At 42.9% G+C, this 123,661-nt stretch overlaps 6 protein-coding genes and 1 long non-coding RNA gene across 11 annotated transcripts; 3 read left to right on the forward strand and 4 right to left on the reverse strand.

The window, feature by feature from the left end:
- Positions 1-4,654: 4,654 nt before the first annotated feature.
- RFX6 (regulatory factor X6) lies at positions 4,655-33,506 on the reverse strand. 2 transcript variants are annotated; one of them, XM_081905284.1, is made up of 19 exons: positions 32,930-33,506; positions 31,510-31,666; positions 30,444-30,567; positions 28,886-28,947; positions 26,073-26,150; positions 24,666-24,693; positions 21,701-21,808; positions 19,861-19,938; positions 19,654-19,767; positions 19,203-19,252; positions 17,711-17,870; positions 16,397-16,541; positions 14,990-15,084; positions 12,399-12,516; positions 10,119-10,241; positions 8,744-8,953; positions 8,096-8,611; positions 6,391-6,603; positions 4,655-5,078 (listed from the first exon to the last, which is right to left on the reverse strand). In XM_081905284.1, the coding sequence occupies exons 1-19, from the start codon at positions 33,336-33,338 to the stop codon at positions 4,903-4,905; spliced, it is 2,964 nt and encodes a 987-aa protein (XP_081761410.1). In that variant the 5' UTR covers positions 33,339-33,506; the 3' UTR covers positions 4,655-4,902. The 2 variants fall into 2 exon arrangements, with proteins under 2 accessions (XP_081761410.1, XP_081761409.1); XM_081905283.1 differs by having other exon boundaries at positions 14,990-15,099.
- An 18,693-nt stretch (positions 33,507-52,199) lies between these two features.
- On the forward strand, positions 52,200-70,310 carry GPRC6A (G protein-coupled receptor class C group 6 member A). The gene is made up of 6 exons (XM_081904964.1): positions 52,200-52,458; positions 56,838-57,141; positions 60,400-61,230; positions 65,711-65,923; positions 66,736-66,859; positions 67,749-70,310. The coding sequence occupies exons 1-6, from the start codon at positions 52,265-52,267 to the stop codon at positions 68,879-68,881; spliced, it is 2,799 nt and encodes a 932-aa protein (XP_081761090.1). The 5' UTR covers positions 52,200-52,264; the 3' UTR covers positions 68,882-70,310.
- Positions 70,311-72,564: 2,254 nt separating this feature from the next.
- On the forward strand, positions 72,565-80,714 carry FAM162B (family with sequence similarity 162 member B). The gene is made up of 4 exons (XM_081905018.1): positions 72,565-72,865; positions 74,536-74,647; positions 78,789-78,897; positions 80,402-80,714. The coding sequence occupies exons 1-4, from the start codon at positions 72,700-72,702 to the stop codon at positions 80,498-80,500; spliced, it is 486 nt and encodes a 161-aa protein (XP_081761144.1). The 5' UTR covers positions 72,565-72,699; the 3' UTR covers positions 80,501-80,714.
- Positions 80,715-81,533: 819 nt separating this feature from the next.
- On the reverse strand, positions 81,534-100,082 carry KPNA5 (karyopherin subunit alpha 5). The gene is made up of 14 exons (XM_081904988.1): positions 99,856-100,082; positions 97,713-97,846; positions 96,204-96,305; positions 96,024-96,123; positions 94,396-94,490; positions 92,980-93,111; positions 92,019-92,107; positions 91,666-91,765; positions 91,227-91,390; positions 89,884-89,962; positions 88,187-88,312; positions 87,174-87,301; positions 86,560-86,738; positions 81,534-85,139 (listed from the first exon to the last, which is right to left on the reverse strand). Exons 1-14 carry the CDS (start codon positions 99,857-99,859, stop codon positions 84,952-84,954), a joined length of 1,620 nt encoding a protein of 539 aa, XP_081761114.1. The 5' UTR covers positions 99,860-100,082; the 3' UTR covers positions 81,534-84,951.
- ZUP1 (zinc finger containing ubiquitin peptidase 1) lies at positions 99,307-110,325 on the forward strand. 4 transcript variants are annotated; one of them, XM_081904990.1, is made up of 9 exons: positions 99,307-99,456; positions 102,239-102,349; positions 103,847-103,959; positions 104,831-104,999; positions 106,069-106,257; positions 107,133-107,301; positions 107,985-108,136; positions 109,837-110,054; positions 110,157-110,325. In XM_081904990.1, exons 2-9 carry the CDS (start codon positions 102,268-102,270, stop codon positions 110,202-110,204), a joined length of 1,140 nt encoding a protein of 379 aa, XP_081761116.1. In that variant the 5' UTR covers positions 99,307-99,456; positions 102,239-102,267; the 3' UTR covers positions 110,205-110,325. The 4 variants fall into 4 exon arrangements, with proteins under 4 accessions (XP_081761116.1, XP_081761118.1, XP_081761115.1 ...); XM_081904992.1 differs by lacking the exon at positions 99,307-99,456 and adding an exon at positions 101,172-101,191; XM_081904989.1 differs by lacking the exon at positions 99,307-99,456 and adding an exon at positions 101,303-101,551.
- Positions 108,282-109,319, reverse strand: LOC309366447. The gene is made up of 2 exons (XR_014166710.1): positions 108,613-109,319; positions 108,282-108,534 (listed from the first exon to the last, which is right to left on the reverse strand). It is a non-coding gene; the product is annotated as an uncharacterized lncRNA (long non-coding RNA).
- Positions 110,326-113,152: 2,827 nt separating the features above from the next.
- On the reverse strand, positions 113,153-114,703 carry DHRS1 (dehydrogenase/reductase 1). Its single transcript, XM_081904998.1, has one exon. The coding sequence runs from the start codon at positions 114,506-114,508 to the stop codon at positions 113,519-113,521; it is 990 nt and encodes a 329-aa protein (XP_081761124.1). The 5' UTR covers positions 114,509-114,703; the 3' UTR covers positions 113,153-113,518.
- Between the last annotated feature and the right edge of the window lie 8,958 nt (positions 114,704-123,661).

Genomic DNA, 123,661 nt, shown 5'->3' on the forward strand with positions numbered 1-123,661 from the left:
TAAGTACCAGGGACAGCGCCTTCTTTGTGGTGGCCCCATCTATCTGGCCTGTCCTCCCAGGGGAGTTTGTAAACTCCCTGCCTCTGTTGTCGTTTGGAAAACCCTAAAATTCCAGTCTGCATTTAGGTAAATCTTTAGCTATTATATTTAAGAATTAAGGATTTTAATTTTTTTTAATTGATGTTATTGCATATTGCAAGATTTGACTCTTGGGATTTTAACTGAATTTGTTGTAACCCACATTGGGAGGGCACGCACTCTAAAAGGCAGGTAGGTTAGGCTAAGAGGCGGTGACTGGCCCAAGGTCACCTTGTGAGCTTCAGGACTGAGTGGAGATGTGAATCCTGGACTCAACATTCTTTGCACGGCACCATTCTGGTCACTACTACAACATCACTGAGATTTTCTTACAATGAAAGATACGCAAAAGCCTATTAGCATCAGGTAGGAATGATTCTATGGCATTTTATTATAAACACCATCATCATTCCCAAAGATGGCTTGCAATAATAAAAATTCAATAAAATTACACGGAGTACAATGGCAAATGTACATTATTCATTTTAGTTTCAAGCTTGAAAATTGACTCCATATTAGTTTCCTGTCAGAGCCTGATGTTTGTTTGACACTCGGCATATAAGTATATTTATATGTGTATTTGACAGGGTTTTTTTTTTCTCCTTTGCCTTATGAGCTGACAAAGATGTGAGCCTTTTGTAGAGCAAATCTCCTGAGTAAAGCTTCTCATACAATGGGAGAAATACTCCTATTAACTTGCCACCACTGTGGGGGTATACAGCGCATGAAGGAGACAAAAAGACTCTCAATATCAATCTCTTTTTAAATGCAGAATTTAACTGTGTATCTACCCTTACTATAGCAACCAGGGCATGGGGCAACCCGAACATGTGGCCTTTTATTTGATCAGGGATAATAATCAACTAAGCCAAGAGGAAGGGAAGTAGATTTTCCTATTTCAGCTGCTTACTAGAATCTTTCTGCTATTTCCAGGTGCCCATCTCAAGACCATTCCAAAAAGCATTTGGATGCTAAATAATTTGAATTCTAGAAGGAAGGTACCCAGCAGCTTGTAAAAATCTCATGTTCTCCTAAGCAGTTCCCTAGCTTCCTTGTTTTGTATTGGGAAAGTGTGACCTGCCCTGATCTCACCATTCTCCCCCAGTATCTAATGAATGGAGGTGCTAACACTTTAATCTCCTGGCCTCTGCAATACTTCTTCACATCCTAGCAAACTTATTCCACTGGTGTGAGAAATATTTAATACTGTTGGAAGATTGTTATTATTGGAACAAGCCTACTGGGATGGGGTAGGATTATAGAGGCCAGAAAAGGAAGAATAAGCCATCTGCCTCAGACTGGAAGTCGGAGGGGCATGGTGAGATGATAGCTGGGGCAGCTTGTGGCCATCATAGGACTTGTGTAACACTGGCAAACTCAGTCTCTATCTGCAGATATCCATCTCATGGTTCACCTCCCATTAATCTGAACAACACAGTCATTCCTTACATAAATACACACACATACACAGGTGTTTCCAAGCCCTCTCTCCTTGGATCTCTCCAACACACACACACACACACACACACACACACACACACACACACACACCTTATCATGATGATGACACTCCATTAGCTTGTACATAAAACCTCAAAAGATTTGGTTGACACTGATGGGCTAAGAACAGAACAGAGCATGGTGTTCCATATGTACTAGTTGCAGGACTTATTTTAAAGCCTTTTAAAGGGGATTCTAAATTTAATGTTTGCAGAGCTAGGGTGATCTATCTTTGCAGCCTTACACTATGGATAAAACAGATGTGGTGCTGTGTGTCAGAACATCTGAGGATGAGGCAGTCAACAATTCATCCTCTGATCACATGCGCTGCAGGCCATCAAGCAGGTAAGGAGCTTGCCTTTCTATTCTAATGCCAGAGATAGGCAGATGCATGTGCCAGCAGGATGCTGCTGTTTCTTTTCAGGGTAACAACAACAACAACAACAATAATAATAATTTGTACCCTGCCCATCTGGCTGGGTTTCCCCAGCCACTCTGGGTGGCTTCCAACAAAAGATTAAAAATGCATTAAAACATCAAACATTAAAAACTTCCCTAAACAGGGCAGCCTTCAGATGTCTTTTAAAAGTCAGATAGTTGTTTATTTCCTTGACATCTACTGGGAAGGCATTCCACAGGGTGAGCGCCACTACTGAGAAGGCCCTCTGCCTGGTTCCCTGTAACCTCACTTCTTGCAGCGAGGGAACTGCCAGAAGGCCCTCGGAGCTGGACCTCAGTGTCTGGGCTGAATGATGCGGGCAGAGACACTTCTTCAGGTATACAGGGCTGAGGCCATTTAGGGCTTTAAAGGTCAGCACCAACACTTTGAATTGTGCTCAGAAGTGTACTCAGTAGAGAGGTATGTATACACATCACAACCATAAACTATGGTGATACCATGTAAGGCTACGAAAATATTGGTAAGGTGACTTAGGCATGGTTCAATGCAGTCAGGATTTTAGACTCTAACAGTGTTTCTCAAACTTAGGTCCCCAGCTGTTGCTGGACTCCAACTCCCATCATTCCCACTAGCTAAGGATGATAGGGTGTCTAAGGTGACTAAGGTCAAAGGGGCCCAAAGGAAGACATGTAGAATGCCTGGTTTGGACAAACCCTAGATACCCTTCATTTCATGCAGCATGTGGTAGTGCAGCTGAAAGATTCAGAAGTGAGGAATGTTTTCAGTTATGAAGGAACTCTGAGATTTATCAGTCACTGGAACTGAGAGACAATTTAACACATGGTGAATCCAATTGTACCATGAGGGATTCAGAAGAAATGCTGAGCATGAAAAATGATGGCTAAAGATAATTTTTCCATCTGAAATATATGCTCAAACAGCCTGCCCTGCTCTGGTGCCCTCTACAAGTTCTGAAGTACAACCTATGATCCAAAACACCTAGTGGGCCTCAGGTTGGAAAAGAGTTAGGTCTGAACCAATCAGAGAACAACAAAATAACAAATGAGGCTGCCACTTGATAGCATTTGAAATAAACCCTTTAATCCACAAGATTAGAAAATGCAAGTTTGGTCCAGATAGGTTTGAAGCAATAAAATGAAACGATGAACTTGTGGCTCTGCAGATGTTATTGGACTACAACTCCCATAATCCCCAGCCACTGCTCTGTGTTGTCTGGGGCTGATGGGAAGTGGAGTCCCACAACATCTGGATGACTACAGGTTCTCCACCCCATCATAAAAAATGACCCTGTAAACATTTCCATAGGAGGTAGAACACATACATTTGACAATCTGCCAAACAGAATTGCAACTTGCAAAGAACTCTGCAACTCCAATAAATAAAGGTAAATAACATGCATTAAATAATGTTTCTTTGCTTTTACAAAATAAACAAAATGTATGTATGAAGATACAGGACAACTGCTTTTTAAATATAAATTAGAGGAATAATGAGGCAGTGGATTGTTCCCCCCCACAATTCATTGGAACTTATCGCTGGTTTTTCTTGCTTCAAAGACATGGCACAACAAAGCAGAGCAGAAAGACAAAAAAAACAAGCAAATATTTCAGTGCTTTATGGTGAAATACTGTGAAAATTTCATCAGCTCACATGGATCATGGACTGGCATTCTGATTTTATATATTGAAAGGCTGACTCATATGGTAGGTGTGTTCATGTACACACGGGATGTTACATAGGCAAGCACTACAGTTCATGGCTGCTGTCACATTACTCAGGCACCAGATATTTCACGTAAGTGCACCACTGTCACAGGCACACTGCTTCATGGACTTTGTGGTGTGGGAACATAGGAAGCTGCCTTCTGCTGCATCAGACCATTGATCCATCTAGCTCAGAATCTTCTACTCTGTGCTGACTGGCAATTGTTCTTCAAGGCAGGGGTTGTATCCAGGCCTACCTGGAGCCAGTAGTGGGCAGAGTGGTGGGGTTGTGCTGCTCACCTGACCTCCTTCCAGTTCAGTTGCTGGATGCCAACTGTGAGCAGTATGTACATACTAAAGATAACTAGGGCCGGTGCACAAAAGCTAGCAGGCCTCCAGGTGTAAAATAAAGCTACTCTTCACTATGCATGCAGCAAATATAGATTACAAAGCACTTGGTATAATACAGTAGTGAACAAAGTGCATATTGGCACATATCCAGTGCCTGTACAAAATTAATTAGAGAAAGGATGGTAACTAGGACATTTAAGTTGAACAAGAGAGTTCACTCTGATTATGCCTTCTTTATAGGTTGGAGAGCAGCAACTGCTGCCTCAGAGCAACACCAGAACTCTGTGATTTAGGGGTGTTGTTGTTAGATGATCTAGAACAGTGTTTCCCAACCTTGGGTCCCCAGCTGTTTTTGGACTACAATTCCCATCATCCCTGACCAATGGTATTGCTAGCTAGGGATGATGAGAGTTGTAGTCCAAAACCAGCTGGGGACCCAAGGTTGGGAAACACTGATCTAGAACATCATAATGGTGCAGTAAAGCTGTAAACCCATTGTCAGGTGTGAACCTGCACACTGTTGTAACCACGAGGTGGTGCATATGGTACACCATGCATCAAGGGGCAGCAAAGTGATCACCAAGAAAGAACAGCATCCTGATTACACGGAACAAAGCAAGAATATTGGTTATAATTGTGACAAGGAGAGAAAATGCAATGGACAATCTTTTCCTGTGTTTAAGACCAGAGACACTTGAGACAGGATGGACTCTGCAACCAGCTGTAGTTGCTTTTTCAGTGCATCGTAAAATCTTCTTGGTAGTCTTAAAAAATTATGTGTAATACTTTTTCATTCCTATTCGCCATCAAGTCCTGGGACTGAAGATTGGGTGTGGCCACTTCTGGAAGTCAGGTGCCTCCAGCAGCAGTTCCCATGAAAACAGTATTGATTGGTGGCAAGGTGGAGACCATCTCACTGTTACCTTGCCCAGAAGAGTCCATTGCTTCCTGAGAAGGGCATTGTCTAGAATGCCCATACATACATTGGGAGGAGGATGCAGATATAGCAGGTTGCAGATCTGAAGCTACAAAGAAAATGGCAACAGTTACTACTTCCAGTGCTTGATTTCTAGGGGGGAAAGGAGACATAGGCTATGGCTTTAGTTTGCTTGTAAATAGCACCCTCTGATCTGCATGTTCCACCCTGCTATGGGAGGACTTGTTCTACTTAGTAGAGCAAGAAGTACAATGTGCGTAAGTTCGGGAGCACTTTCATTTATTACTTTCAATGGCCCTATGAACAATTCTGGCATAAATTAAGCCTTCTTCATTCTTTCTGCCTTAAGATTAAGTAAGGAACAGGGAGTTAACACTCTTGGGTGTGTGTGATGGTCATGAGGCCCTGTTGGGTTCCTCTGAACCCCAGCTTTTATTAAAAAGACATTTCCAACCATAACAACATTTCTGAAGAATGTTCGTGAGAAAATGTCCAGCATTTCCAAAGGGGAGCCCCAGAGGACGTCTTTGAACAGAAAAGTGGGAGTGGGTGTGATGCAGAGGAACCACCCTCCCGCCATAGCTTTCCAAATCACATAATCAATGGGCCCTACTTAGAGCTTGGGGGAAGGGGAAATCAACCATTCATTAGTTGTGATTAATTTCTAAAGAGACGAATGACAGCATTTCAGCCTTCCTAGACATTACGTCCTCTGAGCTGAAAGTCTTATGTCTGAGATACATGGGGATGGGAGAGGAAATGTACAATGCCTCCATTCTAAAGCTGGGGTCTGGCACTGGCGGCAGGTTTTGCAGCTGAGATTCCCATGTAAGTTAAAACATAAACCCATTTTTCATGCTTGGATCTAAGGCTTGTATCCAATGTAGCATTAAGAAGGCATCCAGTCAGTGCAAAGGTTCTTCTACAATGGGACTCTCCCCAATCGCTTCTGGAGTTTTGGAGTTTCCCCCAGACATTTAGGTGCAGATTTGGGGCAAGTGAGAACTCTTGCACTGATAATATGCTTACTTAGAGCTGCACTGGATACAAGCCCATGCATGGAGCAAATGCATGGAGACAAAGTAAGTTTGCGCTGACTGACTCCATTCTTGACCTCTACTTGTCTGCTGGCATTACACCTCAACTTTGGCATTTGGCCAAAAGTGAGAACAGACCCAACTCATATACTGTTGTATGTGCGCAGGCTTTAACAGTGCAAGTGGGCTCCACCATTCCAAGTACTACAAGTCCTATGCGCATACAGCTGTGCATGCACAGAACCTGCTCTCACTTTTGGTCAATGTGCATAGTCAGCACTATTCTTCTCCCCGTCCAGGTGTTGGCCCAGTCCAAAACATGAGAAGATTTAGAGTTCTTGTTCTGCCATCAGACCTACTTACTTAGCGGGTTTTGACAGGCTATCGAGGCATCTGCATAATATGATGCTCCCTGTTTCCTTCCAGCATCCTCTAAGATGCTAAGTGGATCGTGAATGTCACTGTATGGAGGCAATGGTCGAATGCTGCTGATGCTGCTGATGACCGAAACATGCTGATCCACCATTGACCCGAGTCGATGGGATTCCGGGTAATTTATATTATTCCCATAGAACCCTGTTGACAGAAAATAAGTGTATATTAGGTATAATAGACAACTGTTATATGAGCATTAGATCATCTAGAATTCTCCCTTATAGCACCCAAATAAAATTAAAGTTCCATGTCTACAGTGAATATGTACAGATATGGAGATATAGTTATGGAGATGGAGATGTAGTTATGGATACAAGAAAGACAAAAATCTGGACAAGCTGCAGAAGCTAAACAGCATCACCCCTCCATCTGGTAGCTGTTTATGTGAAGTAGCATCCCTGTGATTTGCAGTAGTTTTAACTAGCGAAACTTGTGTACCAGTAACTTCTAAATACTGGGGCAGCAATGGCTAGTGAGATGATTTGCTGGAGGATACCAACATCTGAATGGGGGGTGAGAGACCTGTTACCCTTACCAGAGGGTGACCAATGGTGGCAGAGAATAAATTGGGCATAGGAGGCTAAATTAACATTGTGTAGGTATGTGGCTGTTGAGAAGCTACCATAATTGGGCATAAGATCAGAGAGAGAGCTGTACTCAATTATGCTAGCCTCCAAGCAGCTGAATGTTTGCTTTCTCCATCATCTCATGATGCTGTCCAGTATTACCACCTGGTCCCCCTACACCATGCTGGGGACTCAATGGCAGAGGCAGCATGCCTCACAGTCCCAACTGCTTGGGAACAACAATGGAAGAAGGTAATTGATTTTATGTCCTGCACGTTGGCTTCCTGGAGGAGGCTTTTGGTTGGCTGCTTTGAGAAACAGGATGTTCAACTATATATGGACTATTGCCTGATCCAGTTGGGCTCTTCTTAAGTTCTTACTCAGCAGCAGACAGTGGTATTATCTAGAAATCTATCCTATGAGCTCCTGCGGCATAGAAATCAGGGACCTTTTATTCATTTCTGTTTTGTTTTGAGCAGAGAACCATGAAAGAGAATTCTTGTCCTCAAAAACTTACTTTACAATACAAGTCTGGAAGATGCTACAAGACTCACTGCTGTTTATGCTGCCAGAGACTAACAAAGCAATCCAAACCACCCTTTATGCCAGGCTGGCTTGGACTGAGCAGAAGTGTCCCTCCACTGAGCTCTGTGGGCTAAGATGGCTTCTTGTCAGCACTGCTCTCCCTCTTCCACCCAGCAAATGGGCAAGTGGAAGGTCTATTGAAGATGCATTGCCACCAGGACCCAGAGGACAACCCAAAAATGGGTCCCAGGGGCAGGGGTTCAGCTGGCCCAGGATCCACTGGACCCTGAGCTCACTGCTGATGCACAATTGTGTTAGGTCCAATTGTCTTGCCTCCATGAGCAGCAGGGTTGCAGATGCCATGGTGGCCCCACCACTCCACAAAGTCCCACCAGCAGGGAGGTCAGGTTAAGAATGTGTCCCAACATGCCTATCACTTCCAGAAGTTGTATTAGAGAGAATATACATAAATTCTGGAGCTCTAGGGAAGAAGTACAGATCAATGGAAATCAATAATTAAAAAAATCTGAACATTTTAGTACCATTGGAAGCATTTGAGGAATATGACGATCCTTGACCAGAGCTAGCTGCTGGACTGTTCATGAAGTTGTAGCTCCCACTGTTCAGAAATTGCATGCTGTGTGCCTCCTGTACTGTCGAAGAGGACCCATAGTTAGGGGGTGACCTCGTGCTGTATGGAGATACAGCACAGCTGCTGCTGAAGTAGTCTCTGGAGAAGCGCTGCTGCTCATTGCTGGCTGCAAAATGGCTGGCCTCAGCCCTGTGCTGATAGGGTGCAGAAGATGGGTGAGTCTGGGTCCTGAACATGACCGGGTAACCAGCACTGACTCCATAAAAGTTTTGGTTGGTTTGTGGCACAGTCTGGTACAGGGGCTCCGGATAAGAAGCACAGTGGGAGTGAGATGACAGCGGTGGACCTACACTAGGAGGCCTGCCTGCCATCGGTCCCTGGTTGATGACGCTTCCTCGCCCAACCATGGCTGGAGATATGGGCGGAGTCATGAGATGACCTGTGCTTTGAGAGAGCTCCGTTTGACCTGGGAAAACAAACAGTAGAGTAGAGGAATGGTTTGCATGGTATACAGCTCCTTTCCATAGCACTGCCCACTACTACACAGGGAAAATATGAGGAAAGGATAAAGGATGGGTGGTGGGGATTTGTTTCCTACCTGTTAGCTGCATATTTTCAGGGTTCCCCATGGAGAAAGGATTCAGACCAGAGGACATGCCGCTGTGCTGATTGCTTGGCAGAGGGAAATAGGCTTGCTCCACTAGGCATTCATTTTTCACTGAAGCATCACTGGAAAGCGTACCAGCCTTGCTGCGGTTTGCTAGGAAGCAAGAGCTGGGGGATGCAGTAAAAGCAGCTTTACTGGCATCTGGAAAAATAAGACGGGATTCATAAAGTGTGAAATAAGAGCATGCACTGCTGTGTGTGTATACTGCTATATATTGATATGAATTATGAAGGTGTAAGAATGGGTCGATCATTCAGGGACGCTTCTTAAATATCTGCTGTGAAAGAGCACACACTTGAAGTGTACAGTGGGCAGTGTTAAGTGAGGTTTTCCCTTGAGGGGAGACGCATGAGCAACCCTGTGTCTTTGGGACTCAGGCATATCACCAGAGAATCATAGAATTGTAGAGCTGGAAGGGACCACTAAGATCATCTAGTCCAATCCCCTGCAATGCAGGAATCTTTTGCCCAATGTGGGACTTGAACCCACAACCCTGAGATTATGAGTCACATGCTCTACTGACTGAGCTATACAGCTAGCAGTGAACCAGAGAGGATTGTGCACAGTAATAAAATGTAATAGGAACAGAGTTGTTGGACAATATAAACTGGTTAGGTATATTTAAAAAGAACCATATTGCTTGGTACCTGAATATTTTTTAAGTACTCTTTTACATATCATATACTACTTTTTAAGGGTTTACAACGGGTACCTATTCTCCCCAGGGTATTATTTAAAGGCTCAATATATCCAAGAGATAGCCTTCTTCTCTATGACCAGCTAGGATTTTCTCGAAGGTTACCTTTTTTGATTCATCATCCCTCTGCCATTTCCAAAAGTTGTTTTCAGAATCAGCCTCTGCAACTTGGAATTCCTCCCACCCCCAGGGGCGCACCAAAGCCTTAGCTCAAGCACCAACAAGACATTTTGTAAGACCTTTTTAGGGTTGGCATTTTGTGACTGAAAGTGAATTAACAGGAACAAGCGGGGAGCAATCTGTTTTAATTTTAGTTTAGCTTTATAACAACAGTCCTATGCATGCCTGCTCAGAAACGTGTGTAGACACTGAGTTCAGTGAGACTTATGCCCCAATAAGTGTGTTTAAGACCTCAGCCTTAATCTCTCATCCATCCCAAGAGAAATTTAAATAAACAAATCACCCTGCCAATATTAGGTATGGAAGAATAATTGTTTAAATATGTCAAAACAACCAATCAGCTTGGCTACCGTTGCCTAATCACAAACAAGTCTGAACATCTTCAAAGCTTCAGAACTCTCAGGGTTATAAACGACCAATCCTAGTTACCCAGATTCTTCATATACTTGTCCAACAGATTCTGGAGTTCTTGTTCTTTGTCGTTGTTAAACTGGGTCTCCATGGCAAGCAAGATGTATTCGTCTAAAAGCATGCGGACCAAATGAAATGAACCTTTGCAGGGGGAGAAAAGAGGAGAGAGAGAGTGTATGTCATAAAGTTATCTTGGTGACCATCTCTCAACACTCTACAAGAAGCAAATGAAACAAACAAATAATTGTTGGACTTTCAATGACCTGCTAAGACCAACAAGAAGCAGTCCTTAACTTCTCACTCTAATCTTGCTCTGCACTGGCCCCCCAAGCTCAATATGTTGACTGTCCTGTAGGTTATTTGGCCACTAATGACATCAAAGTACAACACTGATGAAAGTGAGATATGCTTGATATTTGAAGAGGGCATACATTAGAGTAAGATAAAGCTGAACTCTGTAGACAGAGTCCGGGTTTGCTGTATTTCAGTTTCCCTTATACTAAACAACAAGAAAGTAGTTGGCAGAGTCTTGCTAGCAGACTTCTGTAGAATAAGAGTAAGAAAATGAGCACATTGTCATGAAATCTTGACTTAGCAACACTTTAAAGATAATTCCCAGCAGTGGCTAGGGGCTCTTTGAGATGATAGAGCTGTCATTAAAAAAACAAAAACAATCATTTATTCCTGGTAGGGATTGAAGGATCTATCAAGATTGGTTCTCTCAGTTTCTCATTTCTCCAATCTTAAATTCAGTTCTCCAATTTTGGAGCAATTTTCAGTTTAAAAGTATGAAAAATTCACCAGCAATTTCTTCTTATAAACACGTTGATTCACAGTTTTTACTAACATGCAAGCAATTTTCCCTAACATGATTTATTTTTGTATTTTGTGTATCATTTGTATTCTTTTCACTAATATATTCCTTTTTGTGCATACATTACATGCATTTATGCACCCAAATATATGCATTTTTTTTTGTAAATGCTGGTTTGTTGCAGAACTGCATCACAACATTCAGGTAAGTTTGAATTTTGAAGGGTAAATGAATCGAGTTTCTCCATCCCTAACTCCAGGGTTTGTATAAGAATTATAAAGGAAAAAGTGCCCGTGAACATGTAGAGAATAAAATGCTCTCTGAGGTGAAATCACCTCTTAGGTATATAGGGAATGATTGAGGCCCATCTTGGCTGTGAGTCCTGGAAGACCTGCTCCCTGCCTTGCAGGCCTTTTCCCACCTGGACTGGGAGGGTGGGGCTCTGACTGACTCCAGCTACGAAAGCTGAGGCTGCAGGGTGTTGCTTACGGCTGCTATTTTGTATCTTATTATTTATGTGGAAATTATTCAATTGGGTTGTGTAACATTTGATGTTCTGCTTATTATTTATGACTACTTTTGCTATGTTTGTAGTTATTTTTGGATATGTTGAGCATGGTTTTAACTTTGGAAAGGCGGCATACAAATAAAACAATTGATTGATTGATTGACAGGACATAGAAAAAACATAGTACTGTATATGGTTTGCATACAAAAGGTGACAGGTTTCTCCAGGCAGGGTTGGAAAATCCTCTTGCCTAAACCCCTGAAAAGCCACTGGCTGTCATTGTAGACAATACTCAGCTATATGAGCCAATATTCTGACTTGGTCTAAGACAAATCCTATGTACACATATGTAAATAGGGAGGGACATCCGTATGAGAGGTTGTGAGCACAAGTTCCAGACAAAGCTTAGTCCCATCACCTCTCATGTAGAAATTAAACATGGCATGAATCCTGGCATCTGTGCATTTTAATGGAATAAATACAAACCCATTGCCAAAAAGCAATAACATAAGTAGACCAACAAAGACATCAAGAAAAACTTGCTTCTAGTTATATGGAGGTAAAAGAAAACCACTCAGCATCTCAACAACAAAATCACTTTTTTCTCTAAAATTAAAAGAACCAATTATATAAACCACACAGATACACAGATAAAGACAAAAGTTTGGTTGGAGCCAGGGCCTACCAGAGCCTAACATTAGAATTTATTTTTAATGCAATGACTCAGTCCTAGAAAAGTAATGTAAGAACCACTGACCATGTGTAGAAAATACTTCTCACCACTGAGTAATCACAACTAGTCTCTATATGTCTGGATTCGAGAGGACTTCTGTTTGGCTTCTGGGAAAATAGGCTCATCTGTGTGACTCTGACACCACCTAAATGGATGTCCCACCTCATTTCATCTGGTGGGGCCCCTGGTTACACCTTGCCATAACTTAAATAGGAAAACAAGAATTTGAATAAAATCAAATACCAAAACTTGATGCGTTGTTCAAAGTGAGAGTGTGCATTACTCGGGCTCCAAAAAAGCTCCATTTGAGAAGAAAGTCTTGTGCCCTCTTCTTTAGGGATCGACCATTCTGCTTACTTGCCTAAACAAAATGGCGGGGAGGTGGGGAGAGAGAGAGAGAGAGAGAGAGAGAGAGAGAGAGAGAGAGAGAGAGAGAGAGAGAGAGAAGAAATGAAAACCAAATCCACATATAGTGGAAACTATAACATACCCATCCTGCTGTGCAGTACAGTATTTCTGGAGACCAATGCCCATGCATCTTGCTTGTAGTGAACATGCTTGAAGACTGTGTGTTGACAACTGGCTTTATCAAAAACCAGTTATCGTTAGTATAGACCAGGGGGTGACAACATGGCTGCCCTCTGGATGTTGTTGGACTCCAACTCCCATCAGTCCCAACCAGTAAGGAGCCTATGGTCAAGGATTATGGGAGATGTCATTCAAAACATCTGGAGGGTACCATGGTGGCTGTGCCTCATATAGGCCATAATTTTGTAACCTGCTGCTGCAAGGTGAACATCAGTCAAGAGTGTATTCACTTGATGTTGGGAGAAAACAATGTTTTATGAGAAGTGGAGAGCACATTCCAGGCCCCAAACTAAGGACCTTCAAGGCTGTGATCTTACACACGTTTATCCCACTGAGCACAGAGGGATTTGCTTCTGCATAAACCCCACTGCATCATTAAGGCTGCAACAGCCTAAGCACTTTTACACTCCATTCTAAATGATGGTTATAGCATCACCGATGCACCTGCAGAGACACTTAACAGATATCAGGGCCTGCTTCTGTCTCTTGTCATACACATATACATACCGGTACATACTTTTATTTGTATGCTACCTTTCCACAGTTTAAACCAAGGAGGCTTACAACATGAAAAAATATGCAACTACAACATAGCAAAAGCAGTCATAAACAATAAACAAACCATTTAAAAATACAAAACCAACCCAAATAAATCACAACAAAATCTAAAATAAAGATACAAAAAACCCACAGCAACAACCCCTGCCCAGCAAAACCCCACAATACCCCCGCAAGAAATTGTGCTATCAATCTGTCAGTCCTTTCTGTGTCCAGGCGTTGAAAGAGGCTCTGACACTGCCTCCCTTGCCAGGACCCAGCAGCAGCTTGTGGTAACATGACGAGCTGCCCCTTTTTCAATCAGCAAACAAAAGGAAGCCATTTGGTGTGACGGAGAGAGGCCCTGCACTTTTAACTGAACAGAAGGTAGAGGGCAATGGAAGGATTACGTGTTCTGTAAATCATTACCTCTTACTCAGCTAATCTTGATTCATACAGTAAATTGTTCAGCATTTTTTTTTCCAGACGTGGGAGGAAAACACTGGAAACGATACCTGTTTGCCCTAGAACAATGTTCTGCAACAGATGCTGAATGGTGGACAATTCCACCCCTCCCTTACTTCCTCTGTTTAACAGTGATTATCTAAAGATTAGCTAAACAGAGCTGAGAATGCCATTCTACTCTGCAATATTTCAATTCGTTCTTGAATCAGAGGGCTTAATGATCATTTGAATTGTATAGTGATAGTATATGGATTTCCAGGCCTTAAAGTCTTCTCACAAAGTACAGGCGTACCTCATTGACCCTTATGAGGATGCTAGTGCAACTGCAGTCAGCCCACCCCCCTGCTGCTGTTGCCCCCCTCTGACCATAGGGCTGGAGGTGGCTAGGGTTGAAGCTGGGTTTTCTCCCTCCTGCTCCTGAAGGCAGGGAGGCCTGGCTTAATAGACTACAGTATAGTGCAAACATAAAATTTATATGTACTGGGACACACACACAAAAATTGGGTGACTTGCTTTATTGAAATATTTGGCCTGGAACCAAACCTGCAATTTCTCTTACGTATGCCTGCCTTATTTCTATCAAGTTGAAGCCTAACAATACATTGGATTCAGTTCAAAGGTAATAATCCCAGTCCAACAAACTGTTACCTTGTGCACCCTCATCCAGTGTGTCTTAATGCATTGCTTTCTGGTTTGTTAAACCCAGGGCTTCCCCCCCAAAAATGTTTAGGGGTACTCTCATTTTGGCTGCTCCCCATCCCCTCTCCCCTTCCTCCCCCCAACCCCCGGATGAGGGACTCAACGTGGCAGCAGCAGTGCTGAGAGGACAGGAAGGCCCCCGGCAATGGCGGGGTCGGCTTGAGCGAGGAGGGGCAAGTGCTTGCTGGCTGGCTGTAGCCCGGCAAGAGGAGGAGGAGGAGAAGCGCCATTGCCTCCACTGCAGCCACCCCAGACTCCCCTCCCCAGGCACTGGTGGGGAGAATGACGGAGCTCCAGTCCGTGCTGCTACTGAGGAGACAGCTGGCATGTCGGTCAGTTGGTTGGTTGGTCAGAGCAACACAAAATGTTTAGGGGTATGTACCCCTGCATCCCCCCAGAAAAAAGCACTGGTTAAACCACAGTTTCCCATTGTATCCCCACCCCCAGGAAGGGAAGGTGCCAGTTGGCCACCACGAGAGGGAAGAATGCTGTTCACAAGAGGAATAGACTTTGTCAGGAACAATTTGATTTCAGTTGGGGCTTACCTTGATAACCCTTTGCTCAACCACAGTATCCAGCCATTCAATAAAGGACTCCACAGTGGCATTCTTCTTTAAAAGATCCTTCAGTTCTTGGAACACTGTAATAGAGTCATCTACCATGTAAAAAGGAAAACATATAGTTGCATTCTACTCTGAACAGGAGAGAAAGCCACTCACCAGTCATTGATAGTTTTGGAGCATGTAAAGGAAAGGAAAGGGAAGAATTAGAGATGCAGAGGTGAAATGAGAAGACAGCATCTTGAGTTCATCAAAATAAAGTCCATTGAATTCAATGGGCCTATTTTGAGTATGTCTTAGCTGGATGCAACCCAGTAGTTTTAGCTGTTGCTTGGAATACACCCTTATAGCAATTTTGAGAAACACAGGAATAAAATACCATAAACTCTTAATGGTTTAGTTGTACCCAGTCTTATACCAGCTACAGTACCCTGACTAAGTAGACTTTAATGCCTTGCCACTTTGGCATGTGGTCTCCAGAGGGTTTGTAACATGTCAATGTGACCTTCAGGCCAAAAATGGCTAGGGCACTCCTCTTGATTTAGAGCAAGCTACCTCAGCAGTCAATGGTGGGGCTACATGCACCCTGTGGAATTTTTCTGCTGTGGATTAACCAGTCTTTTCCTGTCTCACAGCAATGATAAAGCTATGCAAGCAGAACAGAAGAATGGAGTAAAAAAAGAAGAGGGAAAGAAATGGCACTGAAAATGTAAACGTGTCTTAAAAAGAGAAAAACATTACTTTAAAAAAGGAAACAAAAACCAGTTCATAAACTATGAAACTTATTATTCCTTAGTGAAATACTTTTAACGACCACACAAAGATCACAGAGTGTAGCCAGACAAAAGGAAAAACTAGCCAGGTCATCATAACAAGCAATCACCAAGGATAAAATCAGGATGCCAATGATCCTGTAATGATTTCAGCAAAAGTCTGAAATATCAAAAGTGGTGGTTCAGGAATAGAATGAAGCTGATTTTTTCCCAAATATTATTTTCAGTTGTATACAATCAGCTGCCTCTATCACATTCCCAAACCAGGTTCTTCAATATCAGTGGCCACCATGTGCATGGAATGAGAAAGAGCTTCTCCCAACATTTAAGTGAACTGAGAAGCTCTTGCTTCCATGCAGCTTCAGGCATCTGTAGTAAACATCTATATCATTTGATTTTTCTTCTGACTTCTCTCGGACATTATTAACATCATTATTAGTATTTCTTTCTTTCTTTAAAACATTTCTATACCACTTAAGATTTCAAAAATCTCTTAAGTGGTGAAACGATTGTTACAGGACAGAAAAGGTTTAAATGTGATTTTTAATGTAACATATTTTAAAAGAAATTCCCTGGGTGTGGGGAACAGCAATGATTCCTCCCTTGACCAGCAACTTACATTCAACGTAGCCCTCTCCCTCAGAAACCATGCTTCCTGAGACTGTGAGCAATGCCTGAGATCCAATGCTGTGCAGATCTACTTTCTCAATATCAGCAACCATGGCGTTCACTATATGTTGATCAAAAAGAGCTGGTCGAGCAATCTGTGAATAGGCAACAGGGAAAAAAACTATGCTGAAAATGCTAATGGAGATGGGTGGGGAGATGGCACTACTGTTTCTCTTTATGTTTATGTTCAGAAGACCATACAGAATCAGTATTATTATTTTTGGCCCCCTTAATGTTTTCTGACATAGAAAAAAAATGGAATGAACACTGAATTAGCAAGCACAGTTCTTATAACTGGTGTCTGCTCAGTTTCAGATGCAATGAAATTAGCTGGGGGTTAAGCTGCATCATCAGAAAGCACAGAGCAGGTCTGGGCTGCCTGAAAGCACTCAATCAGTGGCAGCAACTGTTCTTACCAGCTCTTGCTTGTGAATCTACAGCCCTGAGAGAGGTAGGTGGGTTGGTAAATAGCAATGTGTTAGTGAACATGGTCAGTTGGCCAGGACCAATTCAGAGGGGAATGAGCAAAGAGGGCTCCCCTGAGCGAAGAGCACCTTCGCCACAATGGTTTGTTACCCTTTCTGCCTAGAAGTGTTCCTTCCTCTCTTTGCCATTATTGCACATTCACCAAATGCATGGAGAGGAGCAGTTCTCTCTTAACCTACAGATAGCCACCTCAAGCTTTGTATAGAATCCAAGCACAAATGTATAATGGGTTGCAGGTTGGCCAACCTCTGATGTCTGCATGCTTCATAACACATTAAACAGAACACTACACATTAAAAACATCCAAATATAGGGATGCTTTCAGATTTCTATGGAAGGTTGTATAATTATTTATCTTTTTGATATCTGATGGGATGGCGTTTCACAGGGTGGGCACCATTACTGAGAAGGTTCTCTGCCTGGTTCCCTGTAACTTCACTTCTCGGAATGGTCTATCACCACTACTCAATGGATCTAAATGGTTTGAAGAGTGGTAGGGGATATATTATCCCATATGGATGGCCTTTGCTGATTCCCTGGTAGCCCACTGGAATGTGGAGTTAACCAGGAGCATTGACTGTCTGGCTCCAAAGTGCCCTCTCAGATGGAGCCTAGATGGAGCCCAGGTGGCCTCATGGTTTTCCCCAGGGCTGAGGGCAATGAAGCACTTGCTGAGACAACTAGAGCACCAGTGGAAAAAACCAATGTCTCTTGTCAAAACTTTCAGGTCACTCTCTTCATCATGCGTGCAATGCTATGGCCTTTATTTTAGATTTACCTGAGCTAAGTGCAGAAAAGAGGTTTGACGCTTCAGCGAAGATACAAATCTTCGTGCTATGGGTAATTTCTTTGTTGCAAGGTCTTCTGGTAGATTTTCTAGTGATGAAACAATCCAGTGTTCCCAGTTTTTAGCAAAATTTCTTATATCAGCCAACAAACTAATGAAAAGGAAAATAGTAGATTGGAATCAACTTCTGTATTGATTTTTGTCATAATCAGGAATGGCTGAACAAAAATGTTGGACAATCTAAACTGCATACTTGATAAACCAACACAAGCCAAACTAGTTGCTTGAAGTCTCAAAAGCCACGTGGCCAAAACTCAAGACCCATTGCATTTGCAAATAAATGCACAAGACTAGCAGCACTGTGGGAAGCAACTGCAAGTGTCACAATGTGTTATTCTGCACCAGCATAACAAGATGGGCCAAATCTACTGTTCCAGCAGCCCAACTGCTATTGCCTGACATGGCAAAGTAGCAATGTGCAATGGGTTCTGGCTTTAGCTAAATCAACATTTGCCACTGCAATCCTATCCAATCAAAATATATTAAGCCTTCAACCTTACTTGATACTGCATTAAACAACAGGGAATGAAACAATACAAAACAATTCAGCCTAAATAAATATATCCAACAGACACCATTAAAAAAACTATATTAATACTGCATATCATGGTATAGATAATGAACACTGAGACAGCTGTTTAGGAAGGGAAAGCTGAATGATTTTTTCCTTAGCTAGCAATCAGCATTGGCAAAGCTGAAAGTGCGAACTAACTCTTTGTTTTGTGGTATGTGTACAGTCCAAAACTAGCAAGGGGGAACTCGTGTACAGCCCTGTCTGCTGATGGCGGAGATTCAGCATAAGGAAACACTCACATACTGCCCTTTTGTACATAAGGAATTTGGTTGCCCTTGCTGGATGAGAAGAAAGAAATGCAACTGAAATTAGCAAGTGAAACATTGTTGTCCATCAAGCTGTTCCCTGTTCAATTACAGTGGTGCCTCGCTAGACGAAAAGAATCCGTTCCGTGATTCTCTCCGTCTAGCGGTTTTTTCGTCTTGTGAAGCAAGCCCATTGACAGCTTAGCGGATTAGTGCTAGAGCTGTCAAGCGGCTTCCAGCGATCAGCTGTTAAGCGGCTTATCAGCGGAACAGCTGATAAGCGGCTTAGCGGCTTAGGAAAAGGGCAAAAAAAGCAAAAAAAACCCGCCGGGGGACGCAAGATTTTTTTCGTCTTGTGAAGCAACCCCATACAGAAATTCATTTTGCGAAGCGCCTCCAAAACAGAAAACCCTTTCGTCTAGCGGTTTTTCGTCTTGCGAGGCGTTTGTCTTGCGGGGCACCACTGTACAATAATTCACGTCATTAGGTGTCAAAAGATAAACGTTTTTTTTAAAATGGTAAATCCTCCCCCCTTCCATTTCAGTTATCAAAATGTCCACCTTTATTATTCAATCAACATCATCTTATGCAAGTAATTGCTCACCTTTCTGGCATTTCTTGCATAGTTGCAGGGATGAGTACATCTGTAAGGACCTTGAATAAAATGGCAGGAAAATGAAAAGTTCTCAAACACCAACACATTCCAATAAACTGATGCTTACTAAAGCTTCCTTAAAATTGCTTTGTCTACACATAAGAGATTATTTCAACAACCATTCACAATCATTAAAAGTTAACAGACTGAAGAATTTGTAGAAACTTTAACACTTCACTTCCCTCCCCATCAACCATTCCACTATATGTGGTACTCCTAATAAAAAACTAGAAAGGAACCCTGACACTCCTGTTTTCTATCTGCGGTGATTTTAATGATTTTTGTATGGAGGAGTATTCAGTCACATGAGCCCTGTATGGATACTGAAGCTTCTCACTTCAGTGAGGACTTAGTTTGGGACAAGATTTCCATTCTCCACTTTAGTTAACATGGAACACACCTTGTATAGTATTGAGTCGCAAACACAGAAGATGTCAATGATCACAGGGTTTTCAAGCAGGGGGAGGAGGTGGTCGGGCATTCCTTGCCAAAAATGTAATAGGAAATGTTGGATCTATGGAAGAGCAAGCAGAGCACAGATATGAATGACATGATGGCCATGACCTTGTACAGGTAAGTGCTAGGTGCGTACTCAAGTGAGCCTTACCTCTTCAAAGTTTCCATTAATGGCATTGTCGAGGACACACTGACAGTGGGTTTTGTACATCATGATAAGGGTATCTACCTATTTCAGGAATTAAAATAAAAATAAAAATTAGAATCAAATGAAATTCAGAGACATAAGAAGCCACTTTATACTATCAGGCCATTGGTCCTTCAATCTCAGTATTGTTGACACAGAGTGCCAGAAATTCTCCTGGGTTTCAGGTAGGAATGCTTCCCATTCTTCCCTGGAGATGCCGGGACTGAACCTGGAATCTTCTGCATGTAGAGCATGTTTTCTACCACCGAGCTATGACCCTTCACACAAACTTTCACCTCTTCTATGGGAATTTAGTAAGTATCACAGTCCATTTTTGCACTAACTGTGAAAGCTGATCTAATACAAAATAATAATGTATGGAATTCAGCATTGCATTTAACATATATATGGGGTGAGGCAATCACTGAGTTGTTAATTCATTTGATTTACCATTTATGAAAGATTTTCAAAGTGCCTTGGAAGGAAGCCTCAGTTGCCCTCACAGCAAACCTATCCAACTATCATAAGCACATAGGACATTGCCTTCTACTTTATCAGACCATTGGTCCATCTATTGCTAGCATTGAGTGGCAGCATCTCTCATGGGCTTCAAACACAAATCTTTTGCATGGAGATAAATGACTTAAGAAGGCTAAAGAGTGATTTGTCATGGCTAAGCCATGATTTCAATCCAGCACTCTCTACTGCAACACTCAGGCTGGAACTAAAGCTTTGCCATGCTCTGTCATTCTGCTTCTTGATGTAATACAGAATAGAGTTAAAAGTATAGAGCAATAGTGTTTAACATGCCAAGATAAACTGTCCAATCAAAGTGACTAGCATTTGAAACTAAACATTCCAAGTTGGGTTCTTCTGTTAAAATGCTGATTTCTGACTTTGATCTCCAAAGTGGGCATTTTGGTAATTGAATGTTATACATCATCTTGCTGTAAAGGTTGATCTGGACCACCCAATCAAATAGAATCATAAAGATTTTGTGAAAGCTATAAAATTATTTTGAACACTAATTTGCCTGGCATATGCAGACTGTATCTTCTACAACAAGGACATGTTGTATGCTTTAGGTAGAGCACCTTTCCAAGCTAAACTGTCTCAACAGAAACCAGTGTCTACATTTTCATGGACTCCTGTGGGATCCAAAGCATACCTGAGGCTTTTAATGGAGATTGGGAAAGTCTGGGAGATCCCAATGATCAAATGGACAATAAGCCAAAATTGTGGAACATTTTCAGTGAGATTGTTCACAAAGGTCTACATTTTATGTGATTGTTGACAAAGGTCTACAAGAAATGAACCCAATCTGCTAGCTGAAATGCCCAGTGCTCTTTTCTGTCATGTAAACTCCACATGTACATAATTTAAAAATAATAAGTAAGTACAAGTGTGCTATCTTCTGTTCATTGACAAAACTAGGCAGGAGGAAAAATCCACTTAATAATTTGCCCCAATTGTTTGCTCCTATCTTATCAGTGCTAAATTAATCCATTGGTATTTGGAATGGATAGTACTCCTAACTATTTCTTTGTTTTGCCCTTCTTAAGACAAATACCACCTGTTTGTAAAATATTAGGCAAGTTAATATGTAAATAATTTAACCACTTTCCACCGGAGAGCCAGTTAAAAGGAGATAATAGAGGTTTGCTCCCACTATAAATCAGTCAAGTTTGTTTGATTATAGATATTTCTACTTGTTTCATGTCACTACTACTGTGAAGCCTTCAAGGGAAGAGGCAGATTAAAAGGAGCTGATTTAGTTCAATATATTATCACTTTACATTTTTACCTTGTCTTTGGAGATGCACCCATCCAATACAAGGTGTTGGGCGCTGGGGAATTCTGGAAGAAGAGTCCCAGTTTTGGAGCTCAGTGAATATTTACGAGTGAAGCCACCCTATAAGATGGAAAACAATATTACATCTTCACGCCAACAACCAGCCGCAATTTTAGCAGGATAAAAGTTGGCCATACTAATTGGCATAAATTTACTGATCAGAATTATGAAGCTGGCATTATGAAACTTTTTGCTTTTGTTTTGATCAGTATTTTGTTTTTATATTTAGATTCCATTATTTTTATTTAAAGTATGTTTCTCTCTCTTTTATTTATTTGTACTTCAGATTTGGGTTTCCCCTCAAGTTTCTACTTGACAAACCACTTCAAGATTGCTTATATTAAGTTGTGAATAAATCAATTAAATTAATAATAAATATATGCATATGAAGACTAAATCAGAAATATATATATGGTGGTGCTTTAGAACACCGGAAAACACACACACACACAAACACACACACACACACACACACAGAGAGAGAGAGAGAGAGAGAGAGAGAGAGAGAGAGAGAGATTGAATTACAATAATAAATCTGCCCAGGCATTTTCTGGATCAACCAGATAGCTCCAAGTTCCCCACCTGCCTATGTTTCTACACTAACCCTAAGCATTAAAAGAACAGAAGGAGAGGGAAAAGGGGAACAGATTTTCTAAAAAAAAACCTGGATGCTTCTTCCTGAAATGATTCCAAAAACTGTGTTTTCTTCTTGTTGCCTTCTTTTGCATACCTGCCCTTTAAAATGTTTGCATTATATTTTAATTTGTTTTTCTTTCTTTCTGTGTTTTTTTTTTAAATAAAATATTTTGAAACTGAAAAAAGTACTTTCCACAGCAAGGAAACTCATATTCTCGGGATAAATGATCAGAATCTGTATATTATGTGTAAATTATCCATTTTGTAGCTTTTGCAGACTTTTTAATTTGTAAGAGGGATTTGGGTGGGATCAGAGGTGGGAGGATTGAGAGCCATAGAGGAAGGTTCCCTTTGATTTCTGGGCGCTTAGCAGATGCTGGGATACAACATTTGTATGGAGTGTGGGTAACTATGTGTTGGTAACTACTGAAAGCTAAATTTATTTGGATCCCATATTTTCGATCCTACAGTTTACAACATGGAACCAGGAGCACAGAATGTGAATAACGGCAAAACATTGAAGAAGTGCAACATTAGTCTGGCTTGAACATTGCACCCCTTTATATTTATTCCAGTGACCCCAGCTTTTGACTTTGTTATATATCGGCACTCTCAGAATTAGCATGCTGGGTGACACAAATCAGGCCATCTAACTAAGCAGTCTATCCATGGCCAGTCTCATGATTCAAGGATAATAGTCAATGGATATTTTAAATCAGAAATTCCCAAACTGTAGTCTGAGAACCATCAGTGGTCCACAAGCTTCATTCAGGTGGTCCATGGCTTGTCTGTGGATTTGTGGTTTAAGACCACAAATGGCACATCCATCACATTAAAGATTTGTGAAATATTTGTTAAATATAATGTGATGGCACATCCATCACATTAAATATTTTTATTTTATTTTTAATGGTTTATTATTGCTTCATTTACTTCTTATATTGTGTTTTATTGTGTTGCATTGAATTCAAATTGTAATGCCATAAAATGCAATATAAAAGAAATAAACAAAGCTCTAAAAATAAAATTAAAGCATCTGGCACATTACGATTTCTATGAGAGGTGGAAAAATCAGGAAGTGGTCTACCAAGACCCTCAGCAATTTTCAAATGGTCCATAGAGGTAAAGATTGGGGAACCATTGTTTTAGATTTTCAACAATTTAAAGTAAAATAAAGTGAGCAAGGATAGAAATATAGATAGTCAGGCTGCACCTCACCTAAGAATCAGGCTACACAAACACAGATAAAGAGCTAAATGAAAGAAGTGATGTGTGTTCACATTCTGTATTGACACAAACATTAGGTGGTTTAAAAGACTGTCATGAGTCAACATGGTTGCAGTTGAACAATTACCTATCAGCATTTGGAGACTGTTTTTTGTGTGTGTTTTTAAAAAAAGAGTAATTTGGGAAACATCATGATGCAAGTACCCATCAAACATTCAAAAATGAGGGGCAAGGGGAGCTGAGGGAGGAGGTGTGGTGTGTGGGTTTGTGTCGAATGCAGAGAAAACATTGGCATGATGAATTCAATAATGAATCTGGAGACTTGGGTCTCAGCCGCACATTTGCCATGGGTGTCTTTCCCTTCGAAGGAACTCGTTGTAAGCCCACTTAACGTCAGAGTCTATGACAGCAATTATTTGTGGCTCAATTAATCACAGAGTCTTGAATGGCACAATAAATGCTTTAGATAAAGGAGTTTGCTGATACTGCTGCCTTTGTGGTGAGTGAGGGGAGCCAACCATTTGCAAATCTGTGTGCTGCAGTGAAGCAAAAAAGGTTGTAGACATGGGAGGCTTGGGAAAGTTCTGCCTATAATCAATTAGCATAATCTAATGAACATTATTGACTGTAGTTTTGTAAAATATTCATACTTTATGTTACCTAGGGGACATATTGCTAAACAATCTAAAATTTTGGTCCTCCCCAAACTTGGGGAAGCTGGCACTGGGAAGAGCTTCGTTAATGCCCCACATATATGGATTATGCTATTGTACAGTTTAGTTGTTAGGTCACCTTGAACTTGGTTGTATCTGAGTGGAGTCAAAAGTTTCCTGTAGCTGTTCTGTTCTTAAATCTCTAATTTGAGTTCACTCCCCCCTCTGGATCAAGAGCCTGCATTTTCTAGTCTTCTTACCAAGTATAAACAACAGGCCACAACTACATGAGGTTTTGAAGCAGACATCAAAAGACTGTGGAACTTCTACTATGGGATCAGCAGGGCTCTGTGTATCTGATGTTCCCACCACATTACAAAAGAATATGAAATATTACTCACCTCATTCTTCAACTTGCTTCCAGAAAACCTTTGAAAACAAAGATATTTCACATTTGCATTAGGATGTAAAATTTAGGAAATGTTGAGAAAAATACTACCACCCACTAGTTCAGTGTTTTTCAACCACTGTTCCGTGGCACACTAGTGTGCCGCGAGATGTTGCCTGGTGTGCCATGGGAAAAATTGAAAAATTCAAAAGATTTAAAAATAAAGTATTTTATAATTTTTCATATTTCTGTTAACTTACTATTTCATAATAAAGTAATTATAAAATACTTTCTTTGTGTTTATTTGATTCCTATTCAAGAGAATTACTTTATATATAGTCAATATAGGCACAGAGTTAAATTTTTTAACATTTTCTAATGGTGGTGTGCCTCGTGATTTTTTTCATGAAACAAGTGTGCCTTTGCCCAAAAAAGGTTGAAAAACACTGCACTAGTTATCATGTTTCACAAAAGGGAAGGTGGTGCTTTTTTGAGGAGAGTGAAGCAACATCTATTTTCACTTGGTAAATAATAATAATAATAATAAGAATAATAATGCAGATATATATTCAGCTATACTGAAATTCTGGTGGTGATGGAGACTGAAACATTATGTGACAACTTGTCCACTCAAACCAATGCACTAGCTTGCTTTCATACCACTGGTGACTGCAGACATATAGAGGTCTGTTTTTCCTTAAGAGGTTTTCTGCAGTCAGAGGAAATTTGGATTAAATGCAACAAAAATTATGGCCTGGCATTTTGATGTGAATGTTGCAAAAAGCTTCTGTGCATGAGTAGCAGTGGTTCCACAAGAAATTCCTGTCTGCAAGCAGCCTAACTCAGTCCCAGAATAGCTAAAAGGTTGCCACTTTTTTGATGACTGTGCCTTTTCTGTGATGGCTCCTTGCCTTCGGAATGCCCTCCCCAAGAGCACCTACTAGAGACCTCATTTCTCTCATTTAGGTGCTAGACAACACAATTCTGCTTTCCCAGGCATTTAAGAGCATGTTCCCCAAAGTGTCCCCAGTAAGGGGTGTGTTGTAGAGTTATGCAATTATCCCTGTTGGCTTCAACCCCACCCACTGTCAGGATGTTCCTCCCACACACAGACTGCCCACAAGGCAATGAGACCATAAACCAGTTGTTCTCAAAGGGTGTGACACATCACACTGGTATGGCAGGAGAGGGTAGCCATTAGTTATATGTTACTTATAACATATAACACAAATAGGGTCTGAATGCACACCCCTCCCCTGTCCACACTCTGAGCATTTGCATGTTCAAGCAAACGCCTGATCATGTAATATAATAATCAAGTGGTGAAAAATCAAGTGTACATGTGTGAACTAGTCCAAGGTGATTTTTGAACATCATTCAACACTATATCAGTTATACTTCAAATGTTATTTTACCATACCTTGTCAAACCTTTTCCAGAATACACTGAGTGATAGTATGCACTGCTTTCTTTAATGCCAATTCCATAATAGTGATATCTGTAGCAGGGAAGAAGCCAACAAACAGATATAGAGATGATATATAGATAGATATAGATAGATGATGATAGATAGATAGATAGATAGATAGATAGATGATAGATGATCGATGATAGATAGATTAGATAGATAGATGATAGATAGATAGATGATAGATAGATAGATAGATAGATAGATAGATAGATAGATAGATAGATAGATGATAGATAGATAGATGATAGATATGCTGTTAAAAGGGGCACAAAAAGTTGAGGACAAAGCAGAACTCAGACTTTCAAGTTTTATTTTTTTATGTTCATTAGGTAACCTTCATTCAGTAATCCTGTCCCCCAAGACAGGACATTATTAAAAGCTAAGATTTGAACTTAGGACCATGACTAGTCAAGGTGATGAAAGACCCCAAAGTGTTATCACAATAAGAAGTTTCACCAGTGTCCCTGAAAACAGGTGCATGCCTTTCCTTAAGACTCATAAGCAAATAAGAGAAAAACAAGACAGTAGTTTATATGATGGCATCCATTTTGTCATTAAAGCCAGGAACCCAACTTATTTGGATTTTTAGAAACTGCTTATTTCCAGCAGTCTGAGGTGTGCAGAAGCGAGCTCACTCGCCATAGTGAACTTTAGCTATTGAATAGTTTACTATCTGTAACATAAAAAGTATTTTTTTTTATATAAAATATAGGATGATAGAAGAGGGAGGATCAAGAAGAGGGAAACTGATTTATAGGATGGATAAGAGAGATGGGATAGGTTTATTTAGTGTCTAATTGTTTTTATTGTACTGAAAATAAATAAAAGCTGTGATGACAATCTTCATATATGTATTTTTCATCAAAAATTACTGTAAGAAGCACAACAATCTCTCTCCCTCTATTTCTTCACTCTCCCATTTTCATGTGCATGGACATATGTTCCTGTGCGGCAAGTAGCCCTGGCCTGAGCATATGCTGACACAAATGATGGCTGATAAGGGCAATGATAGGATTAAGCTGCTCAGGCACTTGCAATAACTCATTATCGCAAGGCCAGCTGCCATATCAGTTTTATTAACCCACTAAATCACTTTTAATAAATAAGATAATGCCTTTCAGAAATGGCGCAGGGAAGCTAAGATTTAGCATTGATCAAAGTCTACAAAGAAATTAAACTGTAACTCGAGCTCAAACAGCCCACAGCATCTGCCCTCCATGACACCTACACAGGTCATCCCTCAACAGGAACCGCAGCTGCACAGCAGACCTTGGCCTTAGTCCAGAGGAAGTTACTTGTGTGGCTTAATTTAAGCACAACTAATTTATCTGTCACGTTGATTTCAATAGGGCTTATGTCCAACCAGCTTTCTCCGCGCTGGGCCATTTGTTTAATGGTTCCTACTAAGTTAACTGCCTGCGGGATTTCATGGACAACAGTTGTGTGGAAGGGCCTCTTCCTCCCGGGCTTTCCATCACTTTTGCCATTTCGCTACGCTTACTCTAACCTCTTCCATCTTTCACTCCCTCCCCCTCTTGTTCACCCAGCCCATTCATTCTGTCTTTTGTAAACCACTTTGTGGTTTTATTACAGTCAAGAGGCATATAAATGTTGGGAGATAAATAAATAAAATTTTCAGCCTTTTCATCAAACATCAAAGTAAATAAGGCTCGGTTATAGGAAATCAGTAGGAAATGAACCTCACCTGGGCTCACACAAAGGTATTTATAAAATATCAGACCCAGAGTACATGGATCTGGCTGCCAATTAGTTTCTGGGCCTAATTCAAACTGCTGGTTTTGAGCTATAAAGCTTTAAATGGCTCAGACAGTGGCAGAGAACAGACGGGGACGTGGCTGGCATGTGTCCCGGGGGCGTGGTGCGCCGCCTGTGGGAGCATGGTGCGCATCCTGGGGGCGTGGCGCACATCCTGGGGAAATGGAGCCCCGTCTGTGGGGGTGTGGTGCCCAGTGTGGGGTGGTGGTGCTGGGGATGGTGCGCTCCCCCTGCCCCCCTCTTCCTCCGCCTGTAGGCTCAGGACTGCAATACCTCAAGGACTGATTCTCCCTATATGAACCAACCCAAACCTTGTGATTATCATTGGAGGACCTTATTCTGGTGCCCCCTCCATGAGAGGTCCAGAGAGTGGTGATATGAAAATGGGTCTTTTCTGTGGCGGCTCTCCATTTGTGGAATGCTCTCCCTAGGGAATGAGCCTGGACAGCTCAGTTGGTTAGACCATGGTGCTGATAACACCAAGGTTGCAGGTTCGATCCCCGTATGGACTAGCTTCATATTCCTGCATTGCAGGGGGTTGGACTAGATGATCCTCAGGGACCCTTCCAACTCTACAGTTCTATGATTCTATGGAAAGATCATCTGACACCATTTTTGTCTAGTTTTAGGCACTAAGCAAAAACTATCCTTTTTACCCAGACTTTTGTCATTTAATCTGAATGTTTTTAAGTACTTGTGGCCTTTTTTAGTGGGACAGGGTCTGCCAATGCTTGTGAATCATCCTAAAGACATTTTGATTTGCTAATCTGTTGCACCCCAGAATTTTCCATGTTGATATCCTGGTTGGGTTTTTTGTTTTCTTCAGACCTCATTTTGTTTCCTTCAGACCTGTTTTAGAGACTATTTATTAATTCATCTCATATGAGAATTCCCCGTTGTCTGATGAATGAGTTTACGGCTTAACACACACATTTATAGATTGAGAAATCACAGCTCTGAAGCACTAGAGGTGGAATATCTCTTACTTTGAGTGGCCTCTGGTGCCCAGCCGCCTTGTGGTGAGAAGAGGAAATTTCTGACGAATTGTCTAGAGTGAAAGATCAGAAATTAAATATCTATAATGGGAGGGAAAAGGCTGTGGCATTGTGTTCATCTCCCCTGCTGCTCTCATTTCCCACATTATGGAATCTGAATGTAAAACCTCCATAGCTTAAGATTTACATCTAGGAACACAGGAAGCTGTCTTAAGCCAAGACAAGCCAATAGTCCATCTACAACAGCAGGTAAGAGATTTCCAGAGTTCCAGGCAGATGAATCTCCCATCCCTACCTGAAGTTTCTGGGGATTGAACCTGGGACACTCTGCACACAAGGCAGATGTTCTTCCACATTCTGTGCCACAAGAACAAGAATCAAACAATTTTGGACAAGTGGCACAAGAAAAGCCCAGTGTCACTTTTAGCATCCCACATGAATTGCCCTGGAAGCATCAACAAGACAACTGGGCAATAAGAGTAGCTGGACAGTTACCAAAAAGCCAGGTGGGTTTTAAAACAAGGGGGTTTTTTTTAGCTTGGAGAACCAATTTATTCAATGTGGTTTGAGATAAGGAACTCTGAACTTGAGATGTGCCGATACTGGGTTGTTTTTTTTCAGTACAGCAGCATAGCTAATCTTGTTTTGAAATGGCCCTCCTTCGAACTGACTTCTGCAACCGCACAACTGAGGGTGAGCCAAGCTGCCAAAAGTCACAGACACCACAGCTCAGCAGCCAACAACAGAGCAAATACCCTGGAGCCGGAAAGCCCCGCATCTAATAGAAAGAGATAATCCCACTGTTGCCAAAATTCGGAAAAGGAAGTAATGTAGTTGGGGGTAGGAATTAAGGTTAATTCACTCTTGTTGGTACTGAAGTCATTTAATATCATTGGGAGACATGGACCCCCTCCCCCATTTCATTAAACTAATGTGTTTCAGCTCCACAAAGCAATTGGGAGATATCATGGGTGTTTTTTGAACTCTGAAGCTTTGTTGGTATTTAGTTTCACTAGTTCCTAGTAGTTTGGATTTAATTTGGAAAGCCCACCTCTCACTTTGATTAAATAAGTTCAACATTAAAGCATGGGTGGATTTTTGTCAATTGGGGGTAGGAGGGAAGAGGAAAGATCTGCCACCTGCAACCCTATCCTTTTCAATCTCTTTCATTAAATGTGCCCTGTTCTCACAGTAATTGTTACAAAAGTTACATGCCTTTCAACTTTGCCGACTCCAGCAATCCTTTTCCTCTACCCTGCACCTCTTCAGGTGAAGGACTGATTCTATCCTCCTGCAAATCCCCAACTTCTACTACTGCCCCTTCTCAGTCCCATGTTGCAAAACAAAGAAGGACATTGAGCATATCCTACCAGGAGTAAGATTTAAAATGACGTTTCACTGAAAGCACAGAGGGCTTTGCTCAGTCCTGTTATCATGGGAGAAATCAGAGGCTCAAATCAAACGCCTCTTGAAGAAAATGAGGGAACTGGTTTTGTTTATTTCAAAAAAGCAGTGAAATGAAAACAGGTGAATCAAATGCCTTATTTACCTTCCCAAATGTGGCAGCACAGGCAGGTTCAAGTTTCTCCTTCCTGCAGAAGTCCAGGTAATGTGCATAGAGGATGCACCTCGGCAAACAAACCCCTTCACATACAATATAATTCTCTTCCAACCTAAAGGTGGAAAACAAGCCAATAACATGAAATACTCTGTCCTATCCTTAATCCTAGTTTATCTACCTTTCTTCTTATTATTATTACTGACCAGCCCAGAAATTGGGGGGGGGGGGAAGTCCTGGGCCTTTTGTACTGTGTGAATACCTCCACCACTTTCTTCCAATCATTTTCCCTAAATGTTAATAGTCCAGTCTCTGACCTAACCCTAAGCCAAACCATAGCCTAGCTGAAGGCAGAGATGTATTGGCTTCCAGGAAACATATAACAACTGCCTGGCAGTCCTTTTAGCTCAACAGGGCACAGCAGTTTGCCCAAGCTTTGGTTTAGTGTGTGCCACCTGCATGCGGGATCATGGTTAAGATCACTCTTCCTCAACCATGATTTGTAGCCAAGGTTTGTTTAACCACAATCCTGCATGTGAACAACATGTGAAGCCAAAGCTTGGATCAGCTGTCACAATGAGCTAAAAGCCACCCAAAGAGCCACCCAGAATGACTGGGGCAACCCAGCCAGATGGGCAGGGTGCAAATATTATTATTATTATTATTATTATTATTATTATTATTATTATTATTATTATTATTATTGCAGTCCTGGTAATCCATATTTAGGCTTACAATGACATGGAAATCATGCTAGCCTAAAACAATTAAAAATGAACACATTAAATGGGAAAAAGTAACACTGTGTACACAGCATGGAGCACTCTAGGTGCTTGGACTGCAGCTCCCATAACCCCCGCCCAGCATGGCTGATGGGCAAATATTCTTGGAATTATAGTCTGTAATATCTGGAGGGCACCATGTTGTATACCCCTGGAGTAGCAGGAAAGGGGCATTGCGTGTCTACTCCAAAGCAAGTGCCATTGAGTTGAATGGGACTCATTCCTCAGTAATTGTGCAGAGTTAACCAGCACTCTGGAGTGGCCAGTGGTCTTACCATTGCAAGGTGAGCTGCGTCTGCTTCTTCTTATCCTTCATCATCTGAGTGATTGTTTTCTTTGGAGGCGAGTGTTTGTTCAGAGATTTTATCTTACTTTCGTGGCTCTTTCCATCTTCCTCTTCCAAGGAAAGGGGTTCACGGTTAAAATGAATTTCTGAGCACAAGGGAGTTTAAGAAGAAAACACAATGAATCAAAATGAACTGTGGGCTGTTGGTGCATTTTATTTTGCTATGCCTGTACCTGGGAACTCCACACAATTTTGAACTTGGATTTCTTGGATGGGAGCTTTCTCCTCTTGGTGCAAATCAGAGCCACATGGGGAGAAGCCTAATCCAGATCAGGTGTGTTGCAAAGGCAAAGAGCCGCATCGTGCATACACACAAACACATCCCATAGTCCCAATGCAACAAGAGCAACATCCCCATGGCTGCAGCGGATGACTTCTAGTTTTGTCTTCTTATCATAGAGCTATACAGAGTTTTAAAAGGTGTGAAAATAAGAATGTTTGGTAGGCATACGGGAAGAGGTGAATATTTGGTCCAATCAATGCTGCTGTTTTAGCTATTCTATTCATATCTCACATGCAGACTGTTGAATTTTGGGTACCTCGGTAACAAAACCCCATGCACCAATAGAAATTACTCCAGTAAATGTTCCCTTGCCAATTTGGAATCTGTAGATACCCAGCTGAGGGAATGTCCACCTCAGACTTGCAGACTTTAGCACCAGCAAACACTACACCACTAAAAGACACCATCTTGCACATCTGTATAGTAAACTGAAGCCAAGCTTTGTGACTGTAATTCTAAGAAGCCCAGCTAAAATCAGGGAGACTCGATTGTATTTATTTAGAAGGAAGTCCTGCTGAGTTCAAGGGGACCTCTTGCAGCCTTTCGCTTTTCTGTAAATATGTTTAGGATCTGGGTTTCAGAGAGAGAACGGCAGGGAAAGGGAGGGAATTCGGTGGGAATGAAAGCCTTTGTACTTTTCTCACCAAACTGAGGGGGTGAAGGGGGGGGGGGAATGACCTGTGCGTCCGTTTCACTGCGTACTTGGAATGCAATGGAAACGAGAAAAACTCGGCATTGGCTCCGTGGCATCTTTTTCCACTGCAATTATTTGGAAAGACGTTCCCTTCGCATCCGTGGGCGGGAGGGGAAGACAAGGAGTTTAAACCCGAGCATCCTCCATCCTGGTCTCTGCTCCCAGTGCCAAAGGCAGTACAAACGGGAGGAGGGGGTGGTGACAAATCCCCGGGGCTGGTGCAGAGTGCGCAACGGCATTGGTCCCAACCCAGCAGGAACACACGAGGAAGGACTCCCCGATCCGAGGCTGCCCCCACCGGCCCTGAGAGATTGTGACCCCCTCTCTCTGGGCTGCCCCTTCCCGCTGGCCGGCGTGCAGCTGCCCCCTCACCTGCCTTGATCCCAGCGCGGAGCCCCGGCTCGGGGCCCCCGCGGCGCCGTCCTCCGGGCAGCGAGCCGCCCTGGGGCGCCTCGTCCAGCAAGCCTTGGGCCAGCAGCTCGGCGTAGCAGTCCTCGTCCTCCTCTTCGTCCTCTTCGTCGTCGTCGTCGTCCGCCTGCTGCGGAGGCTGCGGCTGGCCCGGCGCAAAGGCGCCCCGGGACGGGAACTTCGCCAGTTTCTCCATCCTCAGGGCGCGGCGCCCGCCCCGTCCATGAGTGGTCGGGGGCGCAGAGGGGCTGGAGAGCACGCGGGGAGGCGGCCACCCAACCCCACTGCGGCCCCAAGGTGGGGAAGGACAGGTGCACGATCTGGAACGGAGCAGGTGCTGGTCAGGTTGGCACAGGCGGAGCCGAAGGGGCATGAGACGAGAAGGCTCTCTCCAGTCAAGCTCCTTTATGGGGACAGGAGGAGGAGGAGGGCCGTCGAGAACAAACCGCTCTCCCCCTTCAGCACCGCCAGGCCGGGGAGAAAGGAAAGCCCTGCCCACCCATTGTCACGCACTCTGCCCCACGTCTGATTCGCGACCTCTTTCCCTTTTCCTTTTAAGCCATGGGCAGGTGCCCCTGCAGCAACTCCTCTTTGCTCAGATACAGCTCCCGTTTGCTCTCCAAGGCTCGTCCCCAGAGGAAGGGGCGTTCTGATAACGGTTCTTTTGAGCGCGTGCAAAGTGGAGTCACCGTAGTCGCCTCCTACAGACCTGGTCACTAAGATCAGGCTTCCAAGCCAGAGGGCGCGATTTCATAGAGCCGCAGGGGACCCTGAGGGTTCTATAGTTCAATACCATGCAATGCAGGAATCTTTTGCTCAACGTGAGGGTCACGGCCCCATGATTAAGAGGCTCTTGCTCTACCGACTGAGCGATCTAAGGGCCAAGGCTCCCGGCAGTTCTAACTAAAGTATGGATGCTGACCTCTGACGAATTAGAGTGGGTCGGTTGATACTGGATCTTTGATAAATACCGGGAGCAGACAGGTGATCCCCAGGCACTTTGTAGACAGTGATGTTCACTGCCAATTCACGGTGCCCTGCAGTGATGTTCACTGCCAATTCACATTGGGTGGGGAGACTGTATCGTCCACTCCCGAATGTCCACTGCTGCGGGACATTAAAAAAAAATAATGTTCCCCAATATTAAAAGCAACAAGCAAAACCCACCACCCACAACTATTTACCTACTTTTGGAAATCCAACCAGTACTAGATTTTCATCTCTTTGGACATTATAACATTCAAATATGCGCCTCTTTACCCTCAGTCTGGGAAGCTGCACAATTAACAAAGGATTACTATCCCCCCACCATGAGGTGCTGCACAGAGAGTGCAGCTGCACCTTGCTAGATCACCTGCAGAGAACAGGTGGGCTCAGGTGTCCACACAGACTTTAGGCTTCCCACCCTCACTCTGTGATCTCTTAGATAGGTACTTAGTATGATGCACAGCTCATTTACAAAATCTCTCCCAAATCAGTGGGGAAGACAAACGCACCACAAAAAGAAAGACCGGCAGGCAAATAACTATATATGCTTGGCCAAGTCCTGTTAATAAAGCTCCATTGCTGTCCACCTGCCAGGAGGGTAGGAAGAGAGATGGATAATTCCAGTACTGTAACCTGTAATTTATGCAGGTAGTTAGGGCAAGTTCAGAAGTTAGAACTGCCTTTTTAAATTGTTCATTTAAATTGATTATAATATCATGTTCTATATATTTTATTAATTAAAAAAAAAATGGTTTCATTCAACTGCAGCTGGTACATTCTGATTGGCCCAAGGAGATTCAAAACACTGTGACCACTTAAGGAACTCAGACGCCCTGCTAATTGGTCTTCCAGGAGATGCCAGGGTGCAGGGAGAGGTCAGAACTCTCCCATCACACCTTCTAAGTAACATAAAAAATGCATTAATAATATCACTCACAAAATGCCAAATATAACAAGTTGCCAGGATCTGCCCCCACAGGGCAGCCAAATATAGCTCTCTTGTGTGAACAAAAGCAGGCACCATATGCTTTTTCTGCCTTCCTCCTATGCACTTCTTTCTGACATATGTTAATAAGCGCTGGATCTGATCATATTAGGGGCTTTGACAAAGATGATACCAGTGGCCACCCGCAAGGAAGTGGGGAGTCAAAGAGAAAGGCAAGAAACCTTTTTTTAAATATTCCTTTCCCCATTCTCCTTGTTAACTCTTAACCCAGCCCCTCCAGTTTTTTGACTCTGAGCAATGGTATTGGGGGGCTTTTTAGATGTCTTACTCCGCTAACTTCAAAATGCAGCCTTGCTGCATTTGGTGGCATTTCTGCTCAACCTGGTGAGTGTGGACCTAGATGTTCCCAAAGTCTTTCTCAACACCAGAATACAAGAAGAACCCTACTGGATCAGGCTAGTAGCCCATCTAGCCCATAATCCTGTCCTCACAGTGGCCAACTCCAAGCAACTGACATTCAAAGGCATACTGCCTCTGGCAGTGAAAGGAGAACATAGTCATTATGGCTAGTAGCCAATGAGAGCCTTAAAGGTAAAGGTAAAGGGACCCCTGACCATTAGGTCCAGTCATGGCCGACTCTGGGGTTGCGGCGCTCATCTCGCTTTATTGGCCGAGGGAGCCGGTGTGCAGCTTCCGGGTCCTGTGGCCAGCATGACTAAGCCGCTTCTGGCGAACCAGAACAGCACACAGAAATGCCGTTTACCTTCCCGCCAGAGTGGTACCTATTTATCTACTTGCACTTTAACGTGCTTTCGAACTGCTAGGTTGGCAGGAGCAGGGACCAAGCAATAGGAGCTCACCCCATCGCGGGGATTCGAACCACCGACCTTCTGATTGGCAAGTCCTAGGCTCTGTGGTTTAACCCACAGCGCCACCCACGTCCCTAATGAGAGCCTTATTCCCCCTTAATTTGCCTAGTCTTCTTTTAAAGCCATCCTGATGTGAGTACTGGTTCAGTATCCCAATGAGTAATAATTGAGAAGAAGGAACTGGGCTCAACAAGAAGATGCCAGTAACATGATCCATTGGGTGGTGATGATGTGGTTCAACTTTGGCATTTCTCTGCTCCTTCTTCATGTCCACAAGGGTAGGCAGTCTCCTTTGCTTATAGGAACTCTCTCCAGATCTGCCCCTTCCTCCCCTGCTTTTTTACTCTCTGCAAAAGTCAGCAGGCTACCATGTTACTTTGAAAATACATTCTATTAACGACAGTGGGTTATTTAGGCTGCAAGTCTAGGCACACATACCAGAGATTCTCATTGAAATTAATGGGATTTATGTCTGAGTACATCTGCATCGGGTTCATTGTGATATTGATTTTGAAGGAAAATATCACCAGTAGATGGCAATGTTCAATGCTGTTTCTGTTTACTTCTCTCTCCAAGGGAACAATTTTTATGGTTCCTGAAGGAAATCTGTTAATAAAGGCCTGATCCAGAATCTGCACTTATGTGCAGATTCCCGTTGTCCTGTGAGTCTTAAAAAACACAACAAATTTAGTTTTCAGTTTTAGGAACGGTAGTATATATAGAAGCTGATTACATATGCCTTTGTGGTATTTACTTATTTTGACAGTACGTTTATATATAGCTATATGCATATTTATATAACCACTATAAAATACAGGTTCAAAATACTTACTAGACATATAAGAACCAGTTCAGCTTTACAGCGAATATTTAGCTCAGCTTTCTTAAAGGCCAATTAGAGAACTATCACAAGCTTCATGAGATTGGGGAAAGGTTTGGAATCAGAATCAAAAGAAAGCAACCAAAAATTCTTTTCGTTATTTGTTTTTAAGTAGAAATTCCTTTGGACACTTTAGATTAAAACACAATGCATCAAACATTGGATATAGATTTCTGATTATTATGTTAAAGTCAAGGAAAATTGGTATACCTGGTCCCTATTTTCCTTGGATTAGCAATGGTTGGTATTAAAAGGTGCATTTCCTAAGTGGATCTTGCTGTTATTTGGATTCCCAAATCCAATATCTTATAAAAAGATAAGGCATTAGTTACCCTAGATGGCGCTATTTTTTCATAAAACACCCTGGAGAATATTATGGTACGTTGATACAGGTTTGCATCAATTTAACCAAAGCCTATCATCTTTGGAGTGTGTGATAAAAATTTAAGTTCATGCTAAATGTGACAAAGAAGCTGGTGCGCACATGGGGGAAGGGGGAGAGATATTTGCATACATTCCTGCCCCCCTTTTCCCCTTTCCTTTACACACTTAAATTTGTTATGCTAGTGCTTTAGCAAAAACCAGCTTCAGCTTGTCTGTTCATTTCATCTGAACTCTGCAAAACCTTCTAAAACACCACCTGCCCTGTCTTGGAAGTGTTTTGCAAACACTACAGAACCTTTTGATATGTTTTTCTGTTCAACAGACTATGTGAGGTGGTGCGTTTGCAATGGGCAACTGGTTTTCCTAACAGCTCAGTGAAATCAGAATCCTGAATAGTTATGAAGATCCTTCAGTATTTCTGTTTCCTTGGCTCCTGTTTGAAAACGTTCTCAGGAGGAAAACAGGAGCTCCAAAGGGAATTTGGTTTCATGGTTTCATGGGTCTACAGAGCAGAGAGATGCCATTTTTAAAAGCCAGTGTGACTGAGTGGGGAAAAAAACAACAGGGATTATTATTTTTTACAAGGAGGCATATTGGAATGGTGGGGGATCTTACTGGGTGTGACTTGTTAATAGTGGTGGCTGTTGCATGTTGGGATTGGTAGGGCAGAAGGCAGGAAGGCCAAAAGCAGGTGAAGCAGATCCAATGGCAGGCAGAGTCACTCCTTGACCGGTTGCATAAAAGGCACATAGGTAGGGGCTGGCTGATGGCAGATTGAGGTTGGTGGGGCAGTGCCCTATTGACCACAGTGGGCCAGGCTCTGCTGCTTGATGAGCAAGATTCAGAAAATCCCACTCATTTAAATTCACACTTCTGCGCACATTTTAAAGTCCAGTTCTTTCACATTTGGGTCAACCTAATTAAAGGTCTTCTGGTATAACAATTCTCAACAGGCACCTATTTTTTTAAGTGTGATTCAATCTCATACCTGCAAATGAAAGAAGAGCTTGAAAGAAGAATGGGAGAAGAAATGATAGATGAGTAAAAAATACTTTGCGATACATGGGGTGGGAAGGGGGGGGGATAGAAAAGAGCCTCACTTAGAGCCTCTGAATCAGCAAATTCTTCCTGAAATGGGGAAACCGAGTCACAGTGTTTCCAGTAGCTGCACTTAGCTTGAGGAAAGCTGAACTATAGAATTCATTTCCAGTAGGAAACTGCTGTGGCAAAGAATCTAGCAATTTCCCAAGATGGATTAGATACCAATAGAAAATGGTGTCCACAATTGCCAGCTGATTGTGCTAAACTGTCTGCTTCTTTATGTATATCCTGCTCACCCTTTCATTGGAATGATAAAAGAACTAAAACATCTTAACAACAATTCTGGTGACAACAATAGTGATGCCAACTAAGAAAAATCTCAGAAGGCTTCTTGAAAGAGGAAAGTCTTCAGCAGAGGCTGAAAGGACAAGCAAGATGGTACATGTGTAATAGTCAAGAGGGCTATATGACTGGTTCTGTCCCCGCACCTCCATTTTAGCAGCCCTGTTTAGGGAAGTTTTTAATGTTTGATGTTTTATTGTGTTTTTCATATTCTGTTGGGAGCCGCCCAGAGTGGCTGGGGAATAATAATAATAATAATAATAATAATAATAATAATAGCAAAAATAAAGGTGATTTGGTACTCTTGCATCACACCTCTGAATACCTGTTGCTGAGAATCGCAGATGGACAAAGTGTTCTTGAGCTCATGTCCATCTTGCAGGCTTCCCAGAGGCATCTCATTGGCCACTGTAAGACCAGGATGCTTGACTAAATGGGCCATTAGCCTGACTCAGCTCTTATTGTCTAGCCTCTCCACAAACTTTATGCCTATAAATTGGGATTAAAGCTCAAGAAGTAGGCAGTGGCGTAGCGTGGGTTGTCAGCACCCGGGGCAGGGCAAGTAATTTGCACCCCTTAGCACTCGAGTCTCTTCTGCATCCCCCCAGATGTTGCGCCCGGTGCGGCCGGCCCCCCCTGCACCCCCCACGCTATGCCACTGGAAGTAGGTCATCTGGAAGCAACCATAGCTAGCAGGGTTGCTCGTTCTTCGTGTCACAAAACTGGCTCAGCTTCCGTCGAGCCCTTTTTTCTAAGGATGGATTTATGACATGTAAAAGGAGTATAGTTTATAAGTTGCATTTCTCCTCATAGAAGTACTCCATGTGACGTACAAGAACCCAATGAACTGATGAAATCTGAGCCATTGTTTCTCCTATCAACTAGAATTTAAGAAAGATATACATAAGATCCAGTCATTAAAAAAAAAAAACATACACACCACCCATAGCACTCTAAAGAATGAGCTGTGGGAAACACTTGATTGCCTAATTGTTTGTAGGGTCTGGAGAAATGTCTCTGGAGAAATATTGCATTAGGTAAAACATGTCCTAATCCAGAGAAAGGGATTTAAAAATACAGCAAAGACATGGTCTTATGAAATGCCACGTATATGACATATAGCAGGCATATACAAACTCGGCCCTCCAGATGTTTTGTGACTGCAACTCCCATCATCCCAAGCTAACAGGACCAGTGGTCAGGGATGATGGGAATTGTAGTCCCAGAACATCTGGAGGGCCGAGTTTGCCTGTACTTGATATATAGCATAACCCAGAAAGGAGTTTGGTGACCTCCCTTTGGCAGATCAGCAAAGTTCTTTCCAGTATAAACTGATTCTGACCCAGTAGTCAATGATTAAAAACATACACCGGTACAACAACATGGGGGCTCTTATGGGGCCGTCTACCTTGCCTTGGTCTGAGAATGGCATTTGGGTGTCGAGTTGCAGCTCGGCATCCAAAGAAAAATCAGTCTCACACCATTGTAGGTTCCGAAATATGGCTGCCCCTAGGGCTCATGCAGCACAGCTTTTATTGTGTGAAATCAGAAAGATACAAAGTACAAGCCAAGCAATTTGTTCTAGCAAGCAGATAAGAACCTTCGCACTAGACGATGCGAGCATCAGGCCATGCCACGTTAGCCAATCATATAGGACAGCACGAGCTGTTCATGCTCCAAGGATGCTTCTAGCTATGAAATCACCCTGTAACAATAAGAACTTTGCTCATGCTCTCATGTACAAGCAATCATTTTCCCACATGTCCCCTTTTCTTGTTTATAATATTAGAGGAAAAGAGGGACCATTAGTCCAAATCGTACACTTCATTGCCTAAACGTCTACACCTTGCAACATAAATTCCTCTTGTAACCCCTGTGGTGGGCCGTGGTCGGTACCACCATGCAGTGCATTGGGAAATCAAAGAGGGTATGCATTGAATGCAACAACACACCATAATAAAACCAACAATACATGCAATTACAATCAATAATACTTTTCTTAACCACACTCCATTGGGTAACCAAGAAGACAACCACTCCCATGGATCAAAACCTTCAGGTGGATTTAAAGGATTATGGGCTATCATTTGTTCCATATGATTAATAGTAGCAGAGATATTGGTCGATTGATCAGTTATATACATGCAGCAATGAGAATAAATTAAGGCACAAATTCCACCTTTAGAAGCAAGGATCACATCTAAAGCATAATGATGTTGAAGAACTACATTTCTTATTTCTGATATTTCTTTGTTAATCATTTTTAAAGCCAAAATGGTGGAATTAAACAAATTTTCTGTCCAGTTTGCCAATTTATGCAAATCACGGTAATTCATGGCTGCACCTAAAGAAGGCAGAAGGGACCTAGAGATGGCCGTCCCTGTATATTGAGAAATAGGTGATAGTACTTCCCTTTTGTTACGCAAACGGACCGCTGGGAGCTTATCTATTTTATATACCAAGGGTACTACTATACCTAACGTGCAGGTACCAGAAAAGGCAGAGGGGATTTCTTTGTAGGCACGTGTGCCACAAAGTAACCATAAATCAGATTGAAGTAAACATGCAGTTCTGCTGCTCTTTCTCATCCAGTCGAACCAAACATAAAAGTCTCTACACGCAGCTTGTTGTTCATAGGTCATGTAAGTTGTGACATTATTAATTAAAACCTTTGGTCTGCCACTCATGGTTGTAACATTAAGAAAACAAGAAGATCCATTAATGTATTCATGTGTCCAATTACAATATGGATAATGACCTAAAATTTTTTTGCTATTGTGATTAAAATGAAAACAATAAGGAGCTAATTCTACAAGCGATAGAAATACAGGAGGTAAACTTATGCGATTGTCCTTCATATTATTGCTAATCTTATATGAAGCATTTATAGGAATACCATGTAATAAAATGCCAGATCTTTTTGATTGAGGAGGGATATGCATACACATCCAACAATCAGAAAGGTTAAGCATAGAAGCAAAATGATTAATGTCTCTAACGTAAGTATTGTTAGTCCAAATCTGATGATAAAGTTCAGGCCTCCTGGCCTTCTGCAAAAAAGCAGCACGACGAAAGCGGCGTTTTACAAAGTTCACGGAGAGGCTCCATCCGTGTGAAGTGGAATTGTGGGGCCACTCAGGACGATGCCATATTGGTTGCTCGGGGGGGCAATAAGGGTGAGAATGGTAAATTATTCCAATAGCTGTTTCCGAGCAACCTGCGTGATATTTCGTGGCTCGATTATTGGCATGCAAAAACCACAAACCAGGAGAAGCCACACAGCCATTTCTGCAGATACAGGAGCCCATTTGCTGTAAATAGGCCTTATGTACTGTTCCGTGCATTGCGGAGCCAAAAATCCAAACCCAACGAAACGTGGTGACACAGATGGGATGGTCGCTATTGGGGGGCAAAACCCAAGCGATGCCGGTCTGACGAGGGCATCCTTCAAAGCCAGGTTCATTTCCCAGACAAGAGGCGGCAAAACTGTAACGATAAGTGGTAGAAACGGTGGCTTCCCAGGGGGAAGGGGGGCCAACGCGATAGGGTTGAAGATGGCCTTTCAACGTGCCAGGAAACACTGGAACCGCTGTGGAAGGTGACGTAATCCAGGGCACATCAATATGGCGATGTCTCCAACTGCAATGTGGGTTGAGGTCAGGTGAGAGGTCATCACCGGCAAACAGCGTAAAATACGGTTTCAAGGTGCTGGTGTCTCCTTGGGCGAAGACGAGGCAACAGAAGAGCGCCAAGGTCGAACGCAAGAAATCAAAGAAGTTGGACCCTTCCACTGTGGATCTGGAAGCAACCTGTATGACACTAAAGGACGCTGCAATATTTCTTCCTTCCAGAAATGAAGTTCAGCAGGCGTAAAATTCCTGTTGCCAAATAACCAGGGTGACCAATATGTGATCTAAGATATGCTTCAGAAAATTGACAAGTCCTGGCCTGTATCAAAGATGGGGCACTTTGTGCTGGAGTGACATCGCTGTGCGGTAGATCTGCACTGCGCACGAAAATGGTCCACTTTGCCACATCCAAAGCAGGTTTTATCCTTTGCAGGATTCTGGGACACGGTGGAGGACAGAGTCGTGGCTAGCAGGCAAGCTTTATACGTCTCAGTCCCCACTGACTGGCAGGCTTTAAGCACATTTGCAATGGCTATATTTGGCGTTGTCATCAAAGGGCGCAGCGCTTGCTTACAGTCCTCATTTGCATTATCAAACGCAAGCTGGTGTACGATCACTTCTTGGGCTGCTACGTCTTGAACTTGCTGCTTAAGAGTGTTATTCAAGCGATTGACAAATTGTCCATAAGGCTCTGTAGGGCCCTGTCTGATGCTGCCACCGCGCTCATTCTTGTCATCAGGAACAGAGGACAAAGCTTCTTGGGCAGCAGCGGTGGTGGCTGCCCAATACACAGGATCAAGGGCCAACTGTTGGGCAATAGTAAGAAAATTGCCTCCTCCCGTCAGCCCATCAAGAACATCAGTTTGGTTCAGCATGATGGGGGCTGGGGGTGCAGGGCCATTGTCCTTGACAGAAGAATACAGTTCCTTTATGAATCTCAAATCAAACTGTTCGTGCCGGGCTGGGCCTCCCCCTGGGGGGGCAGGAGCAATCACAGGAAAAAGATTAGGAGTTGTAGAATCAAAAGCTAGCAACGGAGCAGCGGCGCGAAGGGCCTCTTGAAGTGGGGTGGAAGCGGTGCCAGATGCCTTGGGCGGAGGAGGTGGAGGAGCGGGGGGTGCTGCAGAATTTGAAGAATGCAGGGGAGTGACAGGAGGAGCCGAAGGGAAAATGTCCGGCGGTTTAGGAGGCAGGTTTGAGGCAGGCAAAGTGGGAGCTGGGAGGGCGGGCGAAGAAGCTGTTGCGGCAGCCAGAAGAATGTTTGAAGGAGTTAAGCACGACATAGCTTTGTAGACGTTACACCAGGCATGCAAAACCTTGACATCAATCTGAGGATGATTTTGAAAGAAGTGTCCAATTTTTTTCCAATCGTCTAACTCCCAATTTCCGTCCTGGGGGAACCAGGGACAGTGAGTGTCCAGGGCTATTATAAGGGACTTAAGGTCAGCTTTCTGAACAGCAAGGTTGTTACTGGCCAAAAGGAATTTAAGGTCTTTAAAAAAAATTTTCTGTGGTGCAGAGAGAGACTTTCCCATGATTGCAAGAGTTGCAAAAAGAGCAGGGAGCACTTACCGGAGGGATCCTTAGGAGGATGAGGGAGGCGCCTTTTGCCCTGTCCGGGCGGAGATAAGTGCTGATAAGTCCGTAACGTAGTCCAGAATCACATTCACACGGGAGCTCTCACCGGGGATCCACTACGTGGATGAACGACGCGTCTGCAGCCCTGCCGGGCGAGGTGAGGCTGAACGTTGTAAAACAGCATGAAGTCCGAAAGAAATCACACGGGAGCACTCACCAGGGATCCACAACGTGGATGAACGACGTGTTGGTGAGTGCTGAACAATGAAAAACAACGTGAAGTCCGAAGGCCTCACACGGGGCACCAATTGTCGAGTTGCAGCTCGGCATCCAAAGAAAAATCAGTCTCACACCATTGTAGGTTCCGAAATATGGCTGCCCCTAGGGCTCATGCAGCACAGCTTTTATTGTGTGAAATCAGAAAGATACAAAGTACAAGCCAAGCAATTTGTTCTAGCAAGCAGATAAGAACCTTCGCACTAGACGATGCGAGCATCAGGCCATGCCACGTTAGCCAATCATATAGGACAGCACGAGCTGTTCATGCTCCAAGGATGCTTCTAGCTATGAAATCACCCTGTAACAATAAGAACTTTGCTCATGCTCTCATGTACAAGCAATCATTTTCCCACATTTGGGGAGCGGGGGGCCTGGAATGGGGCATTTTGGTCATGGTGGCCAGGAAAGTGCCCGCACCTGTGTCATGGTGGCTAGAAGTTCTGTTTCAACTTAGATTTCAAAATTAAGGTCATTTTAAAGTGAGGTTTAACCAGAAGTTCTAGCTACTGCGGTGTCCTGAGTCCTGAGCAGCTCCCTCAGAATGCCTCGCTTTGAGGAATGATCCCCTAGCCTAGGCCTTTTCTCAGAGTGAGGCAGAGAGAAGGAGAGGGTGCCACTAGCATGGGTGTGGAGAAATTTTCTCAGAGTGAGGCAGGGAGAAGGAGAGGGTGCCACTAGCGTGGGTGTGGAGAAATAGGAAAAGAAAAAATGGGAGTGGCGGTAGGCAAGGAGAGGAGGAGCTGGGAGGCAGCACCAAGCAGGAGAGAGGAGGAGCACAGTCTTCTTCTCCCTCCCTGCTTATTGCTAAAATTTCACAGGACTGTCTTTCACCTCCTTACCCTTTTCAAAGCCTGACCATTACACCAAGAGTGTGCTCTGACAACGTTTGCTCTCTGCTTTGTGTTTCCTTTCCTTTACTGACTGATGCACTGATGGCCTGAACAGATAGTAATTCAACATCTACCGGTAGTTTATATATCTCAAAAAACCCCCCACAAAAATATTATGTATGCAAAACGCAATATGGTTTTCTATGGCCAGTATTACATTATTTCATTCAACTCAAGAAGTTTGGAGCTGTTCTGAAGCTGACAAAAAGGGTAAGATGCATAACTGACTCACATTTCCTGCTCTCTGCCACTTATCATTGCATCTTAAGTTAGAACATGTTTGGACTCTTCCTTACAGGTCTGCTGCATTGCTGTTTTCTCCTATGGCTGGGAACCAAACGAAAATTGGATTCCCAGAAACAGCAGTAAGAATTGATGTAAACAGCCGAGAGTGTGAAAAGACGGAAGCCATAATGTGATCGGAAGAGCAGATGGCAAAGCTTCAAGTTGCAGAATGAACCCAGCGAAATGACGTTCCTTGAATTGGAAATCAGTCTGTGAGGTCTGCTACATCCACCAGCTTCAGACAAAACAGAAAACCTGCTTCTGTATCTTTGGCCCATCAAATATTTGTACTTTTCCCTTCCAGTGTAGAAGATCCACATGGGGCAAAATAACATAGATCTTAAGGCACCTCATCCTTGACTGGATGGCTTCTGATTTCCCAGGGAGATGGGACGTAACCCTGGAAATAACCCTAAGTGCCAAATAGTGACACCTGAATGGCTGCATTCAGCCCCTGCGTCTGATATTCCTCATGGCAGTGTATGTACATGCTGCCTTTGCATAAGGTAAGGTCCCAAATTCAGTCCCTGCTAGAAAATGGTCGTGGGAAGCAGGACTGGCAAAGATATCTATTAAGACCTAGGAGAGCACTTGCCAATTGGAATAGACACTAGTATACCTGAAGGAGCGCCCCCACCCCTTGTTCAGGCGGGACACTGAGGTCCAGCCCCCAGGGCCTTTTGGCAGTTCCCTCACTACGAGAAGCAAAGGTGCAGGGAACCAGAAGGGGCCTTCTCAGTAGTGGCGCCTGCCCTGTGGAACACCCTCCCATCAGATGTCAAGGAAATAAAACTCTCTGACTTTTAGAAGACATCTGAAGGCAGCTCTGTTTAGGAAAGTTTTTAATGTTTGATGTTTTATTGCATTATTATTATTATTATTATTATTATTATTATTATTATTATTATTATTATTATTATCATTCTGTTAGAAGCTGCCCAAGGTGGCTGGGGAAACCCAGCCCGATGGGCGCGGTAAAATAATAATAATTATGATGATGATGATGATGATGGAATGGATGGACTCAGTGTAAGGCAGGTTCACATGTCCACATGGCCAAGTTCTGTAGTTCTGCCCTGAGTTCTGTAGATGAAGGGTGATATACAAATTAAATAAGTAAGTAAGTGCCCTGGAACAGAGTGGTAATGGTCATGCCAGTGCCAGTGTACCTGATACTGGCACTGCTGTGGCTTACCTGCATTGTGTTGTTTTCTCTAGAATAAAATTGGTTAAATTGTTAAATGTAAGTTATGGGTTTGAATGCACACCCTGAAGGAAGGTATTCATGGTGAGACTATGATAATACACTTAAAAAAGCAGTCTGAAAAGAAAAAGAAAAAAAGAAAGAAAGAAAGAAAGAAAGAAAGAAAGAAAGAAAGATTACAAGGCAATCTAAACCCCTTTCTCACTCCAGCTGTATTCAATCATGGTTTACTGGTGAGTGTACCTGAATGATATACATTTTGCCAACTCATTCCTGTTCTTTTCACACATAACATTATTTGCTCATGAATCAAAGGGTGGAGGACAAGAACCTAGAGGTCAAGCCAGGACTTTTGCCACCTCATTCCTGTTCTTTTCACACATAACATTATTTACTCATGAATCAAAGGGTGCAGGACAAGAACCTAGAGGTCAAGCCAGGACTTTTCCAGATGAGGAATGACCTTCACAATCAGGGAGCCTGGACAGGAATGTGCCATCTTCACCTCCGACTTCTATATTCCTAAAGCATGTCATCCAGCGATCATAACCCCACCAAATCCTTTGCTTGTTATCCTCAGCACTGCTTGTAAACATAGCAGGATGGTAAAAATTTAGCTCACAAAATACTGTAAAAGCCAGACTGCGAACAGCATTGCACAAGCCGCCACAGTCCAAGAATTCAAAACATAATAAACAAAGGGGAAATATGCACATATGGGGTGTCAACTCACAAGCCCTTATCATGTGCTTTGGCTGCCTGAGCTAGCTCTTTCAAAACTTATCATCGCAGCAAATCAGGGCACTAAATGGTGCTTCATGTGATCAAGCACACAAACCAGATACTGTCAATACAGTACAATACAATACAGGAAGAGGGAAGTGAGTAACATAGGAGATTTTGTGACACTGGTGAGCTGCTGCACTGGCAGGAGCTCTCATTATTTCAGTATTGCAACAGTATTTTCTGCTGATCTATAGTCAGATGCCATTGAAAAAAGGTTTTTTAAAAAGAGGAGGAAAAAGTGGAGGAGGGAATCTAATATAGGACTTCAACTGCAGAAACTTTGGCTCATATATCTGCTCAGCCATGAAATAAATCTGATAATTTGAAACACTTTGTCACTTGAAATAAGCCATGAAACACACTGTCACTTCAGAAGAAAGCTAAGCTCTGGCTTAAATTATTTTAAAGGGTTACTATGCAGATGCACTGCTGGAACCTCTTTGAAGTCACGGTAGGATGAAAATCCGATAAAATCGTCATTCTTTCTAATAGCAAAACTGGTGGCCCCATGGCAATCTGTTTGGAAGTCAAAACAAAGCAGAGGTTTCTTCATATCCAACGGATCCTGATGTATACAGAGTTTGATGTATTTCTGCATTAGGTTCCCACAAAGCAAGACTCCTCATGCATGTGTGTCACAGCCTCCCTTTTCTTCAAGGCTGTTCACATTCCCCAGGTTCTGAGTTATCACACAAAGGAGGGTGAATATCATCCTGCACCCCACTTAAGGGCTGGGCCAGTCCAGAACACCTCATGACAAGCAAAAACTCATTTCCCTCCCAATTCTCCTGCACACAGCCTCTCAGCTGATGTTCTTCCAGGGTCTGGGAAGCTGGGAAGCAGGAATCACAAAGAAACAGGCCTGGCCTGGCCTAGAACTTCTTTCTACCTGAGGTGAAGGGCAAGACAGCATTTCTGCCTTCCCACATTTCATGCAGAGAAGCCAACTGAACTGAGAGTTGAATCTTACTACAATACAGAGAGTGAGATAATATCTTCCATCAAATCTGAGGGCAGCAGGTTTGTTATGGACAAGTTACATGACTTGGAGCAGCAGGCAGTATCCAGAGCTGGAGGACAAGACAATTCCAGCCACCTAGTCCTTCTGCAAGACAGCTGGCTTGGTGATGACAATGTTTGTGGTGGCTCTAAATAGAAGGCAGGGGTAGAATATGTTTGGATGTGTGGAACTACAAACCCCCATCATCTATCAGGAACCAGATCCTAGACTGCATCCTGATATGGCAAATGGGGATGCAGGCTGGGACTTGGGCTGTGCCATGGGGTGGAGCCGATGAAACAGGTAGGATTCCCTCGGATCCACCCCTTATCCATTTAAGCAGCCTGAACCTGGGGCCCTGACTGTTCGTTCCCTTGCCAGTTTTCCCTGCCCTCCCACCCTCGGTTTAAGCTGATAGTCAGTGACTTTGCTGTGGCTACAGTGGTCACCGTTCTTTACTGGGGCTGGGTAGGAATTTGCCCACTGGGCTGATTGGCACCAACCTGGTGGTTTTGCCTACCTCATAGCAGTCATCACAACAGGTTGGGCATTAGGGCAATCCTTTGTTTTGGATGGAGGGGAGGTTGTAGTCTCTGCCTGCCCCTCCAAACGCTGGGGTATCCCGTTAAAGGGATCCGGGGGGAGTGGCCATGTCTGCGTGCCCAGGTGGGGCCAGGGCCGAAGGCAGTCTCCCAGACAGCGGTCCCTGCAAGGGTCACCCGATTTGATGTAAGTCTTAGGAACCCCTGCCTAGATTGACCATGCATCACTTCCAGCCGGTGGGTGGGCAGGCTGGAAGTAGTTAGATTGCCCCATGCCCAAGCCAACCCTCTTTCATCTGTATTCAATAAAGTTGTGGCCTGTTTTGACCCAAAGCCAGTCTTGTTGGTCTCTTATTTATATGGGTTGGGGTATGGTGAGCCTGATTCTTGGTCCTGCAAGTGTGCTGCTAAATGACCACTACATCTATACTCTACAAACTTTTCACAACTCAAGCAGATCCTGCAGAATAAAAAGGATTTGGGGGGAATCAAGAACTGCTATAACTACAGATAAGCAGTGCTTCCCCAAAAGGGCTTAATTATAATATAAAAAATAGCTTTTCCATGGATAGGGTAAATCCGGATTAAATGGGGAAACTTGGGGAGTGGCACTTAGATGTCAACCAAAAGCTTGCATGCATGAGGAGCAATAGTCAACATGCATCTGGAAGCTCCCAGACTTCGGTGCACCTTTTCCAGCCTGTGAACTAAGTTCTACATGATGTCTGTAATATAAGTCACAGTTTTCAGAACTTGCAAGACAATTATGCTTGGGCAGGGTTCTTTTTACTTAGCAACTGGTAAGAGCTGGAAAACCTGTCTTGGCTTGTGGCAGCAAGCTTGCTTGCTTTAAATAGAATTATAAGATTTAGATAAGGAAATCCTTGGGCCTTCACATTGGAAATGGAAGTTGACAGAATAAACAGTAGCTATAATTGGTACATAATTGGCTGTTATTTATGGAAACAACAATAATTTGATGTGATGAATAATCTTATGTGTTTGGAATTCTTTTGCAGTAAGAGAAAGCATTTAAAAAGACAATTTGATTAAACTGTGTGTGTGTCTAAACTTTGTGTGTGATTGTGTCCATCTACTAGGGATTCATTTTTGCTTAGCTTTAGGACTGTACCTGTATAAGTGCAAAGCTGAGGTATGGTTAACTGTAGATGGGGATCAGTGGGTTCTAAGCAGTGTAATCACAGAAGATGGCATCTGCTCACTGGCAGGAATGATCCTGGCTGAATGGTTTATCTGGTTACACTGCTTCTGCCTTTCCCCCTTTGCTCCAGCTTCCTCCTCCTCTAGCAATAAAAGCTGGAACAAAGAATATTACTAGCGCCCATGCGAGCAAACTCTACATTGGCTGAACCAATGAGTTATACAAGTTGGGTCCAGCAACCAAATGTTACAATGGGTCTCCAGGCCCTAGCAGCAATGTTCCTGTTCAGCACTTCAAACAATCCATGGAAAATCCATTTTTTAATATTATCACTGAGTCTTTGTTGGGAAGCTCTGCTTATCTCCTAAGGCTCCTATTTGCCTGAGGCAAAGGAGCATGATAATGGAAACTCATGTGAAAAACATAAACCTGTTGAAGAATGAATGCATTCAGCAATCACTTTGTCCAAGTGATGTTGTTGTAAGAGTTAAGATAGAAAATGGCGTATAGGCAGTTCTTGATTCCCCACAAATCCTTTTTATTCTGCAGGAGCTGCTTGAGTTGTGAAAAGTTTGTAGAGTACAGATGTAGTGGTCCTATACCAGCACACTTGCACGACCAGGTGTCGGGCTCATCATACCCCAACCCATATAAATAAGAGACCAGCAATCAGAGGTGTGGGCTGCTTAAATGGACAAGGGGTGGATCCGAGGGAAGCCTACCTGCTCCACCGCATGGCACAGCCCAAGTCCCAGCCTGCATCTCCATTTGCCATATCAGGATGCAGTCTAGGATCCGGTTCCTCCATAGATGATGGAGGTTTGTAGTTCCACACATCCAAACATATTCTACCCCTGCCTTCTATTTAGAGCCACCACAAACATCGTCAGCACCAAGCCAGCTGTCTTGCAGAAGGACTAGGTGGCTGGAATTGCCTTGTCCTCCAGCTCTGGATATTGCCCGTTGCTCTTGTAACTTTAAGAACTGGTGCCTGAGCTTGTTGTCCTCTCATCCCTCAAATCCCCTTTCCCCTCATGTGTTATATCTTTTTCAGAATGTCGGTCTGAGGCAGTGGCAGAGCATAGATTGCTGGTGCTTGGGGTGGGCACACCAGCACCAGGGAGACAGGGCACAGAGGGTGGATGGAGCCCACCGTGCCAGCCCAGCCCTTGTTGCCAATAGCACCAGGGGGACGAGCCCCGAGGCACACAAAATGCAGCGCATGACATTGTCTCCAGTTGTCATGAAATTGCCAGGACCTTTGAAAAAACCCTTAAGCCATCATGGCTTCTCAGTTCCATGCAGAATCCCAAACTTTTAAATACAAGCCTTTCCTTCCTCCTGAGTCCCCTCAACCAAACTCAAAGCTCTCTCAGCCTTGGGCATGATTCAATGAAAAGAAATGGATATAAGGATGAAGACAAGAGCAAAATAAGAGATTAAAGGAAAAAAGGGGGTGGAACCAAGGCTGCAAACAAAGCATATATTTAACCCCCCCAAAGAATCCTGGTAACTGTAGTTTGTTAAGCATGCTGGGACCTGTGGCTCTGTCAGAGGCAAACTATAATTCCCAGGGATGCGTGTTTCAAATGCACAGTGTGTGTGCGCAATCCGAGAGATAAGGCACAGAGAAAGAAAAGTGGGTATCATGGGGTTCACAGGGGTCAGTGGGGTGAAGCAAGAGTGCGGGGGATAGCTATAAAAAGACAACAAAATAATCTGGACTCCTTGGAAGGTTTTGAATAAACATCCACAAATTTCTTAGTTGAACACATGATAGATAAGGGAAGGATATGTACAAATTTGTAACATGCAGAGAACAATTTGTGCAAAGAAATCAAAGAGGGGAGCTGAGGAAGTCCTGGGGGGGGAGGGATGGGGAAAAATAATATAATTGATTACTCGGACTGATATTTTGTTATGTTGAAATTGTTTAATAAAAATATTTTTTTTTAAAAAAAAGAGTGCAGGGGATAGCATGACAGAGAATGAGATGCAACAGAAGAGCGTGCAACAGGGTGCAGAGAAACAAGAGGTGGAGATGCAGAGACAGACAACAAAAAAAAGACAAGAGGTACTCTGAATGTGGGTACTGCAAACCTACATAAAAGAGTGGGAGCGAGTGTGTATTATAAAGAGGACCAAAAATATAGAGCTTCACCAAAATCCTTCTCCAGTTAATTTACTGATACAGCTCTCCTGAGTTTGTAAAAAACAGTGGCCCTCTGGAGTGATTCAAGTTGTGCACTCTTATTTTATACACCCCTCCCCCCCAGTTTTCCCCAGACCTCCCCCTCCCTCATAAGTCCTCCAGTGGTATCAGTTAAACAGCATGACCCGTCTGAGCTGGTAACCAGCATTTGGTTAAGGCGTGCTTGGCTCCCAGAACAGCCCTGTGCCTTGCTGATGTTTACAGGTGAAATAGGAACTGTGTTGTTGGCAGGGCTGCTTACCTAATTGACTGAAGGCAACTAAAGATCAAATGAAACAGAAACATGGCAATATTTGGTGTGTTGATGCCTTTCTTCCTGATATGCTTTAATATCGGGCAGTCTTGCCGGAATTCTGATGACTTTGTGGGTGCCAGCTCTCCGGGAGATGTTGTCATTGGAGGCTTGTTTGCAATTCATGGCAAGATGTTGCATTCAGAAGAAAACCCCCTCAAGCCAGTGATTGCCAATTGTGCCGGGTGAGTAATAATATCAACTGTATCAGGAGAATGAAAAGAGCAGGATGACATGGACATGAATGGAGCAAATGAGAAAAGCAGGATGGGGGGAAGCTTTAAATTTTTGGAATCTTTAAATCACTGTTTCTTAAAAGGGTATCAGCAACAAAAAGTGTGTGTCTGATATGCCTGGGTAAAATCTAATGTGAATGACTGTGAGAGGCTGCAATTACTTTCTATCTCTTTTGTTGTGTAATGTTATATGTACTTATCAGGAAGGTGATCCCATTAAATGTAATGGGACTTTTGAACAGGCTTGCATAGGATTCCACTGTTAGTGTCTTATTGACTTGCACCTCTTTTATGGTATATAACCAACCCCTGCATTTTTATTACCTCCATACACCACATATTAATATGGCATAAAACATAACTGGAACCCAGTCTGTATATTGGATTTCTTCTGTGTTTTACCACAGTATCCAAGATTTTCACTTTGGCCATGCTAAAGCCTGACAATGTACACCTATAAATGTATTCTCATGAGAAAGCCCTACTAAGTTCAATGGGACTTACTCCCAGAAAAGTGGGCACTTACCTTTGAGTAAATCCCATTGAACTCAGTGGGACTTACTTATGAGTGGAAATGTATATGCTTGAACTGTAGTGGCATAAAAAAATAGAGAGCATTTTTTACACAAAACCTGAGTGTTTTCAGAAAGTACAGCTGAATCTCTTTTTCTATCATTCCTTGTCAGTCCTTTCATTGCTTTGTAGACTTTACATTGCATTGATGTGTCAACATTTTGACAGTGCCAGCAAAAAGGCAATTAACCTGCTGTCCATAGACTGTTTACATTGATGTTACCCAAATGAAACTGATGTGACTACTCAGTAAGAGAGTGTTTTCAGGATTGCAGCATAACTGCTTTTAGGATGGCTGTATAAGTAATCCAGAAATGTATTCAGCTCATAATCACTGTCTACATTTAATGTAAGTTGTCCTCTTTTAGTTTTAACAAACAAATCAATTATATGTCAATATATGTGTGTATCACCAAAATCACCACATAGATACCCTATTGAATTACTGACTGATGCTTGGGATAACAGCTTAGCATAAAGAAAATCTCCAACTCCTACTGTGAAAAGGAAAGGCAATTTTTAATAACTGCTGTATATATTGAAACATCAGAACGAGAAAGACTCAAAAGTAAATAGGTATAACCTTCATACTCAACCCTACTAATTAAAATATATCCCAGTATATAATTAAAATCACCTCTCCCCAGTTAAAATGTCAAAAGCTCTAAATGGACCAGTTGAACTAAAGCTTGCAGTCTAACATAGTCCCAGTCATGTACTGTATGGAGGGGGAAGGGTCATGTATGCCACCTGGGGGGCCAACTTGAAATATCTGAGGGGGGCAGGTAAGCCCTGCCCTACATAATCACAAGATGCAGCACACAAACATTTACGGTAAATAGTAACACCCATCAACTTTGGGTGCCCCCAGCCCCCTCAAATTTTTTTGGGGGGGCAAAGAGACCTTAGCTCCTAGGAGTTGGCTCCTATGTATGTTCTCCAGTACCCCTTGAAGGTAGGGCAGAAGAAAGCTGGAGCCTGTTAATTGCGTAAGAAACAGGTAAAGCTTTCAGAATTACTGTAGGGCAGTTACAGAAGACTCCTGAGGATGCAGCTCAGTGGTAAAGCACAGTAGTTCAGTCCCTGACCTCTACACCCCAGGTAGAGAGAGTGCTGCTGTTGACATTAAGAGACATGAATGGTCTGACTCAGTCTGAGGCAGGTTCCTTTGTACCTTCTGTTTCTTGTCCCTTCCCTTATTTAAAATGTAGGGCTCTGTGGGGCCAGACAGTTAGCAAGACAAATCAAAATTGCCCCCTCTCAACAACATGCAGTTTGAAGAGCCCTTCCCTGGATTCCATACAGCACAGCTTCATATGTGGTATTGTGAGATTTGGGGTTTGGGTAGGAGAGTGTTGTGCAATTGGCCCAGAATGTTGTGCAATTGGCCCAGAATGACTGCAAATGCTACTTGATAGCTGATGACAAAGTTTCAAGGCGTATCTTCTATTAGGGAAATTGGTGGTAAATTGCCCAAGAGGGTTAAGAGATGATTGGAGAAGATGAACTCATTCTCATTCTCCTTCAGCCAGAGGGAAGGGGCATGCTAGATATGAGTGGGAAAACAACAGAAGCATATTGGACAACAGACAAGAGACTCTGAGTGGGGCACACAGAGAGAGCCAGGGAGACAACAATGTCTGAAAAGTGTGTTTTTGGAGGGAGGTGCCCCTCTCTGGAAATCTGATGTGGGGCAGTGGATTTGGCTGCCTATTGGGATGTTAAGCCGTCCCTCTACCTATGTTTGACCTGTGAATTTGAAAATAAACTCAAAGAAAAACCAAACCTGGGTTAGCACTGCAACCCAGGAACACTGTATCACTTGGAAAAAATCAAAACTGGTATTGGCAGTGGGACTGCATTTCTTTGGAGAGAAATTCTGGGTTGGTGTGGTTCAGCCATAATGAAGCATGTAGCAGCAGTTCAAGTTGTTTCAGTAGTAGTAGTAACCTCACATTGACTTTAAGGTAAGCATGAGCAGACAGACTGGAGGTCTCCCAAGTACAAGCTCTAGTCTAAGCATCATATTCCGAAGCCCAGTAACAGAATAGGCAGTTAGGCATGGATAAGCGGAGGGTGCAGGAAGCAGATGAGCTGGTGATGGGCTTAACTGGGATGATTTGCAGTCTGTAGCAAAGAACCAAGAGGCTTTGTCTGTCTAGGATCCTGGAAATGGTGGCAAGAGCCCTCTCTTGCAACTATTTCCAGGATCCTAGACAGACATAGCCTCTTGATTCTTTGGAGATGGAAGAGAAGTCCCACAAATGCAGGGAGGGGAAAGAATGTGCAGATGTTGATGCAAGATTGGGGGGTACAGTGCATGATGGAAGTGAGAATGAATGGTCATTTGCAGATTACTGTTGACAGATACTTTTTTTATCCCATTTGTGCCCATGGAAGAGAAAGAGCAGGAGGAAAAGCTTGGAAATGTTTCTGCTGGGAGAGCAGTCATCGTGTAGAGACGTGGGCAAGGAAATATCTTTTATTGACTTCTTTGCCCCATAGGTGCTTCACAAATGTGTTACTAGATGGGATAAGGCCCCACCAATTGGTGCACCCTAGAGGCATGCTCCAGCAGTGAGATTAAGACAGGATCTTACAAATTACAGCAACAGAAGAGACTGGGATCACTTCAAGATGACAGCTGTATTGAGCATTCATCCCAATTTATTTCTAAGGAGATTAGACAATGTCAGTTATTTATTAAAAATGTATTCCATTTTGTTTCTGGAGAGTTCTGGAGATGGGCAAATCTGTCAGTTTTGGTTTCTCACCCTTTCTCATGTTTCCAGTCTTTAGTGCAGTTCTCATTTCCGTGTCAGTTTGCATTGAAAAAAGTCAACATGGAATTTAATAAGCATTCCTCCTGATACACACTTTTTGTGTGCAGTTTTGCCTAATGTAATGTTTGTAATACAAACATTCACAAATATTGATATTTTCACAAATATTGATCTTCCCCAATACAGTGCATTTTGTATGTTACTTTCACAATCATATTCATTTTTATGCTTATTTTTACTGTAGTGCATGAATTGCACATTATTTGGCAGGGAGCTGCTTTGAAAAATTCAAAGAAGTGCAAATTTCGCAGGATGCCCGGTGTTTCAGTTCTCATATTGTTTTGTGTGAATTAGATAGGTTCACCTTTAAAGGCAAACTGCAAAATTGAAAATGGTTTTTAAATTTATATATGGCTACCTGGTTTTTTATGTATCTCAACATTTATGTCTTTAATGTCTATGAAACTGCTCATTTATCTTGTATAGAAAAAGCTGCTACCGTTTTAAGAAAAGTATGAGCTAGACCAATTTCTTGATAGTATGTGTGTTTGTGTTGTGAGACAGAGGAGGTGAGAGAAAGTTAATGAGGTCAGAATGTCTGCAGATGCTCCTTGTCACCAGTGGCAAAGATTCCAGACACATCTTATGTTAGGTCAATGGCCCAAGAGGGTAGGAGACAGTTGGGGGTGTGACTCATCCTTATTAAGCTGTGAGTGAAAAACAACAGAAGCAGTATGGAGGAGAAAGACACACACAGAGAGAGCTGAGGTTTGGGGCAGTGTAAGCTAACAGCATTGGGAGGGGCGCCATCTTTCTCTAGAGATCTGACATGAATTTCAAAGACTACAAAATGTCATAACCTTCCATGGTGGATACACTCTCAACATATGCACACTGCACATATTAATTTCATATCATGTGAAGTGAATTTGGGTGACATAATGATAACTGACTTTATGTGTTTCTCAACAGCTTTGAAGTTCAAGTGTTTCTTCAGAGCCTTGCCATGGTCCATGCAATCGAAACAATCAACAACTCTACACTCTTACCTGGAATTAAACTGGGATATGAAATCTATGACACTTGTGCAGAGGTCACCAGGGCAATGGCTGCAGCTCTGAGGTTTCTGTCCAAGTTCAATGCCTCAAAAGACCTCGTGGAATTCAGGTGCAACTATTCAGACTATACGCCCAGAGTCAAAGCTGTAATTGGTGCCACCTATTCAGAAGTATCTATGTCGGTTGCAAGAGTATTGAATTTGCAGCTTATACCACAGGTAAGTCACTATAAAAAGAGCTTCTTGCTTTCAACAGGAGGAGTGTTTTAATGAAATTATAGGACTCTGAATATAATTATAAGATGGCTTGGCTGGTGGGTATATATCAACATGGAAGGGACAACATTCTAGAGTACTAAATAAACAATATGCTTATTTCTTGGTTATCACATTTTAACATGGGGTAAAGAAAGAAGGCCACAACTTTATTTCCATGAATTTGGTGTGATGTGGATCGTGAGACTTTGATGGGATTGACATACCTTTGGTGCTCAGTGGAATCACCCAACCTGTTGTTGACTGAGCCGGAGTTTCAATGACCTAAGACAGCACACAGAGTGAGACACCCTGGCAGCTTGCTTCTATGTAATTGTGCACTAAGCCTTAGTCTTTGATTCAGATGCACAGTGCTTTGCAATCCCCCTTTCAGCCAATTCTTTACCTGTCCCACACCAAACATCATATGTATGATGTCATATTTGACAGGTAGATATGGCTTGGCCAAAATGGCTGGGGCGGGGGCAGCTAATTAGGCTTGCGGGCTGAAGAGACCCCACCACTGCTTTAGAATACCAGGGGACTGTCATGGTTCTGAACTGGAGGAGGAGCCAGCTCAAACTGAGGCTGGTGTGCACCCACCAGCTGGGAGTCAAACCAGGCTCTTGATGCTGGTGTTCGCTTGCACATGGTCAAGGTCCTAGGCTCCTCCCCTGTTGCACTGGCCTTCTGAATGTCAGAAGGCATGTTTATTGAGGTGAGCGACAATTCAACGATGTGATCTCCACAAGCAATCTGACAGAAAACAGCAGGGCTGCGTGCCAACAACATTTTTGCATCTTCTGACAAAAACAAATCATTTGGCACCACAGGTTTTTGTTCATCTTACTTGATTGTTTTATCTTGATTCACCCTGGTGCCGCAGCTATGGAGCTGCCAAGAAGGATAGCAAATGTGTGCGTAGGCAAACAAAACAAGCATCAAACCCACCCCCCACCATGCATACACACACACACATGTAGGGATTAGCAGTAAGTCAGGCTTGAATGACTTAATATCCCATTTGCAGTAATCAACCTGCCAACTGATCCCCCCCCCCATATATGTGGTTGCGAGCTGTTTATATTTCAGTGAACCGCAATTCTAAAAGAAACACAAAACCCTGGATTGAAAGACTTAACAAAACCATATAAAGATTTATGAACATAAACATGTTTTAAGATTCTCCAATGGAGTGCACACATCACAACTGGCAGCCACATACTGGTTCTGTCATGTGCTGAGCTGTTTATATGCAGCCCACTATCAGATCAGGAGACTTTACCCCACAACAAGGTATCTGCCCTCCTCGCTGCCTCAATGAACGCTTTGAGAAAGTTGCACAGTCTGTAAGGTGAGCCGCTGAATAGAGATTTCTTGCCACCACGTACCACATGTTGCAATTAACAGCAGCCACCGCATGGCAGCTGCCTCGTGTGTTCCTGCTTGAATTGGTAGGGGAGGAGCATGGGCTGAGTGCACAATATATCTTCAAAGTGCATTTGACGAACATTTCCCCCCTCAAAGAATTTTGGGTGCTAGATTTTAAGGGTTGCTGGGAATTGCAACTCTGTGTGGGGTAAAGCACCATGCGCAGAATTCTTCCAGTGGGGAAATGAGCTTTGGATGTGCTTTAAAAATATAGTGTGTGCACAGTTAATCTTCAAACTGAACAGAAACTGTAGAGACAGTATGAATGGTATGTAGAAACAAAACACTGCATTAGCCCAGATGTTTTCATTCAATAGAATGAGTGCGTTTTTGTTTTTTCAGATGACCTATCCTTGGGTAACCTTTTCCATATCTCTTTGAATGTCAGCCACAGAATCTCTATGTGTTGCAGAGGGCTCTGTGGTGTTGGTGTTGGGGTGTGTGTGTCATGCAGGGTACTGGCTGCCAGCCATGATACCAAACCTCACTCTGACCTGCATGAAATGAGTTAAAAATGCAAATGTAGAGTTTCAAGAAGCAGGTTTTGAAAATCCTTAATCTGAGAAAACATTTTTATCTGAATGCAAACTCTACAGTTCGCCTGGCAAGATGGGATATGCATTTTAAAGATAGCGGTGGATGAAACAGCCTATTTCCAACCTGTCAGTTTTTCCTATGTACAGAAAGAATCTATGCTACCCCATTTACATCATGTGGATAAAAAAAATACCCAAATCTGTACAATTCTACTAAAAATAAAAACTAGGTACAATCCTACCTCAAGTTACAGATGCTTCAGGTTGTGTGTTTTTGAGTTGCGCACCGCGCTGATCCCGGAAGTACCGGAACAGGTTACTTCTGGGTTTCGGCGCTCACGCATGCGCAGAAGCACCAAATCGCGTCTCACATGTGAGCACACACGGCGCTGCGGGTTGCAAACCCTGGGGGTTGCAAATGTGCCTCCCGCACTGATCACGTTCACAACCCGAGTGTCCACTATACTTACGAGGGGATTAGAAGATTGTCATTGTTCTTACTTTCTTTCTTTTTAAATAATCAACTGCTTAGAACAACTATTAACTTTACCATGTTTATCCAGTTAAAAAAGTATTTTTAAATGCTCTCAGGATGCAACCATATGTCATAATGTCCATAATGTATTGTCATTGTATTGTTGTTACGTTGTTGGATCCATGTGTGTATCGGCTCATAGATTATGCACTCTAATTCACATTTCTGTGTCCAATCCATACATGGGTTGTTGTTTTGCAAGGATGTGTGTGTGCCAGGTAAGTTTCAAAGGTAGAGCAAACCAGAATCCTCCAACATCCTTGTTAGAGGAGTGCATTGCTTGCAACCAATGAGGTGGCTGTGTAAGGTTGGCTAGTGTGAAAGCAGGAAACTGGACTAGCTAGGCCTTTGGTTTGATCCACCAGGGTTCTCTTTTCAGTCATGATATTCCCAATGTTGAAATGGTGGTAATGCTTTGGGGGTCCTGCCCAGAAAATGTGTTGCAATGGCCCATAAGTGGAGAAGGCTTTTTCAAGCAGCTTTTGGTGGTGTCTGTGGCAGGAGGCCACCATGCTGCATTTCACTCAAACTTACATATATCTGTTGGAGCGTAAGAGCACTTAGATAAAAAATGCAGCAGGAGTTGAGAGAGTGAATTATAGCCATCTCGGCTTCCCCCTTTGCAACAGCTCATTTGATGCTTCTAAGAACTAGAACCCTGGGTCTTTGCTCAGAGCTGTTCCATGCGTCTATAACGAAGCTGTTTTGTCATCTCCGCAGGTGAGTCACGCTTCAACTGCAGAAATCCTTAGTGATAAAGTCCGCTTCCCGACTTTTCTGCGCACCGTGCCTAGTGATTCTTATCAGACGAAAGCGATGGCACGACTGATCCACAGGTCAGGGTGGAACTGGATTGGAATCATAGCCACCGATGATGACTTTGGGCGCCTCGCTGTGGAGAGCTTCGGGTTACAGGCAATGGCAAACAATGTCTGCATTGCATTTAAAGAAATGCTGCCAGCTTATCTCTCGGACAGTACCATTCACGGCAAAATTAATCAAGCTCTTGAGAAGATTGTCAAGGAAACCAGGGTAAACGTCATTGTTGTCTTTCTCAGGCAATTCCACGTAATGAGATTGTTCAGAAAAGCAATTGAGAGGAACATAAATAAAACCTGGATTGCAAGTGATAACTGGTCAGCAGCTGTCAAGATTAGCACCATTCCAAACATCAGTCGCCTGGGGAAAGTGGTTGGATTTACGTTCAAAAGTGGCAACATGTCATCTTTCCACGACTTCTTGAGCAATCTACATACAGCCCCCAATGCAAACAACACGTTCTCAATGGAATACAACACTCTTATGGCAGCATGCTCACATATAAATGATCAAGATTTGAGCAAGTGCATTGGTAATTACTCTGTTGAGAGAGTTCTACAGAACCGCACTAAACCAAGTAACCAGTTTCGGAGAGAGGAATTTCTCATTGCAAACATCGAACCAGGATTTATCCATAGCACCATGCTAGCTGTGTATGCAATTGCAAATGCGATTCGGAATCAGTGCAGGGCCAGAAACTGCAAAGACCCATATGCTTTTGCCCCTTGGGAGGTATGGTTTAAACATATTTTTATTACACATATTTTCCCACACTTTTCATCCCTTCCTTTCCAACATTTCCAAGCACAAACCATTGGGCATTCCTTCAAGTGGGTATTACTTGAACAATTTGATATTTACATTCTCATTACTCTACAGCGGTTGCAGCAGCTTAAAGATTTGATACATTTGACTTAAACTTTAACATTTGTATAAATCACTGCCAAAAAGTCTCAACAAGATTTTAAAAATCTTAGCTGAAACCTAGCCGAGCTTAACCCCTGAAAATGAAAGCCAGTTCATACAGGTGGGTCATTATGCTTCATGAACAAAGCTTTTGCTCAAGAATAGAAAATAATTATAAACAACTTTTCAGAAAGTATTGCATGCCTTATTTTATATTCCCTCCCAACAATCCTGTTATCTTCTTTACGATTATTTCTGCTTAATTTTGGGGAGAACTGGATGGTGAGATAAAGTTGCAATCCCAGGGCAACACAACGTATGCATAACTGCAAAAGATCAAGAGTTTTCAGCACCTGCTGAAACCTTACTGAGGCCTGTGCTGGTTACTGATGGCAGCTTTCCCCATGACTTCTTTAAAAGTTTAATTTTCATACAATCATATATTTGTATACCTGTGAGGGACCCCAGGGGTTCTAGTTCTACCCCATTCCATGCAGGAATCTCAGCTAAAGCATCCAAGAGAGATGTTAATCCAAGCTCTGCTTAAAACCCCCAGATGAAGGAGAGTCCACACCTTCCAAAGTAGTCTATTCCATTGCTGAACAGTTCATAACACCAGAAAGGTCATCCTAATGTTTAGTTGGAATGTCCTTTCTTGTAATTTGAATCCATTGGTTCGGGTCCTACCCTCCAGAGCAGCAGGTTGCTCCATCGTCCATGTGACAGCCTTTCAGATATTTGAAGGTGGCTATCATATCACCTCTGAATTGTTTTGTACTGACTGTTAATGCTGCTGGGTTTATTTTATTGCCACTGTTTTTTTCAACTCGTGTTGTAAACTACCCTGATGTTTTCACAATAGGCAGCATATAAATATTTGTAATAAAGAAGACCACATCTGTCCAGAACAAACCCAACCAGCTGGTTTTTTGTTCCTTCTGCAAATCTCCTCACCTACATTTTGACACTGTTTGAAATACATTGATCCAGTGAGCGTATTAATATGCACGATTCTCTGGGTATTTGAGTCTTCATGCTGAAGGGTCATGTGGGGTCTGGGATCAGATATTGTTGCAGTGTTGAGAGGTTGAGACTATATTGTGGTAATCACAAACTTTTGCTCTAGTGTTGACACACAACTAATGCTGTTCTTCTTTACCTAAGAACCCAGAGGACATTCTTAAAATCACATCGTTACAACACATATACAGTATTGATATCCATTTTATGAAAATGTTACTGTTATTGCTTTCCCAAAATATTCTGGGTTTTGTGTTGTGTGGTGAGGGTGCTTTCAAGTCTCTCTCTCCCCCCACCCCGAGCTTCCCAGATCCCTCCAGGTGAAGAAGATCTGTCCGGTATGTCCCTTAGTGCTGTACAGTATTGCAGCTCTCCTTCCACAGCATATTCAGTCTGAGTTAGGGATGGAGGAATAATTTGTTTTACATGGATCTGAGTGAGCATTGCCCTGCCCCAGACCTCTTCCTGTACTGGGTGCCCACTTATGACCAAGCCACTTGTGCAATTCAATGTGAAATCATTTGCAAAAAAATATGCACAACATATTTATTTCACAAAATTTATATAATGCCTAAAAGTGGTTTACATAGATGAGTCAACGCTCCTGTGGAACTATGTATTTGAAGCATAGTTTTGCAAGAATGAATACATCAGGATTTTTATACATACATACATGTTGTTGTTGTTTAGTCGTTTAGTCGTGTCCGACTCTTCGTGACCCCATGGACCAGAGCACGGCAGGCATTCCTGTCTTCCACAGCCTCCCGCAGTTTGGTCAAACTCATGCTGGTAGCTTCGAGAACACTATCCAACCATCTTGTCCTCTGTCCTCCCCTTCTCCTTGTGCCCTCAATCTTTCCCAACACCAGGGTCTTTTCCAGGGAGTCTTCTCTTCTCATGAGGTGGCCAAAGTATTGGAGTCTCAGCTTCAGGATCTGTCCTTCCCGTGAGCACTCAGGGCTGATTTCCTTAAGAATGGATAGATTTGATCTTCTTGCAGTCCATGGGACTCTCAAGTGTCTCCTCCAGCACCATAATTCAAAAGCATCAATTATTTGGCGATCAGCCTTCTTTATGGTCCAGCTCTCACTTCCATACATCACCATAGCTTTAACTATACGGACCTTTGTTGGCAAGGTGATGTCTCTTGTATATATACATACATACATACATACATACATACATGTGTTTGTGTGTTGCTTTCTTTAGGAAACCAGGAATGTAAATGCATATAATATTATCAATATCAGAATGCATATAACGATGTACAAAACAAGGTTGGTCAGGGACATGGATTAATTGTTAAACCACTGTGTGAATGTACCTCAGACAGCAGTTGTTGGGGAAAGGGGCATAGTGGGATTCCCAGCCATTCTCCTCTGTTGGAAATGTACAGCTATGAGTGCCATGAGCCTGTCCTGTGAGCCCTAAACTAGCTTGCTGTCCTCAGGTGCACCGGAGGAGACATTGCTATTGTTAAAGTAAGATTTAACTGCTAGTCCAGTCAGGTTCTATATGTAGAATGAAGGGGTACCATCTTGCCCTTTGCCTTGAGCAGAAAAATGTATTGGGCCTGGCCTGGGAAGCGGGTAATTTTATTTGGGACCGTGGGCTGTGGGGAATGCTAAGCACTCCCTATCCCCTCTCTGCTATCCCCAGCTGCAATTTAGATGGGAAAAGGAGATCTAAAGGCAATGCTATTTGGAAAGGGAAGTGTTAAACTGGTGAGGTTGATTCCAAGAGAGGACAGACAGGACACAGAAAAGCACAATCTGAAAAATAGAGCGATCCAATTGACCGGAATAGAAATCACACAGCTTTTCTATTGATTTAAAAAGAACTCTGATGTTCCTGACCTCTGAAAAGAAACAGAAGCTTAACAGGGGAAAACATGATATTTTGTTCAAGACACTATGCAGGTGCCCCATAAAAAGTGAGTGAACGAAGTGTGCCCATTCCGCAGTAAATGCCCGATGTGAGGCAGCCAAAGCTAGAGAGGGACATTAGGCAAAGAAATGAGAATTGACCACCTTTATCTAGGGACCTGGGCAGCAGTACTCTCTTCTGCATTTTTTACATAGTTAACCAACGTTTATTTTAAGATAAACAAAGTTGAAGCACCATGACTGCATGTGACCCTTTAGCTTTCTTTGACCTTCTGTGACTGAAGAAAGATTTTTGCTGTTGCCTAAACTTCTTTTTTCAGGGAAAGATATACTAAGGGGTGGAAGGATCTATCAATTTCAGTTCTCTCAGTTTTTCATTTTTAAGAAAACTTTAATTCAGTTCTACATGTTTCTGGTGCAATTTGTGATTTATTTTTAAAATCAGCATCAGTATGGACTTTTCACTAATGTACATATTTTTGCAAGCAATTTTTCCTGATACAATGCATTTTTGTTATCTTCACTAATGTCTTCATTTTTTAAATGCACACTTTCCCCCCATATATACATTTTTTGTAAACATTATTTGGTTGGACAACTGCATCACAAAATTCAGAAAAGTGCAAATTCCCAAGGATAGCTGTGTTTCAGTTCTCAGATTCACCTTTAAATGAGAACTGAATCTAATTTCTCCTCCACTCCCAGACCACAAGGTTACATATTTTTTTAGCAGAGGAGAAATGAAATGTCATAGACAAATAGGAAATTTATGAAACATTTGAATACATTTTTTCTTCATTTTGAATGTCTTCAATTTTAAACTTTTGCTTACGAAATTAGACTTCAGAGTACTTTAAAAAAATACCTTACCTCTTGTGCCTTGAAAGCAATAGCCATAGGGCAATAACGTTAGACTATTAAATGTGAATATTCAACACTTTGACAACTTCTCCCCAGAATGATCCTTTCCCAGCTCTACTTTGTTAGTGGGAAAGCAGCTTCACAAGTGATTCTTAGAGCTGCTTTTCATGCCCATAATAAACACGATTCCAAATTGGAAAATGGAATCTGGACATTCTAAAATATTCAGGAAGGATGAATCTAGGAATAAAACACATCAGCAAAGAGGTGAGATCAGTCACACTGTGATCAGTTTGATGGCGATTAGTCACATAACAAGTAATTATACAGTCATTTTTTATTGGGAATCCTTTCTGCAAACTGATAAAACTCAAGTTGCCCAAATATGATTATAATGAGTGAAGTGATCTGGCCTCTGGAAGCATTTCTTTTTCTTCTGATATGTTTTTGAATCGTACTCCCCTCTATAAAATGCTACTATATGCCATCTCTTTTCCCTAAGCACTGATTTGCATCACTATTCACTTTTATCCCTGCAGTTGCTTGAAGAACTGAAAGAAATCAGGTTCACTGACAATGAAAGGGAAGTCTATTTCGACTCTCACGGAGACATCAACACAGGCTATGATGTGCTGGTTTGGAAGGAAATTGATGGGCGGATGGTGATTTCCAACATAGCAGAGTACGACCTTGAGAAAGATGACTTCATCTTTGCAGATGAGGAAGATGAAATGGAGTTCCTGAATCTAAAGGTATTTAGAGGCGTACAGATAAAACCAAAGGGATTTTAAACACTTCTGTATTTATCCTCTTGTTTTCAATTTTTATGGTTGAAAGAATGGAAAGCAGAAACTGGGGAAACAGAAACAGAAGAGGTTGTCATTACAACTGACTTATTGAACAGAATGGTATTAATGTGATGGTTACGCCAACAGCATTTTATCCAATAAGTCGGTTGTGATGAGCTTGTAATTCTAAATAGGCAGGAATTGGTGCAAGCTGCAAGTAGTGCAAACTGTATTTGCAAAATACAGTGTGCATGCTGAATGTACACCCAAGACCCACAATTTGCATATGTCATGCGTGCTTAAACTTGGATCAAAACTTAGTCATGATTTGAGTAGACCCACTGAAATCAATGGGACTTAAGCTCAACACGACTAATGAAAGTTCCAAACTTTCCAAAAGTTTGTTTATGCAGAGTGCCCACCCCCATTTCACCGCAACATGGAAGAGTGCACTGACAACCTTTCAGTGTATGGCCAGTGACTCCCCTCAGCCTCTTTAACGGGGGAGCCAACTGTGTGCTGTCAGGTAGGCTCCCACCCCTTTTAACTACGCAAAGAGCTCCGCCTCCCCCCACCACAGATAGGTTCATTAGAACTGAGATTTGGCTGGAACCTCAAAGGGCTGTGACATGGGGAGGCGGACCAGGAACTTCTGCTGTTGTCTCAGGGATTGGGGTGCTGCGCGCAGCCACACAAAGGGTGCCCTCCGGTTGATGGGAGAGCAGTCATTGTTGATTATTTTTCTCCAGGTTTCGTTTGCCTCTTTTGTTTTGCAGAACATTCAGTCCAAATGCTCCAGCAAATGCAGCCCAGGACAGGTGAAGAAAGTTTCCGCAAGCCCACATACCTGCTGCTACGAGTGTATAAGCTGCCCCGAAAACTATTACACTAATAAATCAGGTGTGGAATCAGAATAGAATGTTTACTTAAGAATAATAATTTTAATGTATTTTTCTGTGAATCAAATATATTGTTGATTGTTTCAGGAGCCATAGAAATTGTGGGGTGGCAGGTGGGGGGCAGACAAAAGCAACCTGCATTCGCATGCACAATCCAACTAAAGTACATTTTCTGAAAAAGCACTGAAGTGGAGTGCCCTGTGTTTCTAGTCATTGTGACTCAGTTAAGTGGCATGGGCAACAGTCCTCTGCTGGAACACCTGAATCCCAGTTCCAGTTGAAAAGGCCTGGCTTCTGTGTGACTACATTAACTTAAATCAGGGGTACTTGATTTACCTGAGGGCACATTTGGAAATCTAATAAACTGTTGTGGGCACCACAGAGCACCCATTTCACAGGGTAACAACTGGTGATCCTCAGACACCACCTCAAAATCATATGCACCCCTCAAAAACCAAATAAAAATAAAAACAGGCGAAACCCCCTCAAAAAAATAGGTACCCCCAACACCAGAAAGACCAAAAACCCCTCAGTTAAAACAACATTGGGAAATCAATGGGCTTTAGAAGGTGCCAAGAGAGGCATCTGAGGGTGCTGTGGTATCCATGGGGAGCCCCATGTTAAATATTGAATGTAATGGATCTAACATGATTGTATTATTTTTCTATATGCATTTTTACATTGCTTACAAAGATAGGCTATTGATCAGTATATACCGGTAAATGCAGTTGTTGTTGTTGTTTGCTAATAATATGTATTGGCTCTCAAAACAAAATGAGTTCATTATAATGGACCACAATTGTGCATTAAATTGCCCTAATCTCTTCAATAAGATGCACAGCACTGCTAGGGGCTAGTTGTCAAGAAGTCTCTTGTTTCTCTCTGCACAGATATGGATTACTGCATTTTATGCAACAACAGGACACACTGGGCCCCTGTGAACAGTTCGAGGTGCTATAGGAAGATGGTTCAGTACCTCAACTGGAATGACTGGTTTGCTATTTTGTTACTGGTACTCTCTGTCCTTGGAATTGTGTTGATTTGCAGCATTATCATAATATTTACTAAAAACGTGGACACTCCTGTTGTAAAGGCATCGGGCGGCTTGACTGTCTGCTATGTCATCCTTCTCTGTCATTTCCTTGCTTTTGTGAGCACAGGCTTCTTCATCGGCAAGCCCATGGCGTACAAATGTAAAACCCGGCAAGCTCTCTTTGGCATCAGCTTTGCGCTCTGCATTTCGTGCATTTTAATTAAGTCTCTGAAAATTCTGCTGGCCTTCAGCTTTGATCCCAAGTTACAAAAATGGCTGAAGGGCCTCTACAAGCCCATTCCCATCGTGTCCTTTTGCACGGGGATTCAGGTCATGATTTGTGCTGTCTGGATCAGCGTTCGAAGCCCTTTTGTGGATGAGAACTTCTCCATCCGGAGAGTCATTATTCTGGAATGCAACGAGGGTTCGGCTGTAGCCCTGGGGATCATGCTGGGTTATATAGCTCTTTTGGCGTTCATATGCTTCATATGCGCTTTTAAAGGGAGGAAGCTCCCTGAGAACTACAACGAAGCCAAATTCATAACGTTTGGCATGCTAATCTACTTCATTGCGTGGATTACCTTTATCCCCGTCTACACAACTACTTTTGGCAAGTACTTGCCAGCCGTGGAAATCATTGTCATTTTAATATCCAACTATGGGATCCTGTGCTGTACATTCCTCCCCAAGTGCTACATCATACAGTATAAGCAAGAGACAAATACCAAGTCGGCCTTCCTGAAAATGCTTTACAATTATTCGTCCAAAAGTGCAGGGAGTCTAAGCGTGAACCAAAGTTCTCTGGGCTCGAAAAGTGAGTCGCCTCCGATTCCCAGTGCAAACGCTTGTTGCAAAACGAAGGGTCAGAAAAACTGGGTGAATGGCAGCTGCCATTTCCAGGCATCTGGGTACAGGGAGATCAGGAGGGAATTGCAACCCACAAATGCAGCAGGGCCCACCATCCCAAGAAGAAGACTCTCTAGCATATGACGCAGTTGTGGTAAGAAATGTAGTTTTAGGACAAGCAAACCTTCTTTGATCTCCCCATAAGTCAGCTTTCCACAGCCTATGGTCTTTCAAATGTTATTAGACTACAAATCACATCATCCCCAACCATTGCTAGCTGGGGCTGATGGGAGTTGGAGTCCACTGCTTAGAGTGTTAAAAAATAAATTAAAGGGTTACGCATGTAGGTTTATTTTGGATGGCAACCACACACAAAAATGTCCAAAGAAAGAGTTCAAATGATGAAGCTTAATGGCATGTCCTTCGACAATAATTGCATTCCATACATGTTTCCATCCCAATGGAGAGGCTGAATGACAAAAGTTAAGGGGAAGATCTATTTTATTATACAAATAAATGCCAAATGACAATTATGTTTTGAAGACACCTAGCGCCCAAAGGTAAAAGGCCTCATTATAAAGTTTATGGTGCAAACAACCATGGATCAAGTACTTCATTGCCATTTGAATTGGTTGCACCATTAGCACTTAGTGTTGCTGGCTGATTAGTTTCCAATACAAGATCTCCCACAACTGCATAGATAACTTTTGTATGTTAATCCTGGTTTTACTTTTATGTTTGTAAATCAGAAGGGCATGTCGATCAGGAATAGTTGAATTCTTTGACAAAATAATCAGGTCTATAATGAATCTCACAGTAATTCCATTTATAAGTAATTATATGAGAAAACACATTTAAAATGCTTAGCAGGTTGTCTCTGCCACATTTGCTTTTTCTTAGTGGATTTGGGTTCACATGGCTGGAATCACCTATCATTAGACCACTATTTTCTTCATCAGTAACCCTATATATGGAACCATAGGGTGAAACAGTGACCTCCTTGGAGCAAATGAGAACTTCCATTGAACCTTTTAGGGGGCAGTTCTGCACCCATTGTTCTTGCTGCAAAGCCACACATTATGTGCACGTATATGCACCTATTTAGGAGTAATGTGATTCACAGAAATTAAATTTGTATTTAGAAGACAATCCTGTACCTACTTACCTGGGAGTAGGCCACAGCAACCTCAGTGGGGCTTACTTCTGTGTAGGCTTGGATAGGATTGCACAGTACCTATGTGTGTGATCTCTGAGCCTTTGGGAAAAATGTGTGAAGATGCACACATACACACACACAACCACTTGTAAATATTTGTTTGTAAATGCTGTTACCAATACCTCAGAAGTCCTCAGTGTTAAGCATTTTGCCGTTGAAAGCTGGCTGTGTTTGTGGCTTTATATCCATCTGAAAGTGACAAAACTATAACACTTTAATAAAATATCGACTTTTTTCAGCAGCTGGCTACCTACAGCATTGTTGAATGGATTTATGTGTACTGGGATCTTCTCATTATAAAGGAATACAAATATACTGCTATTAAAAATAAACTTTTAAATTTATGTTCTTCCTGGACATTTCTTGTGAGCAATCAGTTATTGATTGATTGATTGATTGATTGCACTTATAGAAAGCTTTCCATCCATAGATCTCTTCATAATCTTCTGACATGTACATGAATGATGATCAAGAAAAGAAGGAAGAAGTAAAGATTCGTGGACAGTCTAGGCTGCTTTGTGTGAACTGTGAACCAACATTAGCAAGACTCATCTGTGGATTGTGCATTGCAAGGGAAGATTTGTAGTGGTCAGCAAGCTTTCTTTCATGGAAGTTTGCTTCCAGTTATTGATCTCGCTGATCTGCCCTGATAAGGTTTTTGAAGATGTCACAGTTCCCACAGAACACGGTTTGAGAATCAGCATGTTAGGTTAACAACTGAATTATTATTATGATTCTCTGTGGCAGCCCCCTAGGTTGTGGAACTCCCTTCCCACAGAGGTGTGCTTAGCACCTCCATTATATAGGTTTCAGCAAATGCTGAAGACACACTTCTTTACTTTGTCCTTTGACACCCAAGGTGTGTATTTTAAGGACCCACCCTATTTTTGTGATTGTGTTTTTTAATTGTAAGCTTTTAACCTGCTCTAAACTGTATTTGAATTTGTTGTAACCTTCCCGGGGACCTTAGTACTCTGAGGATGAGTAATAAAACAACAATATTTAAGAACAGCTCCACAAAATCACAAGATGTGTTAAATACTGCCCCCTCGTGGCCAGAGGTTGTAGATGCAGCTATTTGGGTGCGAACTGCAACTTGAAGTAATGTTGCCGCATTCGGCGACAGTCCTTTCCCCCTATTCCACTGCTGGCACACTTGGTCCAGACACCAGACATCTGACTAAGTCCATACCTGGTACAATATAATGTCAGTCTTCTACCACAATACTCCCCCACATGCACCCCAAAAGATATTATTCACTTTTAGCTTGGAAGTAGGATATCCTTATATCACCTCTATAAACGAGTAGCTCTGAAGTCCTTCTGGTATGCACTGTGGAAACTGAGTAAGTCAACCCATGCATTGTCTTCACACTCTCAAGACTGTTACTGTACTTCTCCTGAAGGGGAGCCTCGTTTTCTAAAGAGACTGAGCCTGTGCGGTCTCTTTCTGTGCTGCTGCTTATCAAAGTCATGTGTGAGAGAGTATCACTGTGGATGTGCATTCCCCAAAACTGTGCCTGTCCCTCCCACTCCACGCCCCCAGTGTTGCAGTAAAAGTCAGTTGCCAGTCTGACAGGCTTCTGTACATGGAGTGTGGAAACATCACCTCGTATTTCACACTAGGAAACAAAAAATGACTTAAGCCATCCCTGCATGCAGACACATATCATTATCGTGTTTGTGGGGGACCTCCTTGAACCCAATAAATTAATAAATGGTAGGGTTTGGATTATTTGGGATGTAAATGAAAATACGTATAATATCACCTTAAACTAGGGACAGGCAAATTTATCAACACCAGAATCTCCCAGTTTCACATGTTTTCCAATCTAAAGTTCAGTTCCCCTCACTTTCACAGCAGCTTGCAATTTTTTTAAAAAAAGTCCTCAGGTTAGTGCTATTTTCTTCTAATATGCACATGTTTACATTTCTTTTACATAATAGTAATATTTTGCAAAGCAATTTCCTCTATTTGAACACATTTATGCGTTTTATTTTTTATTTTTTTAAAAAATGTGCATTATTATGCACCATTTACTCTAATATATGTATTTTGCACATATTACTCACCTGGAGAACTGGACTGCAAAATTCAGAGAAGTGCAAATTTCGAAGGATGGCTGCTGTTTTGGTTCATGTAGTGTTTTGGAAGGTGCAAATTCAGTAAGTATGCCTTTAAATGCAAGCTAAATCAAATCTTTCTCCCACCCCCAGCAGAAGGTCTCAGGCTTAATTCCTGGCATCTACAGGTAGGGCTTAGAGAATTCATTGTCTGAATCCCTGGAAAGAAACTGACAGTCAGCGTTGACAGTAATGAGCTAGAACAATTAATGGTCTCTGTAGCAAACAGTTTCCTATGTTCCCCCAAATAATGTATTAAAATACAAAATAACCCCACTAATTTAAATGCAACAAGTCAATAAAATGCAGCATCAACCTTGCTTTCTAGCAAAGGTTAGGGAAACCTAGAAAGGGATCCTTTTTTAATTTTCATTTGGAACATGGAGAAACACAGGAAAAGAGAAGGAGGAGGAGGGGAGGAAAGGTTGGCAAATGATCAAGGAGACTGGAAATCGCTTCTGCTGTTCCCAGGCATGGAGAGGCGGTTCCAGAGATGATAAAGGCAGATGCTGAGGAGCTGGATGTCATTTCTGGGTTGTTGTTTTTTGCAGCTTGGACACTACTCGTGGGAAGCAAAGGGTTTGCTTGATTTCCTTCTTCACTCAAACGGGCTGCCCTCGCCATGCTGGCTGCAAGCGGGACCCGCATCCGCGTCCAGTTCGGGCGGCTCCTAGCGGAAGCGGGGCAACTCAGTGCTCCTGTGCGCCGGCCTCTAGGACCGGGGCTCCTGGGCTCCACGGCATTGTCCTGCACGGATCAGAACAGAAGCTCGGGGGCAACGGGTTCAAGTGAGTAGCTGGCAAGGACTGTTAACGCACCACCCTGTAGTTTGATTTTGAGATCCCATCAGTGGTGCAGTTAGACGATTTTAGGCTCTGACCTTAATGGCGGCCCTGAGGTGAGGGAGGTCTGCCAGCAACACTCTCCAGTATCTGCTGCTCAAGGGGGCTCCTTCATTGTGTCTAATGGCAGGGAGGCCTGGATGTGTTGCCTTAAAGTGCACTGGAAGAAAGAGGGGGACCGGATTTTATTGATCCCTGTGGGAATTCTCTTTGTGCAGTTGCAGATTATCACACACACACACACAGAGAGAGAGAGAGAGAGAGAGAGAGAGAGAGAGAGAGAGAGAGAGTGCTATGGTTGTTTTCACTACAGTGGTACCTTGGGTTACAGACGCTTCAGGTTACAGAGTCCGCTAACCCAGAAATAGTACCTTGGGTTAAGAACTTTGCTTCAGGATGAGAGCAGAAATCGCACAGTGGTGGCGCGGCGGCAGCAGGGGGCCCCATTAGCTAAAGTGGTGCTTCAGGTTAAGAACAGTTTCAGGTTAAGAACAGACCTCCGGAACGAATTAAGTTCTTAACCTGAGGTACCACTGTATTTATTACATCCGAATTAGAGTTCTTTGTATTTATTGACTTGAAAAGCTTTGCTTCTGTTACTGTGCCAAGCTCAGTTGCAATGATGGTTTAAAACTTTTTTGGGGGGTTGAATGTTTTGACCTGGCATAAGCAGCAACCCACTATAAGCATACAGAGTATATGTGGGGTTTTTAAAATTTCTAATATATATATATCCTGCCTTTTCCAAAAAACAATTCAAGGTGACTTACAACACACACACAATCAACATTTCTAAAACCAACCTGCAAAGACCAATAACAATACAGAAAAATATGCCCCATTTACAGTGCTGAAGTACGATTCAGCTGCCAGTCCAGCTGGCTTTTGTAACTGAATGGAGGAAAGGTGTCATTTTATCCTTTGCCCTAGGCAGCAAAATGTCTTGTGCTGGTTTCAATCTCAGAGGGCCCAATGCCATTTAAAAAAAATGATTACCCTTACTTGTAGAGAAGACAAACAGCAAAGGGAAAAGGATGATATTCCTCTAGGACAGTGGTGTCCAAACATTTTTCAAAGATGGTCAGATCTGATGAAGTGAAGGGTCATGGGGGCCAACCAAGGGGCCAACCAAAGTTATTGACCATTTTTTAGGATTGTTGAGCGTGTGTGTGAGGTTTTTTTAGGATTTTACCCCAGGAAATAAACTGCCACAGATAGCCACATTAGGCCCCCGAAATGGACTTTGGACATGCCTGCTCTAGGAATAGATTTCAAAGCCTTGGGGACACTCAGAACAGGGAGGAAGGGAGACCATAACATAGAAACAGAGCTCAAGCTATGCATGCAGGAGCTCTCAGGTTCCTTCCTGACTTTTCCAATTAAAAGCATCAAGTAGAAAATGAGGCTTGATTTGGCCCAAAATAAATCAGACTTTTTGCAATAAGGAAAGTGATGGGGAATGGACCCTGCAAACAAGTCAGGATGAATGCTCCACACAGAGGTTGTTTGGAAGCAGCTGAAGTCTGTCTGTCTGTCTGTCTGAGCATAGACATTTATTTCCTTACCCTTTCCATGGCTGTGATTTGACATGATGTTCTGTCTACTGGATCTTGAAGCCGAGAAGGTGTACAAAGTGCCTGGCGGACACAAACCCTCAACATTTGACAAGAAAATCCTCCTGTGGACTGGACGCTTCAGAAAGGAAGATGAAATTCCTCCAAGGATCCCGTATGTACTTCATTTTATTCAACCACTAGAAACACTATGCTGAGGAAAAACTACTGCCATATTTTAGAAGTAGTCACAATCCTTTAGTGGAAGGGAGGACAGGGGAGAATGGAAGACTTTTGAAAAAATAAAGCTATCCATCTAGCTCAGGAATAGTCGACATGGTTTTATCCAGATGTTGTTGGACTACAACTTCCATCATCCCTGACCATTGGCCATGCTGCTGGGACTGATGGCAGTGGGAGTCCAACAACATCTGGAAGGTCACAGGTTCCCTACCCCTGTTCTCCTTGTTCTGGAAGATGAACCTTGCAATCAAAACATACACCATGTAGATCAAAATTAATTCCTGGCTTCCATCATTGAGTTGCACTAAACTTTCACAGATATGCACTCATGTATTTATATTTTGCTTTATTTATGTGTGATTAGAGCCTATGGCCAATCTAGCTTTCCAGCCTATGTTCTTACTGCAAAAGTCAGGCAATGGGAGTGTGACACTTAACTATATCAAGTGCTCTACAGAGCAACTCCAATCAGGGTGGACCTTAGTAATATGCCTCCCTGTGCAAGGCCAACATTTGATGCCTTCTCTCCAGTCCTCATTGTGCTGGGGTTTGGGGTAGGAGGCGTAAGGGCTCTGAAAGAGTCCTACAGCCCTCCCACCTCCTTCCCAATGCTTCTCTTGCTTTGGGAAGGAGACAGGAGGACTCTAGGACTCTGTCAGAGCCCTCAAGCCTCCTTCCTGAGGCTGGGCAAGTGTTTACCTGGCTTTGAGAAGGTGCCCTCCTCGGCAGGCAGTTGTGTGCCTAGTTCCACTGCACCACTCTATCCGCATCTTACTCCCTTAATCCCTGATTATTGGCCATGCCGGTTGGAGCGATGGGATGTGAGCTGCTAGTGATCTACAAATAGGCTTAATCCTACCAATATTTTCCATTAGGAAAATTTAAATTTTAGTTGAAGAAAACCAGGATATGGCCTTAAGGATTTTGAAGCTTAGCTTATCGCACATTTTTATTTTGCTTAGGGGCATGGGGGAAATCTGAAACACAAACTGTGATCAAAAGCGGGTGGTGTCCATATTTGTTTATAAATTGCATGAACAATGTGTTCTTGTCATCTCCACATTGGACTGCGAGGTTCATATTCCACTTAAAGGTCAGAAAGGAAATGAGGAAGAATGTGTGTCAGAACATGTTTTAGTGCCCTCTGTAAAAATGGCAACTTTGATCACAAACACACACTTATGTGAATGTTTAGGCTTACTAACTCATGGTTTGTACTCTGTCAAGCACCATGCACATTGTCTGTGACACACACACACACACACACACACACACTAATAAAAAATAATTGCTTTGCATATCAGCAGGCTTAAACAATATATGTAAGTGAGATATGGGTATGGGGCAGTTTAGCATCAGACATGCACCAATGCACAGCTAAACTACACAGTCAACTTGATTTTTTCCAGCCTGATTTCGACATTGTTTACATGCCTGACGTGCAAGTAAGGGCCAGACTAGATGTTGCAATGGAGTACTGCTGTCGCCCCAAATGGCTATTGCATATCTCACTTTCCTCTCTAGTCTCTGTACAGTGGTACCTTGGGTTACCTATGCTTCAGGTTACATACACTTCAGGTTACAGACTCCGCTAACCCAGAAATAGTGCTTCAGGTTAAGAACTTTGCTTCAGGATGAGAACAGAAGTCGTGCAGTGGTGGTGCGGCAGCAGCGGGAGGCCCCATTAGCTAAAGTGGTGCTTCAGGTTAAGAACAGTTTCAGGTTAAGAACGGACCTCCAGAATGAATTAAGTACATAGGGCATTTTTTCGTGTACACTCATCTACTCCCACATTCATTTCCTTGAAAAAATCATTGTTTCTATCCTGTTGAAATACAAGCATTTGATAAGCTAAATGTAACATTTTCTGCTGGCTGTTCATCCCTGTCACCACAGAAAAGCGCTGTGCTTTTTATCTGTTTGTGTTCCTGTTTGCATGAAGAGATCATCAGCTGTAACTTTCTGACCTTTAATAGCAAAGGATTGTTGTAGTGTGCAGCTTCCCATGGCTGTTTTTATGAAAGCAGGCAAATACTTTTGCAATGACAAATGGGTCTTATGTACTAACAGCATTACTCAAAATTACAACATTTATTTTAGGGTTGCAATTTTTAGGAAGACCCCAAAATTGTTGAGATTTTTAGACACAACCCAAAGTTTTTTGTTTGTTTTTTACAAAAACGCCAAAAAACAAACAAACCCCAGGATTTTTCAATTGACTTGCCTAACATCCAGGACAAGGCACCAGGTGTCAATTCCACCTTTGAAATCCCAGTAATATCTGGGAAAATCAGGACGTATGGCAATCTTAATTTATTTACAGACTCTATAAGTGTCCCTTTTTTCCAGGCACATCAGGGCAGTGAGATGCAAATTAGGGTTTACTCTGAATAGGGCAAACATTGGCTACAGCCGTCCACTTCCAGTGCTCCTACCATTCTATAATATTCATAAGCTGTGACATTTCACTAGTTGGGATCCCGTTTGAATTTAATTTTTAATTTAATATTGAACCACTTTGAGCCCCTCCTCCCAAACAATTGAGGCTCCCCTGAAACTGTTAGACACTGCATTTAGGGAAAGATTACAGGGAATCGTAATAATGTCTGTCTCTCTTGCTTTTTTTATGCCTCTGGTTTAAGGCACTGATCTGCCGCTTCAAAACAGTTCCAATTAGTGGGCCATGAAATGACAATTAGTTGATTTAACCCAACAAGTTCGTGCTTTGCTGCTCTCGCGGCAAGTGACTTAGAGATTAATGGGTTTAATGGGCTGGCCTGTTTTTGATTTGTTCAATTCTAAATGCATTTAGTCCTTAATACTATGAAATCCATCTGCCCGCAGGTTTATCTACAGTCTTGTCTCCCCACACTGAGAAGAGAGGAGCTCTGAAGCTTCTTTCCCAATATTCAAGGCTGCTTTTGCAAGTGTTTTTTTTTGTGTGTGAGGTATTATAATAACAAACATACCGGTATTTTGTTTGTGATGCATTCACACAGGAATTGGGAAAAAATGGATTAGGTTTGTATTTAAAGCCAAACCTACCTAATTAGAGTTTTTCAAAGCAATACGTGTACCAAAATACATAGAAAATATGCTTCAAAAAATTGCATTTCTCTTAATTTTGAAATCCAGTTCTCGAGCCAAGTGCAGTAATGTGTACTGAAAGGTATAACCTAGGATTAAATATGCATATAAATGCATATATTACTGACAACCACCTACAAAAATGCAATATATTTGGGAGAACTGATCTGTAAAAATGTATGTTAGGTAAAATTGAATTTTAAAAATCTGTATGCCAAGAGAAATTCTCTCCAAGATGCTGATAAATTTTCACAAGAACTAAAAAAAAAAAGTACACTAATATGGAAATGTGAACAACTAAACTTAAGATTGGAAAAATGGGAATCTGAAATGAACAGATCTGTCCATCCCTAAGGGACGCTGCAGTTCCAAAAACTTTATTGGGAATTCAGCATACATAAAACCACATCCACATTGATTTCAATCAATTAAGTCATTTTGAGACTTCTTTGTATAATGTGACAAAAATACATAAATACTACTACTGATAATAATTATTCACAGGAGAAATTCAGTGAAAGCACAGAAGTCAGTGGTGTTCACTCCCAAGTAAGGCAGCAATCCTAACCAAACTTACTTGAGAGTAAGCTCCATTGAATTCAATAGGATCTACTTTCAGGTAGAAATGGTTAGGGTTCACAGCTCAGCAGATTATATCCAACAGGTGGAATGAGGAAGGCAATTTTGAGCATTTTCCCTGCCCTCCCCCCCATATTTGCTCTCACTCACATAACCAAATATGGCTTTAATTACAAATTACTAAAAAAAAAATACCCCCAAAATTTAGTCCTTCTGTATCTTTTTTGAGTATAAACAAAGCAATTAAAAACATTTCAGTACGTCACACATTAATTCAGTATTCCTTAGCCTTGGGTGCTCGTCCCCAGAAGTTGGAAGACAATTCCCATAATTGCTTGCCAAATTTGGGTGCCCAAGGTTGTTGAAGAACGCTGCTCCAATTGGTTCCAACCCAATTTCTTTTGCAGGCCCGAGATGCTTGATGCTGCAAGGAACAAAGCCCGAGTCAAGGCCTGTTACATTATGATTGCCCTGACAATCATGGCTTGCTTTGCTGTGATTGCCTCTGCTAAAAGGGTATGTATTGTTCCATGGGAAACTTCTGGATTCTGATACAATTTTCTTTTTTAAAATAGCAATTGTTAAATTGATTTCTGCCTAATGTTACAACGGCTTCACACCAAACAAAAAACACCTTTAAATAAACTAGAAATAAAGATCAAGAGAAGTAATAGCACTGCTCTCTTCTGCCTTGGTCAGACCACATCTGAAATACTGTGTCCAGTTCTGGGCACCAAAATTTAATATTGATGAGCTGGAATGTGTGTGGAGGAGAATGACCAAGATGATCAAGGGTCTGGAAACCAAGCCGTATGAGGAACGGGTGAGGGAGCTGGGTATGTTTAGCCTGGAGATGACTGTGATATGATAGCCATCTTCAAATATCTGAAAGGCTGATACATGGAAGATGGAGCAAGCTCCAGAGTAGGTCCCATGTCAGTGGATTCAAATTACAAGAAGAGAGATTCCAACTAAATGTTAGGTGGTGGTCTCTCCCTTCACTGGGTGTTTTAAAACAGAGGCTGGATGGCCATCTGTCAGGAATTATTTAGCTGTGATTCCTCCATTGCAGGGGATTAGACAAGATGACCCTTCCAACTCCACAATGCTTTGATTCTGTGAAATATCTAGTCTGATTCTGTTTACTATCTGGGCCACAGTGTGACCATCAGACGTATTACTCCTGCACGTTTGTTCGGAACAAAGGCCAACTGCTGCTGCAGTTTGTTTCCAAGCCATTGCATTATGTTTTGGCACGAGGTATGTCAATGCTACTTAGGCTGGGCAGTCAACAGTAGTGCTCAAATGAGATATATTGCTGGGCAAAGGATTCATCTGCCGTCACGTCAGGAGTGAGGACAGTGGAGACTGGTCCATTTGTGCAAAAGGGGCACTAGCCCATCAACTTTGGTCTGCTCTCTTCCAGTCCCCACCTGCCTGCCTCCTTACTTGTGTCTCAGTGTTGCCCCTTGTAGAATTCAGCAGGTGGGATGGAGGCAAAACTAGAATTTGTTAGCTCTGCCCCTCTCTTGCTCTAGCGCCACCTACTGCTGGGCTCCCAGCCTTCCACCCTACTAGTCCCAATGGGCACAAGGCACCCCTGCTGCTTTCAGATGTTGCTGTACTCCAGCTCTCATACCCCTTCACTGTTGGCCGTACTGTGTGACTGATGGGTATTGGAACATCATCTTGAAAGCACAGGGTTGCTCTAGGTTATTGGGGCCACCACTTGGTTTTCATGTATTACGTTCATACCCAATTCTTCCTCCAAGGAGCTCAGAGTAGCATGCAAACTCCACTCCTACAAGGGATTGGGTAGAGTGATTGCTCAAAGGGAGCTTCCTACTGTTTTGAACCCAGGTCTCCCTTGTCCAACACTCTGCACTCTTACAGGTCAAATTTCTGAGGATGCTACACTTGCAGTGCCAGCACATGGGGCACCCTATGTGGAATAATGTCTATCTTTCAGCTGTTCCTTTCGCTGTGTCACTATGATGAAGCGGATGCTCTACTTTTGCAGGCTGTTGAACGCCATGAATCCCTCACAAGCTGGAACTTAGCCAAGAAAGCCAAGTGGCGTGAAGAGGCTGCAACAAGAGCAGAGGAAAAGGCAAAATAAGAGTCATCTGCTCTTGAAACTGGAGCTGTGCTGGGAACGAAGAACACACGCAAAATTGGCAAGTTAGCAAAAGATATACCCTCCAGGGAAAACGCTGAAGTTGAACACAACTTACTACTAACAACTTTCATTTCCACTTGTGTAACAAATACTGGGAGAGAGATAATTATTTTTTTCTGTCACAAGTGAATAAATAAATCACGTTCAGTCGAAAGTTGGCTCTGAAAGGCTTCATCTGCTATTTTGCTTCTATTTGAACTTTTGAGGTCTTTGTAGTTAAAACTGAAAACACAGAATTCCATCAACTGTAACAGTGGCTTTTCTGACTAAAATTCGTTACTCAACAAAATTTGTCCTGATGTTGTCGTCTTTGTCTGTTTGTTCCCTATACAGTGGTACCTTGGGTTACAGATGCTTCAGGTTACAGACTCCGCTAACCCAGAAATAGTACCTCGGGTTAAGAACTTTGCTTCAGGATGAGAACAGAAATTGTGCGGTGGCATCGGGAGGCCCCATTAGCTAAAGTGGTACCTCAGGTTAAGAACAGTTTCAGGTTAAGAACAGACCTCCAGAACAAATTAAGTTCTTAACCCGAGGTACCACTGTACATCTTGATGCCTCTTGAGATAGCATTGCCAAACTTAGCATGAGGGCTGCCAGGGTGGGGGTGGCACTCTTCATTCATGTTTGACACCACCTGCCATTTTGAATCATTATGGCAGTTGAAGAATAAGGACTTTATAGGATTTGGTCCAAATGAATTTTACAAAATTTTCTCATGTCCCATCTGATTTTCCCAATCCCAAGTGGTATAGTTAAAAACTTAGTAAATTAAAACCGTAATGGCTCTACATACCTACATATGACCGAGGGCAGGAAATATAAATAAACTTACTTCTGAATAACCATGCATTGGGTTTGGCTGTAAGCCTTCCAGTAGAGATTTCTAACAGTGCAGTACATGCTTCTGGTCTGAAAAGTTATTATAACTTATGAAGAAATACTGCAAGTTCTAAATTCAGAAGACACACACTGCCTTTGCAAAATACCTTTATTAGTTTTGTATTGTAGCATTTATAGTAGTAACATTCCCTAATATTGCATACTGTTCTTATTTGTAAGTTTGTTCAGTTAGAGCCTCTAGTGTGTCTTTAAAGATGCAGTATCAATCAAATTACAAATGAATGTTCAAAAACACAGTAACAATAATGACCAAGAACAACTCTTATTGGAGATGTGAATCTTTGTAGCAGTTTCATAATCTGTATTTTTTCAAATAAATCTGCAGGTTAATAAGTTAATAAGGTTCAAGCAAATAAATCAATCTGGAATCAAATGTAAAAGTAATAATTATTTTCTGTTAAACAATCCAACTAATAATCATTTTCTAAATGTAAACCAATCATTGAATGAACGCCCATTATTTCTTTACCACCCTTTTAAAAAGGCAATACTATAAATGTAATAGCAAAATGAATAAATTATTCAATGATAAAAGTGCAGGGACCCAAACACAAAACAAAACTCAGATATGGTTTTCTATCTGAAATAAATACTTGGCATGGTTGCATAGACTGAGGTCATGTCAAAATGAGGCATTTATGTGAGAATCACACAACCTGCACCAGGGAAACACCATAATGGTTTAATTATACAAATTCAAAAACCCCAAACCATTTTGGATTGACTACTAAATCCAGGAGACTACAGTTGCCACTCACACATGTTCTGATAAAAGGTTTCACCTCCAACATCCCTCTATTAAGCATCAAGACTTCTCAGTTTCATGCATAAGAGTGATTTTGAAGTCAAATCAAATACTGGTATTTAAAAGATCCAAATTAACCATATTAAATCGTACAGCTTCAGCAATGATTCTCGGAAGTTTCCAAATTCATGCTATAGACTAGACTCAAAGAGACATACTTCCAAATTACACATTAAATTCATTTGTCTCTAATATGTCTATTTCTTCCACGGTTTGTATAAAGTCTTGAGTTTGGCTCAGATGTAAATGTTTTGATGATAGTATCTACTGAATTCTCCAATTAAGAGCAGGCACAACTGGCAATTTTTGTAATATAGCAAAACAATGGGATACCCTGTCAACCCTGAACATTTATTTAACATACTAGAGCAATTCTGATAAATTTATCTTTTTTACTGACCACTTTCATTAACCTATATTTGGAATGAATGATATAAGACACTCAGGACCAACATTTCCAATTAAAACTATTAAAAAAGGGGACAAATTCACCCTTAGATCAAGTGTTACCTGTTCAAAGCTACAAACAGAATTCATAGCTAGCTGCACAATTAATCTCCCCACGATACATTTGATTTCCAGCAAGCATTCCTGCATTTTCCCCCTAGTTGTACCTCACTATCTTTACATAAGCTACAGCTATTAATATTACAGCACCTCCACTGGCAACCATCAACTCCATAATCCTTTAGAAGTGGACATTGCTGCTACAATGCCTTTGTGAACCCGGCTACAGAGACCTGTGCGCATCACAGAAGGCTAGGCATGTATCTGTTACTGCATTTCCAGGTCTCACAACTATGGAGAGCAAAAGTCTCTCAGGGGGTGGAGCAAGATGTATGTGCGATACTGAAGTGTCTAACAGCCGACCGGTACTCTGAGCTGCTTCACACAGAAATTCCTCACAATACGCATCTGCCACTGAAGGATAATTTTTCAACAGCTATGCAAGATGCATAAGCAACACAGCTGCTTTGTCTAAACCCAGCCTGGCTATGGCAGGTCCTTGCACTGATCATGCTCATAGGACTGGAACAGAAGATGGAAAGATCAAGATTTAAACTTTTAACATATGGATTTGTTTGCAGGTACAATATAAAGAGCTCCCTTAGATTTTGGAGTGCATCTATTTTTGCTTTTGTTTAACATTACACAATACTATGAAAAAAGGCAATCAACTGCAATTATATACAAGTTGTTTTATATACGTCACGCAGATCAATACATTTTTGGTAAGCAAAATTAATCGGAGTCCTTTAATTGTGCTACCAAATAAATAAATAAATAAATAAATAAATAAATAAATATCCATGTGGATTCAAACCTAGTGACAAAATGGTCTCTGGGTCTGAATTTAGGTTATTTTTTAAATTGCCTGGCATCATATCATTTAAACACTTTGCATAAATTGTCAGAGAAATTTGCATACTCAAAACACCTATCATATTTACAGTGAAACCGAGCTTTATTTCAATTAACTGAAAAATATGTTCTCCCAATATAGCACTGCTGCAAACCGGAAATACTCTGACCGGTCTGTTGTTGTTGGTTTTTTTTTTTTTTTTTAAATCTTCCCCAAAAAGTCGTATGAGATGCATTAGTGTATTTGGGTCAATGTAATACATGGACTGTGTGTAAATAAAGCATGTAATCATTGTTTCAAGAAAAGAGAATATTGCAGTTTCACACACTTTGGTAGCATTTAAGTTACAACATGGAGTCTTCTATACAGAGAAACCTTCCCTCATCCTCACAAGAACACAGAGGTCATTGCAAGGCAAACTAATTTTTAACCATTTTGCAATCAGGTTGCCAACTGACCAAAAACAGCCTAGCCTGCTCACGTGCCTTTTAACAGCAACTTGACGCACAAAAATCAGCAGGTAATACATTTCACAGCATGGAGGCAAACATTATCCCACTGCCCATCTAGCTGCTGTTGAAAGAGCCAGCTGAACACTTGGCAAACCTATTTGCAGTACCACTGAAGAAATAAGAGGAAGAGGGAATTTTGCTGACATGGCTAGGTAAGGGCTATATAAATTACAAAGCTACCATCCCTTTTCACATAGCAGAAAAACCATTTTTTCCCTACATTGTAAGGTTATGTCATGTAACCAGCAGTGCACCCCAGTAAGTGTTATGCTTTTAAATATAAATATATTTCATCAGTTTATCACAAAGTATCACGCATAAAACTATATTTCCCACTATTTAAATAAATAATGTTCACATTTTAAGCTTAGCTTTTACTAGGAGCTCATATATACGTCAGTTCTGAAACATCTTTCTTGCTCCAACGCAAAGAGGTAGATTTAGTGTAGAATGGGCATGTGAACCCTACAGCCAAAATTTAAAATATCAACAGCTGTTTATGCGCCATTTTGCCTTTTTAACAACTGCTTGAAAACTCAGCATCAGTTTCCAATGTCTTACTGAGGTCACTATTCAAGCCTTATTCTAAACTTTCAGTTGTGATTAGTCGGTTTTTCTGCACGTAAGACAATGGAAACATACACATATAAAAAAGAATGAACCAATACTTGTGTCTGACACAAAAACACATAAACGCATGAGTTTGCTTCTTCATCCGTCTCCAGCAAAAGATTTCCACCTTTCCTGTCTTTGGCCCACAAATAGAGGCTACCATGATAAGCTACTGATTTTGCTTTAAACTGAATGGTTACAACTGGAATCCCTCCATTGGAGCTTCCTGCTGCTGGAACAAAAACTGCTGTTCATTTTCATCCACTGGTGGTACAATATTGGCATCCTCTTCTTCCACACTAAAGTAATGTTCAATAAGATCAAAAGCTTTTTGGTAGATCTCCTGGTTTTCATGACTTTGAAGAATTTCAATTTTATCTAGTCCTAAATTTGAGAGAGAGAGAGAGAGCGCACATGTGGTTTAAGATGTACATACTTTCTTAAACAGCTAAATAAACTGGCCGTAATACGTGAGGATCATGTGAGTAGGCGGCAAAGAGGAAACGCTAAACTCTAAATGCATCTGTAATATTTACTGAACCTAAGGCTTCAATCTACAATAGAGTTACTCCAAAATAATCTCACTAATTTAGACGGACTACTCGAAATGTGCTTGTTACAGACTGCAGGCAGCATGCATGCCCCCTACATTCAAAATAGTATTTCTCTTCAAATATCTACCTAGTAGACAAGAAGTGAGAAATACACAGATCAGTGGTTGCTTACATAGAGAAAACAATGTACAGTTACACCCAGTAGATGATATCCAATGAAATCATACTCAGAGTGGAGCCCTCAAAGCCTTCAATCTCAATAGGTCTACTCTAGAGTATGACTAGCACAGCATAACCCACTAAACAAAATCCTCAGTTTGAAATGTTACTGCACTCAGTGCATTATAATCAGGCTTCCACATTTTTGTACATCACTGCTGCTCTCTGGCCAGTGTGAGAAGCAACTAGCCTGCCGACCAACCACAGAGCTGCCTGGGTGTTCTCCACCTCTTTCCAGCTCGAAGACAGGAGAGGAAAGCCTGGGGTTCTTTGCCTGCCCATCTGCTTAGTGCCTTGGTTATACACCTGCCAGGCCAGCAGACTCCATGCCAATCTTCCTGCTGGGAAGGCTGATGGGCTGCTTCCCAGGTTGCTCCAAGTTGATGCACTAGCACACCTTGCCCTGGAGCAGCCAAACCAGCAAGCAACCTACAGGAAAAGCAGATGGAGCACTAGCATGCGCTGGGATAAAATAGGCCTTAGCAACCACAACTGGCTTTGGCAGAAAAGCCAGCCAAGAATTATGACCTTCAGTTGTTACATCTTTTTAACAGCAAGCTCAGATATACAAGAACTCCCTTCAGGGCCTTGTTAAGAAATTTGCAACCCTCTCCCAAAGATTTACAAAGAAGGGTAGATTACGTTGGGACATGTAATATTACGAATGATTCCAAATTTGGAAGATTTGGTTCTGCCTGTGATTCTATTGCTCACTAGCTCAATTCTACTGCTTACTGCTTGCTTACTTAAGTAACTTCCGAAATTTTCTTCATTTATATAAAATACACTTCTGGCCAACGTGTGGGACCTGCCTTCACTACAGAAATTAGAGTCCTCTTGCCCACTCCTATGCATGTTTACTCAGGACTATGTCTCGGTGTTCAATGGGGAACAGTCTCAAATAAAACTGCATAGGGCTGCTGCTCTAATTTCTAAACAAAGATTTCAGCAGAACAACAGTAACCCAACTATTCAGTGGAATTATTTTATACTGGTAATAGGCTTGCAGCATTCACACCACAATTTCTTACCGTATGCTTCCTCTATACGGGCACAGTAAGGATTAACCCCAATCCCATTTTGTTTAGATTCTTGCTCTCCATGTCGCAGAATGTTTTCAAGTCCGTTCAGTGCCACCTGAACTATTTTAGAATCCATCACAGTCAGAAGATCACAGAGAGGCTTGGTACAGCCTAAAGCCACCAAATAACTTTGGTACAGTAGGTAAAAAACAAACAAACAAACAAAAAACAGAAAGAGCAAAGAGGCTTGGATCAGTACTTATTTGATGCAACACTGTCCCAGGATAGATGCATGAAGATACTTTCACAAACAACATAGAGGACACACTTGACTTTTTAGAGCATATTCCTGTGTATGTACACACACATTTTAATACGTGAAATATACACACACACACACGTGCACAAGCACACATACACACATTATATCAATTAGCTATACTTCTACAATGAAAGCCATGTTGATTTTAGCTCTCCTTTCTGCATAAATCGAAATAAATTATAATTTCAAGTACTAGAAACACAGAAAAGTATTCATGGCATCATACAATAGTTTAGAAAATGATCGGGGGAAAGTCAAAATATCCACTCCCATCACCTATGAATCAATTGCAATCCATTACCTAATCTGTTCAGGAGTCCCTCCTGATGTTGCATTAGTGATGGCCCATGCTGCTTCTTTTATAGTGCGAAATTCAGCTTTCTGAAGAATTTCAATCAATACTGGAAATATATTTGCATCTATAACAGCCTAGGAGAAAAAGGAATAGTGGAACACTGAAGTATAACTTAAAGTCGATAAACTAACCAGTGAACTTAACTGAAAAGTACATTTTAAATGCATTCCTTGAAAAGACACAGTGATAATTTTTCTGGAAAATAAAATGACCCCAGGGACTTTATGAAAAATTGGCAATTTATGCTTAGCAAGTTGTCCATAACACTTTGCTTACTTTTCCCAGAACACTGGCAAGTTCAGAATGGCCTTTACACAAATCTCATTCAGATAATAAGCCATGGGAATTTTAGTTTCTTTGGCGAAATTGGCAAATTGTATCTTACCCAAGAATACTCCTGTTTGTTTGACAAGCAGTGAACTGGATGTTATCTGCTGTCATTTTTATCTAACAGACAACTGACTTTGAAAACTGGCCACAAGTTGGAGTAGAAGTATCAACCCTTCTCACAAAGATGAGGACGTGAACTGGAGCTATGCCAAGATGACCATTTGAAGCAAGGGTTAATCTTTTTTCAGACTGAGGGCCTTACTGAAGACTGCCAACCCCTACAAGGGCTCTACACACACACACACACACACACACACACACACACACACACACAGAGAGAGAGAGAGAGAGAGAGAGAGAGAGAGAGAGAGATACCCACATAGGAGCCTCTCCTATCTCAGAAGGTTTGCCACCCCTGATTTAAAGGCAATCATAAGCACATTCTTTTGCTATGATGCAGTGTTTGTTAAGATGTTCAGTCTACGTTCTGGGGTATATATCCCAGCTATTCAGCATGTGGAAGATACAAAGATATGCATCAGGAACAGATGGAGAAGTAGTTAAGTAAAGGCAAATATGACATGGTCCACTGCTATGTCAGCACTGTCAGAAAGACCCAAATATATTACCTGAATTTGGCCTCTGTTTCCTGCAGTAATATTAGAAACTGTCCAGCAAGCTTCTTTCCGTATAGATTCCTTGGGACTACTCAGCAAATGTAAGAGACAGGGTAATGCAGAGCAATTTAGAATTACCTAAAATAATTTGAAAGATGAAAAGTTCTGCCTAAGCAGTGTATAATCAAATGTAGTCCATATATCCAAACACAGCCCATATGGTTAAAATAAATAGTCACAGGTATAGTTACAACTGCAGAGTTATTTTTAAATACTATAATGGCATATGCAGTATATTTACAGAATAAGTTACGATCACATGTTTTTGAAAAAAATGTTCTATTTAAGATCCCAATAAAGTCACAAGAGGCAATATACAGCGGAAATGGAGCACAAAAACAGAATGGGAGTTTTAGCTCTAACAGAAAATCTGACAGAATCTCATTGCTACCTAAATTCAAAGAGTTGGATCTAACTGTCAGAAAAAGAATTATAAATTCGCAGCCCTTCTCCACCAGCACTATAAGAATTTGCACAATGCTGTAACAGGTAAGCTGTACAGCAGGGATGGGGAATGCTTTGCAGTTTGAGGGTCATAGTCTCTTGTGGGCAACTTTCTGGGAGGCCAGAAACGAAAGTGTGGAGATCAACAGGTGTGACTTTTATTTTACCTTTCTCAAGTAGGCTACATTACTGCCATGTAAAAGCCAGAGGCTTCCACACACACCTACATCTTTCCATTCAGCCAAGCAAGCAGCATTGTCACAGTTCAAGGGTGCACTGCAGTGAGACAACAGAGGAAGGAAAGGGTGTGTGCGGCCTGGGGAAGCATTGGGGCCAGACAGAAAGGTCTAGCAGGTCACTTGTAAGCCTCAAGGCCTGAGATTCTCCATCCCTGTTCTATAGCCATTCTCATGCTTCCAGTTACACAAGAGCATCATCACCCTGGGATTTAGTTTTGCTTTCCTTGTATGAGTCTCTGTGGAAAATTACACAACAGCCCTCTGGTGAACAGAAGACATCTTCCACTTGTCAAAAGTCGCCTCCAGTTTCAATTCAAAATGTAAGCAGAAATATGAGAAAGTGGGAATTTTATATTCCGAGGGCAGTTACAAAGTGCTAGAAAATCAGACAAAAGAAGATTGTTTTAAAAATGGTGTTCAAGATTCAAAAAGGTATGACTGTGGAAAGGTGAGGAGCAGGCCAAGCTATAGCATGCACCATAATTATGTTTAATAATCTTGTACACTTGTTCAGGTGCCAACACCTTCTTAATTTGTACTTTGCTATAAAACCACCAAGGTCTGCTTTTTATGATGCCCTGCTTTAAAACATTCAGAATGACAAAAGTCTGACCTCAGCCACAGTAACTTTAGCATATAGCTGCATTACTATTAATTATTGCTATTCTTTAGTTTCTAACTTAGTGAAGCAAGAAAATACACATTTCAGTGAAATAATGTCAGTTGCCGCAAAGAATATGGCTTTTTGATAGTTTAAGGACAGTTCTTCTGCAAGACAGGCAGATTTCCCCTCGACTATACATAAGTCTGGATAACATTCCATCTGTTCAATCAGCACCATCTATATCCATTGCAAAATATTAACAAAGTATCCTGTTGCAATCTCTTGAAACCCCCCCCCCCAAAAAAAAACAAAGTTAAGCCATTACACGTTGTCACTGAAGTTTTTCAAAAAGCTCCACTGACCTGTGTTTGAATATCATCGCCCGTAACAATATTTCCTACTGCTCTTAATGCAGGCGATACCACTTTGTAGTCATTGTGCCTTGAGAAAACAAAAGTCCATAGAGCAGGTTAAATTATTCTCAGACCCTAAAATAGATTACCGTATTTTTCCATGTATAAGACTAGGGGTTTTTTACCAAAAAAAATTGTTTAAAATTGGGGCTCGCCTTATACATGGGTAGTGCTGAGGGGTGTTTTCTTAATTTGGATTCCCCCAAAATAGGGGGTGTCTTATACATGGGTGCGTCTTATACATGGAAAAATACGGTTATTTGTTTGGAGATGTCACAGCATGCAAGTCTCAGACACAGACAAGAATGGAAGATTGAACACACGAGCTAAACCAGCAGCTGTTTGGATTATGGCTTATTATCAATTTATATACTAAATTCCGGTGTTGAGTTATGACAGCTCTTTAGCCCAGAAGGGGCTACTGAGATATAAGGTAAAGGTTCTGATATGTTTGGGGCAACCCCAGGATTTACTGGGGAGGTGGGATGGAAAACATGTTGAAGATCTGTTAGGAGAGAAAGAGAAAACCAGGAGGAAGGGGGAATGGAATGGAGTATCCAGTTTGCATGGCTGGCACAGAACAGTTCCCACTTCAACAGTTCCTTTCAGGTCCCACTTGTACCTACAAATAACAAACTCATTTGGTGCTATTTCTTCCATAGCCAAGACAGTACTATCTACACACAAGGGTGAAGGGTTAATAGGCTGGCAGGGAACTCCAAAGTATGTAGAAGTACAAAAGAACGTTTTTTGCGGGGTGGGGGGTGGGGAGGGAATAAAGCAGGAAAATCCACAAAAAAAGCTGAATGAGGATTACGCATACTTAGGGGACACAGAATGCTGACTGTTTGTGGAGGGGGAAGACATGGTGTACCTTAGAAAGGGGGGAAATAGCCCTCCACACTGCAACATTTTGCTTCAGGTCCTATTGCTTATTTTGTACAACGTAAATCCAGTTTTTGCTAATAGATAAAAATAAACTGGACTGGTTATATGCCTCTCAAATATCTACACTTTACAAGTTTCTTTCTTAGCAGCTGGCAGAGTTTCAAATGTGCCACAGAATATTTAAGATAATGCAGAGGAGGAAAGGTTGGTGCTGTGACAATCACTGCAGATGTATTGGGTGGGTGAGGGAATCATAAAGGTCCTAAGGACAGAGGGAAAACTGTTGTGTTACAGTGGGCTTCAAAAAGACTACATTACTTTTGACACATTGGTTTGAGAACACAACTGTTATCTTTGGCTGCAGATTGCTAGTATCGTAATTCTTCTATTAAAAAGGGACTTACATCAGAAGTTCTACTAATCTTCGGCAGACTCCAGAGTCAATAACTGCTTGGATTTTATCGTTTGGTCCATCGGATAGGTAAGAGAGGGCCCAGCAAGCATCTGCTAATACATCTGGGTCGCTGCTAAACAACAATCTTGACAAAACACCTAAGCAAAGACGAACCTTCAGGAGTGTAAAAAGAAGAAGAAAAGGCAAGTTATCAGAAATGTCCTCTTTTTAGAAATTTCATATCTGTTGCAAGCAGTTTTCTAAAGAGTTGAAACCCTTCCTTTGGTATTAGTTCAGTTCATTCCACAACAAAACAGTCTGACTAAAAATTGACCCACCAATTAAGACTGAAGAAAGATTGGTTTGTATTGAGTTTGCATGGGGAAATACATTGTTTTAAAGCAATTTATGCTTTTGACCATTATAGCACCACATAAACTGGACTCTACCTTGCTGAAATCAGGAGGTGGGTTCTTGCCTCTACAGAGGTTTGAAAGTGCCCAGACTGCATTTCTAGTCGTCGTAAGTCTGTTTGAATGTGTTAGCAGTCTGTCAAGAAAAACAAGCAAATTTGAAATAGAATACAGCATCTAAATTACATAATAGCACAATCATGTGTGCTCAGCAGTAAGTGCCATTGAGTTCAATGGGTTTTACAGGAAGATGTGCATGGGATTACAGCCTTAATTATTCATAACAGTTTTCAAGCTAACCTTTTAAAACCTGAAATTAAGCCTAGCTATTTCCAATGTTTAAACATGTGTAAAATTAATATTTATTGCCAGAGATTATCAGTACTTACTGTAAGAGAGGGGGAAGTATTCCACAGCTTAACACGTAATCTCTACATTCTGCATTGTCTCCAGCAATATTACCAAGAGCCCACACTGCCTTAGAAACAAAGGGTTAAATTAATATTAATACATTTTTTAAAGTCTTTACCTGCAACTCTTGTACACTGCTGTCTTCACATTACGGAATTAGCATTTTTACAAATAAAATAAAATAAAACTCAAGAACATATGAAAAGAAGCTATGACCTAAAAGAATGGAAAGTGCCACCCTAAGAGTTTACCTCTGCAGCTCAATCTGTTGTAAATTTGAATATAATAAATCAGGCTGCTCAGGCCCAGCACAACAACGGAACCTATATGCCAGCACCAAACACAATCCCAATAGCAAAGGAGCAGTCACTGAAAAAATGAATGTATCAGAAGCTTATAATTGCCATGGATAACTAGCTTGCCAAGGGTATGGAAATCTCATAATAGGCAGCATTGTCCAGGTACCTACATTGCATCCCAGGGGCCATTCAAGTGGTTCAGCGTGTGCCTATTTTACTGAAGACAACTATCAATGGAGAGTGGCTAAAGCTCCGTAAAAGTAAATAAAATTAGCGTGCTGTATCAGGCAGAGAAAAGTTTGTTTTGCCTGAAACAATTCATTTCTGCATGAGAGGCTGTAGTTAAGTAACTTAAGTAAGATTTGTAACCACAGAACCAACCTTGGCTGCAGATCACGGTTAAGGGTGAGAAACCTTAACCGCAATCCCAGTTTCTATCAACCCATTAAGCAAAACTCTGTGGAAAAGCCTCAAGCTCAGGAAATTAACACTAAGCCACAGTTTAACATTACTTTGAAACCAGATCAATGTGTTGGCGCTGGGCCTCATTTCCAAGTTTGCATGGTCCTGTCTCCTGAGGTTCTTTGAAGCCCAACACTTTTGTTTTCTAATTTAAGTGATAAAAAACCCCAGAAGTTACCTGTTCCTGGACATCTTCATGTTCAGAGTTCAGCAACTTGATAAAAATTGGGACAGCTCCGGTCTCGATTACCACTTTGGTGTGCAGAAATGTCCCAGATGCTATATTGGTAAGAGCCCATGCTGCTTCAAACTAATAGACAAAAATATAGTTAAATAAAAGAACTGTAAAATATGGATTAAGATTAAGAACATAGGAATAGCCTGCTCACGACAGTAGCCAACTAGATGCCCTTGGAAATTCAGCAAGCAAAACTGGAGTACAACAGCCCTCTCTCCATCTTATTTCCTAGGTACAAAACACACTCTGTAACCACATTTTCCATTTCTTGTGATGAAACAAGCCAACATTTTATTTTGAAAGTATATTAATGAAAATAAGTAATGTTGGACTATGATCAGAGAAATATGGCTTGAAATTCCTGCTCAGCCATGAATCTCCCACTGCTAGTCTTGGGCAAATCACTTTCGCTCAGTCTCACAGGATTGTTAAACTGATACTGATGTATGTGGATACCTTTTCCTGAATGGTGGGAGGCAGATGTAATAGATAAACAGAATAAAATTATTTCACAAGTAGGCTCTGTGGAAGAAGCAAAGAAAGACCATGGCAGCTGCATGAGCAGCCAGAGGTCCAGTCCAATGTTGCTGCCACTTACATACCACTTTACAGTGTTTGTGTATGTATGTTTTGACATGTTTGCAATGAAACATTGGGATATCTCCCAGTGGAAGTATTCTGCAAAGCTGCCTCGTAGATGTACTGGGGCACAGATCACAATCTCTCTCCCACAACCAGTATCCCTCCCTAATACCAGAGGGGAGGGGAGAACTAGAAGCATGTGCAAAAAGCAGAATTCAAATCCTTATTTGTTTATATACCCTACAGCTCTTCATTTAAAAAAAAATTAAAATCCCAGGGCAGTTGACACAATGTAACATTAAATTTGAGAAATCAAGTTAACATATACATTTAAGACCCACAAACATATTCAACACAGAGAAAAGCCAATACAGCGGGAGAAAACCTTATCATACAACCACATGACTATGGGAAGAAAGTCAACCATGCAGCTTATGGAGACCCAAAAGCCAAACAAAACAGGCACACTTTCAACTGGTACCAAAACTGAGCCACTGTAAGCACCTGTTGCACCTCCAGAGGCAGGAAATTTCAAATGTAGGATGCTACAATGGAATAAAAGCCCTTCAGGCTCTACCCAACGGCAAAATTACAAGGAAAGTCAACATGGCTACCTTTAATTTGTATTTTTTATTGTGTGTGTGTATTTGTCTCTTCATGTATGGTATGTCTGAGAGAGAAAAAACACCACCATCTCCCAGCAGAAGGATCTGAATTCTTCAAATGTCGACATTTTCCTAATGCCTTAGCACATATATTATTAAGCGAACTCACCTGAAGAGTGCAATTGTCATTCTTTTCTAGAAATTTCACAAATCTCTGCACAACTCCTGGTTTTTGTATGACTTCATCTATTGGAGGATTAGGTTCTGAAAATACAGGTTAATTAGACTGATTAAAACAAACGTTAGGCCAAAGTTCAGCTTGGAGCAGGTTAAAGAAGACAGGAAGGTGCAATTAAGGAAACAGGTAAGCAGCAGATATAGCTGCTAGGCTGCTGGGTTTGGATGAAGAATTCCAAATAACTGTTACTCATAGGGATATAATAAAGTTAAAATGTTGCTAAGATCTCCCTGGGTAAAGGTAAGGTAAGGTAAAGGTAAGGTAAAGTAAAAATATAACAGATGATCTATGTTTTGCCCAGTCAGTAAAGGAAATAAGCTAATGTTATCAACCAAGAAAATCTAGTTGATTAAACAATAAATCAGCTGGAAGATGACCAATCACATACTGTATATAATTGTATAACCTCAGTGAGTGAGCACAGATGCAAATGGTTAAAACATGAAGAGGTCAGCTGGATTTGACCAAAGCTGCTGCTTGTCCTGTTTTCTAGTTATGAGACATATGTGTCCGAGAAGCCCATAAGTTCTCCTCCTTTCTTTGCTCCTCCATACAACTCTAACATTAATAGTGCCACCGAACACAGGAGATTTGTGGCTAATAGCAATTGGTAAACTTAGCCACAATTCATTTGTCCTATCCTTTGTTGGATCAATGACTAGTCTTGCAAGGTGGGGGGGAAGTTTCAAAATCACGCTCGCTCACACAGCTTCCACAAATTCCAAAAACCGGCACAGGCTTATAGAAGCATGTATATATTTTTGGCAGCTAACACTGGAAATTCGGTTGGCTCAAGGGACAAAAACTGCCACCAGATGCTTCCTTTAAGCCAAGCATAAACCTCCCTAATAACTACAAGGAAAGAAGGAGGTTCAAGCTTAACCCACCCTTTTGGCCAGAGCGCATTGTGGCAATTGAACACAGAGTGCCTTTGCCCCTTGAGCCCAAGACAAGCTCCAGTGATAAATGTTGAAAGTGAAAAGGGAGGGGGAAGTAGAAGCAATCTTTCTTTGTCCCTCAAGCCATTGCAGGGGCTTGATTACTTTGTGGCCATGGGTGCTCAGCTCCTAAGCCCAAAATGAACCTCTCACGGGGCCCAGCAGCATAATCCTGTGGTTGGGATGTGTGTGTTTGTGCGCAAGCAGAGTTCCAAATTATTTTTGTCACTAGTTCAATTTATGAAAATAATTTCAACACAGTTGATACAAATAAGATTACTGCAGTAACAGAACACTCAACTTTGAGTACATCCAATAAAAACAATTAGTTTTAAGTCCCATACAACAAACTAGATGAATTACTGGAGCTGCAAAGAACAGTGGGATATTAAGTGAAGCGTGCAGTTGCTGTCCTGCTACCGTTTTGTTTTGTTTTCATAGAGTGAGTTTTGGCATTCAGCCATTATTTCTGAATGAATACAGGCACTCATGTGATGAAAAACACAGACCACAGTCCAACAAACTTTTAAAAATAAATCTGTTCCCCGCCCCCAATGCAATTTGAACCCGTGGGAATAACATTCACAACTTCCATTTTCTATGGAAAAAAATACAAATTACCTTTAGAAAGCAGTTTTCTAAATCTCTGAGTAGCTGCAAGTTGTTGGTCGGGATCTTCTGAGAAAACCATCTGCACCATATCACAGGTAATGACATCTTCCTAAAAAGTAAAAGCCGTTATCACCCTGACATCTTTCAGCTACAACTGTCAAAATGCTCTGTCTGTTGGGGGTAATTTACCTCAGGAATAGGCACTGTAGAGCTCACATCAGGATCCTGGATTGGACTTTCTTGCATTGACTCTTCATTTCCCAGTAGAGCAACATTTCTGCGTTTAAATAACTAAGAAAAAAAATCAGGTTTGTTTTCAGATTGAGGAGGGAGAGAACTGCATTTAAAATTTGTTTACATAAATAACCCTCAATTTTAAAACCCATTTGATCAACCAACTCCATTTCCAAGTTGTTCAAACACGAAAATCATTCGCTTCCTCTGACAGCCTCTTTAAAATCAGGGATTTCAATAAAGGTTTAAGCACACACCCAGTTACATTTTAACTCAATTTGGTAATGATCATAGAAGAGCCGGATCAAATTTTGCAGCAGAGGGGAGACAATACATATAATTCCACAACCTGAACCTGATCTCAGTCTTGGCTTCTACGCATATCTGAACTGGCCGTAGAAGGTTTCCAGTTTAGGCGTATTACACAAACTCCAAAATTCAACATTGTAAACCTAAAGCTATTTTATCTAGTAGCTAATAATTCTCTGTCTCGAGAGTTAGATTTTGGTGGGGGAAGGGAAAAGTGGGCAAATTTACTGTGGACCAATAACTTATTGTCCTGATGTGCCCTATTGCATTTTTCAAACAAATACAGTTCTGACACCAGATGCTGAGAACAAACAAGACGGCAAACACCATCATGTTCTATTTGTGTCCAAATGCACCTGGCAGGCTACTGAAAAACAGCTGCCCTTGGGCTGATCCGCAAGGCAATATCCTCTACAGTTAAAATAAAATATCTTTAAACACTAACACTACTTTTCTAAATGCCAAACCCAAATATATATGCACAACAATCACTTACTGTAAACATGGGTCTATATGCAAGTAGAGGAATACCACAAATAAAAACACAGTGGTGTGTTAGCAAATAAGGGCTTTCTTTGGGTAGTAAAAACAACTGACAGTACATCACAAAAGCTGAGGTTTCGTCGGCTCCCTAATGCCTCTTGGTTTAGCAGACCACGGTAACATACTTCCATATGTATAGATGCACAGTTCTCCTAAACCGAATAATGTCACTTATTTATCCATAAGTCTTTTATTCTGCAATTCAGCCAAAAAAAGGTGGCTAACAAGCAAGACAATCACTAAACAACAAACGATCACTAAACAAGACACACATTTAATAACAAAATCCTATGCACATCTATGCAGAGATAAGTTCCGCTGAATTAAATGAGATTTACTTCCAGGTAACTTGGATTGCAGGCATAGGGCCAGATTCAACTAAGTTGTTGTGCTAGAGAAAGCTAGTGCCATGACTACTCCCAGCAAAACAAGGCTTTTCCCCTACCGCTACCCCTCAAATCTGCTTGGGAGGGTCAAGAGAACCCCCCCCCCCAAAAAAAGCACAAGGGAGGAAAGGAAGTGAGCTCTGTATGGCAAGCAAAAATGCTTGTGCTGATGGAATGATCACCTTAGCGTGATACCGAATCCCTCCCATAATCTTTAAAGACTTACTTGTTCTTCCCTTTTCTGTTTACGAAGCTGAATACCTTCCTCTTCTCTTCGTCGCCGCATCTCTTGGGGATTGAGGGCATTGTTTTTATAACTTTTCATTCTGTAGTGATCCTTTTCTGGGCTTGCCATGGTATCTACAATAAAGAGCAAGAGAATCGATTGCATTTTCTTCTCTGGACTGCCAGTCAAGTCCAAGGTAACAAGAGGCGATAACCTAGGTCCAATCCACACCTCACATTTAAAGAACATTCAATGCACTTTTAAAACATACTGCTTCCACTAAAGATCCTGGGAACTGTAGTTTTCCCCTTACAGATCTACTGTTCTAAGGGCCCTTAGCAAACAACAGTTCTCAGGATTCCTTGGGGCAAGTCATGTGCTTTAAATGTGTGCTGGATGTGCTTTAAATATACGGTGTGAATCTGGCCCTAGAAAGAATATATGAATATTTACTGTTCTGCATATTATTATGTCTGGGTAGGCAACATCAGCATGTAACACAGGAATTTCTGCTACTACCAGATACAGCTTTACAATACGTGAACAAGCAGCTGGAGCAAGTCTCCAATGAGGAAAGATTGCAGCATTTGTGTTTTTTTTTAGTTTCAAAAAAGGGCACCACTCCTGAGAGGGCACTACCACCTGTTGCCACCAAGCATACTTCAAACAGAAAGGGTGCATGGGGCAGAAGATCTTAAACAAGATATTATAAAGCGTTCCAATTTACAGGAAGTTGATGGAAATCTATGTGAATGTTTCTTACATGAATTGACATCACAAACTTAATTCAAAGACAAAATGTTCAAAACATCTCAGATACAAGGATCTTCAACTGAATCACTTCAAAAAATTAGGTGCCAGACATCAAATGTATAGTTAGGGTTGCCAGTGGACTAGAAGAAACTAGCCTTTAAGAGTTGCTTGATATACAGTAAGCAGGAGGAAGCTTGTCACAGCGCGTGCATCACATGCTCAAGTCCTCACCTCAAGCTGCTGTTAACAAGACACAATTACAGAAAGACGAAAAGTTGTCACCCCCATACTATTTAAAAATTACGGGCAGCTATTGAATAAATCTGCTCGCCATGGCAAGTGAGGTGCCACCCTCTGGCAAGTGTGACCAGCAGCACTGTCTTCCCATTTTGAAGCTGCAGAGGTGGGTGGAGATTGCTGGACTGTTGCACCATGACACCACTAGCTCCAAAGTTGGGGGGAAGGCTGGGAATTGTTTGACAGCTGTGTGGCCAAATCACCCAACACAGCCTTGGTCATTCAGGGCCAGATCTACAAGTCCCAGGGCCCCTGATTACTGACATGTCCCTGATTTCCTCCCTGAAGGAGTGCAAAGTGGCAGGTGGTCCCATTGGCAAATGTGGAAAGAGGGTCACATTGGGCGCTGCTGCCTGAAGGCTACTGGGGTGTCTTAGTCACCAGGGACCCTCCCGCCTACCCCCCCAATGGTTTTGGGGGGGCGGCGCGGTGGCGCTTGACAGGCGACGAGAATTCTTAGAATTCTAGAGCGTGTTAAGAGTGTCGTTTTTGTTGTTTCCCGCAAAAAACCTACCCCTGCCCTACGTCCTGCCTCAAAGGCAACCAGCAAGTACAAATCACCAAAATCAAACGGGCAGATTCCTGGGGAGGAAGCCCGTGCCAGGGGAATCCCCGTCAAAACAAGACGGCCGAGTCCCCGCCTCGTGGAGCACCAGGACCAGCAAGTAGGGGAAGATCGCGTGAAAAAACGAAGGTAAGAATAGCACTTGCAAACCAGTTATTAATATAGACAGATATATATGTGTGCGCGCGCGTGCATATGCCCTATATATACACATATTTGCTCGGAAATGACTCCCACCGATGTCAGTGTGGATTACGCGCACAGGACCGCAGCCATGAGTTGCCCGTGGGCTTCCCACCCGAACGCAACAGCCCCAAAAGGGGGTGGGGAGGGGGGTGCAGCACTGTCCCGCACGCCTGTGGGTCGGCAGGAGATATGGAAGCAGCGCCAGCGTCCTTTAAAAGAAAAAGGGATGCGGAGGCAGCAAAGCGTCCCTTGCATTTTGAGCCATCCTCCTTTCCTCCCGCCCCCCGGAATCCAGTGGCAGGAAGGAGCTCGCCCCGCGCCCCTTCCTTCACACTCACGCACCCATTGCGGGCAGCCCCCCGCCGCTTTCCCCTCCGCAGAGCAGCAGAGCGGGCGGATTCGCCGTCCAAGATGGCGGCTCCAGGCGCGCCGAAGAAGCCGGTCCCTCCTCTTCTATCTCCCCTCCGCCCAGCACCACCCGCGCGCCAGCGCGCGCGCGCGGAGGGGGAACGGAGCCGCCAATGGCGAGAAACGGGGCTCGCGGTTCTCCCGCGGCCCACGGAAGGCACGCCCATAGAGCTAGGCAGCAGCGGAAGAGCGACACGCGGCTCTTAGCTCGCGGGTTAGCTAGGTGACGTTTTGCTCCGCCTGCGGGGAAAAAGCAGAGCGAAACAAGGCACAGGCGCGACGGAACTGTCTGGTGATCGAAACCACCATAATAACCCCTTCCCAGCTACCCATGATAAGAGGGAGATAAAGGCGCTCTCGTGAGAGGGGTGGGAGAAGGAGTCGGTAGGTTTCTATCGTTGCAGGGAAGCGATTAATTGGCTCGCAGTGCCGGATTTACATATAAGCTAAACAAACTAAAGCTTAGGGCCCCACTCTTGGGCCCCCCAAAAAATATAAAGGGGAAAAAAACTGGATGTAAATTTCCAAAATATAAGATTAAAAACATATAAAACCTACATACAGCAACTGTGTTTTGTGCTGTGTAGGCTCTTACGATGTAAATAATGGGCCATGCCTGCTAGCCTGCTCCCTAAAATATCACTGGTTTGCTCATTTCTATATATAGGGTGCCTACATTCTGCATGGACTGGTTGCATATATTCATATAGCATATATTCAACACACAAAAAACAGCGACAATTTGTTGTTGACAAAGCGCAGCTGGACATATAAGGCGCCATTACTTTCAGTAGCTTAGTGCCTCAGCATACCTAAATCCGGCCCTGTAAATATACACTAGTAAAGAAGGACTAACAGTGCAGTCCTAACCATGTCTACCCAGAAGCCCTTTTGCGTTCCATGACACCCCCACCTAATTATACTTTTGAGAGCTTCAAAGAGGAAACTAAATATAAGCAAGAAAGAGATCTCTGTAGGTCAGTTTTCCGCAACCTGGTACCTTACTGGATATTTTTGGGCTGCAACTGTTGCACGACTTTCGGTCCAAATCATATCCAGTAGGTTGCGGAAAACTAAAAGAAGTTTAGTTTAGAAGTTCGCTCTCTTGCTTATACTTCGTTTCCTTCGTGGAATTCTGCAGGAACCAGCATCCTGTCTCCGCAACCAGATGATGCCTACGGGAAGTCCGCGCAGTAGAATGGGAGCTGTAGCTCAAAGCATCTCCACGGCACCTCGTTGGGGAAAGCCAACATAGACTCTTCTGGGGAGCGTGCGTAAACTGCGCGTGCGCAAGTGTCGGGTTACACAGCGGCTGCCCGTGAAACGAAAGTGTAGGCTTGTTTCCCGTTTTAGTAAGTCTAGGAGTCACGTGAAAGGATAGAGCCGGGAGTGCGCGCGCGCGCGCGTCTGGGCGACGTATGCCGTGGGCTCTTCTCCGCTCGCGCTGGGCTCCTGGCAGCCGCGGTAGGTGTCGAGGTGTTTATATCCGCCTCGTGCCAAGGGGGCGTGGCTCCCGCCGGGAAGGGCGCAGAGATGGAGTTCTCCGGCAAAGCCCGGCAGGGACAGCAGCGGCTTCTGCAGGGGGCCCCGTCCGCTGGAGCCCGCGCACCGCCGCCTTCTCCCGCCCGCGGTGAGTGAGACCTGGAGGGATGTCGCTTCACATTTCGGAGCTGTCTGGCTTGAAAATGAATCATTTGCGTGCGGAGGGTCGAGAGAGACGTGCGACCGCATTTTCACGCGTGCGAGTCGCCCGCTAGATTGATATGCACGTGGGAACGGTCTCTGGTCGGAATATGGGTCTGGCTTTATAAACGTCAGGCGCTTATGTAGGGCAGCAGGATCCACCGTGCTCTCGTGCTGCCTGTGAGCATGAGAGCAGAGCCTCTCTCATATATATATGCCTATGAGCTCTCATGCTCATAGGGGTGTGTGTGTGTGGGTGGGTGGGTGGGTGTGGGTGTGGGTGTGTATGTATATGGGGGGTGAGGGGCAAAAGGAGCTTGGCCCTCAATTTCCAAACTCTCTTCATTAATATGTACTGTTGTTGTTTTTCCTTTGCCCATACACAATATCTTCAAAGCACACTAAAAACAGTCTTTCCCTTGGTCTGAGTACTTCAGTTTATTCCTCACAGAGCTACAATTTTAAGACATTGGCAGCTCCAAGCCATCTAGCACTCAAGAGCAGTAACTACCAAGGGACTCCCCCAAACTTGGAACTGCCTTCTAGGTATGAGCTTAGCAAGCAAGCATTTCTTTCCAACAGAAGAATATGCAGTGACCTCATCATTTACTCTTAATACTTTGCTTTAATGCAGAAAATGGTCAGGAGCTGTATGAATGCCCGATGTGCAACCTTGTTTGTACTGATTACCCAATACTGCAGGAACATGTTGAATTACACTTGGAGGAATGCACCTTTTTAGAAGGTAAGGGGAAGATTCCAAAATAGGAAAGACATATTTTGTGTATTGACGAAAGATGTAATGTTTCATTCAGGAGAAGCTGGTATTATCCAAATAATGCAAGGTAACATGAAATCATATGACTTGGAACTTCATATATCATGCTAAAAAAGTAGAAAACAATGCAGTATAACAACAACAACACTTTCAGAACTGGTAGCAAGTTTGTTTTGTATGTCTCTTTCCTCTAAAGCTAGAGACTGTATTAGTAGAGACACCTAAATAGCATATATCTGTGCCCTGGGTGGATAAAAAACTGAATTAAAAAAGACATTTGAGGAGTCGATTAAAACACAAATCACATATTTTTGTTTTTTAACATAGCACGGTTAAATCTGAATACAAGCATAAGCAACTTCTTAAAAGCCGAATCAGTGGCCTTCAATCAAATGTAATGAGTTAAGGCTGCCTTAAAAGAAATAACTGTTTTGGGCACAAGTGAGGTACTTATCATGGTTTTGGTACTGGGAACCAAGGATTGGTTAGTCACCACAGGCACAGAGATCCAGGCCCTGGATCTACAATCGTGTTTGTATTTCATTGAGAGGATTACCCCCTAAGCCCATTTTGGTGGACTCTGCAACTTGACCGGTTCCCAAATTATCAATATTATGGACTGCAAGAAGATCAAACCTATCCATTCTGAAGGAAATCATCCCTGAGTGCTCACTGGAAGGACAGATTGTGAAGCTGAGGCTCCAATACTTTGGCACCTCATGAGAAGAGAAGACTCCCTGGAAAAGACCCTGATGTTGGGAAAGATAAGGGGAGAAGGGGACAAGGAGAAGCTACCAGCATGAGTTTGACCAAACTGCGGGAGGCTCTACCAAGGAATTAACTTACTGGTCCTCACTTCTCAAAAATGCTGGGTCCTTAGCTAAACAGACAGGTACAAATGGGCTGCAATGAGCAAAATCTCCGCAGCATTAGCTACTATTCATTTGTGGGCTCGGGATGGGTGTGGAGCAAGGCATTACAGATATGCTGTGTAGAGGAAATGAAACAGAAAGCAGCAAGGTTAGACAGACATATATTTTGTTCATTTACAGCTAAATAGAGCATCCATATTAATGTGTTTAACCAATTTGTATGTATCATATCTGAACTACAAGTGAGAAGCTGGGTTTAAATCTGTGATCTAGGTGACTATGAATGGTATTAAATAATACATTCTGCCTAGGAATGTAGGTAATTGAAGTTGCAATTCTGTACACTCTGCTAGACGTCAGCCCAATATAAGCACAATGGGACTTAGCTTCTCAGTAAATGGACATAGGATTGTGCTGCAAATTTAAAACATACAGGTTATTGATAAAAACCTGGAATTTTCAGAAATATTCAACATCATCAAATATGGCAGGTCTTCTATGGCAAACGTAATGTACAACATAACCAATTGTTATGTGGCTGTAGCTCCGAAATATTCATTAGACTTTTATTTTATATAATATTGCATGACAGTGGAAAGAAACTTTACTGACCTAGAATTGGCACAGCATCTCCAGAATGAGGAAGACAGGCAAAGAAGAGCAGCAGCAGCAAAACAAGAAAGAGAAGATTTCCAAAAGCTACAGGTGTGGTATCGGTGTTCTAGTTGCAATGTACTTCGGTATAGCTTGTAAATATATGGAGTGTTTTGTAAATGTGTGATACATTTATGTATTTCTTTTGTGCATAAAGAATTAATGTTTATCGTTAAGTGTCTCTCGGTAGCAGTTGGTTGAGCAGAGAGCCTAATGCCTTTGGTCAGGATGCATTTTATAAGCTAGGTCAGAGGTTCCCAAACTTTAAAAGGAAAACTGTAGAGACAAGTGTGCAGAGACTTCCAGCGTTCAGAGGTTACAAGTAGAAATGTGAGTAATTTCTCTTCTGAGAATTCATCACAAAGAATGACTCTGTAGATAATTGGCTGTTTCTTATTAATTATCATGGAATTTTGTGCCTAGATTTTTCAAGCTGTACTATCCTAGTTCAGAAGCAGTACAAATTGTAATATTTATTCTTATTTCTTTAGAGAAATACCATAAAGAGTGCATATGAGTGTGTGTGTGTGTATGTATACCATAAAGTGTGTGTGTGTGTGTGTGTGTGTGTGTGTGTGTGTATGTATACCATAAAGTGTGTGTGTGTGTGTGTGTGTAGATATAATTTATTAAGTTTATTAGTCACTTGCTCTCTAAAAGGTCCCCAATGACATTGAAAAATACATACATAAATACATCATACCATTGAAAAAGGGTATTCTGGTTATAGTTACTACAAAGGTTCCGCTTAACCCTTAAATGGGCAGCTTTGTGTTCTGAATCAACTTCCATGGTTCTCTTGCATTCTCTCCTCTGTGCAAGGTTGAAGCAGGATTGCATGCGCTAACAATTCTTCTTTCTCCAGGAACTGCTAAGACTTCTTATTGCTTAAAGGCTTAAAAGTATAATATATCCTTAACAGAGGCAATACGGCTTGGATGGCTCCGGGGGATATAAGCAGCAGTCACTAAAAAATATGGAAAAGGAAGTGGCTTTTGGGAGAATGACCCCATCTGACTATCACAGGAGAAAAGCTGACATGATGGAATCTCTGGCTTTTGGTATTGATGATGGAAAGACAAAGACTTCGGGTGAGTAATTAAAAATGTGTGAGTTTCTTCACCTCTGACTGAGGTGTCTAAAAATCATTTTGCCAAAAGCCATTGTTCAATAAGTGTGCTGCAGATTGCAAAATAATTTTTTTCTGCCTGCAGAGAAATAAGAGTATGGACCTTTAGACAGGAGCTAAGAATGGCAATTCCTACAATCCATATTAAAGATAATGGCTCTCAGGTAGATTTAAAATCACGATTCAAAAATAGGTTATAAATTGTCTAAATGTTTTATCTAAATACCATGACAAATTTCAAAGTAGAGAACCGGCAGTCATCATGGTTTTTGCCAACCTTCGCAAATAGTAACCGGAAACATACTGCAGTTCTCTGGTGTATATGGTAGGCTTGCTATCTAGCTAAGGGTGAATGATTTCATAAAACTTTCTCAGTAATTATGACCAAATGCTGTCTTGTTTCTGCTTGGTTCGCAGTATCTTAATATATTACACCTAGTCTCCTGTAATGATTTGACACCTTCATTAAGGAAACACTCTGCTTAAATAAAGCTGTACAGTGGTGGTGACTGGCTGTTTGCCTTGTCAGCCCTTCAAACTTGCAACTTCCTTGTCTGACGGCACAGTCGTGATCACAGGTTTCACATATTATATCTTTACTCTTGGCTTCAGTCAGTTCTTCTTGCGTGACTAGTTTGCCACTCTTGTGGTTTTTGCCTGGTTTAGCTTTAAAATTGAGATAATCATTAAATTCACTCATGCTGTGTGTCACTTACTTTGCACTCTTAGTTGCACGTGCCTTAGTCTCTCTTCATTCACCATAAGGCCTTGGACAACTTGCCTAACACAGGATAGTAAATCTATAGCTGAGGAACAGGCTTGGAGCCATGTCTTCTGTCAGCATGTTAAACTATTCACTACTTGTTCCCTGCTCTTTGTACAGTTATGTAGAATTCGGCAGTCATTATTATTACTTTTTCCATACTGGTTGCATCTTGCACATTGTGTGACTGTTGTTGATGTATCATCAGTAAATAGACTTGCATAAACTTAAGTCTCTTTCTCTCCCTGTCTCCCCTTTTTAAAATCAGGAATTACTGAAGTACTGTGCCAGTACTATCAGAATGAATGTAAAGACATAAAGCGTGTATGGCTTTCTACAGGAGTAGATCACTTCCATTGTTCTTTAGGAGACAGAGGTTGGGGCTGCGGTTATAGGAACTTCCAAATGCTGCTTTCTTCCCTCTTGAGAAACAGTACCTATGAAGAGTGCTTGAAAGGTGGGTATTTTTGCATGGAATTGTGCTGCCAGTGGCACATTTGCCAGCCTGAGCGCTTGCTAAAAATGTGTTCCTATGCTGACGTATATTACAATATCTGCATCATATAGGTTAAAAATTGGTGGATACAAGAACAGTTTTTTCAATTTTATAGCTTGAAAATGAGCCTGCAGAATATGAACCTTTCCCTGTCCAGATCATAACTTCCTTAGGCCTTTTGTTGTTTAGTTGTTTAGTCGTGTCCGACTCTTCGTGACCCCATGGACCAGAGCACGCCAGGCACTCCTGTCTTCCACCGCCTCCCGCAGTTTGGTCAGGCTCATGTTTGTAGCTTCAAGAACACTGTCCAACCATCTCGTCCTCTGTCGTCCCCTTCTCCTTGTGCCCTCCATCTTTCCGAACACCAGGGTCTTTTCCAGGGAGTCTTCTCTTCTCATGAGGTGGCCAAAGTATTGGAGCCTCAGCTTCACGATCTGTCCTTCCAGTGAGCATTCAGGGCTGATTTCCTTAAGAATGAATGCGTTTGATTTTCTTGCAGTCCATGGGACTCTCAAGAGTCTCCTCCAGCACCATAATTCAAAAGCATCAATTCTTCGGCGATCAGCCTTCTTGATGGTCCAGCTCTCACTTCCATACATCACTACTGGGAAAACCATGGCTTTAACTATACGTCCTTAGGCCTTACTCGGGCTCAGGTCTAGGGGAAGTCCTTCCCACTGATATCCTTTTTTGCTGGAAAGCTTTTATGTCAAACAAGAGGAAGTAATTCCCCAACAGTAAAGGCTGTTCCACTTCAGGACACTTAGAAATCTATTGTAACTTTGGTTTTGCCTTTTCATAGCTGCAACTTGAATGTTGTCCCGTTGTTGTTTTAGATAATTCATCAATTCCATGCATTCCAAAAATTCAGTCATTGATTGAAGATGCTTGGAAAGAAGGCTTTGACCCACAAGGAGCTTCTCATTTCAACAGCAGATTACATGGAACTAAGGCATGGATAGGAGCATGTGAAATTTATTCACTTTTAACTTCTCTCAGGATAAAGTAAGTGCTGCCTATTAAAGGAAGTAAAAAGGTTTTAGTTTCAAGCACATGACACCAATTATGAGAGTGATTTTATGTGAATATCACAGAAATTCAAGTTCGAACTGGTCCTATATAGAGATTGCATTTCCAGGAGAATAAGAACATGAAATACTTAAGGGAAAAATTGTGTTGGCAATTGGTCAATCAGTTGCCTAGGAACTTCCTTCTTGCATCTTTCCTTGCAACTCTCTTTTTAAAAGAAGATTGCTACTTCCAAAGTTCTTCCATGTATAAATGGTGCAAAGTTATTGCTTGCTACAGCATGCTTTCATTTCAATTGTATATTTATTTATAAAACATATATATCCCATTCATTAGTGTTTCAAATCAGGGCAAGTAACAATTAGGTAGTAAAAAAGAAAAAGAAAAAAGCCACCCAGATTAACATTGCAGGAAGGGTTTTTTTAAAAAAAGTATCAAGTAAAAGATCATTCTCACACTAGGGGGAGCTGTGTACTTGAAGTAACTTGAAGTACTTGAAGTAATATGTGCTACTACAAACTCACAAATGTGACCATTGTTATTACAGCCGAGGCAAAAAAATTATAACAGTGGTAGAACTTGGTGACTAATGCACTAAACAAACGATGCTATCTGACATTGTAACAGTTTATAAAGGCTTCATTTAAACTGCCTTATAGGTGTCAGGTCATTGATTTTCACCAGCCAACAGGCCCTGCAGGAACACATCCTCGTTTGTTGGAATGGGTTTTCAACTATTACTCGGCAGACAAGGAAAACAGTTCAAAGGTTGTGTGTACTCCCAAGCCACCAATCTACCTTCAGCACCAAGGTCAGCGAAACTTTCCACTTCTCTCTTTTCTAAACGTTCAGCTGTGTTACTCATGCATTACTGCTGTCCCCATGTCCAGTTTTTGTTTTATGAATTATGCTTCCTGGAAGAGCAGTGGAATGTCTTCTTAACTGTAATTCTCAAATATAATTGTATTATTTATTTCATAAAATTTATACACTTCTCAGTTGTAAAAACAAAAACAAAAAAACCTCCTCAAAGTAGTTTACAAAAAAGATTGTAATTGTAGACCACAAGCTTAACATGAGTCAACTGTGTGATGTAGCAGGGGTGGAAAAAAAGCATATTCTATGCTGTATCAACAGAATTGTAGTGTCCCAATCAAGGGAAGTCATAGTAGTTCTCTATTCTGCCTTGGTCAGACCACACCTGGAATACTGTGATCAATTCTGGATACCACAATTTAAGGAGGATATTTACAAGCTGGAACGTTTGCAGAGGGTGCCCAAGATGACCAGGAGTCTAGAAACTAAGCCTTACGAGGAACGGTTGAGGGAGTTATGTTTAGCCCAGATAAGGGGAGACTGAAAGGAGATGTGATAGCCATCTTCAAATATTTAAAGGGCTGCCACATGTGGAGGATGGAACAAGTTTGTTTTCTCCTGCTCTGGAGACTATAGCCCATAGGTAGGCAAACTAAGGCCCGGGGGCCGGATCCGACCCAATCGCCTCCTAAATCCGGCCCACGAATCAGCATGTTTTTACATGAGTAGAATGTGTCCTTTTATTTAAAATGCATCTCTGGGTTATTTGTGGGGCAAAGGAATTTGTTCACCCCCCCCAAAAAAAAATAGTCCGGCCCCCCACAAGGTCTGAGGGACAGTGAAAAAGTTTGCTGATCCCTGCTAGCCTATACCAATGGATTCAAATTACAAGAAAGGAGATTCCAACTAAACACAAGAAAGAACTTTCTGATAGTAAAAGCTCCTACGAGAGGTGTTGGACTCTCCTTACTTGGAGATTTTAGGCAGAGGTTGGATGGTCATTTGTCATGTATGTTGTAGTTGAGATTCCTGCATTGCAGGGGCTTAGACTAGTGGGTTTTGTTTTGTTTTATTTGGTATATTAACGGATTTGAGGGGATGGTTTTTGCTATGAGCTGCTTTGAAAGTCAGAGAGAAAACAGTAGATTTTTAAAATAAAACTTACCTGAAAAAACATTTATACAGTGGTGCCTCGCAAGACGAAAAGAATCCGTTCCGCGATTCTCTTCGTCTAGCGTTTTTTTCGTCTTGCAAAGCAAGCCCATTGACAGCTTAGCGGATTAGCGCTACAGCGGTCTAGCGGCTTCTAGCGATCAGCTGATCAGGGGCTTATCAGCGGATCAGCTGTTAAGCGGCTTAGCGGCTTAGGAAAAGGGGGGGAAGCGGAAAAAACCGTGGGAACTCGCAAGATTTTTTCGTCTTGTGAAGCAACCCCATAGGGAAATTCATTTTGCGAAGCGCCTCCAAAATGGAAAATCCTTTCGTCTAGCGGGTTTTCCGTCTTGCGAGGCGTTTGTCTTGCGGGGCACCACTGTACAAGTAATTTGTTTTTCTAACAATTACAATTATCTATGTAAGCATTGAGTTATATATTGCAATTCTGTACAGCAGTTTGGGGTTTTGCTTAAGGGGTTCGTAGACCGTGTGTTAGCAGAAATGTATACTTGATGGGTGTGTTGTTGTTTTTTTAAATAGGTCATAGTCGTACTATTATTGGAATAGAAGAAAGGAAGAACAAAACTGTGTGCCTACTGATGTTCGATCCAGGTTGCCCCTCACAAGAGATGCAAAAACTCTTAAAAGGCATAGATGGGAACAGTCTCAGATTGCTTCGAAGATTTGTGGGCAACTTAAAACATAAACAGTATCAGCTTGTGGCCATAGACGGTGTACTGTCAGCGGAGGAAAAAGTTGTGAGTATTACAGATAAGAGCCCATCTGATTAAATATCTTAGTGATCTACTGTGGTGTAAGTAAAAGTGTCAACGCTAACTCTTGTTTGTCTCCCACTTAAGACTCGTAGGCAGGCTTCTCAGCGCTTCGTGGCTCAGCGGATTTCTTGAAATTAGGAATCCTGAAGAATATCAAGGAAGCTGCAGGAGAGATTCTGGTGCATTCACATAGGTTCTTGAACAATGTACATAAAACTTTTTAAGACTTAAAAATAAACGTTGGGGGGAAATGGCTTGTTGGCATGTGATTTGTTGTATCAGATTGAGGAAAGGTGCAATCCTAAATTACCAAGTCATTATAGCAAACTATTTTTAAATATGTGTGACAGGCAACAATACTGTGCTGCTCTTTTCAGTGTTTCAGAGAAAAAAAATATTTATGTGCTAATACAGAACCAGCCAAAGTCTGCCACATACTACAGTACTTGACATATTCTAAAATGGCTAACTCAGCCCTTATACTAGAGGGGGTGCAGCAGGAAGTCCCCAAAGGGAATAAAAGAAATAAATAATGAAATTTCTGGATTAGTGGGATCTCTCACAACAGAAAGTTTACTTTGGCTTGAATTACAGTTGCCCCACTTCCCTTAAATGTACATTTTACCTCTGGTATTATAGGATCCTGTAAGTTCCTAGGCAAGCAGAGTAAGACTATCAAAGGCTGTAAGATCACAGGGCAGCTGAAAAGTTGGTGTCAACATGTTGATGCAGCCAGTATTCCTATAACCCCTCAACTCACTCGACTGCACAGTGTGTTTAGTTTTCCAAGCCACTTCAGGCAAGAACAAAAAGTGCAGGGATTTAACAGCCAGGCTACAAGTTGCATTTAGTATGCCTTTAAAAAGATCTGAAGTACTTTTCTTTGGAATGTTTAACCAAGCTGCGTATGTCTGACATAGACAGTCTATTAAAATAATTGCAGCATAATCTAGCATCCCACTCAAGACTGCCTAGAACTTGTATTACTGGTCTGGGTGGAAGTGTTCAGGATTGCATCTCTAATTATAATTATCTCTACATTATAATTACAATGTAATTCAAGTAAACTCTTGAGAACATCTTGTCAACTGCAGGTTTCAGCTGCAATAAAGCCATAATTAAATGGGAAGAATCTACAGGAGATTAAGTAATGCCTCCTTAGCTACTTTTGGAGCAGGAAGAAGCAACCTGTGATTATGAAGATGTTGATGAACTACAACTTCCCTAAATCACTGGTCATGCTGGCTGAAGTTGATGGGACAACAGCTGGAGGCCCATGACTTCCCACCTGTGTCTTAAAATGTTTTCTTGTTTGCACGTGCTGGTTAACACATGTGCCTATAAGCATTTAGGCTGTACCGCTTGAGCCTTTTGTATCCCAGCTGTCTGTACTTAAATTTACCATATTTGTTATTTGATGGACATGCTCAACATGCAACCCCTCTCCTTTCTTCCTTCGCTTGGAGGGAGACAGCAATAGCATGGCAGTGCTAGAAGACCCAAGGCTGGCTTAAACTTGCTTACCACCATCCCTCTGCATTTTCCAAGTCAGCTGCTGTTTTAAGTGCTAATACAAATGAGCTTCCAAGCAGGTGATGATGCCAGGCATGAATTACACAACTTCCAACAGTGATTGGTATAGAGTGTTGCACAGCAAAACGCTGGAAGCAAATATTCAGAAACTGGGCAATTGGGTAACGAAACCTCTGTAGGATACATGTAGCATCATTGTGAAGCATTAACCAGCTCGGCAGTTGGTAAGGGATAGTTTTATCCCTTACCACTACAGTCAGTTGCTTTCTTCCCAAAACTGACAGTTTGAGGTCAGTGCCTTGGCAGGCCAAGCAAGGGGGATTGTGGAAGGAGATTTATATTAACTGGTTTTATCAGTATTGGTTCTCTAGATGGGATACAAATGTCATAACATTTTTTGCTAATGCAGTTATTACAAAACCAAATCTGGATGTAGACCAGCTATTGTTGGAACCAGTTTCTCAGTATCAAATTAGAGATAAAGGGAGAGTAAAGTCCACGGCAGCTGTGCCATGTCTGCTATTTAACTGAAACTTTTCATTTTCAAAAGTAGTTGGTATTGGAGAGATTAGATGTAACTTACTTTTATTATTGCAAACATATCACCAACCGAAAAACAAAGGGTGGGGGAGAGCAGAGGGCACACACAATCTATATAAAGAAAGGTGAGTGGAAAAGGTTTTGTTTCTCACCACTATTAAAATGACTTCTACCTGAAGTTGCTTTTATTTTTTTTCTAATGGGCCCTTTAGGGTGCATGTAATGGAGTTTCCCCAACAAACTCACCTCTCTGTTCCTTCATCTCTTAAAGTAACACAGCAGATCCTCAAAGGTTTGAGGCAGAAAAATGCTGATATACCTTAGCCCCTTTCCTATGAAAAGCAAAGAGCAGAACTGAGGTGGAGTAAGCGTATGACAAAAGTGGGAGGAATCTCTTTGTATTTGCAGGGCTGGAATATGTCCTTCAACTCTGATAATGTGCTCATGCTTGTATGGATGTATGGAGGAGATAGGAGTATGTTTGTGTGTAAAAGGCAAAAATTAACATCCAAGTTAAATTTATATTGGCTGCTTTGCCCACCTTTGCCTATTACCTGTTGCCCTCAGAAAGTTGTCCGAAAGAGAATGTGGCCCACTGGATGAAAAAGATTCCTCACCTCTAGTTAAGAATGCCTCACCTCTGTCTGTTCCAGAGTACATCTTTTTTCTCAAGAAGCCTAGAATTTCACACATCTTTTGAAATGAAGCTTAAGACATCGCAAAGGTTTTTTTTAACCCATACCAATACATATATTAGAGCAAAACATAGGGTGCATAGGGTGTGTACTCTCTGGATTACCTGAGCAGTTTGTGCATTTTCCCAGAGCGCAAAACTATCCTCCCTTCCTGCAGTGGGATGATCTTCCAGATCTAAAACAGTGCTTGCTCTTCAATAAAGATGCAGTGATATCACCAGGCCCCGTGTAGAAAATTTAGGGGCGGGCAGGAATGGTGCGTTTCACAGGGGCAAAAAATAGGAGCAAAGTATTGCCAGCTATGACAAAGTCTCTCAGAGCTAATGCATTTAATTGCAGAGTAGCTTCTTTAAGCTACTTCTGTCACATCCAAAATACAGGAATGATGAAAGATGCACCCCCAAGTGTCAGAACTTGGGCTTACAACTGAATACAGAATTATAAGGAAACCGGTTAACAGCTTTCTATAAAGCACAGAAAGAAGATATTGCAGAAATCAGCCCTTCCTTTTAAGAGGCTGGAAAACCCTCTTAAAATGATTTCAAATTCAAACTTGGAAGGGCTTTCTATTGCAAACAACTGTAATAATAAAATAGTTAATGCACCAGCCAAATAAGTGTCAAATTGAAGTTTTCAGCAATCGGAGAAGGTTAAAGGCATAGATGCACAATATACCTCTTAGGCTTGTTTTTTTGATTTAAGCTGAGGCGGCTGGATAGATGGGTAAACGGAAAACTTGCTAGAATACAGAGCGAGAGCCCACTTGGGGATGGTGATGAACCGAGGTATGAGGCGGAATAAACCGGCCAGTTTGGGCATCAGCTCCGAGAGGATGTCCCGCACCGAGAGGTAGTTGAAGACCTCCCTGCCGTCCACATCCTTGAAGCCGTAAAGGCGGGCGAGGTCCGGGTTGAGGAGCACCTTCCCGCTGTGGCGCATGACGCGCGGGTCGGACGCCAGGCTCACCACGCACTTCCCGCTCACTTCGGGGGTCTCCCCCATGGAGGCCATCTTCTCCTTCAGCTTCGCCATCATGGGCCCCGTCCTGTGCTCCACTTCCTTCGCCAGGCTCTCGGTGCGCACGAAGCCCGGCCACAGCGCCACCGAGGCCACGCCGAAGGGGCGCAGCTCGACGGCGCAGTCGGCGGCCAGGCGGTCGCAGGCGGCCTTGCCGATCCCGTAGGGCACGTCGAACATGTAGCGCAGCCCTCCGGGCGACGAGATGGTGACGACCAGCCCCCTGCCGGCGGGCACCATCAGCCGGGCGGCGTAGACGGTGCAGATGTAGTGGCCCCGCAGGCCCGCGTTGTTGATCTGGTCCCACAGGGCCGTCGAGCTCTCCCAGAAGGGCAGCCCGAACTCCTCCACGATGGAGCCCACCCCGGAGAAGGCGTTGTTGACCAGCACGTCCAGGCGGCCCGCCTGCTCCTGCCGGACGCGCTCGAACAGCGCCACCACGTCTTCCTCCCGGGACGAGTCGCACACCACCGGCACGCACTTCCCGCCGCGGGCCCGCACCTCCGTCGCCGCCGCCTCCAGCGCCTCGCGGTGCCGAGCCGTGATGTACACGGTGGCGCCCGCCCCGGACAGCTGCAGCGCGATACCCTTGCCGATGCCTCGAGAGGCGCCCGTCACCACGCACACCTGCCCCGACAGAGGCTTGGCCATGGCGGCGAGGCGAAGCGTTACCAGGCGGATGAGGAGAGTGCAGGCCGCAGTCGGGCTGGAGCGGCGGCGGTTGTCAGAGCTGCAGTGCCGGTCTGGGCGGTTGGGGAGCTCGGCTTAAAGGCCCTCCTCCTCCTCCCCGCGGCTCCTCCCGCGAACAGGCAGGGCGGGATCGGGCGGTGGGGAAGGCACGCGCGCGCGCGCCATCCTTGAAGCTGCACTTCGCCTCCCCAACGCGGCGCTCCCTCCGCCTTCGCTACTTCACCGGGAGGGGTCGGCAGGGGCCCGGGCGAGCTCTACCCACCGCCCTACCCGCTGCCCAATGTTTGCAGGGGTGACAAGCCTCCCTGCCAAAGCGTGGGGAGCAACCCGCCTTGAAACAACCCGCAGGGCTTACTCCTGACAGGTCTGCCGGATTTATGTATAAGCTAAAAAAGCTATAGCTTAGGGCCCCACTCTTGCCCCCCACCAAAAAAAAATTAAAGGGGAAAAACCTGGATATACATTTCCAAAATATAAAATAAAAAGAAATAAAATAAAAGCTGCATACAGCAACAGTGTTTTGTGTTGTGTAGGCTTCTGTGATGTAAGCTCCTGCTAGCCTGCTCCCTAAAATATCACTGGTTTGCTCATTTCTATATATAGGGTGCCTACATTCTGCATGGACTGGTTGCAGGGCAACATGTCCAAATGGCTTTAGATAACTATAAGGTCCATATTCAACACAAAAAACAGTGACAATTTGTTGTTGACAAAGGACAGCTGGACATATGAAGAGCCCCATTACCTTTAGTAGCTTATGGTCTCATCAGACCTAAATCCAGCCCTGTTCCCACCACAAGCGAATAGTAAAGAGAACCCACACAAGTGGCGCTGACACAAAACCCCACACATACACTAAGCAGAATACAGTGGGACCTCTGGATGTGAACGGGATCCATTCTGGAGCCCCATTTGCATCCTGAAGCGAACGCAACCCACTTGTGCGCAGGTCGCGATTCGCCGCTTCCGCGTATGTGCGTGACGTCATTTTGAGCGTCTGCAAAAGCAGCGAAACCTTGTGCAGTAACGCGCTCAGTTACTTCTGGGTCGCCACGGAGCGCAACCCAAAAAGGCTTAACCTGAAGCGACTTCAACCCTAGCTATGACTGTAGAAGCATTGCCACCCGGCCCCACCCCACCCCTCATTCCCCCCTCCACCTCTTTCCCCCTTTTCTTCCTAATGTAATACTAATGTTTCAACAAATGAAACTGATCTGTAGGAGGAGGAGTTTCGATTTGATATCCCGCTTTATCACTACCCGAAGGAGTCTCAAAGCGGCTAACATTCTCCTTTCCCCTCCTCCCCCACAACAAACACTCTGTGAGGTGAGTGGGGCTGAGAGACTTCAGAGAAGTGTGACTAGCCCAAGGTGCATGTGGAGGAGTGGAGACGCGAACCCAGTTCACCAGATTATGAGTCCACCGCTCCTAACCACTGCACCACACTGGCTCTCCAGTAGAAAATGTAACTTGAAAAAAGAGACATTGCAATACTTTTGTAAACCTAGAAATCTTTAATAAAAATGTATTTTTTAAAAATAGCAACAACCAGCAGTGTGAGAAAGGCGGAGAGTTTCAGTGTAAATAATGGGCTACTTATGAATTACTACTTGGATCCAATACTTTGCTTGAACACCTTGTTCAAATCAAGGTGGATGGAGGACACAGGTATGTGTCAAAGGCAAAAATTAGCATCCAAGTTAAATTTAGATTGGCTGCTCTGCCCACCTTTGCCTATGGCCTGTAGTCCTCAGAAAGTTGTCCAAAAAGAAATGCAGCCCATTGGATAAAAAAGGTTCCTCACCTCTAGTTAAGAATGTAAAATTGAAAACTTAATAAAAATTATTATAAAAACAAACATTCCCCCAGTTGCCTGTAAATGACAGGACACTTGCTTTTATAGTCATTCCCTGGAAGGGAAACAAACAGTCTCAGTAAGGTAGTGGTTCCCCTGCATTTTGGTTTGGTGACCCTCTGTAAGGTGTGTGCCCGTGGCAGAGCAGCCCCTGCTTCACTGGGAGCTGGAGATTTGGCAACCAAAAAAGGCACCCAGCACACAATCACCTTGTACCCCAAAGTCCACATTTCACATAAATTTGGTGAGAAGAAAAGGCATTTAAGAGCTTGGTTTTAGTTAGAAAGAAGGCTATCTGAGATCCGTCTAGGTACCTACGCTCCCAATGATGCAATATTGGATTCAGACCACAGGCCTGAAGGGGATTTCTGTTGCCCCAGAGAGTTGTACAAGTCCCATCCCTGCGTTTTGGTCAGAGCTGCTTCACAGACGGAGTTGTATTCCATTCCTTACACCCTTGAGCCTAAGATAAGCAACTTCTGACATGCTCTTTCTTGTAGCAATAGGAACTTTTTCTCTCTTTAAGTTACGAATGGGTAAGTTTTAATAATTAATGCTACCATGCAGCCTGATAATCTCTCTCTCTCTTTTCTTACAATAAAATAAAGCTTTGCTTTAGTTTGGGTTTGGATCTACATTCTGGGTTATATGCATACCATTCAGGTAGATTCAATGACCTGGTTTCTCACTTACAAAACATCCCTCTCCTCTTGAGGTGGTGTGTATAAAGGGATATGCATTTTGCCAACAAGTAGGTCAATACGAACTTTGATGGTAATCAGTCCCAGATAATTATTGACACACAGCCTGCTACTGAGTTTCATCCCCATAACAGTCATTGATGGAAATCCTGACTCACAAGGATTTATGTACTACTAAATGGTATCATCACAGATATTGCTTCACCAACAAGCTAAGGATACTCAGTTGGTAATGCAGCAATTTTCGTAGCATGAAGTCAAAATCTGGGTAATCTCATTTCCCAAGAATTGGCTTTGAGGATCCTAGCAGATGACAATGAGTTGATCTTTTTGCATAAAGACAATTTTGTGACAACAGAGTGGCTTCTCTGTTTCCAAGTAAAATGCACTTGTGCTGTGATGGCACTGTAAAGGGAAGTGGAAGTATATATATATATATTTAAATAAAAAGAAAGATGACAAATACAGCTGTATCTGATAACAGCCACAACAAAGCACTGGGCGTGTAAATGCAGCTTAGAACTAAGATGTACATTTTAATAATGACAACCCAGGATATTAGCAGGGATGAAAGACATAATCACTGCCAAGTGCTTTCCACATATTAAGTGTTACATATTGACATAATAACAATAATTGTTGTTCTTGGCATCTATCTGTCTCTGGAGGCAATGGAGGAATGTGCCTCTGCAGGTGAAGTCAAACTGTTGGAGGGTTACATGCCATGGCAGGACAGAGTCTCAAACAATAACATTGACCACACCTTGTCCTGCAATTACAGCATATGAAGAAGCTTCTTGAAGAAATGCCACTGAATTTTATTTTATTTTAAAGAGAATTTAAAGTAGGATGAATTGCCCACAAGAAATCATGGAAGTGATTTCCGCATTCATGAATAAACCTTGTGCTTGGGTCTACTCTTGCCCTTCATTAGAAACATAATGAATCTAGACAAAGCAGTAAAAAGACAGAAAACTTAGGAGTTGGGAAAAGGGTTTAACCCAGCAGAAAATAAGTGAGAAGGTCCTAAAAAGGCCCCATCAAGTGTGTGGGTGCACATACAAAATGGCAGCCAAGTATTAAGAACCTGGAAAATCACCACCAAGCAAGACCTAGGAAATTTCTGACCTGATGGCCACAGGGCAAGCAGAAGCCCCAGCAGACCAAACACACAAACAGCACCCAAAATTCTGTTGAAGAAGAGGAGAAAAACAGGATATGTTGCTTTTTCATGGCAAATCAGCAGAAGCAGGCAGTGTGTCCAAGGTTGTTTACTGGTTTTATCAGGTGCAAAGGTTGCCCTCCTTTTGCTCTCAAGAAGGGCCGTTTTGCGCCGCAGTTACACAACCAGTGCTTTGTTCTGGGGGAAACCATTTCTGCACAGTTGCCCCTGTAGCAGACCTTTTGGGGAGACTCAAAGGATCCCTCAGGGGGTAGGAAGGGCTCCAGCCCAATTAGGCTCAGTTTTCTCCAGTCTTCATCTTTTATAAAGGTAAAGGTACCCCTGCCCGTACGGGCCAGTCTTGACAGACTCTGGGGTTGTGCGCCCATCTCACTCAAGAGGCCAGGGGCCAGCGCTGTCCGGAGACACTTCCGGGTCACGTGGCCAGTGTGACATCGCTGCTCTGGCGAGCCAGAGCTGCACACGGAAACGCCGTTTACCTTCCCGCTGGTAAGCGGTCCCTATTTATCTACTTGCACCCGGAGGTGCTTTCGAACTGCTAGGTTGGCAGGCGCTGGGACCGAGCAGCGGGAGCGCACCCCGCCGCAGGGATTCGAACCGCCGACCTTTCGATCGGCAAGTCCTAGGCGCTGAGGCTTTAACCCACAGCGCCACCTGCGTCCCTTCATCTTTTATACTATGCTTTAATTGCTGGTGCCAAGTTTCTGCCTGAAGCTTTTTCTGGTTTCTGTATTCTTTGTTAGGGATGTAAACAGGCAGTTTGTGGCCTTCAAATCAGTGTCAGGGTCTGAAATTGTTATCCAGGGCAACATTGATAAGGAGGTTGTTAGGATGATGATGATACTGATGATGAATTACATTTATATACTACCTTTATCTTCCAAGGATCTCAAAGTGGTGTACAGTGGTACCTCGGGTTACAGACGCTTCAGGTTACAGACTCCATTAACCCAGAAATAGTACCTCAGGTTAAGAACTTTACTTCAGGATGAGAACAGAAATTGTGTGGCGACAGTGCAGCAGCAGTGGGAGGCCCCATTAGCTAACATGGTAACTCAGGTTAAGAATGGTTTCAGGTTAAGAACAGACCTGCAGAACGAATTAAGTTCTTAACCTGAGGTACCACTGTACATGGTTCTCCTCCCCATTTCTTCCTCACAAAAACTCTTTGAGGTAGGTTAAGCTAAGAGATGTTGACTGGCCCAAAGTAACGCAGTGAGCTTCATGACTGTATGGGAATTCAAACCCTGAATAATGGTTGTGCAATCAACTGTTGCGACTTTCTAAAACTATCCAATCACAGAACGTCACTTTTTGATCCTTCATTTGCATAACTATCTACAGTATCCCTCTGCTGGGCCAGGGTGAGAACATCAGTACATAACACCCCTCCCCACCGAGATAAGGCGTTAGTTACAATCGTAATGGTTTCCTTATATACAGCACTACCCGTAATGGTTTAGTTAGGCACAAAAGCATATCTTTTACATTTCACATACTTAGACCAACAGTGATACATGTCCAACAACATAGTCCTTTAAAAAATTTGGGCGCTTGGAAACTCTGCCAGACCGCCGGGGAATGATAGCCAAGTCTGGTGGGCCACACAATTCATGCTGAGGCTGTGGTGCAACCCTAGGTGGCGTTGAAACCAAGTCCCCTGGATCCGCTGCTGTGGGTGGAACCTCCGCAAGTGGAGTTGGCGGAATGTCAGGCACAGCAGTGGTCTGAGTCTGTGGTAAGTCTGGCAGACCCTCTGAAGCAGCTTGCTTCGGCTCCATGCCGGCAGTTTGCGAGAGAGGTGTATGTGGAGCCTCACCATCTGTAAGTGTCTGTTCTGGAGCCACGAGCACAGTTGGGGGCACCACGGTAGTGTCCAAGTCCCCAACCCTGCTCCTAAGCTGGTCTATGTGCCGGCGCCACAAGCGTCCATCTTCGAGTGCCACTTGGTACGAGCGAGGTCCAGTGACTCCCACTACTGTGGCTGGCACCCAAGGAATGTCCCCCACATAGTTCCGGGCAAAGACCTGGTTTCCTGGAACAAATGACCGTGGCGCGTTGGCACAGCCTGGGGGTTCGGCCACGGCAAAGTCCGGGTGCAGCCGGTCAAGCGGGGACCTGAGGCAGCGGCCCATAAGCTGTTCAGCAGGACTCCGCCCTGTGGCCGCATGAGGGGTGATGTGTTGCACGAACAAGTATTCAGTGCCCCCCTCGTGCCAGTCTCCCCGGTCCAGGCGCGCCAGTGCCTCTTTTGCTGAGCGCACCATTCTCTCCGCTTGCTCGTTGCTGGATGGATGAAATGGTGTCGTTAGGGCATGGCGGATGCCCAGTCCCAAAAGATACCACTCAAAAGTGCCTGATGTGAACTGCAGTCCGTTGTCAGAGACAAGGACATCAGGACACCCATGTGGTCGCAAAGACGCCTCGCAGCACCCGGATGACGGCCTCGGAAGTGGTGGAGGGCATCAGGGCCACCTCCAGCCATTTGGAATAGGCGTCCACCACTACCATAAAGGTCCAGCCGTGAAAGGGGCCGGCCAGATCGATGTGCACCCTCGACCAGGGTGTCTTGGGCATCTCCCAGGTGTGTCCCTTAGCTGCCGGTGGTGCAGGCCTCGATTCTTGGCACGCTTGACAGGCGGACACCCAGGCAGTGATGGCATCGTCCATGTTAGGCCACCAGATGTAACACTGAGCCAACGCCTTCATTTTGACGATTCCCGGGTGGCCAATGTGCAGAGCCTCCAGGACACGTTGACGGAGTCTTTGGGGAATCACAACGCGGTCTCCCCATAGCAGACAGCCGCGATGAGCCGAGAGTTCATGTTGTCTGGTTGTGAACGGTTGGAACTCTGATGCAAAAGGCCCTTGTGGCCACCCCCTCCACACCCAGTTGAGCACACGGCTGATGGTCCGATCCTGGGCAGATGCGGAGGCCACAGTGGCAGCCGATACAGGCGCTGCCGGAAGATCCTCAATCAGGAGGAGCAATGAAGCAGGAGCCAGGTCTTCCACAAACGCTGGAAGAGGGCAACAGCTGAGGGCGTCAGCATGGCCCATCGATTTCCCCGGGCGATGGACGAGCCGGTAGTGGTAGGCAGCCAGGAAAACAGTCCATCGCAGCATGCGCGGCGAGAGGACCGGTGGAGTTGGACGATCACTGGCAAGGGGGCCCAGGAGTGGCTTGTGGTCAGAGATGAGGTCAAAAGTCCTGCTGTAGAGGTATTCATGGAACCTCTTCACTCCAGCCACAAGTGCCAGTGCCTCCTTGTCGAGCTGGCTGTAGTTCCGTTCAGTCAGAGATAGCGTCCTAGAAAAGTAGGCGAGCAGTGCTTCTCTTCTGTCTGGAAAATGGTGACTAAGGACAGTGCCGATGCCAAAAGGTGAGGCGTCGCAGGCAAGGACCAGCGGCCTGGCTTCACTGTACTGTACCAGCACACTGTCCAAGGAAAGGAGAGCCTTGACCGAATTGAAGGCCGACGTCTCCCGATGACCCCAGGACCAAGGCGTCTTTGTGCTGAGGAGTCGGTGAAGAGGCTCAGCCACCGTGGCTTTGTGGGGCAGGAACATGTTATAAAAGTTCAGCAGCACCAGGAACGCCTGCAACTCCGTCTTGTTCTTTGGGATGGGGGCCTGCTGAATAGCGCGGATCTTGGATGTGGTCGGGTGAAGGCCAGAGGCGTCGATAAGATAGCCCAGGAACTCCACCTGTGGAACGGCGATCTGGCACTTCTCCCTCTTTACCTTGAGCCCGGCCTCCTGGAACCTGGTCAGCACAGCACGGAGGTGCTCGAACAGCTGCTGGTGTGAGTCTGCGGACACCAAGACGTCATCAAAATATGGTACCACGCCCGGAAGCCCTTGCAGGAGACGCTCCATAAGGCTTTGGAAGATGCCAGGAGCCACACTCACCCTGAACTGCAACCGGCGGCAACGGAATGCCCCTCAGTGGGTGACGATCATCTGGGCTTCAGCAGTGGCATCATCGACGGGCAGCTGTTGATAGGCTTGGGCAAGGTCCAGCTTAGCGAAGACCTTACCCTCACCCAGGGAATGCAGCAGGTGTTGGACAACAGGAACTGGATAAGCATGCTGCTGAAGTGCCTTGTTGATCGTGCACTTGTAGTCAGCACAGATTCTCACCGACCCATCTGGCTTGACAGGCGTGATGATGGGGGTTTCCCACTTGGTGTGGTCAACTGGCTCCAAAACTCCTTGGGCGATCAGCTTGTCCAGTTGTTCGTCCACCTTAGCCTTGAGAGCAAAGGGAACCCGGCGTGGCTTTAGCTTGATGGGGGCGACTTGTGGATTAAGGCTAAAGGAGATGGGCGTACCTGTATATTGCCCCAAAGTGCCATCAAAAACCTCGGCAAAGTCTTTGACCAGACCCTCAGTCTCTGCGTTAGAGATGCAGTTGATGCCGGTGACTTCCAGGCCGAGGGCATCAAACCAGTCTAGCCCTAGGAGGCTTGGCCGCTGACCTTCGACCACCACCAGTTGGAGCAGGCCCGAAAAACCCTTGAAGGCGATCTGAAACCGGCCAACGCCTACCATGAGAATGTCGTTTCCCTGGTAGTCTCTCAGGTGTACGCAGTGAGAGTTGAGTTGCCTTTTGGACACTCTGGGTACCAGTCTTTTGATGGTGCTCCAAGACACGATGGACAGGGCAGACCCGGTGTCGATCTCCATGTCACATGGAGCTCCTTCAATGAGCACTGTGACGTTCAGCTTGCATCGCGTAGGCGAGTCGGTTTGGCCAATTGTGGTTCCAGATGGGCAGTGGCAGTTGGTGAGAGTGAAACAGCTTTCCTTGGCAGACTGGAGTGAAGACTTGGGCTTGCAAGTCAGTGAAGGGGGGGTGTCAGACGGAGCTGATCGGCAGACCTTAGCGATGTGGCCCCTTCTGGAACACGTCCGACAGATGGCGTCTCTGAATCGACACTTGGCACGGGAATGGTTGCCTCCGCAGCCGGCACATTCCAGTTGGCCCTTGGACTTCTGTTGGAACTTCCTGCGCTCCCGCTTTGTCTGGTGCACGTCATCGTCTTCACTGGAGGATGCCTCATCACTGCTGGCCTCTTCGTGATGCACTGGAACTGGCTTCCTAGCAAGACGCGGGCTGCTGGCCTTGCGAATCTCCTGGACGGAGCGTTCAGCAGCTTCCGAGGCCACGGCCTCCTCAATGGCTTTCTGCAGTATGAGGTCTGGCTTGGCGAGGAGACGCCGTTGCAGATGGATGTCCTGGAGCCCGCAGACGATTTGATCCAGCAGGGCATTGTCTAATTCTTGGAACTCGCAGTGCATTGCAGTCTGTCGCAGGGCAGTGGTGTAGTTGTTGATTGACTCCCCCTCTGCCTGGTTCCGGTGGTAAAACG

This window comes from Podarcis melisellensis (assembly GCF_964234715.1).
Source record: "Podarcis melisellensis genome assembly, chromosome: 3".
Taxonomy (NCBI): domain Eukaryota; kingdom Metazoa; phylum Chordata; class Lepidosauria; order Squamata; family Lacertidae; genus Podarcis; species Podarcis melisellensis.

Bases quoted from the DNA above. Each gene is read 5' to 3' on its own strand.
- RFX6 (XM_081905283.1), bottom strand. From the start codon at position 33,338: ATGCCCCTTCGGCTCCGCCTGTGCCAACCTGACCAGCACCTGCTCCGT. The intron at 24,694-26,072 runs GTATGGTAAAAT...TTGTTTTCAAAG, and splicing joins TCTGGAAAAGGTTTGACAAG to GTTTTCTGGAAGCAAGTTGA. The intron at 17,871-19,202 runs GTGAGCAATTAC...CCTTTTCATTAG, and splicing joins ATGCAAGAAATGCCAGAAAG to TTTGTTGGCTGATATAAGAA.
- GPRC6A (XM_081904964.1), top strand. From the start codon at position 52,265: ATGGCAATATTTGGTGTGTTGATGCCTTTCTTCCTGATATGCTTTAAT. The intron at 57,142-60,399 runs GTAAGTCACTAT...TCATCTCCGCAG, and splicing joins ATTTGCAGCTTATACCACAG to GTGAGTCACGCTTCAACTGC. The intron at 65,924-66,735 runs GTATTTAGAGGC...TTTGTTTTGCAG, and splicing joins TGGAGTTCCTGAATCTAAAG to AACATTCAGTCCAAATGCTC.
- FAM162B (XM_081905018.1), top strand. From the start codon at position 72,700: ATGCTGGCTGCAAGCGGGACCCGCATCCGCGTCCAGTTCGGGCGGCTC. The intron at 74,648-78,788 runs GTATGTACTTCA...TTTCTTTTGCAG, and splicing joins GAAATTCCTCCAAGGATCCC to GCCCGAGATGCTTGATGCTG. The intron at 78,898-80,401 runs GTATGTATTGTT...CTACTTTTGCAG, and splicing joins TGATTGCCTCTGCTAAAAGG to GCTGTTGAACGCCATGAATC.
- ZUP1 (XM_081904989.1), top strand. From the start codon at position 101,455: ATGGAGTTCTCCGGCAAAGCCCGGCAGGGACAGCAGCGGCTTCTGCAG. The intron at 103,960-104,830 runs GTGTGGTATCGG...TATCCTTAACAG, and splicing joins AAGATTTCCAAAAGCTACAG to AGGCAATACGGCTTGGATGG. The intron at 108,137-109,836 runs GTCAGCGAAACT...TTTTTTAAATAG, and splicing joins AATCTACCTTCAGCACCAAG to GTCATAGTCGTACTATTATT.
- KPNA5 (XM_081904988.1), bottom strand. The intron at 96,124-96,203 runs GTAAATTACCCC...TTTACTTTTTAG, and splicing joins CTACAGTGCCTATTCCTGAG to GAAGATGTCATTACCTGTGA. The intron at 87,302-88,186 runs GTAATATATTTG...TTTTTCTCCTAG, and splicing joins GAAACAGAGGCCAAATTCAG to GCTGTTATAGATGCAAATAT.
- DHRS1 (XM_081904998.1), bottom strand. From the start codon at position 114,508: ATGGCCAAGCCTCTGTCGGGGCAGGTGTGCGTGGTGACGGGCGCCTCT.